General features: G+C 34.7%; 3 protein-coding genes and 1 long non-coding RNA gene across 9 annotated transcripts in view; 3 read left to right on the plus strand and 1 right to left on the minus strand.

The window, feature by feature from the left end:
- Positions 1 to 9700, plus strand: part of LOC112472250 — a 16313-nt gene extending 6613 nt beyond the window's left edge. The window contains exons 3-4 of the long non-coding RNA XR_003043586.1: positions 9366 to 9507; positions 9595 to 9700. This is a non-coding gene — a long non-coding RNA (uncharacterized LOC112472250). The remainder of the gene's footprint in view (positions 1 to 9365; positions 9508 to 9594) is intronic.
- A 4756-nt stretch (positions 9701 to 14456) lies between these two features.
- On the plus strand, positions 14457 to 101536 carry FRS2 (fibroblast growth factor receptor substrate 2). 6 transcript variants are annotated; one of them, XM_015598505.2, is made up of 13 exons: positions 14457 to 14608; positions 56897 to 56992; positions 57918 to 57960; positions 74993 to 75185; positions 76466 to 77213; positions 83237 to 83340; positions 87362 to 87457; positions 89032 to 89125; positions 91821 to 91913; positions 93167 to 93353; positions 94097 to 94255; positions 94532 to 94695; positions 95863 to 101536. In XM_015598505.2, exons 9-13 carry the CDS (start codon positions 91848 to 91850, stop codon positions 96811 to 96813), a joined length of 1527 nt encoding a protein of 508 aa, XP_015453991.1. In that variant the 5' UTR covers positions 14457 to 14608; positions 56897 to 56992; positions 57918 to 57960; positions 74993 to 75185; positions 76466 to 77213; positions 83237 to 83340; positions 87362 to 87457; positions 89032 to 89125; positions 91821 to 91847; the 3' UTR covers positions 96814 to 101536. The 6 variants fall into 6 exon arrangements, with proteins under 6 accessions (XP_015453991.1, XP_015453990.1, XP_024896732.1 ...); XM_015598504.2 differs by lacking the exon at positions 89032 to 89125 and having other exon boundaries at positions 76466 to 76545; positions 77155 to 77213; XM_025040964.1 differs by lacking the exons at positions 83237 to 83340; positions 89032 to 89125.
- A 3198-nt stretch (positions 101537 to 104734) lies between these two features.
- On the plus strand, positions 104735 to 119984 carry CCT2 (chaperonin containing TCP1 subunit 2). The gene is made up of 16 exons (XM_006923729.3): positions 104735 to 104888; positions 105627 to 105701; positions 105801 to 105866; positions 106566 to 106677; positions 107001 to 107077; positions 107203 to 107315; positions 108158 to 108360; positions 109844 to 109944; positions 110122 to 110249; positions 111571 to 111674; positions 114323 to 114442; positions 114821 to 114949; positions 115132 to 115235; positions 115529 to 115628; positions 116510 to 116651; positions 119652 to 119984. The coding sequence occupies exons 1-16, from the start codon at positions 104886 to 104888 to the stop codon at positions 119680 to 119682; spliced, it is 1608 nt and encodes a 535-aa protein (XP_006923791.1). The 5' UTR covers positions 104735 to 104885; the 3' UTR covers positions 119683 to 119984.
- A 5342-nt stretch (positions 119985 to 125326) lies between these two features.
- LRRC10 (leucine rich repeat containing 10) overlaps positions 125327 to 125482 on the minus strand; it is a 1012-nt gene continuing 856 nt past the window's right edge. The window contains exon 2 of the mRNA XM_006923730.1: positions 125327 to 125482. This exon is cut by the window's right edge and continues 6 nt beyond it. Coding sequence (XP_006923792.1) covers positions 125327 to 125482 — 156 coding nt within the window.

The raw sequence follows: 125482 nt of genomic DNA on the forward strand, positions 1-125482 counted from the left end.
TTTATTCTAAAAGTATTATAGGTTTGCTTTTGCACATTTAAATTTTTAATTCTTCTTAAATTTATTTTTATGCATGCTATGAGAAAACAATCTCTTCATATAATCTAATTTCTGAAGCACAACTTATTAAAGTCCACTGTTTCTTACAGTGTTACCATCATTATATTAATTTCTCTAATAGCTTTTGAAGTTAACTCTTTATCCTAGTTGATTAAATTTAATCATAATGTAGATAGTTGGAGACTTATTATGATTTATCCTGTGTGGTACTTGGTGTGTGTGTGTGTGTGTTTCAATTCTACAATTACCTGATTATTATTTCTTTAAGTATTATTTCTTTATCATTCTCCCCATTCTTCTGGAACTTTTATTGAATATGCATTGGAACCTTTCAATCTGTTCATGTTTCTTTATCAATTGCTCTTTCATATATTTAATCTCTTTGGCTCTCTGTGCTGTAATTTAGATGTATCTCTCAGTACTGTCTTCCATTCAGTAAAGTCATTCTTTTACTGTATCTAGTCTACTGTATCTTATCTCATTATTAAGTTTTTAATGACTATAAAAATTTATAAATTCTAATGGTTTCTAGGTGCATCTTTTTTTAATATCTAGTTGTTTTTTATTATTTATGTTTATTTTAATAAATTCTTATTCATTTTAATGGAAGTTACTTCTTTATTTATTCTTTGAATACCTAAAATATTTATTGTAAAATAATTGTCAAATTGTTCTATAAAATTAATTTCATTTGTAGTCAATTCATGTACCAATTGTTTATATACTTTTTTCCTTAGCCTTAATTTTATTTTCATGTGTTTGAGAATTTATGTTTTCATTTTGAGTAGGAGATTTTTTTATTTGTGGTTTTTGGTTTGTTTCCTTATTTTTTCCCCCTATTTCCTTTACCTAACAGTTTTCTGGCTGCCCCAACTCGGAGAACGTTTCTTCAATTCAAAATCATGTCTTATAGTGGCATTTCAAAATTCCTGTCATACTTTGGGATATCAGGGTTGTTGCAAATCTAATCACTGAAACAGTGGTCAACTTTTTCAGTTCCTAGTACTGTGTCTTTGTCCTTCTACCTCCTCAGGCCCACAGCTCTATATAATACCATAGCCTCAGGAAAAGTCTTGGTATCAGCTTCGTTTTTTAGCCTGTCGTGAGTGGGTGAACTGTAGATTTGGAAGAGATGGGGTATATCAAAGTATCATCTTAATAAGAAATATTTTGGTAGTTTTATAATTTTATTTTATTTTTTCAAAAACATCTAAATTTTTAATAGACAACAAGTTGCTCGTATTTACATTATACAGTTCAATGAGGTTTTTTTTTCAATTATAGTTGGCATACAATAATATACCAGTTTCAGTTGTACAGCCTAGTGATTAGATATCCACGTAACTCACAAAGCGACCACCCCACTAAATCTAGTGCCCTTTTTCCCCCTTACTTATTTATTATAACATTATTAACCACCTTCCCCATGCTACACTCTACATCTCCATGTCTATTCTGCAACTATCCATTTGTTCCTCTTAATCCCTTTGCCATTTTTTGCCATCCCCCCAAACCTCCTCCCATCTAGTATCCCTCAAAATATTCTCTGTATTATGAGTTTATTTCCACTTTTGTTGTTATTTATTTTGTTCTTTATATTCCACATGTACATGAAATCATGCAATATTTGTCTTTCTCTATCCGACCCATTTCATTCAGTGCAATACCCTCTAGGTCTATCAAGGCAATATCATTTTCCATCTCCTTCCTTGTAGTCGATGTCTGTTTTTCATTTGAATTGAGTGTCTTGCAGGCAGCATATGTAGGGGTCTGGTTTGTAATCACCATTTATTTTTAAGGGCCTGACCCAGAAGCAGTTATCCAGGACTTTATGCATATTTTTTTCTTCTTAAAGAAGTCCATCCAAAATTTCCTTTAGTAGTGACTTGGTGCTGATAAATTCCTTTAGCTTATTTTTGTCTGAGAAGCTCTTTATCTGTCCTTCAACTCTAAATGATAGCTTTGCTGGATAAAATATTCTTGGTTGTAGATAAGACATTTAAATTTTTAATTGATCTGGAGTTTATTGTGATTTAGTTTTAAAGTAAGAATCTAACTCTAGTCATCCATATAGCTAACCATTTGCTCCCACTTCATTTATCAAATTATTTATTGACTTGCTAATTTCTGCCACTACTGTTTTGTACATAGCCTTTAGATCTGTCTTATTCTTTATATTTCCATTGTTACCGCCCTACATGAATATAGCAGACACTGTGGTAGGCTATGGGAAAACAAGAGAAAACAAGAAAGATAAGATTACTTCCCTCACATAACTTATGCTCTAGTAAGAGAGACAGACAATACTTAAACAAGCAAATAAATAAAAACAAGTGTAGCTTGTGTTAGGCAGAGTATAAACAGCTGGATGTGGTAAAGAATAATAGAGGATCCTACTTATACAGGCTGGCCAAGAAATTCTGCTTTCAGAAATTGACATTTAAGCTAAGAACTTAAGAATAGGAAGGAGCCAATAATTTTAAAAGCTGAAAGAAGAGCAAGTACAAAATTCCTGAAACAGGTAAGGGCTTGATGTATTCTAGGAACTTTGACTGCAGAGTTGTAGCTGGTGGGATAGGTACATGATATGAAGTGGGAAGCCTGAGGCAGGTGGCCAGATCTTGCAGGATCTTTTGGGCCATAACCAGGCACTTGGATTTGTTCTAACAGGCTGGAAAATCATAGAAGGGTTTTAAAGAAGAGAATGACATTCTCCAATTACATTTTAAAAGTTCACTCTGGCTGCGTTGATAATGGAATGTAAGGAGGTTACCATGGAAGTAGAGGGACCAGTTAGAAAGCTATTGCAGTAATCCAGGAAAGGTAAAATGGTGGCTTAAACTAGAACGGTCACAAGTGGAGACAGGGACAAGTGAATGAATTAAAGATAAGTTTTGGAAGTAGGACAATTTGGACTTGTTGATGAATTGACTATGAAGGATAAGGAAAAGGGAAAAGACGGAAAAGACTAGGATGACTCCCAAGCTCTGACTTTAGTGACTAAGAGAATAGTGTTACTATTTGTAAAGATAGGGACAATGGGAAGGAATGGCTTGGGGAGGACACAGAGAACTCAAACATTCTATTTTGACTATGTTAAGTTTGAAGTGTTTGTGAGATAACAAAGTAGAGATGTCAAATCAGTGGGTTGAATATATTAATCTGGGACTCAGATAAAAGATACAGTTAACATATAAATGTAGGTGTCATCAGCATGAAGCCTTAAGAATGGATAAGCCCTCTCAAAGAACAGTCTATGTGGAGAAGAGAAGGCAGTATTTAGAAACCAAGATGCAGGCACTAGATCAGTTACTAGGCGCGTCCCTTCTCCCAGGTCTTCTCATTGGACTGAACTAGAAATATATGCATTCATATACATATACACATAAACATGTATTTACACTCTTACATTTATGTGCATAGATACACACACATTTTTATCTATATTTCTGTACCTATCTACCTATACTGAAAACCATGAGTTCACACTGACATGTTCCATTCAGTCCCTTACCATAGGGCTCATGTAGCTTTTCTCCATCCATATTTACATCTCTCTTCTTTCACAGTGAAAAACTCGACTGTCATTATCCTCAATATTCTATTAATTTGCTTGATCTCCCTGTGGGTAGTCATCTCTTGACACATTTAGGCTGCCACCTTGCTAGAACACCCTCTGTGTACCGGCTCTGGCTCTCATGAGGATCTTCTGGTCAGGAAGGAAGGAAAATTATTTTCTTTATTTAGGTTCTCTACGTTTCTTATTACATATGCTCTTTGATATTTTATTTGTTTTGTTTCTATGTTGAAAAGGTGTTTTTTAAAAAAATTACATTTCTGTTTACATTATAAAAGGCTACAATATAGTTTCATTTTTTCATATTTGCCAATATGAAGTGAAAAAAATTTTTATTTCATTGCTTTTATTGGTTGTTAGTAACACTGAACATTTTCAAATGTTTATTAACTATTTTAATTGTTTTCGTGAATTGTATAAATCTTTTGTTTTTCTATGGTTATCTTAGAAAAAAATCACCTTTCTTGAGTTACTTATAAATTCAGGAGACTAATTGCCTCTTTGTTGCAAATGTTTTCCAAATTAATTTTTTTAATTTTATATTTTTTTAATTACAGAATTTTAATTTTTTTATATGGCAAAATATGTTGATCATTTCCTAGTTATTTTTAAGTTTCAAATTCCTATGTTTCTCTAGAGGTCAGATATTCACCTACGCTTTAAAGATTTTCAGAAATTTTACATTTTTAGAAATTTTGTTAAACATTTTTGTTAAACATTCTCAGTAATTTTATTAAACATTTCTTTATCCATCTGCAATTTTTGTTATATTTTTAGTCAATCTGTAGAAAATTCTAGGAATAGTAATCTTTACCTTTCAAAGCTGTCACCAGTATTTTCTCCAGCTTTTTATTTGCCATTTAAATCTAGCTTATTTTGATTTTTGACATGCAGAAGTTTTCGGTTTTAGTAGTTAAATTTACTGATCTTTGCCCTGGTGACTCCGCCCCTTGCTTTTAAACTTAGAAAGAGATTTCTCTTATCCAGAGATTTAATAAAGATACGTTTAATTTTCTTTTTTCTCTTTCTCTCCTTTCTCTCTCCCCCTCTTCTTTTTCTCCTCCTTCTCCTCCTTGTCTCAAAGCCAGCTTTAAATAAAATGAACCACTAAGCTAGCCCCAATTGCTTTGGTCTCTTGGGGATCTCGTAGACCAAGAAAAACGTAGGGTTGGGATGGATTTCTCTACAACACAACCCCCTCCCTCTCCCTCCTACATAAAAAGCAATTCAGTGTCAAGCTCCCCAATAAGTGTCTGACAATTCATAAACCGCTGAAGTGAAAGGTGGCCTTTAGATATTCTGTATATAAATTTAGTCAGTTATACAGAGAGAATGAAAAAAATATGGCCTGATTCTGATCAGATGCTGCTTGTTTCTCCTTATACCATGGGGTTCTGTTCTATGTCATTTCCTTTGAAGTCAGTGGGAGCTCTGTGCAGGACGGCAAGGCGAACACCGGCCTCTATACATGAAGGTGAGAACTGCCATTACGATAAACTATTCGGCAATGCGGTGGAGGGAACATTGGTTTAACACACTTGGTGGCTACCCTGCAGATCCCACTGTCTGTGAGAGCTTTGTTCACCCAGAGCAAACAAGAACTTTTTGAATCTTGACATACAAGGGCTCATTCAGCAGAGCATCCCGTTATGAGAGGAGGCACAGTGCTGGGCAGACATTGCAGTTTTTAGCCAGCACACTGAGGGCATTTCTCTCACATTCTCTCCATCTGTAAAGAGACTGTTTTCCAGACCCCAACATGGTTTTCTATAGATTGGAGAGATGTATAAATATTTTTACATGTTTGTACTCACATATAATGGGGGACAAACTACAGTCATATCAAAGTAGCTAGGCCTTTTCAATAAGAAATAATTCTTTGCAAATTTTAGCTGAGGTTGTTATTTGGTGAAAAGCAGAGCATGTAATAGAAACAACGAGAGGAATTTTAACATGGAGAAGATATTGGAAATGAAGAATCATGTACATTTGCTTTCTGTATCTCAGGGTTGTTATTTTGTTAATTAGCCTATAGAGACTTTCTCCCTTTCCCCACTTTCACAAAGAGTTATGCATCATTTTTTAGGAACCCAAATCAAATAATGTTTTCAGATTGTTATACTACAAACATTGGAATAAATAGAGGTCAAAGAGCAAATTGTGCGAATTGATGGGTGATATTTTTCTACCAATCCCATCCCCTGACCAAAATAGTGATGTCCCCTTACTGATTCCTTCATCATACCATTCTGCTCCTGTCTCTAGGACATTGCTTATGCTGTAGTAGACACTCAGCTTCAAGGCCCTTCAATTCCAATGGCCCACCCCAGAACAGGACACTAGCATTTTGTATTTCTAATTTCTCCTGTTGGATAGCATTAAAGTGGAGCAGCCCTCCTCTTTTTTTTTTTTTTAAACTTATGATTTTGAATTCTTTTTCAGTAAACTTGTATCCACCTCTGCATATAGAACACCCTTTCTTGCCACAGGCCATCATCAGGTGGCCAGCATAGGATGAGATAATCAGGGGAGAAAATGTAGTTGGAAGAGAAGAGAAAGGATTAAGTTCTGGAGCATTCCAAATTTAACAGATTGGGGACAAGAAAAAGAATATTCAGGAGATCATTCCATAATAGTACACAGGGAGCAGCATCACTTTTTGGAACAATACTTGTGTTGCAATGGAATAGCTATAAACTGTTCTATTCTGTGTGAATATGCCCTAATTTATATAAGCAATCCTCTACCGACAGCGCCTTATAACTGTTCCACCTATGCTCAGTTTATTCTCATTCCAATTCACTCTACATACTGCTTAAGTTAATTTTGGATTATTTTCAGTTATTTGTGCCTGGATGAAAAATGGAAAATTGGGTAAGTAAGTATATTACATTTATGTGATGCAAGATGGTACAATTATGATTTTTAATAAGAAAATAGCTATGAAATAATGTTGAGTGAATAATGCATAATCCCAATTTATACACAAACATGTACACACACATATACATACAAATATATGACCAGAAAAAAATTCTACAAGTTTATCCATCAAAAGTGTAGCATTTCTGGATGGTGGGTTTCCAGGTGACTTTTATTTTATTTTTAATGCTTTTCTGTGTTTTGCAGATTTCCTTCCTGAAAAAGTTATTCTAAAAGTGTACTTATGTTGCTTCACAGGCAGGAGACCAACTTTGATTCTTTACTGCCTAAGAAGATAATGTCCAAATATCTTACTTTAGTAGTCAAGACCCTTCAGACTAGAGGCCCAAACTTTTTGTTTCAGTTAAAAGGATCTGCTCAAAGACTTCTGGACGTGCTCTGTACTCTTCTCCCACACTTTTCTAAAAGCTAAGATTCTTTTTATTTCCATCCTTTTCCTAAAATTTCTACAAATCCTTGAAGACACTATTTGTTTCACCTCTTGTCTCTAAGACCATGAATAATGGAAGAGGTCTCCACATATTAGTGACTCTGTTGTTATATCCATTTAGTATTTACCACAGGGTATTTTGCATTATTATGGTTCCTTTTCTATGAGACCATAAGTTATCTCTCCAATTGGCATTTTGATTCTTAGAACACAGGTTCTGTGACTTAAGCGTCACACTCTGTGGAGATTTTAAAAACAGAGTTCTCCATGTATGTTCTTGGTAACCCTTAACCCCCTGTGTCTTGTTCACAGAAAGTGTGTAATAAACATTTGCAGTCATTTAGAACGAGTTATTACAAATAATATATATAAAAAACATATAACATACTATATATTTATATATGTTTAATGTGGAATAACTCTGGACCTTTCTCTTTATATACATGTTTGTATCTTCTAAGTGCATTGAACTTATTGAAAGAATAATAAAATTTCAGCAGTTATTTACAATAAAGGGAATATTTTAAAGACACGTAGTTATGAGCTATTGCTTAAGCATTCTTTCTTCCTTCACGAAAGGTCATTGGTCTTCTCTTTCGGGAATGTTCTCTTCTTCTTGTCTCTTGAAATACAGTGTAGCTTTACTTTTCTTCTTTATTCTCTGGTCCCAAATATAATCTCCACATGTGCACTATCTTTGTAGGTGATATACTTCCTGCCTCAGTGAAATCTAGCTCCCAAATGAATTTCTGTTGGTTTAGAGAGCAACTTGAGGATTGTGCATTTGGCACCATTCGATTTCCTTGGCATCTCTCCACAGTTACCATTTAGAAAGCTTCTGGTCGGCAGGATTCCTCTCCATCGTACACTCTGTGGAGATTAAAAAAGGATTGTATTACATGGGCTTGAAAATGTGATGGAAAATGAAATTTGCTTTACCAAGAAAGGGAGCTTTTGAAACTCAAATTGTTCTAATAGGACAAGGATCGTTCTCAGTGGAGTTAAATGGCAGATATGGTGACAGTTCCTTCTTATTTAGATTTCCGCTAAATAAATATCACTATGTTTGAAATCACTCACACAAATAAAGCAAGTTACGAAACAATGTGATTATATTTATGTTCTAAAAAAATATGGGTGTGTATATACTTATAAAGCAAACTTGGATTAAGATCTTTAGAAAGGTTCTGAGCACTGAAGAGCTTATGGTGCATATGATATGATATCCTATTATTTACTTTAAGATTAAAACAATGTTAAAATTAAATAAGTATAAGGGAGGCCCAACAAATTCTGATTTTTTATGTCTATGCATTTGTAAAAAGATGTTGAATTTTTTATAAAAATTTTTTTCTAGTCTTGGCTTGCTGGTGCCTTAAGTACATACTTCCTCAGCCTATTATGAAATTCTGTTTCATTTATGTGGATGTAAATGCACAGAAGAAAGTCTGGAAAGGAACATATCAAATCATTAACAGTGGTTACACCTTCTGAGAGGAGTGGGCTGGGGAATGAGGAGTATTGTGCTTTTCCATTTTACTCTATTACTCCCAAATATCTATAACTAAAATGTTGTCATTTATTTCATGCACAATTATTAAAAACAAATGAACAAACAAATAAACATACTGGGAAAATAAAATAGTAAAATTATTCACCTTTTCTTTTTCTATCAAAGTTTAATATTAAAGTGCTTATATTTGATAAATGTTAATGTAATTAGAGAGCAGCTCAAATCATCTCCCAAACTGAGTATTTTGATATTTCTTCTCCTTCCATCCAATGACATGGTTATATAGCTGCCCACTATTAGTCTTTTTCCAGGTATTGCTGCTAGTCATCATCACCACTAATATTCATGGAGCTCTTACAGTCTGCCAGGCACTGGTACAGAGTTCTATGTATGTTAATTTCTTGAACTCTCACAACATTCCTGTGAGGTAGGAATTGTTATTACTGTCATTTTACAGTTGAAGAAATAGAGGTTGGAGAGGTTTAACTATCTTGTGCAAACTTGAGTCACACAGCTAGCAAGTGATGGAATTGAGATGTGTTTCTGGCAGTCTGACTTCATATTCTGCATAGGAAAGAAGGGAGTGAAACTAATCTGTGATTTAAGATTTTTACTTTATTTCATCGTTGGTATATACACTTTTGTCTAACTGGGAGCTGACTAAAGCATCTGGGTCTAGTTGATGTTTGGTTGAAAATTACTATTATTATGAGGATGATTATGATAGCATTTAGTAATTATGCAGTGCTTTATACTTCAAAGAACTGTGCTTTATAATCATTTATTAACTATGACTCACAACATCTCTATGATATAAAAATGCACTTATCCATATTTTGCAGAAAGAGAAACTGAGGCAGAGTAAGATGAGTCACATTTTCATAAGAAAGAGTGAAAGTGGTATGCAACCTCTCAAATTCCTGAGACTCGATAACAGCTTAATTTGGACAGCAACAAAAGTTTAATTCTTTAAACCTCTTAAAGGTAGGTGTCAGTTCCAATATTTTTCTCAATATTTAATTACAAATTAAATGTAAAATATGCTAAAAATTGATGTCCATTTCATTCTAGGTTCTCAGTTTTGGAGCTTTTACTGCATTCATGTCCGTGTGACATTTTTGCTCAAATTCAACCTTGCCGTCTCCCATTTCTCCACAAGCATAATTTGACTACAGATATTGGTTTTCAGTGTTGATATTATATTGCTTCAAATTGCTTCCATTGCCTTTAAAAGATGCCTTTTGTTCACCACATGCATGGGATTCTTCATAATAACTTGCAGTAAAAACAAATTTTGTGCAAGAATTATTTGGAAAGGAAAGACGTCTTAGATGTCTGACAGTTTGTATACTTGATAATCGAAGATTATAAACACGTCATTATGACTTGGGGTGAGAGAGGGAGAAAGATGAGTAGGATCTCTGTGGGTTAATTATAGCACCCTATAAGGGGCCTGGAAGAAATACATGCACTCTTTGATAAATCTGGTAGTCTCTTTCAGTTGAGAGGCATTCATGACCATAGCACATATGAAAGGCTCAATAAATTTAATTTAGTGGTTAAGACTATGTCTGTGGAGACAGACTACCTGGGTTCTAATCCTGGCTCCACTGCTAGTCACCTGAACTAGCTGTGCTTATGTTTCTCTATCCAGAGGGAAAACAATGAAGAAAGAAAGAGGATCACACTCCATAAAGTTAGTTATTATGAATTTTATTCAAGTTCTTGCTATTATTTGTCTTTTCTATGTCCAAGGCAGTTGACAAATCACATTAGCTATAACTCCATTTAAACGTTGCTGGTAATGATATTTATAATTTGATGTCTACAGTTGCCTGGCTTGTTTAGAAATGGTGCAACATGGTACCCCACAATTTTCTACCCCAGAAAAACAATTTTAAATGACCTCATAATACATTGGAAGAAATAGTTATGAGCACATGTAAAGTTTATAAGACAAAATTTTGTACTTGTTTCTCCAAAATATCCATATGATCCCACACACCAGAGGCGTCAAACTCAGTGCCTATCATGAAGATTTCACATGTGAATAAGGCCAACTCACTATACTACTTGAATAAAGCTGCTGCATCTGAGCTAAAGACACTGATGTCTTGTGGGATGTACATCCAGTCTGCCAGTGTCTAAATTTTCAAGAGACCCCAGAAACTGGGATAATTATTATTATTTTTTAACGTAACATTTCTTAATTTAAAATTTTTGGCTCAATATATTTCTTGTTAAAAAACTGTGTAGGTCAAGCAACATATTTGAGGGCCATTCGTCAAATCTCTGCCAACTGTACTAGTATCTCCATATGAGTACATTGTGCTGTTATTCATATCAGCAAATGCTTTTTAAGGCACTCATACAAGGTGAAGAAGACAAAATATGACAGTCTTTATGAAGCTCACGAATTTAGAGAAGAGACAGGCAAAAATGTCACAGGAGAGAGTGAAAAATGCCATAGCAAAGTGTGAAACCCAGGACTTAAGCCTGGTGCTTTAAGTATTTGATAAGGCCCACTATGAAAAGAACTGAAAACAAAGAATCCCATTATTTGAAAGCTTGACAAATAGTGGATACGCAAGGAGATGGTTCTTTTGTTTAACAAAAACACCTTAATGGATTTTAGGGGTGGGAGCTATGCATGGACAGGGCCATAGCCTCACACAGTTCTAGGGGGACCATTCCTATTGTGGTCTGTGCAATTGGCACCCCTTCGAGCACCATTCAGGTTGTATTCTTTGTGAATGCTAACCCCTGGAATTGTGCAACTCTGCAATTCTGTCAATGAACACAGGCCTGGAGTCTGGTCGGAGAGGAGGATTGAAAGCTAAAATCTTCTACATAATAAAGAGGAATTTTAAGTCTTCATCTAGGGAGTAGAGGCAGGAGGGTGGAGGGGTGCTTATAATGGGGAAAAGGGTTTGGAGGAAACATCTCTAGGATGAAGATGGGTCAGCCATTGGGCAACAACTTGGAGCCTATGAACCTGGTGAAAGATTCCCTGTAATTTTGCAAAAAGCTACATGAAATCCTCTGTCATCTTCTTTAGCCTCCAGGAGACACTGACAGATGAAGTCAAGTGACTTTTTCTTTGACACTAAGTATAGCTTTTGAACCTCTTATGTATAACTTAGACGATAACAAGAAAAGGCTCAGGCTCACATAGCAATACTTGGCTAAACATACAATACTATAATAACTTGCCTTTTTACTGTTTTTCTTCCAAAAGCTCAAAGCGCTTACATTTTTATTTCCTCATTTGTTCTAACATTCCAGTGTGGGAGGGGCAGATTTATGATAACATTATTTATAGATGAAGAAATAGAAATAGAGATTAAATCGTTTACTCAGTGTTGCATAGTTGGGGTGGTGGAGCCCACACTGGAATTTGGTTCTCCAAGCTCTTGCCACGAAGTGGAAAAATTATGAGTTTTGGAATTAGAGGGATCTTTGTTTGAACAATACTGCTTTCTGCCCCTTAATAAGAATGTGGCCTTAAGTCAATTACTTCATCTAAGCATCAGTTTTTCTCTTCTGTAAAATTAAGACTGTAAAACTTCATAGGAGTGTAGTGAAGATTAATTTAGAAAATGCACATTAAGTCCTAGCACGGAATAGTTCTCAAAGAAGATTAATTCTACCCCTAACCTAGTATTATCTGATTAAATTTTGGTACAAATTTAAAGTAATAAAGAGTCCTACATTAATACTAATTTTTTTCTAGCCTCATCTCCCACTGATGGCAAACCATGAATAAAAATGTTTTACTACGTCATTTAATTCAATGGAAGAACTTTTGCTTCAGTAGAGTTCTTCATGTTGGGGACAATTTGAAAAAAAGAAATATGTAGAAGACGAGATAGAGTGCAGTGGTTCTAAAACTTGAGAATATACCAGAATCACCTAGAAGACCTGTTAAAACAAAGATTTCTGGACCCCACTCCAGGGTTTCTGATTCACAAGGTCTGGAATGGGGCCTAATAATTTGCATTTGTAACGAGTTCAGAGATGATGTTGATGCTGCTAGTCCAGGGACCAGACCTCAGAGAAGCACTAGCATGGTAAAGTATAATTCTGGGGATAAAGGCCCTGCAATCTGTATTTTACTAAGACCTCCAGGTGATTCTGATGCATTCTTAAGTTTGAGAACCACAGGCATAGCGGGTAAAGCATCTGAGGAGACAGACTCACATTCCGATTCTGACTGCACCATTTACTAGTTAGATCACCAGGTTCAATGACAAACTTCCAGCACCTTTGTGTCTCGCAGGGAGTTTGATAACTTCTGAGATTCAGAATTCCTCTCTCTCCTTCTAAACCCTTGGTGGTAAGAGAAGTTAGTGAGTCCTGCCAATCCAGGCTCTGTTTTTTACTTCTTCACACTCCAAAGTTCGAAAGGCTGCTTAAATTTGGGTATTAAGAAAGTATTTACAAACACTTCTGTGACCACAAAAATAAATAATATAGAGCTGTAAATAAAGCCAATAACAAAGGCATTGTTTGCATCTTAAATTTATAACAGGTTCTGAACTATTTCCATTTTCCCTGCCTTTTTAAGTAGAAAATTTTAAAACTCTTCCTCCCCCACAGTTTTAAGAGATGCTTGTAAATTTGTTTTGCAGATACTATGCATGCTAAGACGCTTTATACTCTCCTGTATCTGGCCTGATATACAGAGTCTACCTCAGATGTTTGGTGCCTTCCTGATTTTGAGGCATCCCTTCCTGCCTCCTAACCTCATCCCCCTTTCCCAGCCTGGCAACTTACCCTTTGGGTCCTAATATTGTCTTGGCTCACAGTGTACAGGTATCCAGGTTGGCCTCAGGACATTCTTTAGCTCACCTACCTTCATTTTTCCCATTGCAAAAACCTCTTCTCTTTATTTCCTTAACTAACCTTTTCTATTGCCTATTGTTAATCCAGTTTTCCAAATTACCCCTTGCCAGAGCGACTCCACTGGAAGAGAAATTGGTCCTAGTGATAATGGTCCTAGTGATAATGAGAATTATGAGAATTGTTGACCTTTACTCAGTCCTGCATTGCTATTAGATACATTGAAGTGTTTATCATGCTATTAGATACATTGAAGTGTTTATCATTTTCCTTTTGAATTCCTACTACAATCCAGAGATGATTATCTATGTATATATACAACACATAGCAAATATATTACAAATGAGGAAACTGAGGCTTAGAGAGGTAAAGCAATTTGCCCACGGTGAAGAAGTAAAGTAAATAACAGGATTCAGACAATAAGATTCCAGAGCTTCCAGCTCTTGGCCTCTGCGGAAGTTCCAAGTGATGATGGACTATAAGAACATAATTTGGTCCCTGTACTTAAAGAGTTAAAAATCTTGTTAAGGGGTGTATGAGATTTATACACACGAGTTAAAAATCAAGAGCCAGCGTTTGTGGTGTTGGGTTTGGTATGTGACTGCTTTCCTCCTCTTCAAGATGTACATAATAGGACCAATCTCAAGAGACTTGGGGATGGTCAACTGAGTTAAACACCCGAAGTACTTAATACGGTGCCGACAACGTAGTAAGCGTTCAATAAATGTTAACTATCATTATTTTTTTAAAATGCGGATTGGAGTGGAGAGAATACCGGAGAGAGACGGGAGGCCAGAGTATACCCTGGACCCGCACTCTTGGCACCTAAATTCTCCGAGCCTAGGTTTCCTCGTCTGTAAAATTAGGTAGCTGGAATGGCACAACTTAAAAAGCAGCGTTAGCCTGGGCGGGAGGGGTGGGAAGCGAGAGGGCCGGGGCCAGAAAGGGTTATAGACCCGCCCAGGGTGCGGATTTGTGGGAGCCGGACGGGAGAGGCCCCGCCCCGCCCCGCCTCGCCTGGGAGGCCCGGGCAGCTCCAGCCCACGAGCAGTTCCGGTGCCAAAACCCTTCCCTCCTCCTCTCCCCCGGAAGTGCTTTTCCAAGGTTCGGGCCGGAGAGAGGCCTTGTAGACACAGCCGCAGAGGTTCCATCGGCTCGGAATAGGGGCTCCTGCCCGGATCGCAGCCCGGGGGTTTGCGCCCGCCGACCCGTGCCCTGACCCCTACCAGTGTCCGGGCCGATGGTGAGTGGCCGGAGGAGCGGACTGAGACGGCCGCGGGCCGCGTCGGGGCTGGTGCTTTCGGGCCCCTGCCCACTCCGGGCTGCAGGCTGGGTTGTCGCGGTTCGGGGAAGCGGGTTGTCGACCGCGGCGGTCTTTGCCGAACCCGCGGGGAGGGAAGGAGCGGGCGGCGGGGCCACCAATTACAAAAACATTAAAGAGTTCATCAAGCCTGCGAAGCGTTTCCAAAGAGAGGAGGATCTGGATGGGCTGGGCCACGGTCCATCCAACCCCCTCTTTTCTGCTTCTCCAAATCTTTGCGCTGCTTTTGGGATTTGGTTTTCTCTGTCCGACGTGGGGCTGGGAACCGGGACACGGGACTCAGTCTTGGTCTCCAGTTCCCGACTTTCGCGTTTTCTGGGTCTGTCTTCGGGCTCAGTAATTAGCCCGGGTCTCAGGGGTGTTGTCTCCTCGGTCCCAGGGCGGGGCGTTGCGTGAGTAGATGCCGGGGACCTTTTGCAAAGCGTTTCATCTAGACGCGTTTAGGGGTTGTCCGGAATCGATTTGGACTGCGCCCAGGACCGGTTCAGGATACGTAGGTCAGTGTGGCACCAGCGCGCCTCCTATGATCTTTACTCACTGGAAAGCTTGCTCAAGCTCTTGTTGAAATCACCTTAAAACAAACAACTTGCTTGAGGAAAACCAGTGGTTCAGACAAGTTTCCTTATTTTCTTGCAGATGTGAAAAATGATGCTATTCTCTAATCTGTATTCCTAATTCCTGTGGCTATCTGAATTCACAGTTGTATGATGAGTTCAGTTTGCGGTTGTTGCGCGAATTGATTGCAGAGGATTGGAGTATTATTAGACTTCCTGTTCCCCGAAGTTTGTATACCTTCATATTTGGAACTGTCATTTTCTTAACTTTTAAAAAATTGTTCGCGGTAACTCCCGAATGGTTCCTTATACGGTTACAGCTGTTGCTGCAATGCAGAGGTTCACACAGGTGGGCAGAGGTGATTTGTTCTCTCTCTCTCTCTCTCTCTCTCAAAAAAAAACTCTCTCTCTCTCTCTCTCTCTCTCTCTCTATATATATATATATATATATGTATATGTATAAAACTCATGAAGTGTTTACCTTGGATAAATTGAGAGTTTCTTAGATATTAATAATAATGTAGATATTTTTAGTGAACAGATTATAGGTACTAAACTACTGCTGAAGGGTTCGTAGGAAATAAAGGTTTTCCACACTTAATAATGATATTTCAGCCATGATTATAAGGGAATGCCGTTACTGCAGATTATGACTATCAGTAGGTGACCATTGTGCTTGCAGTGTAAAGTGTACACAAACCACCTTTGTGAAACCAGTGACACTTTCCTGCACTTCTCATCTTGTGCTTATAATAGGACATACTTTAGTTTTTTGGGTATTTATCTCATCCTCCTCCCACCTCTGGCAGGGGAGGTGATATCATGAATTAGGGAAAAGAGACTGAAATGACAAGTTCAGTGAGCTCTCCTATGCAAAAGAAAATTTATTTCAGGGTTGTTAATCTTCAAGAGGCAAAGAGTCCCTGGAAAAGATTGTGGAGGGAAGATTAGTTGCCTGAAATTTACGTTTAGATGGAAACTTACCGTAAATTCTTAGCCATTTGAAATGGTTAATTGTTTAGAGCACATGGTTGAAATATTGGAATTGAGAGACTCTGGAAAAAGAGTCAAGTTAGATATGGTTATGGATCTGTACTGATAGTAATTAATATATTTTGAAGGGAAATATTTCAAGAATTGTAACAGCAGAAAAGGGTACTTGGGGAAAATCAGATACCCTTAGGCATTGTAAATTTTATTATATTCAAGTCAGTTCAGTAGATATTACACATTTGCATTATAAGTTATATTATTCTAGTCAGTTCAACAGATATTGAACATTTGCTGTTAGGCAATGATGTAGGAGCAAATAAAGATAATAACCCTTATAATTAAGATTCATATTTTGGCAGTAATTTTCTACAGCGTGTCAGAAATCATGAAGAGGAAAATAATATTGTTCAGTCATATTCAGAACTTTTTCTAATTGGAAGTGGTGGTACGTACTTTATGAAAAACACTGAGGCTTTTTAGGATACAAAGATTAAGTCTTTGGTCATTAGGAATTTGAAATCTAGAAAGGAATGTAATATTTTGTATAAAAAATCTACAACATAAAGAAATATATGTAAATATGACATGAGTGGTTTGACCTAAAGGTTGGAGTTGTACTAAAGGAAAATGGGTTCATTTTTTGCTAGAGTAATGGTGGAGATATAGTAATAATACTTATGAAGTTAGCTCTGAAGCTATTATTTATTGAGCATACTTATGAAGTTAGCTCTGAAGCTATTATTTATTGAGCATTTAGCACCGGGCTCTCTGCTGATTGTGTTAACATACATTTTCTAAGCTTCACAACATATAAGCATCTTTCTTAATGAGGACTCGTGTGCAAATATGTTAAGTAACTTGCTGCAACTATGTAGCTCCAGGTAACTGAATCCTGACTTGAATCCAGATCTGCCTATTGCCAAAACCTGTGTGTTTCCACTACATCATGTTACCTCCCAATAAATTGGTAACCTGAGTTCAGCATTTGAGAGGGTAAGACTTTTCTAAGACAAAAATTGAGGAATTGGGAGTAGATGGGTGAAGAAGGCTTTTCGAATAAAAGGAATGATGTGAGCAGAAGTGTGGAGGTGGGAGAGTTCATTGTGTACTCAGAAAAGTTAAGTGGACCAAATTACCTAAAATGTAGCGTTCATTTTTGGGAATAAGAGGAGGTTTGAAATTTAATTAGGAGCTGAAACATGTTTAGATGCTGTATTTAGGAGTTCAACATTTGGGAGTTAATGAGAAACTACTAAGGTCTAATAGTGTGTGTAGAATGATTTGTAGAAAGCTAACTTTCAATATAGAGTTGACCCTTGAATAATTCAGGTTGGAACTGTGCAGGGCCACTCGTGCGGTTTTTTTCCTTTAATTATGTACAGTACTGCAAATGTATTTTCCTTATGATTTTTTAAAATAACATTTCTTTTCTCAAGTTTATTGTAAGAATACAGCATAAAATACAAATAACATATAAAATATATGTTAATCGACTGTTTATGTTATTGGTAAGGCTTCTGTCAACAATAGGATATTAGTTAAGTTTTTGGGGAGTAACAAGTTATTCGTGGATTTTGGACCGTGTGGGAGGTTGGTGCCCCTAACCCCCATGTTGCTCAAGAGTCAGCTGTAGTGTAAATACTAGGCAAGCATAATAGCATTGGGGTGATTTAGTAAGTAGATGAGAGAAGGGATTGTTGGGAAAGGTTTGGAGGAAGTGAAAGTTGAAAATTACTCTGATTTTAAGTGTAGATGATAGTGATGGTAGGTGCCATTACTAGAAATATGGGCAAGGAAATACTTAATGAGATTAGTTTTGAATATATTGAGTATGTTTTTTGTATACTTGCCAAACACTGGAAGTGCCCAGAGGCTTTTGGAAATGTGGATTTGTAGCTCATGCAAGAGGGCAGTGATAGGCATGTATTAAACATGGGTGTAAACAGTAATACAAATAGATCTACTCCTTGAATCTGTATACGGAGATGAAAGAATCAAGGGAGAGTTTATAGGGGAAAGGAAAAAAAAAAAAACCCTTTATTTTAGATGGTGTCTGTTTAAAACAGTGAAAAGATACTAAAAAGATTATATAGTGGGTAAATAATTGATTACTGCTCCCTCTTATTGCGGATTCTGGTGGGGTAGAAAGAATGTGATCATTGAAAATCCAATTGGGAATAAAATTTTCTTCCAGTGCTAGCAAGAATATTCTGCTGTCATTGACATATTTCAGGGAGCTTGAACTATATCAGAATCATTTTGTCCAGACTGTCAGACTTTGGTTACTTAAGAGCTGTTTGCTTGTTTCTTTCAGACATTTGCTGGTAAATCATATGTGAGGGTTTCGAAGCAAGTCTCTGATAAACAATACTATTTATTTATGTGTGTAACTTTAAGTTTTGGTTTTAATGTCAAGAACCTCTAATTAATACTGGCTGCTAATAGTGCCTTTCATATGAAATTATTTAATTATGTATTTTTCTTCTAACTAGGTACTTTTGATTAACATGAGTAGTTTCTGTCTTAGAGGGATAGAATAAGATACTTTTAACTATCATATAACACATATATAAAAACTACATGTTTTAATTTGGAAACTAAGAACTATAGATTTATAGAATTTTGTGTGGCTTTTTGTTTATATATTAAATAGGGGGAATCTGTATACGAATATGTAAAAGATTGTAATAGTTTGCAGAATGAGGCTTAGAGTTACAACTTTTTGAGGGCAGGTTTATTAATTTTAGACTTAGTTACCAAGGAAATGTTTTTTCCTTCTTGAAATTAGTACATTCATTTTGTTTTTTAGGAATATGTTTTTCAATATTTCACAGGCACTTGGGAATGTCCTAAGAGCCCTACGTCAGTTTTGTTGGAGGCAGGGGATTTTGTGTGTGCTTTGTCTGGGCTGGTTGGCTTAGTTGCAGTGAGCCTGGTATTAATGAGGCAAAGGTCAGGAGTTCCATTTAGCTTCAGTCTGAATGATGGCCAGAGAGTACACCTCTCACTCCTGCCAGCTGTCTTGGAAATTCCTCGGTTGTCATTGGTCACAAAGGTGACTGGCTTAGGGTGGATCTTTATAGCATTGGAAGAATATTAGCGGAAACTTAGTATAATGGTTAGGAACTCTGACTCTGGAATTAGACAGATCTGTGTCAAAATTCTTGGTCTGTGACCTTGGGAGAGTCCCTAAACCCCTCCAAACCTCTAGTTCCTCATTATTGAATAGGTTAATAATTGGCATGTCCTACTGTCGTTTTATTTTTCCAAGTGGGAGTTAGTCGCTAAAAGATATTTTTTTCTAAAATGATCTTTTACCATTTTAGTGTAAAGCATATTCTTTTATGAAATAATGTTGATGGTAATTATTTTCTTTTTAAATGTCCTTGGCAGAATTAAAGGTGGCAACTCTATGCTGGTCCCTCACATTTTTTTTTTTTTTTTTAAGATTATGGTTCTGCGAAATCTGATAATCTTGGCTTAAATAGAACCAGGAGGTTGGGAGAGTACTCATCCAACATACTTATGCATATTCAAGTTAGGTTTGTGGTACATTCTGCCCTTATAATACCCTGCAGGGGCTGTATTGTGTTTCTCACCACCATTGAATTGAATTTTGTCAAGTTTTACATTAATACTTATAGCACATTTCAAAGAGCAGTGCAGATTGTTTTCAGTTGAGTTCAGACAAGTTGCTCCAAATTACTTATTTAAGGCTGTTTCTCAGTCAGAGTCCTAGGAGGAAACTGGTGCACTGTGGGGGCTGCTGGGGGTGCTGCTGTAAGTCATTACTGTGTTGATTAGCCAACAAGATAAATAGCTCGCCTTTGACATAGTGAAGTAGTAGAAATTGGCTTTCCTTTTCACCTCTTTCGTAGGAAAGATCCTTGAAGTTCCAGCGAGAAATCTTTTTTATTTAATATAGCAAGTAAACCTTGTACAAATATCAGCACTCAAAATACTTTATAGAGGAAGAATAGTTCAGCACTTTGCACAATGGGTTATGTAAGTGGAGCCACAGAAGTCCTCTTGGGGGGACACAAACCAATTATTAGCGTAAACGTTTCTTTAAATTACATTCAGTTGTCTGGATAAGAAGCTTATTGACTCCCTGGTTCACTTAGAGTGCGTGTTGGTGGGGTGAGGGGAGTTAAGGTCAAACCTAGCCTAGGTGACTGTTAAAATAAGGCTTAACATTAGTTTTGTTTGATTGTTTTTGGTTAGGTAATTTTAAAAAATTAGGAGTGCTATATAAATATATATAAATGTATGTTAGAATGCCTAAAGCAAAATGTTCATGTTAGGTTGAAATAGCTTAGGCCCTCTTTTACTTTTAAAGAAAATGGGAGGTTTACTGCTTTTGATAATAAGGATGTTATTGTTTTATAGTTTTATCTATATATTCGTTTCTGGTAAAAAAAAAAAAAAATTATGTAGGATTCATTTTTTAAACCTGGCTTAAAATTTTTCTACAAAGTGCTCCTAATGGCAGAAATGAGTAGTGTGCCCAGAAGTCTAGCGGTACAGCCCAAAGTGCCCTGCTGTAAGTGTTACCAAACAAGGCCTTGCTGCCCAACGAGCATAGAAGCCAATACTATGGCACCGGCTTTTGAGCAAAAAAAAGCTTTTATTGCGAGGTCTACTGGTAAGGAGACAGGAGACAAGGCTCAAATCTGTCTCCCAGGTCCTGGGTTCGGGGCCAGATTTAAGGAGTTTTAGCACCAATCTTCCTGGATAACAGACCGGACTCTGCTTCTGAAAGGGTTCTCTGTTCAGGTTCTGTTCATGTCCCAGTCCCTTGGTACTGTGGCGTGGTGGAGGGAGCAATTAAAGGTTCACAAGTATCACTTGTGAGTGATGTATTTAAGGTTTAAACTTTGGTTCCTGGTCTTGTTAGAAACAGGATAGGATGCCCAGTTTGATCTGTTTCTGCGGTTACATAAGTAGAACATTTCATGATGCCTACAGGATTTTATTTTTAAAAATTCATATGAATTTTGCACTTTGCTATTTTATATGTATGTAAACCATGTTTTAAAGACCTGTCAACTAAAATTGGTGCCCCTCAAGAAGGGATGATATGTTCATCCTGTAGATTTTTGTATTCCTATGGCATGGTTTGTATTATAATTTAGCACTGTGCTTAGCTATTTAATTTTGGCTCATTAAAAAAATCCTTTGTTCTGATGGTTTTGGTGGAATATAGGGGATGATGAACAATTCCTGACACTTTATATTTTAACAAACAGCAAACTTTAAAAAATACTAATGCGGAACCGTTTCATAGAAATAAAGGAGTTTCATAGAAATAAAATGACTTTAAAAGGAGTTTTAATCAACTTAAAGATGTTATTACTTTTATATTTAAGGTTATTCAATTATTAATATATTTCTAGTGTTATAAAACTATAGCAGCACTGTCTAATAGACCTTTCTGCAATTATGTAAATGTTCTATATCTGCTAGTCAATGTAGTGATTTTCATATACTGAGCACTTAAAATGTGTCCTGTTACAGAGGAACTAAATTTTAAATTTTATTTAATTTTAATTAGTTTAAATGTGAATAGCCACATGTATTAGACATTGTAGCTCACTAGGGTTAGGAAGGCAAGAGGGAGAAGAGAGGTTAGAAATCTTCATGCCACCCCTCAGTGCAGTTACAGGCAAAAATTAGGCACTTGATAAGTGTTGAATGAAACAATGAATCTTTATTGTTTCAGTTTAAAAAAAAAGTTTTATGAAGTATTCTGGATTTTTAAGGGAGTGATCACTAGTCACTTGATTTCTTCTGTGTTGATTTCTTAAATTTACTTTTATTGCAAAAAATATACAGTATAAAAATGTACAATTTAAATAATTATAAAACGAACTACCATGTAACACTAACAAGCTTAGAAAATAGAACACAACATCTTTGAAGCCCCTTTATACTCACCAGTTGTGTTCTCTGACATACTTCCTAAATAACCGTCTGAATTTTGTGTTAATCATTCCCTTGCTTTTTAAAAAATTTTAATGTATTTAAAATTTTTTCATTTTTCTCACCAAGTTTGGAATTTAAATTCTAATTTTCCTTTATTTTAATTCTCCCTGTCTCCCCAAAATTAGATATTATTGTTGCTTTGATATGCCTGTCTATTTATAGGTGTCTTTGCTTATCATTTCTCTTTGCATCTTAGATCTCCTGTCTGGGATCTGAGATCATTTTCTCTCTGCCTGAAATATATCCTTTAGAATTTTCTCTAGTGATGGTCTGCTGTTAGAACACTTTTTATTTGTTTGAAAATATCTCTTACTCTCATTCCTGAAGATGGCTTTTCTGAGTGCATTCTGTGCTAGCAGTTATTTTTTTCTTTGTTCATTATTTAACTTTCTTTTCTGGCTTTTACTCCTGTTGAAAATCTGTTATCTATGTAATTGTCATTTCCTTGTAGGTATCTTTGTTTCATTACAAGTAGTAGTTTTTGAATCTTTTCTTTGTTCTTGGTGTTCTGCCCTTTCATTTTAGTATGTCTAGAAGTTAATTTCTTTTTATGTATCACGTTTGGAATTCACCAGGATTTGGAATCTGAAAATTGGTGTCTTTCAACAATTTTGGAGAACTTTTGGCCAATTTTCTCCTCGAATTTTATCTTCCATATTTTCTATCTGGAACTTTATTCGAAGTATGTTAGATATTCTTGCTCTGCCCTCCATGCCTCTTAACCTTTTTCATTTATCTTTCTGTATTGTTCTGGGTAATTAGGAAGAAAATCCGGTTAATTCTTGGTTCAGCTGTGTTCAACTAGTTTATTGAATTTTTTAAGTTATTTTTTCACTTTATTTTAACTATACATTTTTTATATGTAAAATGTACATAAATAGAATTTATTATTTTAAGTATTTTAAAGTGTACAGTTTGGTGGCATTAAGTACATTCATATGGTTGTACAGCCATCACCATTATTCATCTTTAGAGCTTTTTTAATCTTCACAAACATATCTGTACCTATTAAGCAATAATTCTCTATCCTCCCCTCCACCAGTCCTTAGCAACTCTTTTATTGTATGTCTCTGTGAATTTGACTATTTTAGATACCTCATATAAGTAGATCATGCAATATTTGTCCTTTGTCTTATTTCACTTAACATAATGTTGTAGCATAGTCATTGAGTTTTTAAATATTTTATGTATTATAATTTTTGTTCAGTTTCATTTAGTTCCTTTTTAAGACTGCTTTAAGCTTTTTTTGCAGTATTAGTCATTTTATTGATCATGTGCTCAAGATTTTCTTAAAAATCTATTAAATATATTTATTTTATATATTTGTATCTGGTATTTCCAATATCTTTGCAGATATCATTCTGCTTTTTGTTTTGCTGGCTTTTGCTGATGGTGCCATGCTTTCTTGTCTGTTTAGTAATTTGACTGTAAAGTTTGTTAGAACTTACCTGTGTTAATTTTGCAGTGCTTTTCAACAGTACATTAAAATTTTATTGCTTAGAGCTTAGAAGTGAACTCCTAGAGGTAAGTATCTTGTTTTCTTAAACATTTTATTTTCTAATAGTTTCAAACTTATAGAAAAGTTGCAGGAATGATACAATAGATGCTTCTATACCTTTTACCCATATTCACCAATTTTTAACACTTTGCCATATTTGTCTTATGGCATACACATTTATTTTTGTGAACCACTGAAGACTAGATTGCATGCCTTTTTACCTTTTTATACTTCAAGATGTATTACCAAAGAATAAGGATATTCTCTTATGTAATCACAGTACCCTTATTAAATTCTAGAAATTTATCATTGATACTCTACACTTTATATTACAATTTTGTCAATTTGACCATGTATTTGGTTGCCATTTCTCTTTAGTCTCCTTTAATTAGGAATTGTACCTTAGCCTTCCTTTGTCTTTCATGCAGTTGGAGAATACAGGTCAGATTTTCAATTTGGGTTTGTTTTGATTTGCCTTGTGATTTGATTCAGGTTATTTATCTTTAGTCACTACTACACAAGTGTCTTGGCCCTCTCAGGGTATCACATCTGGATGTACGTAATGTCCATTTGCCCCTCATTAGTGATTTAATTTTGGTCAAGGTATTACCTGGTTTATTCACTTACATAGTTACTACTTTTTCCCTTGAAACTAATAAGCAATCTGCAGGGAGGTATCTTAGTGTTTTGTTTTTTCTTAATGAAAAGCTAAGTACAGTAATAATATACCTTATATTGTATATTGCTTTTTAGTTAGCCATCCATATTAATGTTTTATGATATTTTAATCTTCATGACAATAGTATCTAATTATAGTTCTGGAAACTAAGACTCAGAGACATAGTTAATAAGATGTAGCATTGAAATTCAGACCCTGCTTTTCTTAAGATTCCAGTTGCCTTTTAAGTTACTAGACAGTCTGTAAACTTAAGGCATGGTCTGTGTCTTGTTCACTTGTTTACTTGTTATATTGTCAGTACCTTGGACTGTTGAATAAATAACAGACATGAGTTGCTATCTGATTTAAGTGTTTTATAAGGTAGTTCTAGTGTAATTGTTTAATTACGTTGTTTTATATATATTTTTATAATATATATTTAATAATATATAATATGTTTAAGTATATATAATATATATTGCTGAGAGCTTAAATCATATGTGGAAGGGGTTTTCGATGCTTTGCATAACTAGCTAAGATTTTTCAGATGAAAAAGTTGAGAGATTTGCACATAGCAAAGAAATTTTGGCTTTCTCAAAAGCATTAGGTGATGAAGATTAGTGAGACAGATTTTCTTATACTAGTTCAATTCTTTTTCTAGTTATTAAACAAGTCTTTAAGATTTAAGTGATCAGAGGAAATGATGTAAGACGTTCCTAAGGCCAGCTTTTACATTGATACCAGGATGTAGTGTTGGTTAATGTAATCTGTTGACCTGGGAATTGGTGGATGCTGGGCCCTATCCCAATTTGCCCACATTTACATCCTACCTTCTACCTCCCATTCTCAGTTAAAGCTGGAGGAACTTGGGCATTGCACCTTGGCTAGAACATGAATTCATCCATTGACTAGTTGATTCAGTAAATAGTTATTGGGAGCCTGCTAGGTATCAAGAACCATGTAGGCATTGAGATTAAAACGATGAATTAAGATAGATGTGATTACTGTCATGTAGTGCAATCCAGAGATGATGAACTGTTATATCCTTTGTCTTTATTAGTTATTTATGTATTTAAGTTGGATATATGTAAGGAAATCTTATTTATATTTGTTGAAACTTTTGTAGCAAGAGAGAAAATTCTGAGGGCTATTGCTTAATGGATTGTATAAGTATACGATTTGAGATTCAAAATTATTCAGTTAAGCATATTCTGAAAATTGACTGGTAATTTCATTTAAATTAAAACTATTTTTTATTGATGCTTGACCTAGGTAAATGATATTTAATCTAAAGACTGCCATTTGGGGTTTTGTGAATAGTTAGTAGGTAGTAGTGCCTTGGAAATTATATATTACAAAGGTCATTTTACATTCTTTTGTCTCCTATCCACACACACAAAAAGAGCTCAATATTATACATGCAAGCACATTTTTTTTCTTTTATTTTCTTTTATTTTGAGGTAGAGATTCATATATAGGATGTTGCAAAAATAGTAAGGTCCTATATACTCTTCACTCAGTTTCCCCAATGGTGATATCTTACAATATGAAAACCAGGAAGTTGATATTGGTACATTACTGTTAACTAGACTACAGACCATATACAGATTTTACTATTTTTTAAACCTGTATTTCTGTGGGTGTGGGTGTGCAGTTCTGTGCAATTTTATCACATGTATAGTTTTGTGTAACTGCTGCTAATCAAGATACAGAACTGTTCCATTACCACAAAAGAACTTCCTAGTGCTACTTGTGTATTCACACATGCCCCTACCACTAGTTTTGCCATTTAGAGAATGTTACTTGAATGAAATCATACACTATTTAACCTTTTCAGATGCATGTTTTAAAATGTAATTTGTTTTAATCCTAAAAGTAAAATAACATTCAGAAAGATTAGACAATATAAGAAACATATTTTGAACTCACCACTCTAGTTATCATTTTGGAGGTTTTTTTTTTACAGCCTTTTTCATCTGATATTTTATGTTCTAGTTATAGAACATGCTTAATTTTGTTTTGCTGCTTTTTTTCTAACTTAACATATTAAGTACGCTCTGTGTCAACATTATACTTAATTTTTTCTATTATAATAAATGTTGCAGAAAACATATACATTTCTTCCTATTTTTAGTTATTTCCTTAGGGCAAATTCCCAGATGTGTGATAATGAGCCAAAGGATATAAGGGTTTATTAGTCTTGAAACATTTGGTCAAATTGCTTCTCCAAAGGATGGTATTACTAGTAGCGTTTCACTGTATTTTTGTTAGATTGGATATTAGTGGTCCCCCGCACACTTAATAGGTGAAAAATGTGCTTCATTGTTCCAATTTTAGAGTGTCTTTCTTTATGTAAGTTTTCCATGAAGAGTAAAATTGACTGTAGTGTCAAAATGACATGAACTTTTAAAAATGAGTTTTAGCTTTTAAGTAATTTGGAAAAGCATTTTAATATTTGTGTCCGTGTTCAACAGTTCTGAGCAAGAGGTTGAATTACCAGATTTTCCCCTTTACCTTACCTGTAACCTCTTTAGTTTACAGGTTTGTTACCTACAAAATGATTGCCAGTTTCTGCATTGCTTCTCTCTGGCCTCTGCCATTATCTCCTAGTTATTCTCCTCAGTCTGGATACTTGACTTTTTCCTTTGTCCCCTGTTGAACGAGCCGCTGCTCCCTCCACTGGTACCGCACCAACAAGCACCTCATTCATTTTTCCTATATTCTTGTCAGCTCATGCATTACCATACTGTTTCCTTACAGTTAAGTGTAACCCCGGGAGACTACACTCTCCTGGGGCTTTCAGGAATATTGGACGTCTTCACTTTTTTGATGGCCACCACAGAAGATATATAGTTAATAATGTATGGAGTATAAATAATTTTCATTAATACGAAAAACAACAAAATAGCAAGGACGTTGTGCACCTTTTACTTTTCTATGTGTTTTCGGTGGACCAATGGACCATCGGGGTAATAACAAAATCCTTAAAGTAAAGCATAAATTCTTAATTGAGTGTTACTAAGTGCCAGGCACTGTGCTTAAATATTTTATTTAATTTAGCCTTTACAATATAAATTTTTGAGGTAGCTACGTATGAAGGTTTCATATGTAATGCTGAGTAGGTAGTTGAAAAGTTGGTTAGGGAATCATAAAAAGGTACGTATTTTTTACTTTAACTTGAATATACATTCTTTCACCATTTTTCCCCCAGTAGGCTCAAGGTTTTTCTATGTGGATGGGTCCTTTGGTTAGAGTTCTGGATTGTCTTTTTGTCATAATCTACACTCATGAGGCATTATCTGTTAAGTATCCAAATAGTGTCCCTTTTTTTATAGAAGAGAGACCTAAAAAGCGCTTTTCAGTGTGTTGTGTAAAATCCTACAGTTTTATGCTATTTCCTTATTCTTTTAAAGCTTTTACATACACCTAATTCCATAATAACTTAAAAAAAAAATTAGCCTTTGAATCTTTTTGAAATTTTCAACATACTTTCAGAGAAATAAACCCCTTTCACTCATAGTTTGTCAGTTTACATAATCTTAAATTACATAATTACAATAACAAGTACAGTCGGCTTAAACTGGTTTGGGAACAAACAGCTGGCTCTTGTTAAGTGTCCAGGTAATTTGGTGAGAGCAGAAGGGTAGAGACACATGAAGAAAGTGGTCTACTTAGAAGACTGTACCAGGTGCAAGTGATCAACCTGTGGTGGGCATCAGGGAGTGATTTATTGGAGGGATTGGAGAACTGTATTTCTATAAAGTGATAGAGGTCTGTTAAAAGAGTTTCTAGTGAACTATTGTTCTTATTTCCATTTTACAGATGAGAAAACTGAGGCATCAGAGAGTTTCAGACAAGTAATAAGTGATGGAGCCCCAGGATTTGTATCTAGATCTTTATAGGTTCAAATATAGCATGTCCTCTTACCTACTGTGCAGATGGTAGATGCCTTTCAGGTCATGATTTACCCAGGCATGAAGTGCTCTTGAGTGGACTTCAGTTCATATTTGGGGGTAATGTTCTTTCAGTTATCCCATATCTTGGGTCTTAGTTTCATTTTGCTCCTAATGTTTCTTTTGTACTAACACCATGTAAAAAATGAGAGTACATTCCAAGTTGAAAATTAGGCTTATAATTATTTGTTTTATTTTATATTGAACATGTATATATGAGAAATGTTGCTAAGATCTTGGAGTGTTGTAACTGCTGAGATAATTGTGAAGTAAGAGTAAATGGAAAAAAATGGAGTTGGATAACACAGACATAGACTCATAGAATCTTTTAAGTTTCCTTCATAGTTTGGGATCTGATCAGTCATGTTTATCTATGTCATTACTTGTTATTTCGTGAAGCATCAGTTGAGCCATTAGGATTTAAAGAAAAGGACATATATATTTTTTGTAATTCATAGATGTCTTTCCATCCTCACCTAGCACACACAAACATTTTCATGATAAACGTAAACATTTTTGTCAATACCTAGAGTCTGGTATGTATTTTTAGTTTGTATTTGCTTTTTTAGAATATTAAAAAACACTAAACTACTCTATTTCCATTACTTTTCAAGTGTTAGAATCCAGAGGAGTTTTCCCACAAAATAAAATATTTATTACAAAGCTCTATTTCAGACAGTGTATAAGGCTATTAGGCTATTTTTAAATCTTGAAAATAGCTTAAAGCACTCTCAGTTCCTACCTTTGGTGGTCCTGGACTCAGGATTGGAAACCATTGATATGAATTTAAATGTTCATATGTGTAGTTGTTAATCTTTGACATCGATATGATTATAGTTTATATTATGATCTTTCATTTACTGAGGTATATTCTAGACCTCATGAGACTGTAATCGATTATGACAACAAATCTTTAGGCTGTATAGTCTGATTTTTTAAAAAAAGTTATTAAGCTTATAAAATTAAAAATCGTACATAGTGATATAGCAGTGTGCTTACATGGCCAAGTCATAAATTGTCAACAAAAGACATGATAAGATTTTTTTTTAAATAAAAATAAATATAATCCTCTTCCTAAATGTCATTGTTATATACTGCACTGCTTCAAGATTTTTTCCCTAGTTTTCTGATTTTATCATGTCAGATTGTAATAAACTTTTGAATCAGAGGAAGAAGGGGACCGGATTAGTATTAGCCACTTTTGTAGTGATCTTATTATCTAGTAGCAAAACCGAAAATCATATTAAATAGCAACATTTAAAAAATACTTAAAGAGTTTGGTTTCTTTCAATTTCTTGAGTTTTAATTACTGAAAGACTACTGTGTTCAGTCTTACTTGGAATTTAAGAGATAAAGAGAAAATTTCTATTAGAAAAATGGTATCTTAAGAGTTCATTGAATTGGAACTTAATTGCAAATATATCAGTAGTTTAAATTTTAGAGGTGGAATTTCTGTGCCATTAGATACATGCCAATAGACATGCATTTTGATAGATATGCCAAATTGTACTTGGTGTATTCATTTCAAAAGTCACAATATTTTATAAGGTACTTTTGCAAAAGTATAATCACTTGTGGGTTATATGCTGTTTATTACTAGATTTTGTTATTATTATGTGATTGCAAGCATGGATCACTCATGTTACACAGGCTGTAGGCATTCACTTGTTTACTTTGTTAAAAAGTATTGTTTTAATTACTATCAGTCACTGTAGATTTACTCTTATATAGGTAACCTCTATCTTGTAAATGGTTATTTAAAAAGGATTTTGGCTGGGGGTAGGGAAAATTGTGAGGCAAAAAGAGGAATTTGGAATTAGGAGCCTATTTTTCCAATAAATCATATAAGAATGGTGTTTAGCTTATTACTAAGTTAGGCAAAAAAACGATAACCCATTATGTCTCAGTATATTCGAACCCTTTATAATTCTGGTGGAAACTCAGTCCATCCTGCTGTATTCCCTATCTTAGGAAACTGGGTCCACCCAAAATCTAGACCCTTGTTTGTGACTTTCATTACCTGAAGCAGGGGTGGAGGGATGACATAGGGTGATGATGCCCAAGGAAGAATGCCCAGCAGGAGTGAATGAGTTAGAGGTAACCATTGAGAAATAGCTAAAGAATGAACTTGGTTTATTCCTTCCATTTGTTGCTACTCTGCAGTGCTGGGACAGGGTAAGAGAGGGAGCAGGGAAATGGCAAAGATGGAATTTTTCCTTCCTTTTCCTTTGTAGTAACTTTCCTCTTGTTACTAGTCCCATTCAGGGGGGATCCTAGTATCTGGAATTCAGGTGAGTTGAGATGAATTATGGCATGTTTGAGGTGATGGAGAGGGATGAAGAGTGACAGTGTCTAACTTTGAGGAAGGTTGATAGAGTCTGAGAATAGGGAAATGGAATTGAAGAGATTTCTAGTGATAAGACAAAGAACCATCTATTTGTATGTTAAGCATTTATAATTTGTTCTTTTTTTTTAAATCTTTTTATTTTTGGAGGCAAGTGGATAGGCAGTGTTGAGGGCATTTTAAGCATTGTTTTCTGGGGAGAGGACAGTAATATCTTGGCTCCATATATATATATTTTTAAAGGTACTCTAACCATTTTCCCTGAAGTGAAAACACATAGAGGCCTTGACTTAAAGAGAAATGTTCTGACTGTCATATCCCAGTTGGTTTGAAGATATCTGTGCTGGTCTCACTTGAAGTAGTAGCAATAATTCTCTTTCTATTCAGTTGCATGGTAGAGTAAAACAGAGTTGACTATACAGCTGTGGTCCTTCAGACATGTCTCAATTTCTCAGTCTGTTTATGAGCATCAACAACCACTTTGTGCATACTTCTGCTATGGGTTGAATGCGTCTCTTTTCCTTTAATTTAGCTTAAAACTAGTAATGGAATTCCTGAGGTTTTGAGAGGAATAGTGTTGGCAAGTTTAGTTTTGAAACTAAAGGCAAATTAAGATACCAAGCAAAACGGAAGGAGACTATTACTTCAGAAAGGGATGTTAAAACTCTGCTGACATTTGCAAACCTAGTTTCATATTTATATAAGCTTTAGCTAGGAGCTACTATTTTTCTAAAATTGTCGGTTTAAAAATAATTGTTATATTTGTGCATTTTAAAAGTTGCTTCTAACATTTGGGTATGCTTTGAGCTCAGCCTTTCAGCAAAGGAGTCAGACATTTGGACATCAGCCCTTTTGTTTGGTCTTATTCTGTCTCAGACTATTTAAGATAAAAGATAGATTATGGATGTTAGGAGTTTGATAAGCTTCCATTAAAACCTAATGTGGTTCAAAAAATCACTTAAAATGGCATTTGAACCTATTAAAATAAGCTACCATCATCTGAATTATGAAATTTAGCTGAATATTGCTAAAATGACAAATGTCGTTTTGATGTTTGTTCTTTAAGTGTACTGTTTCATTGCTTTTGGAAGATACTAGCTTCTGAAGGATTATACTAATTAAAAATAGCCCCCCCCATTAAATCTGTTTAATTTAAATTTTATGCACATCCCATTAGTATTGATTCGTGACCCCAGCTATTTATGAGAGTTTTACCCATCAATCTGTGAGCTTTTTTTGAGAGTCTACTTTGTGTTAAATTTAACTACATATTTTGTTTTGCTTTAGGCGTCTCTTACTACTTTAAAATTTCTCTAGGACAAGAATTATGCTTTCACATTTTTCGATATTTCTCTTCAATTTAGTTCAATAAATGCTTTGTTGTAGCGGGTAGATACTGAGAGCTTATTTGCCCACTTGGCCATTTAAAAGATACTTACCCAATGCTTACTTTGTTCTAGAGGCTGAAGATACAAAGTCCAATAAGGTAAGGACTCTGCCTTCAAGTTGCTTAGATTTTGATAGGAAATTCAGAAAATAAATTATAGTGCCATGTGTCATTCATATTTTGAAATTATCATTGTAAGGGCCAGAGCTCTACCTCTGATAGAGAAGATTTCATATTCACTCTGAAGAATGGAAACTAACATTTGTAGAGTGTGTCTAAAGGCTTCTGTATCAGTTTATCCTCCTAAATCCTTCAACATAAACATGTTATCCATTTTATGCATAAGGAAAGTGTCTTTGAGAGGTTGTATAATTTGCTGAAGATCACTTGGCTAATAAGTTATAGAGCTAGGATTCTCAGTGTTCTTTTATATCAGGGTTTCTTAACTTTAGCACTATTGACATTTTGGACCAGGTAATTCTTTGTTGTAGGAGACAGTCCTATGCAGTGTAGGGTGTTTAGCCATCTCCCTGGCTCTATTCCGGGCCAGGACTAGAGTGAAGAAAGGAAGCATGTAGGGCAGAAAATTTAAGGGATTACTCACTCTCAAAACCTTTAAGTGCTGACCGGGCATTTAATCCTCACAGTATCTGAGAAAGTTCTCCCATACCAGCCTGTTGCTTCTAGGTTTTGATTCAGTATTTTCTGGTAATGATATGAGGACTAAATCTAAACATTTGGATGTTCCTTGGGAGCTGAAGAGAAGTGATGAGCAGGAGGTTTTTGTGTGTTTTGTGTCTTTCATCCCAGAACACATACTCTTGAGCAAAAGTGACTCATAGGAAATGGCATTTATAAGCACTAAGTAAATACTTTCTAAATATTACAGAGCTTAGAACCTTAGGTGATATATTATAGAAGAAAAAGCCAATTGCTTCAAACTAATGAAAACTTAGGGTAAAAACTATATATTGAATATACTCAGCTTAATTTATTTTGTGCCTGGTGGCCTGGCACTTACCTGCTGGTATTGATTTTATACCATTAGAAATTCCATTAATTGTTTCTCATGTCTCTGTTTCAATATAAGTATATCCTCGTATGGTTACATCAGTTAATAATACCTTTTAATTAACTGGACTGTAGCTTGCATCCTAAACACAATCTAGGTTGTTTGTGCAGCTCTCTAGAATAGAGTCTTTCAAAAATAGATATGTAATAAAAACTTGAATTTTAGTAGTAAGAAATGGTTCCTAACAATTAACGTATGCCAGATTTTGAGTCTTAAGTAGTTTTAACTTATATTTAACTTTCTGATAAAGAATTTCTATTTGACTCATGATAATACTATTGTTTCTTTTATTTTTATATTGGTCGGATTGGGTCTAGATTATAGAAGTCCCTGAAAAGCTGGTAGAGTAGGCAACTTTTATTACTATAAGCATTAAAGATTGTTGAGTTTAAGTTAGTAAAGATAGCTTTTCAGAAATATTCTGGCAACTGAATGTTTAATGTTTTGGGCAATGATTTTCACAAAGGTCAGATGAGAGTCCAGGTGAGAGGACATAATGAGAATTTGAACTAGGATGCTTTAAATAGGAACGGAGAAACGAGTCTGGATAGGAACATTTTTTGGAATGTATTTTTTCTTGATTATTAAAAATATAGAAAAATAATAAAATACAGGAAAATGTGAAGATGGTACTCATCCCTATTTGTACCATGTAGAAATATAACCACTGTTAACTATTCTCAGCCATTCCTTTTCAGGTCTGTACCATTGTATGTCCTGCTGTTCTCACCTGTCCCCAAGTTTTGGAGAAAGAGTCCACAAGGCTACATAACTCTTCTCATAGATTATAAAATTTTTAAAGAAATGGCTTTCTAAAATGACAGTCTTATTCATATGTTTGTGGAACGAACGAATTGTAGAATGAATTGATAACTGCTGGAATAATAAATAAACAAACAAATAATTTGGCTAGCTTTTGATGGTGAGGATGGAAGTGATGGTAGTGGTGGGTGATCCAGAAAGAATGAGTTTTATTTGGAAGTATCAAATGTGCTTACACAGTATCCTAAATTGAAATTTGGAGCTTAGCTGGGAATTTGGGGTTATCACAGAAGCAAGAAAATCTGGAGAATTGAGTTTAATTTTTTTTTTTAAATGAGAATATAATAAAAGAAAAAATTATCTACAGTTCTGGTCAGAGCATTGTTTCTGACATCTGTTTTTTGAAAACCACCCCAAAATGCAGTATCTTTCTTTAAACATTTCCTTAATATCTTTCTTTAAATGACTCTTTTACTTAAATACATTTATTTTAAAGGGAAACTTTATGTTGGCACTATAGATGGCAGACGAATATCACTTGCTTTAAATAGTTGGCAATGGAAACTTAAAGTGATGACAACAAAATAATAGTATTGAATTTTACCTAGCTACTACTATTGCTTGCTAAATCCTCTGGGCTGGAGTCTACTCAGTTTAAATGGAAAACCAAAATGAAACGAAGAAATAGTAAGACTTTGTAATTACAGGGCCTAGGGGCTTGACAAGCTAATAACTTTCTCGTGATGCGATTCATTATACATATGCCACCTACAGTGGGTATAAACCCTATGCTTTGGGAAACACTGAGGTATGGAAGAGGTAGAGGAATATGCTGTGGAAAGAGGCAGCTAGTGATCAGACAGATGAGAACCAGGAGAGAGTGATGATGTCCTGGAAGTCTTAGGGAGGTGGGAGTTTTGAAAAGGTATGTGTGATGCTGTTGAAAATTCAGGGAGAGGTTTGTGATGGCGTACATATCAAGATGTGTTACTGTCTAATAATATACACCAAGAAGTTTCTGCATTCTGGTGATTCTCATATATTTGAGTTCAGCCAGTTCCCACTGATCAACATATAGGAACTGATAAAATACTTCTTGATATGTTAGCAAGTTTCATCTGGAATATAAATGAGTGAATGAAAATGTAAAGGCATATGACAGTGATGAGGAAAATACATTCCTGGCATTCAGATAAGTAACTACTCTGCAGAGCATGGGATAGTTGGGTAGAAAGAGGCGATAACTTGAACTGCTTCCGTCAACTGAAAATAAATTCCTCATCTTAATTAGTTTTATGTTGGGATTTCATTAAACTGTTTACTAAAACACCATTTTATTATTGTTGACATATTTGCCAGGCTATAAGCATTCTTTACTGAGTGGCATCAGTGTAGACATTTGTAAAAACCGTGTATGAAACAACTATGTATGGAGAAACATGTATCTGTTCTGTTTAATAAGAGAGATTATTTGTTATGATGGACTTTGTTGGATGCAGCATGTCCAGTTGATAATGTAGTTATTTCAGTTCCTTATTCTAAGCTCAAATATAACACAATTTGCTGTGATTTTTGGTTATTGACTATTCATTTAGGAAATATGTATTGCATGCCTGTGCACCAGGCATTCTTTAAGGTGCTGGGTATTCACCAAAGAATAAGAGACATATCTTTGTTCTGACAGAGCTTTCATTCCAGTGGATGAAACAACAAAAAATTAATATACCAGTATGGTAATGATAAATATGAAGGAAATGAAAGTAGAGCAGTTTCTAAGCACGTTCCCATTACGGTGAACCTTCTTTAGTTTTCAGGCAAATTTATGTTCTGTGTTAGGTTTTTCTGTTGTGGTATTGCTATTGCAATAGGAAACCTACTGCTGCAGTAGTAGCCTACATTCTTTCCCTTCAAAGAGTTCCTATATTAGTTTTCTATTGCTATGTAACATTTTACCATAAACTCATTGGTTTAAAAGAACACCCATTTATTAACTCACAGATTTGTATGTCAGAAGTCTGGATGCAGTGTGGTTGGGTTTTCCGCTCAGGGTATTACCAGTCTGAAATCAAAGTCTCACCTGGGCTGAGTTCTTATCTGGAGGCCCTTCCAACGCTCACATTGTTGGCAGTACCCTATTCTTTGCAGCTGTAGGACTGAGATCCCATTTCCTTGCCGGCTATGAAGTTGGAGCCACTCTCAGTTTATAGATATGGCTTATATACTTTGCCACATGGCCCCCTCTGTCTTCAAAGCCAGCTGTGGAGAATATTCTTCATGTCCAGTCTCTTTTACATTCCAATCTCCCTGACTTCTCTTATTTTTAGACCCAGATTTAAAGGATTTGTGTGATTAGTTCAGGCCCACCTGGATAATCCACCTTAAGTCAACTTTCTTAAAGTTAACCTAATTGTGGGAGTGAAATCCCATCAAATGCACAGGATTTTGTGGGGTATATACACCAGGGAGCAGAATTCTTGGATCTCAGAATACTGCCTACCACACACAGCCCTCTTTATATGGCTGCCAATAAAGTGTTTCAGTTGCCACTATTGTGTGTGAAGAGGAACATCAGTAGCCCTCCTAGGAGGCTTATCTGTGACCAGAGATCATGTGCTGTGGCAATGGTAATAGATTTCCCTTTGGGTTCTCTTCTAAGAGGAGTTTGGGCAAAGTAGTAAGAAATGACCTAACTGGTGGAGTGGTGTCTATATTTGCCTTTCCAGTGTTAAGAGTTAGATGGGGAATAGTGGCTTGGGAGAAAGCAATGTGGAAGAGTAGGTTGAGAAGTCCTACTTCACTTCACTTCTGGGGCTCAGAGCTTAGCTATTTTACAGAACTGAGAATGCCAAGGGTTACCCCCCCCCCCACCACCACCACTGTCAATGAAAATGAGTATAGTTTAATGTTTTTACAAATTTAAAAAAGAAATACAAAGCTTTTAAGGGAATTGAAAGCATAGATCTGAGAGATTGAAATGAGAGTTTATTTAGGAAGACTAATGAAACAAAGTATAAATTGTAGAGGAAAATAACCTCAATCTACTGTGTTAGCAATTACATCCCATTATAAAATATATTTTTTCAGATAGAAGGATTCTTAAAATGTAATAATGTCCTTTTTGTTTAATGCATATTATCGTAACTTTAAAAACATGCGTGTAACTTTTTCTTCTTCCTCAAAGTAGAAACACAGAGCCCAAGTGGAGTATATGGATAAACTTCAGCCTCACACTTTTTCAGTTGTTCACAGTTGCGCATCTGGTTGTAGAACTCTTTTAATTCTTAATGTTTCCACTTTGCATTCCTGAAAAGTATTGGATATCACGTGATACCTAATATTACCAGTGAGGAAATAGAAGCAAAGGAAGAGTCAACTTTCTTTTGTAGTAGACAGTTTTGGCTTAATGTACTGGGAGTCTATTTCTGTGGGAACATTTCCCTGCTTTTACAATGGTGGGAAAGTAGGACTCACTGTGTAGCTAAACTAACCTTGGAAAACTAATTTTATAAAATGAAGAATATACATAATATGAATTAATTTGTTTAATGATAAGATTTAGTGATACATAAGTACTCACACTGTATTCTCATACTAGGGCAAGATTCAGATTTGTTATCAGTGAGCAATGTATCCCATAAGTTTTGATTTATATTTTAAAATATACAGGTGGTCTTAGTTACATCTAAACAAGAATACCACTTAAAAGACTTGTAGTGGAGCATAAAAGTTCTATTAGACATGGAGTTATGTTTCTGCCAATAATTCAACATTTTGAGGACAGATAGCATCCCATTTCCAATTTGAGATTGGGTACAAAAATATCGTAGGGCTGAAAATAGGTGTAGTAAATGCACCAACAAAAACCTTTTGTGTATTTGTGGTGGAGAGAAAGTCTTCACTGGGTGTGCATGGAAAAGTTATATAAACTCTATGCTTTAGCACAGTAGGTGGGACCTCATATTTTATGATGATTACTCTGTATGATTGATTTTCAGTGCAGATTCCCCAAATGTTTCTGCACATGAGTTCCTTGTCTTTTTTTATCTTCATCTTTAATTAGAATCACACTCCACTCTCTGTTCCAAAAGTGTTTCATTAATTTTTCTCCACTTTTATCATCATATTTTTTAAATTAATGTTTTTATACTACATTAACCTTAAATTTCCTCTCAGTGCTTTAAAAAATTATTGGACAGTAGAGTTGTCTTCAGATGTCTTTTATTTTCACTCTAACACTGTTTGCGTTGGCTTTTAAGAAGTGCTTATTTTGCATAAATTTCTCTGCATTTCACTTTGAGCATTAACACTTCTGGGAGTTATTTCAAAATTTAGTTTATTATCTTAATGTTAATAAGACTTCCAGAAGTCTGGTATTTGGTTCTATATCCCCAAAGAATATATTTGATTTTGTTGTTTTAATTGGGTTCTGTATCGTTTGGTTTGAGCCTAGTTCTTTCAAAAAGTTATAATTATAATGATAATTTTAGTCTTTCTAGTTTATCCAGTATTTTAAAAAAGTACCTCAAATACAGTTATGCTGATAAATTAGGCAAATACTGATGTCTATTCTTTAGGTGAAATAATTTTAATAAAATATTAATACTATTAATAACTTCAACATATTTAAGAAGATTGTTTAATAAATGTTAATATTCTGTTCAACTATTAGATAAAACTTTGTGGTGGCAGCAATAAAAATTATATGATGTTATTTTTAGTACACTATAGATATTTGTATAGCCTATTTTACAGTTATCAGTGAAATTTAACTGAAGTTAAATGGTATCTAACTGTCCATTAGGGTATCTTTTGTTGGTTGAATATTTAACTAGTCTAATATATGATCATTGAAACAGACTAATGCATGATAGTCCATGTTCTTTGTGTTTGTGTGTGTGCATATGTGCACACAGGAACCGATGCATTTTCAGAGAATTAGAAATAATAAATTGCTGAATGGTTGATGAAATACTTTAGTGAATGTTACTATTCATTATTGATTTTCTGAATATGATTAATAAAACACTGATTTCAGTTCCTGGTTTGCTCTTGATACCCACTACAATTACTTCCTTGGTGATAAAGGCTCAGATAATATAGTTTTATTTTTTTATTTTTTTAATTTTATTATTTTATTATTATTATTTTTTTAGATAATGTAATTTTAAATGTTAATCTAAGACATAGTCAGGAAGATGTGTGCTAAAAATCACATTACGTATCTAAAGGTAAGTGGAAATAATGATCCGTCCTCAACCACATGGCTGCTTAGTGGAGTGGTTAGGAAGAGCATGGCTGTTATCAAATGAGTGGCAGATCTGAGATAAAACTGTTCCTCCACTCCAAGTGGTATATTGCTTTTTCTGCTATGCCATAGCTACTTTATAGAGGGCTGAACGTTGGTTGTTTTTGGTTCATTTGTGCCTCCATTCAAAATTCCTTTTCCTTGCTCCTCCCAATCACACATAAACACATAAAAATATTGGAGAAAAACTCAGTAACATCTTTCTATATGCTAAGTAAATGGGATCAGTTAACTCAGTAGTGGATCTCTATGGAAAGGGGAAGGAGGGAGCACATGGCTACCCCTCAGGGGTGTTTCAGGTGGGAGAGCATGAGACTCTTCTGCCTTTGGGTGTGGGAAAACAGAGAAGGAAGTGAGAGTAAAATAAGGGACCATGGATTCTAGATGCTGGACCAATGAATATGTTTCAGTTTGCGATGAATGTTAATATAATTTGGAATACACTAATAAACGTAGATACCAGTTGTAGATGTGGAAAAACTAATAAGGTCTTATCAATTTAGAGAATGGAAAAATTTGAGTGTTAAAAATAATATTAATGATAATTCCTGAGAAAGCACGTAATAAGTTTGTGACTGATGACCATATGGCATAATAACTTTTGCATTTCATGATTATTGTTATTTTATAGTATTTCATTTAGATATATTAAGTATATATTTTTCTTTGCTTTTCAATTCCTATTTGTGTAGCTGTCAACATACAACCAAAGTAATTTAGCTCAAACATTGAAAAGTGTTACATATGAATTTCTTGGAGCTATGACTTCAGCTCTGAAGTTTGCCTGAGCATCACCCTCTCACCTTCTGACCATTTAGAATGGCCTGTTGGTTAGAACAGTGATCTCCAACCTTTTTGGCACCAGGGACCTGCTCCTCTGAGAATCTAATGCCCGGTGATCTGAGGCAGAGCTGAGGCAGTGATGCTAGCACTGGGGAGTGGCTGCAAATACAGATGAAACTTCGCTGGCCTGCTGCTCACCTCCTGCTGTGTGGCCCGGTTCCTACCAGGCCACAGACCAGTACTGGTCCGCTGTCTAGGGGTTGGGGACCTTTGGGTTAGAGGACACACTGGAATAATAACATCTCAGTTTATTGGAAAGGCCACACGGTTCTGGTCATAAAAGTTTTGTGGTTTAAATGAGACTCATTTGGCTCTTATGTAATATAGCACACTTTAAAATGGGCATCCTTTTTTAAATAGTAGCTATAGCATTGTAATGTTTTTGTTTTTTATGCGAGATTGAGGGGTGATAATGAAGTAAATCTAGTTTAAAATACTTAATACATAAAGTAGTATGTAGGATAATGGATATTATAGGACTGGAAATAAGGACTTCTCAGCTGTCCTTATGTAGTTATGTTGCTGAGCAAAAGTTTTTTATCAGTTTCTTATTGTGGAAAAATGGAATTGTAATGCTTATACTCTTATTCTTCATCAAATAATGGAAGGAGGCTAATCAAAATAATGTGAACATTTATTGATTCACAGGATATATGGTTGTTTATTTTTTTCCCTTTTGTTTTTGATTTTTTGAAGTTGTGGATAATTTTTCCTGTTTACTACTTCATTTATTTTCCCTTTCTGGATCAGTTCTCTTTCAGATTATTTTCCTTTTTCGATTTTACTTACATTTGCCCCCAGAATTTTATTACGAAAAAAATTTAAGTATACAGCAAAATCTAGAGGGAGGGAGTGACATTGATCTTTCTGTCATTCAAATGCTTTTCTCATTTTTTGAGACCCACCCAGTTCAGTGCCTACTTACTCTTTCAAGCCTGCTATTATCTTCCTCTACTCAAAATTTATAATTATCTTTCATATTTTGTAGTTTAGTACTCAGTCATTTCACTGTTTTATATTGCTTGAATTTTTTTTTCATGTCTTACCCTTGGCAGCCCTACCGCTACACACTTCTTACCCCTTCTCTTGCACTGCTAAATTTCAGACTCCCTGAATGCAGAAGTCTTTTCTCCTGTGCATTTCTCGCTCATATTTTCTGACAGGTGGACATTTAGTGATAAATACTTGAGGTTTCTTCAGTTGCTGTATCTCTAACTCTGTTTCTTGTTTGATTATATGGGTGTGCAGTGTAAAATATTTTAATGCTTTTAAGGCTTTGTAATAGTTTAATTATTTGTAAATTTGTTACATAGTCGATAAGTGCAATTGAGCAACTGTGTTGTAGATCAGCACAGTCCATTAGTACTGCTGGAAAAGCAAACTAAGTCTCAGTTTTTATCTTTATATGAAAAATTCATTAATTTTTTTAGAAATTCAGTAGATTCTGATATAGTTGCTCATGGTTTTAATCTTGTGCTTTGAAGGGTTCTTTTTTTTGAAGAGTTCTTTTTTTCTTTTGGGAATGAAGTTCTTGGTTTTGACTGTATAGAAGAAATATGTTAATTAGATTATATTTAGTTTGTGAATTTGCGCCCACAAGAATGTGACTTTTAAAAAGTTGCAAGTTGCTACAGTTCTTGCAGATAAGATTATTTCCTGTTTTCTTTTGCATATTTAGTATTTTGTATATTTTTCCATGAGGTAGCCTTTCAGTTTGTCCATTTGTGTAGTTTGACATTCAGACTGTAATAAGTTCAGCTACCGTGGTGCTTACAAATGCTAGTCATTCAAAATGTCAAAATTTGGATTTGACCCAAGAGTTACAAATAATATAAGCTTTTATATAAATACATCCAAATATATGTTCTTAGGGGGAAAGGAATAAATAAAATACTGTTTTTATGGAGTGGTTTTAAACAGTTAGGCTTTAGAATTGCTACATGCCCAAAGTATTTCTCTAGTGAATTGCATACTGTATCAGTTCATGAATTGTGTTATAAGTAGTTAGTACTGTTGATTTCAGTACTACTGATAATTCTAAGAATTAACAGAAATCAATATATAATAGTATGGGGAAAGTGGTATATACTCAGTTTAGATAATTTTAGATTTTTTAAAACATTATGACAGTCTGCTTTACCTCTTTAAATTTTTATTTATTTTAAAATTAATATTTGTACATACATAGTGTTAAAAGTCAAATAATTTTTCAAGGCTTACAAAAACAACAGTTCTCTATCTCTCTTCTTACTACCTCCAATTCCCAATCTTTAAGGAGGCAGTCAGCTTCAGTTTTTTTAGCTATTTATATTGATATGTTTCTTTATTTTTCTAAGTCAGTTTCTTTTTGTTGGCTTTTCATTTTAGACAGTAGCTGTTGACTTCCTTTTAAGAAAAACGAGGATGTCATCTTAATCTTCCTACCACCTGCAAACATTTACACATGCTTCCCTTTCTCCCCGCTTCTTTTTATAGGATACCAGTTTGGGGGATAAATTCTTTATTTAATATTTAAGTTATAACTGTGCAAATACTTTTCACAGCTGAGTCAGAAAATTCACTGATTATATTTTCTTGCTTGTCCAACTTACGTTGTTTGCCCAAATAACTTCGAATTTAAAATTTTATGTATTTTGCGCCTGATAATATATAATTCTCTGACAAATCTAAAATATCTGTCAGCATGGTTGGACACATCAGGTAATCAGTCTGTCAGTTCTGTTTTATTTTTCCATGCCTTCTGTGTCATCCTGTTTAGAATCATTTTCACATAACTCTCCCTTTTTTTTCAGTAAGGCATTTGTCTTGCATTCAGTTGACTTGTGTTCCTAATACCAGGGTCTCTGGTCCATCCACTCCAAAGGTGCATCTATAGACTTTGATCGGAGATGGACATAAGGTTCATTTTCAGGGTGAGGCCACTTAAATGAATTTGCAGCCAGTCATCTGGTTTTCAGCCCCATGTTGCATTTTTGTCTTCATCATGCTTCCAGTATGTGGATCTCTCCAGCACGGGTCAGCTTGTTGCTTCTTTTTTTGTTGTTGTTGTGGTAATGTGGTAAAATATACACAACCTAAAATCCGCCATTGTAACCATTTTAAAGTGTATAATTCAGTGACATTAAGTAGATTCACATTGTTGTGTAACCATCACCACTATCAATCTCCAGAACTTTAACATTATCCCAAATGGAAATTCTGTAACCTATTAAACCATAACTGCCCTCACCCCACCACATCCAACCTCCCGGGCTTTGGTGACCATTATTCTACTTTCTGTCTATATCAGCTTGCCTCTTGATGGCTGCTGCTTCTCAGGTTTAGGTTTCAGCCTTAACACATTTTTTCCTTTCTGGCTTCCAAAATATTGTTGACTTCTCTCATTTACTGTTGCGTCTTTACCCATTCTCTGTATTCTGTGGGTTTTATACTTCTAAAAACGCCTTTAACCTTTTAAAGTGAGGTTTCAGGAAGATGTCAAGGTCAGTCATACTTTTATGAAGGTCTGCATTCCCCCTACATTCCTTATTATAATTTTTTTAAATTTAGGGATTTTAAAATTAGGAATTTAAATAAAGATATGCCAAACAAATAAAGGCAGTTGTACAGCTATATTCGCTCTATAAGCTTGATAGATGGGCTCCATCTCTGCCACTGGTTGCCATTGTGTTGGCAGGGATTTGATTCCTCAGATCTGTTGCAACCCTGTAGTCCCCTCCCCTCTCTCCTTAGCAAACCTTCACATGGTGCCACTTTGCTAAGACATGTTCTGTGCTACTGCAGCAGTTTTCATGGCAGTGAGAACCTGGCCTTTCCAGGTGATTTTGGGAGATGGACTGTTACCAAGAAATTTCTGTAAAAGTCTTTTATTCAAGCCACAGTTGAAGTATTTCCTCCTCTGTGCAACTTCTGTGAGTGCTGTAGGCAGAGTTAATTACTCATGCCAGGACACCTATGGATAATTCTGTTTTATTCTGTGTTAGATCTAGCTATCCACACTAGGTGTCTAAATTATATGATCTGTCTTCATCTTTCTTAGACCTAGTGTTTCTCAAGGTTTGGAAAATACTCACACATGCTGGTAGTTTTTGGTCCACAATAGGTAATAAATAATAATTTACTAAATGAATAAATAATCCACCTGGATTGATTGCATTTTCTGTTTTCTGGCAAGCATACTGTCATTGAGCCCTTCATCACCAATGTCCACTGAAAGCTGTGCCAGAAACTGTTTAATGCTTTTGTATGTTACTGAGAGTCAATTCTGTGTAGTGATTTGAGGTGTGACCAGAATGTCTGGATTCAAAGAAACAAACAAGTTTCTTAACCTCTCTGTAATTCAGTTTCTTTACCTATAACATAGAGATAATAATAATAGCTACCATGTAATGTGAGGATTAAATTAATATACCTAAAGTGCTAGATCATGCCTGACATGTTTGTAATGAATCTTTTTCATCTTTATCGGGACATTGCCTTCTCTAATGGCATTAGAACCTGATTATAACAGATGATGATTTTCGATAGAAAAAAATTTGGATCTAGCTATTAAAATATTTAATATTAAAATATTTAGTTCTTTAAACTTTGTATATGAACATGTTCTTAAATGAGCCACATGGACAATGACAGATTATGGCATTTAGATCATAACTTAAACTGAGAGAAAGAATGTCTTCTGTTTGTTTTATACCTATTAAATACTGTATTCATTAAATGTAGAATATCCAAACTCTTAAACATATGGAAATATATTGAATGGTAGTGTTTATTTTATGCTCTTCTCTCTCTAAGAGTTTTATGCAGCCGATTATGAACTTGATTTTGACATGATCTTTGTCTTCTAATTGGGGAGAATTTCTGTTTAATTCTCTATTTAATTCTCCCTTCAGACACTGTGCTGAGGGGAGAGAAACCTTCATTCGTCAGTCATTGAACGTTTGCTCATGTGCCTAGGCATTGTGAATATATAGGAGAATAAGGCATAGTTGTTTCTTTCAAGGAACCATCATCTCTTCATCCTTTCGGTAATATTAAAATCAGATGTTCTGGCAGAATGTATTCGCAACTCTTTGACCCAGAATTCCATTTATAATACTTTATAAATGGAATAAAAATGCGCACAGAGATTTATATGTACAAGGTGTTCATTAAAATATTAATTATAAAAGCAATAAAAATTTATAAGTTTTAATACATCCATTATATTTCCAGACTTTAAATTAGAAACATGGTATTACTTAAAATATTAAAATTTTATTTAAAAAAATCTGTCCTGGTGGATTTACATTGGTGGATGAATAGAGGGTTAGGTCAGTTGAATTCCATGATCTATCAAAAGGAGTGATAAAGTGCTTGTGTCCACGTTAGAGCTCCAGTTCCACCGCTTATTGTATGTATGACTCTGGCAAATTAGTTGTTTAAAATTCTGTAAACCTCAGTTTTTTTCCTGTATGTAAAATGGGCATAATAGTAGTTACGAAGTTTGTTGTGAGGATTAAATGAATGAGTGCATGTAACCTGGAAATATAAAATAAGAAATAACTCAGTAAATATTTGAGGCTCTTACTATTACTGTTTTTCCTTATACCCATACCTTCCTTAATGATGTTCTACTTAACCTTCCTCCAGTCAGTCTAAACCAGGAATGGCAATGTTTTGTTTGGTCTGAGAATTCCCATTGCTTTGTTATAGGCATCTAGAGGTTTCTGAGGCCTTTGCCAAGCTCCACATAGCTGTCATCTATTACCTATATTGACTGGTTTTAGAGGAGGAGAAATAGAAATACATGTGCATTGGGGTTGCCATACTTGCTATAAACCTTGTGTTGTCTCTTTATACACATATTCTCTTCCCATTCTCGTTTGGGTTTCATGTACTTTTTGTTCTTGTACCTTATATTGCTAGGAGTCTCATTAGCTTTTTTTTTTTTTTTTTAAATAAATGTTTTGGCTGCTACTGTTGCTGTTTCATAGCATAAATTAGGGTAGTAATCCAGAGATAGCCTTGGGTCCTTTTTAGCCCTGCTGCTTCTAGGCCTCTCATAAAATGCAAATATAGCTAGTTCTAAGGCTGAGTTGGCTATTCCTCATTTAAAGAAGAGTTAGATTTTTGTGAACTTTTTCTTGTTAACTGCCTTGAGTTGAAAGCTTCTGCTGTATAAGGTAACCAAATGCAAAGGAACTTTTCCATAAGGGATATGGCGTCCTTTTAGGGCAGATAGATTATGACCCCAAAACTTTTTTTTTTGTTAAATGGCCTAAATTTTTAAATTCACACTGTTTAGGTGTAAGTTTTGTTCTGAGGGCATGCAGTAGATAACAACCAATAAACTATAATGAGTAATTAATTAAATAGCTCTTAACACATAGGCAAAATGGTTTTACTTTATAACACATTTTGTGTATTACATATAATGAACTATGGACACCATAAAAGTTTGTACTTTTCTTGATGACTTTGTGATCTGCATTGATAAGTCCATGGTATTTATAAATTATCATAAATCAGAATTTTATATTAAAGAGTATAACAGTTGAATTTTGAAATCACTTGTCTTGGATTTAGTACTTTTTGTTGTTATTTTAAATCCAGGAATTAATACCATATGGTGTTCAATTAACTTAATTTTGACTCAATTTGAAGGACAAACTGAAGATATTTTAATGATATCACCCAGCTAGAAATCAGATAATAGGTTTTTTGAGTAAGTTGCTTTACTCTCAAGGCCTGAAGTACTTCTGTCCTTTGGCCAAGTTCTAATGCATGATTGTCACGAACCCTAAAACTCTATGGCCTTTTATTCCCCACCAAATTTCTGTCAACACTTAGGTTTTTTCTGTTGAATTTTTAATATTTGATATATAGTGGACATTTCTAGTGCTTCATCTTTTTTCTTAAATTTTAATCTGAAAAGGTTGTCAATCTAAAGGTTGGTTTTCTTTAGATTGTTCTTTTATTCATTAAGACATAGTTTCAATTCTATATGGTAACTTGGTCCTGAGATTTAGAAAAAAACACATTTAATCCCCCAGTTTCACCCTCCCAAAAACTTTGTATCATTTTTATATTGACAACTAATAAAATTAACAGACTTGAGCTTTAACATTCTAGGCAGTGGAAAAAGCATTATTGAACTATAAAGTAGCCCTGAAGAGAAATCTGGCAGAGGAAGAGGAATGTTGTTATATACTGAAAAATCAGCCTACAGCAGTCAGGCACTGACTTGCTATGTATGTCCTGTTTTAACAGAGAATTGAACAGTTTTGTTATATAGTTAGTTTTTGAGTTATTTGTTGAAAGACGACTATTTGAGTTATTTGTTAAAAGAGGACTATTTATTTTTTGATCATTTAAAATTTTTTACTTTCAAATGACCCTCAGCAGGCAGAGGGAGAGAACTCTTTGGTTATAGAACCTCAAGTGAAAAACTCCTGCTGGGAAGAAAGCTGTTGGGAATACACAGAGGGTGGTTTTAGGCATGTTGGAATAATTTCTGTTACCTCAGTGATAGTTACTCTTTGCATATAGGTATTTTTCCGTGTCATCACTTTACTGTGCTCCTTTGAACTAAATTTAAAATCGTTACACATTTCTCATATTCTAAATTAGGAAACTTTATAAAAACTTAGTTTTCCAACACCTCACAGGATAAATTCATTGATTAAACAGTACTTTTGTGGTTTCTTTAGAGAGATTAAAAATAACCTTTTTTTCCCCTGTGGGGGTGGGACAGGTAAGAATCAATGTTACCCCTACCTGATGTGTCAGTCAGAATTCTTGGCAGTAAAAACCAATTCAAGCATACTGTATATTTTAAAAGGATATTGGGTGGAGCTCTGTTTAATCAAATTGTTGCAAGAGTTAGAGAACCAGATTTAGGACTAAGCAGCCAGAAACAATGCCCTAAATCACATTGCACAATGATTCCCATGAGGATGCCAGTACCGTCTAGAGACAGACTGACAGACGCCACAGCCTGCCCCAGTGACACTAGCTCTGGATGACTCTAAATGCTGCCACCTCTGCCCTGGACTTGACCTTGCTGCAATTACTCCACCATTAGGAGAGTTCTTTCTGGTCTCTAATTTCCTATTTACTAGTTGCCCATTCCTAGTCTGGGCTAGGCATGTGTGTTTGGCAGAGCCCATGTCCTAGATGTATAGGACATGTGGGAAAGGGTTTGACCTTTTGAAATCATAAGATGAAGGGAAGTTCTTAAATTTAAGATGTGGGAAACTCTTTGACCTTCTGAAGTCATGAAGTGTGAAAGTTCTGAAACTGAAGAAAGGAAAGTTCAGATGTTAGACACACAAAAAGAATGAGACATTCCCTGCATCTGATATTTTAGATGAACCTTCACTATGTTGAACCTTCACTGTGTGCTAGGCACCATGCTAAGTATCCTGCAGGCATTATTGCAGGTCATCCTCACAGCACTGGACATGAGGTGATAGGCCGAGAGAGTAAGTAACCTACCCAAGATCACACAGTTAATGCAGAGCTGGGACACAAACTCAGAGCTATGATTCTAAAGCCTTTGTTCATAACTTCTTTATTAAACTGACGCTTAATATTTCCCCCTGATATATTTAACTGAAAATCCTGTAAATAAATCTGTTAGATTGACTCCATTAACTTTTTAAAAACCTTATACATGCAATTTAAAAGAAGCTGAAACTTTGTGACTTTAATTTTATCCATTTTTAACTAATTGCATAATTTTTTATTCTTTTTCTCATTTTGACTATTACTGTAACTCGCTTTGCCACAGGCTACAGCCTGATAAAATGCTTTCTTTCTGAGTATCAGTGCTTGTAAGCCAGTTATTGAGTGTAAGAGAGACAGATCAACAAGGAGAGGGGACATAGAATGACCAGGATCTATGCAGAGAGGGAGAAACATCATGTGCACACATGCACACACACACAGGCAGGGACACAGACAAATGCATATGGAAAGAATGGGAACACACACATATCCTACACCGCAGCATTCTTTATATCCTTTGTTATTTGTAATGGTAGGTTGAAAAACAATGAAACTCCCCCTTTGCTTCAGGAAAGTCATTAAGGCTCCCCCTCCCCCTCTTTTTTTTAAGTTGGAATGAATGCTGTCTCTAGAGTAAACAGTAAGTTTTAAGTCTTTGTACCAGTTTTCATTTTAAATTGATTCATGTACTTCTGTTTTAAAGCTAAAAAATGTAATATCTAGGAGTTATAAACAGGAGCTATTATTTAACTTGGGACATATCCAACTTGGTTTTAGGGAAAAAAAGATCATAAAGACAAGCTCCCATAGTTACTATGATTTCAACCAAGCTAGAGTATTTCTTCATAAACCACAACTCTTGTTAATTATTCTTTAGTACAAGTCTGTCTGTCCTGCAGATTTTTCTGTTACCAAAGCAGCACTTTCTAATAATGTTATGTTATTCACTTATGCTTTGGGGACTAAATGGGCAGCTATAATTTTTGTGAAAGTGAGTAGATTAAGTGCCCTTCCACACACATACTGTTGTAAATAGTCTAAATGTTGGTTGGGTGCTAGAGAAAAATAGCTGATATAAGCTAAATGTCCATGAAATTAAAAGTGATTTTTGTCTGCTTTAAGCATTACATTTTTAATATTGAATATACTGTGATTTTTGTCCTTACCTCTATCTGATCTTTCTTAGGATATAAATTTTAATTTGAGAACTCTCATTTCCATATGAATTTTGTTTTTGGTTCAATGCAGGCTGTAGACAAAGGATTTTTGTATAAATGCAATTGATGTTGTATACTCTGCTATTCTACTTTACTTGATACTTATGCCTCTTTTATGAACTGTTTTAGTGGACCAGCAATCCTCAAATGGGAAATAGTCCTTTTATTAAGCTACCACGTTGAAAACAGGATGTTGGCATATACATAGTTGCTTATCTTTATGGACGTTAACTAATGAATTTAGTCAGTCAGCTCTATAAGAAATGTCATGCTGGAACAAAGCAGTGATCCATCCAGCCCAGACTGTCCTAAAGAGCTACACCAAGAAAACAGGTTACTGACTGGAGTTCTGTCATTTCTAAAGGACACATGGGCATTTCTCATTTCTCTTAACTCACTCAGAATTCACGCAGAATACACACTCAGAATTCATGCATTCAAACTCTTCGACATTGCAGTCTGTTCTGGTTACGTATGTATGTATTGAGCTAAAATACCTATTAAGATTCGTTGGAATCAATAATTCTGCAGACAGATAGCATTTATAATGTGAACTCCAGTTCTTTCCTTGCTAATAAGCTACTTCAGTTTCTTCACCTGTAAAATATAAAACAATATTACAGGTTTTTTCCCCTTCTCTCTCTAAATCTGTTCTGTAATTCTAATATGGTCAATTTATGAGATTTGTCTTTTTTGTCCTCATTCCTAGCCTTTTTCCCCCTACATGCTATTTAAATATAAAATATGAAGCAAATTCTTTATGTATAATGAAGGAGGCATAAATTATGGCGGGCCTCTGAATTCCTTTGAATTATCTGATGGCTGTAACTAAAGGTTTTGTGGATTTTAGGAGAAACTATTTCATAGCTATAGTTCAGAGAAAACAGATATAGCTTGTATTGACTATTTGGGATATGGATTTATTGAAGATCTGTTTATGAGACATAATTCTACTTTTCAGTTTGTTGGAAACTGGTTGAAAACATTGCTCATTTCTCCTTTTATTGTCTCTTATACAATGTCTACCATGAGAAATTATCTTAAGAGTTTGGTTGTGGGGAAATGTCTCTGATACTCTGCTGAAAAAAATTAGAGCCTACCAGAACTATCAGAGAATGAAGACATGAACGGCAGATGAGTGAGCAAAACTTTATTTGTATTTGCAGCTGCTCCCCAGCAGTAGCATTACTGCCTCAGCTCCACCTCAGATTGTCAGGCATTAGATTCTCCAGTCCCTGGTGTCAAAACGGTTGGGGACCGCTGCCACAGGTGGTGCCCCAACATTGATCTTTATTTAGTCTTAGTGATAATATACAGAGTGTTTTGCTATGAAGAAAGGAACACCAAAATCCTAAAGGTTTTTTTTTTCTTTTTTTTTAAATAAGGTTGGTGTCTTGGTGAGTATGTTCTCCCTTTCTCTCTGCCTCTCTATATCATTCTTAACCATCAGTACAATGAATTACAATTGTGAGGGAGATTTTTTTTTTGGTAAGTGTTAACTTATGCTGAGATTTTATAGGACACAGTCAAGTACAGGTTCCCCCCACTATCTCAAAGTAGAGCGTTCCTATGAAACCTTTTGTAAACCAAAAAGATGTACAGCGAAGAAACAATTATCATTAACTTATATGGAAAAAATTTTGAGTGTTCACAGACCCCCAGAATAGCCCACCAAATCATACCAAATAATATGTAAAACCTAAAATAACAGTAACATATAGTAAAAGCTGGAATGGTATAAATATACACCATGCCAGGGGGCTGGGTAAAGGGATTAAGGGATAAACATTGCTAATTACAAAAGTCACAGGGATAGGGAGTACAGCTTGGGAAGTATAGTCAATAATATTGTAAAGGCTATGTGTAGTGCCATATGAGTGCTAGACTAATCGGGGGACCACTTCATAAATTGTTTAAATGTCTAACCATTGTGCTGTATACTTGAAACTAATATAAAATAAAAATACATACCATGCTTTGTACACCCATAAGTCCAGTCAAACAAGAGACTTTGCATTTATCCATTATTGAATACTGACTGAAGGAGACCACTTCACTACTAGCAGAACCAATAGTTACTTGGGCACCTTTCAAAATTCTTTCTCTCTGAGTGTAAATAGTATGAAGGGTGGATGCAGGCAAGTTCAATACACATACAATGTCTGATTTGTTCACTGCGGTTGAAACACCTACTACATGCAGTTTTATGTTGTTTAACACCCTTATGAACTCTGTTAGGCTTTTCTGAAACCTTAGGACACATCTTGCTAATGGATGCACAAAATAAATTGAGATAAAGCACAGATGCTCACAGATGCCAAGTGTGGTTCCCGGGGAAGGAGCTTGGCGGGGCCACTCTTGCCACTCAGGGTGCCAGTTGCCTCTTTCTGATGGCTCTCTTCAAAACAAATGCTGAATGCTATTTTTACTTTTTGTCTTTTTTTTTTTTTTTTTTTTGGTAAAAGTGAAAACCCTCTTTAATTTCCCTTGGTAAGCAGGTCCTTGAATGACATTGTTTTCTTCAACATCGTTTGTTGTAACATTTATGAGATGCTGTAGCAACTTAACTCTTGTTTACATCAGTTAGTTTGTGGTAAAATTGGTTTGTTGTATGTTCTTTCACCACAGTTTCAAGAACTTATCCTCAATGATAAGTGAGGACTTAACTGCACTAATAATGTAAGTCTTTCAAAAAAGCAAAGTGGAATAACACAAACTTTCAAAAAGCAGGGGATACTTTTACCTAGAAGACTTACGTATGCATATTTAGGCCTTTGGGAAACTTTAAATCATCAGTCTTTTGAGTCTCTCTATAAAGCAGTAAGTTGTTTAAGTGACATGTTTTTAGTCAATGGGGATAATTTGTTCCAAGGAATTTTTACTTTCTCCAAATAACTGAGGATATTAGTATAGCAGGGCTGTATTTCCTGGGTAATGTGTGTTGATAGTTAAATAATCGCCTTTTTATTTTATAATAAGGATGTTAACTTTTACTGCATGATAAGCAGTGCAGGCATCTAGTAATAAGTTTACAATTTAGAAAGAAAATATCCCTATAAAATGATTTTTTGATTAATAACATCTTAAAAATCAGATTCTTTTGAGTATAAAGGCCAATAAATTTTATTCCATAGTGTTAGGAACTAAAGTGTTCCACGTTAAAGAATTTTCCAGAAAAGGAAAATTAGTAATTATATCTCTAATTATGTTGTAAATTTTAAGAAATAAATGGAATACTTCAATGTGTGTATGTATATTTATCTATATATTTATTATCGAGAGAAGTATTTTAAACATCTAGAAAAAAATACAGAAACTATTTTGATAAACACCTGTGTACCCATTCTGTTAAATCTTAACATTTCTTCCCTGACTTCCCAGTGTGTATAAAATAGCCATCACTTAGAAGTGATTAAGGTTAATCATGCATGAATACTAATTAGTAAACTGTGCTATGCCTAGCTTACTCTTGTTCAGTTCCCTTAGACCTAAGTGTAGCATATTCTGGTTTATTCCTTAATGTGCCAGTTTTCTTAACAATGAACCTTCCCCTTTTGTCCTCTTATCTAAAGCAACTTTGGAAGAATGGAACAAATTTCTTAAATGAGCAGCCTATATTTATGTTACTCCTATGGGGTAAATGTAATATTTGTAACTAATAATTTTATTCCAGATGACACTAGTGAAAAAGGAAGATTATAGTCATGAAAAAGGAAGAAAGATTTTGCATCCTAGAGATGTCCCTTTCTGATTTGTACAAGTTATTCAACCACTCTGTTATTTGTTAGCATTCCCATAGGAAAATCCTGTGAATTAAGTGAGCTAATGTAAATATCTGGCACACAGAAGTTGCTCAGTAAAGGTTACTTTAATATCACTAGCTTTCTTTCGAGTGGGTGGACTTGGTGAAGTCTGATTTCCAAATGAGTGGGGGCATTTCTGCAAAAAATACTCGAGTTCCCCCCAACCCTGTCCCCAAACAAAGCAGATTTAAACATTATATTTCATCATCCAGCCCTTCAAACCCCTGCTGATTGTTTTCATTGTACTTTTGGGGAGGGGGCGGGGGTTGTACCTAAGGTCTGATAGGCACATAACAAGTGGTTTGTGAACCTTAAACTAAGTGAAAATAAATTGTTCAAATGAAAGATATGTGGATAAGTCAGTTTGGGGGCAATTCTAGAGAACTCTTGCCAAAACTGGTATCTTTGTTTCGGTCTTCAGAGACTATTAAATGTGACCACTGAGTCATACTTGCTGTTTTCTCTGTCCCTGGCTATCTCTCTTAAGACCCTGAAGCTTGCCAACCACAGTATGTTTAAAACACAGAGTAGGTCTTAACCCAGGGGGAGTTTGTTTATTTAAAGAAAAATAATTAAGTTCAAACATCCCAACCATGTCATAGCTAGTCATGTTAGAGTTAGTGAGTTCTTTTGATTCTTTTGTTGGTCATGGTGTCTAAAGTAGCAGATACATTTGAAAGTAGTTAAACTTTTCCTGAGATTACTTGGAACTTTATAATTCCTAACAGAAATCCTTAAAGGAGTGAGAGGAAAGGGAATGCCATTTATTTTTCTAATTGTTTTATAATGGGACTCATTTAATTCAAATCTTTAACTGCTCCTTTCTCGTGTTATAACCAAAAAAAAAAAAAAAACCAAAAAAAACAAATAAACAAACAAAATCCTACACACTGGAGTAGCTATATCTTCATTAATTATTTGAAGTTAGGATCATAAGAATCTTTTAAAAGGGACAGTATAGTTCTTTAGACATTTATACACAAAGATATGAAAATGACTTCTGTCTTTCAAATAATTGTTGTCTCCAAAATTTATTACTTATTCTAGCATATTCTCTGCCAGATAAGAAAATCTGAGGCAGATGTTTTGGGCTTGCCTAGGATACCAGGGCATATCTCTTTGATGAGTAACTTGTAAAAATTGAGTCCTAAAGGAGGTAGAGGAGGAGTAAGTCAGAATGAGGTCTAATGTGCCAGGCAGAGGGAAAAACAAGTCCTGAGGCCCTGAAAACATGTTTGATGTGTTTAAGCAAAGTAAAGAGACCAACCAATATAGATAGAATGGAGTGAACAAGAGGGACAGTGGAAGAAAATTAGGTTAGAGAGATGGGGAAGGGAAATACCAGATCTTAGTCCTTATGGCCTTTATAAATTATAGATTTGGCTTTTAGACTGGTGAGATGGACTCAAAGGGTTTGAGCAGAAGAATTACATGATCTTTCTTTTGAAAAGGACTTATCTGACTGACTGTTGAAGTGAACAAGGGGAGAGGCTAGGAAATCACATAGAGAACTATTACAGTGATGCAGATGACAAGTAAGGTGGCTTGGACCATGGTAGTAGGAGTGGAAGTGGTAAAAGGGGAAATATTATGGATCTCATTTGAAACTGGAGCTCCCAAGATGAATACTTAATGGATGGTGATGAATACTTCTGCATGTAATGTCTGGTTGACCTGTTTTTAATGTTGGTAAGATTAATCACTGGGTTCAAGTTTTGTCAACCTGATTTATCCATTATAAAGCATCTTCTCATCTTTTACTCAGTGGTTTTGACAACCACTGATCATTTTTTTGGATCCATTTTTTTACTAGGGGTTAAAAAATGGGTGATTCCTACTATCATTCTTTCGACATTTATTGCTTGAAATACTATAAAAAAAGGCTTTCATGTATTGATTGCTTGGTTATCCTTGGGTGTTTTTCATATAAGAAAGCCAGGATAAATGCTTGAGTATTTCTCTTTATCAATTTTAAGGTAATAAGTTAGTGCCCTAGCAACTTTCAAAGATGATAATGAATTTTTTTATATGTTTAATGTTTCAATCAGTGGTAGTCATTATCATTTTTTTAATATTCCAAATATCATCATTTGGTGTTCATTTGATCTTAAAACATGGTATATTCCGAATAAGAACTATAAAACAAGGTGTATTCTGAGAAGTCTGTCTTCCATTTCTGTCCCTTCCACCTTGCTCTCTCTTTTTTCCATAGATAACCATTTAAAAATTATTTTGGTTTATCCTTCCATTGCTTCTTTTTGAGAGAAAAACAAGTCTGTATTAGCAAGTCTGTATTCCCCCAGTTTTTTACAAAAAGAGTAGCATTTTGTGGAATACAGATTTAGCTACAGGATGGGAAGTAGGGAACTTCTGGGTTCCTTGAGAGTTATTCTTGAGAGTGTCAACTTTTCATTTTTATGAAAGATTTTCTCTTATATTCTTAGCTGTCTTCACAACTAGTACCTCAAAGAACACATCTATTTAAAAAAGAAAAAGACCCCCAAACCCCAACTTACACCATTTCTCAGTATTTAGCAAAATTGCATATCCAGCAGTTCTCCTTCTCAGAATCTTTCCCAGAGATTGCAGTAACAAAATTATGAAGTGGTATCTGCCTTTGTTATGTTCCTTGAAGGCTAGGTTCATGTATTGATTATCTTTTAATTATGGGCTATGTTTATTGAGGAACAAAACAATAAAGACAGTATAGTTGGCATGAACATCAATGGTATATGTGTGGGAGAAATGTCATTTTGACACTGCCGATTTGAAATACTGTCAGGGTAGATATCAATTAAAGTTAAATCATTAATTTATTCATTCTTTTAGTAAATATTTGCTAAGCACTTAACAACATGGCAGTCATTGTCTTAGGTGCTTGAAAGATACCAGTAAATAAAACCAACCAAAATCTCTGGACCTCACTTTCTAAAGGTGTGAAGAAGAAATAGACAAACAAGTATAACAAATAGGCAATTAAGTTATTGTTTTCAAATGTGCAATTTTAGGGCTTCTCTTCTACCTCTTTTCTTTTTTCTTTTTCCAATCTATAAATGGCATTTTTGGGAACTATAAGACCCCAGTGGATAAAAGGAATTGAGGACTGAAAAGATTATAGATTTTGATGCTCAGTATATCTAACATAACTATAGAATTCTGATCCTGTGGGATGATAGCCTGCCTATATTCTATCCCTCCCACCTTAGCCTCAGCTCTGTTACTGTTTTTATTAAAAATTGCTCAAGAACTCTCTTGATAGTTCCCTCTAATCACTTAAATATAATTGTCCTTAAAGATTTTATGTTTTTGTTGTAATATATTCTTAATTACTACATCTTTATTTCAGAAATGACCATTAAGAAGTAGATGCCCAGATGCAAAAGTGATGAAACAGTCAATTTGTCATAAAGTAAGATGCAGCTGTGGCTTTTCAACCAGATTAGTAAGTGTGGCCAACATTTTTTTTAACTTTCTACTTATTTTATCTACTTTGAAAAACATTTAATAAAAATATAGTGGACATTTCTTAAAGTGTCAACTTGTATTTCTTTTTTAACTGTAGATTATAGTACAAATTCTACTATATAGTTCTAGAAAATGTATGATGTCTGTGCTGTACCTTTTAAGAACCATAAAGGTAATATTCTAAAATCATAGCTTTAGAGGAAATATATGAAAGAGTCACTATAATGCCATTATCCAAACACAGCTACTCTTATAATTTTTGGATATTTGTTTTCCTTACCAATCTTTGTTCTACACATTTAAAAAAACATAATTTTGATCATAGGTATTGTAAAGAGTATGCTTCTTGTAAATCTTTTAAAATTAAATTTCTTTCAGATGTCTCTCTCCCAGGGAAAAAAAAATGTACGCTTCAATACAGAGTTTTTTTATTGGGGCGACGAAAATATTCTGGAATTAGATGGTGGTGATAGTTACACAACTCTTTGAATATAGTAAAAACCACTGAATTTTACACGTTAAAGGATGAATTTTACAACTTGTGGATTATACCTAAAAAGTACCATTACCAAGAATATCAAATCTTGACTAGAGTGAAGCCCAATTGAGTACTGATGTTTTACAATGTGAAAATATGCCACACATCATTATGTACCTAGCAAAATGATTTGATCTAGTCAGTAGAATAATACATATTTTTGTAATGCTGAAAATAATAAATTTTATAATATTTTAATAAAAATAATATACTTTTATTATTAGAGATTATCTTTAAAAAGTTTTGGTAATACCAAATGTCATAATTTCTGAATGTACTATATTAGCATTTTGTAACCTTTCATTTTCAAGAGATTTTCTATTTTAAAACTAACATTTTAACTTTTCTACCTGAAATTTTTTAGGATCAAAATTGTATCTATTTTTCTCAGAAGAGAATTCCACAAGGTAAGAAATTATTAATATAGCAGTAAAACAAATGTAGTTGAATATGGCCTTATATTGCTCTTTTTTTAAAAAAAAATCCTTTCCCCTATATTTATTTCATGTCTTTTCTTGATTATTACAAGATTCTCATAAATTTATTAGCAAATCTTTACTACCTCAGAATTTGCTAGCAAGTTAGGATTAAAAAGGTATCGTAAAAGTAGTCACCGTTGAAACACAAATATTGCTTTTCATGGTCAGAGCTTATTCCTAGTGTCTTTAGAAGTGGGTTTGTTCATTTGAGGAAAAACATTTGTTTCCGTTGGGGCCCATTGACCTTTTACCTCAGTGGTCATTACCTAAATGACTTTGGGGAGTAGAGGTTTCATAGAAGCTCTCTTAGGGTCTTTGAGTTCAAATTATTTAGCAATGGAAATTGTATAACTCCTATATTTAGTTTAGAAAGTGGAATGCTTTTTACCACGTAGATAATACAAGATTTAGTAACATCCAGTATTTTTTTTAAAAAATCCTGAATGATCACCTTTACAACGAATTTAAAATCATCAGTGATTTACATTATTATACTCTTTAGACTTCTGAAGGATGAAATATGTTCAAGTGAACAGATAGTAAAATCTTATTGATGTGCTTACCTAGGTGAGGAACTTAAAATCAATTGCTTGGCAGCGTTAAGAAGTTAACTTTGGTTAGTTATATTTTCTTAGGAACTTTTTGGAATAGGTAGAAGTGACAACTGCAGATTAATTCAGTTTGTCAACTAGAAATGCTTATAAAGTGAATTATTCAGATCAATAACTATTTCTCATTTATTCACTTTTTCCAATATCCTGTGTCTTGAGAACTTGCGTTCTCAAACTCATCTTTTCTTCCTAGTTTTGAGACTGACACAGATTTAGTTAATCAGGTCAATTTTTATCTTGATAACTGAAAACAAAGGGTTAAAATAAAGGGACTGATGAGGAGTAAGGGAGGTCAAACCACCAGTAGTTTTCATAAGTTTCTTGTGAAACCCTTTTTCCCTATTTTTTCTTCTTCTTCTAGGGAGTTAAAGAACGTGGTCCTGAACCTGTTTGTAGCACTATCTTATCTTCCAGGGCACTGCTTAGAGTTTTCAGGAGAAATCTAGACCAAAATGCTTAAAGCAAAAACAGAAACTTCAAAAGATTTAATTTTAGCAAACTTGGTCTGTTACATCTTTGTCACTGTTCTTCGGCAAATGAACTTTAACTAAGTCTTTGGCATTAATACAATGTTTGATGCAATGACGATGGATCATAGTGTTTGGTACACTTAGGGCTCCCAATAAATGTTCAGTAGATATTTATTTTTACAGATACCCAGGTGCTTTTATAATTTTTTCAGAGTAGAAAATAATCAAGATTATTCACATTTATATAATATCACCCTACTCTGCTACACAAAGGTAGTAAAAGGACAATGGCAACTTTTAAAAATTGTTAACCGTACACATAAAAATGGTTGAAATGATAAATTTTATGTATATTTTACCATAATTATAAAAATTATTGTTTAAATTTTGGGGCAACTTTGTTTATTGTGAAAGAGGATGGCTTTGGCTGAATTATCAGTTTCCAACCTCAAGTACAAGAGTGTTTAGTTAATGATGTTCCTCAGTTTGTGTCATACCCATTGTCATTGGTTCATTAAAGGACCATTGTTTTCTTTTATAACTAGTCCTTATATTTAGTGTGTTTGATATATATCCTTTTGTTTGTGTCTTATAAAAGGTTTTATTTTATTTGCCTATATTTTAATTTACATTAGGTCTTAATCTAATTCTTGTAATCCCCTCCACCCTCCTCTCTCTCCTTTTTTTCCTAAGATCTGGTCGTGTTGCTGAGTGTTCCTCTAATTTGTTTTGTCCTACTGGTGCATTATATTCTAGGTTGTTTATTAAAATGAAGCTGTTAAATTCCTAAATATATAAGGCACATTAAAATGAGCATTTAAGAACAGGCCAATTTGTGCTCATTTCTTTATATTAGAATTGAAGTTAAAGAATGTATTAGGTGCTATGGAATATTTGAGGAAATACAAACATCTGTTTAGGAAGGCTGTCTGAGTCTCTTAGAAAAAGCAAGGGAAAGAATTGTGGGACGTAACAAAAGCATGTGTTTTTTCTTAACCTTAAGGCTCACTAAAACATTTATTTTTCCTTAGTTAAGCATTTATTAATATGGATTTTGTCTGCCACTACTGTATAGAAAATTATTTCATAAATATTTCCAATTCAGAATGAATGTCATAAATTTAGATATTTTTTAGTTTTGAACATGCCTATATACTTTTCTTAGAGGTTAGCTGTCTAATTTTGATGGATGGGAGATTAGAATCCCTTTGTGAGTATGGAACAAGCAATTAGATCCCACACATTTCAGAATATGGTAATACCTTTCCGCCAAAGTATTTGTAGTATGAAAATCATGCAAACTGTATTATAAACCTGTATCTTTTATCCCAAGAGACTTAACTTTTTCAAGCCCAGTTTTAGCGATATAAGCATTAGATCAAGATTGGTTTTGAGTAATCCAGTGCTATTCTAGGTCATTTTAGATCTGTGGAGTCTTCAGATATACCATTTGGTTTCAATAGCTAGTTTACATTTGAGTGTGTGGGAAGAGTGTGAGAGATTTTACATGTAGGTGATGGAATAAATCCATTGACTCGTAGTTTATTGCAGAGGTCCCCAACCCCCCGAGTTGCAGACCGAGTTGAGTTGCGGACTGTGGCCCTATAGGAATTGGGCCACACAGAGGTGAGCGGCATTGCAGCCACTCCCCAGCACTAGCATCACCGCCTCAGCTCCACCTTAGTTCCACCTGAGATCATCAGGCATTAGATTCTCATAGGAACACCGGTCCCTGGTGCCAAAAAGGTTGGGAACCGCTGGTCTACTGAATATATTGGAGTTAAAGGACTTTGAAGTTAGCAGTGTTTTTGTTCAAGCATAGACTCGGTTGTTAAAAAGACAGGCCTTCTGACTCTGATTTCTTATTGTATATTAAAGCTTCAGATGTTGTAGTTCAATTTAAGTAAATTTGAACTTTCAAAAATGTGGCTAGCTTTCTCGTTTTTTAAAAGAATCTAATTATTTCAGACACCTTTATGTTTGATGTTCTACTCTTCCTTAGAATTTTATATGAGCTGCCTTGATTTTATTTTTTTTAGCTACTTGCTTTTAGATTAAAAAAAAAAAAAAAAAAACAGCTCAGATTTAAACTCAACACAACTTACTGCCACAGAACAAAAGTGCTGATCAAGTTGAATCAACCCCTGTAATGTGTATTGAAAGGAAAACCTCTCCTCTCTTCCCCAATTTGAAGAACAAGCATTTTCCCTGCCAAGAAGGGCTGACTTTAAATGGACCAGCTGTCCATATTAGGAGCATAGGGTTGCTAAGGTGACCATGGCTGTTTGGAGAAGAATGCAGCTGAGAGGGCAAGTTCTTGATGTGTGAGCTGAGGGAAGGAATGTGGTGTGATTGTGCATCATTCCTCCTAATCACATGCTCACAAAGTGCTGTGTGGGCAGCACATAGAAACTACAAGTCTGAGTGCTGGAACTTGTGTGGTTAAAATCATTTTGTTTTCATGTGAGCCAGAGGCTCACAGTTTAGATTTTCCAAAAACATCTACCTTGTATGTATGTGTGTGTGTTTGGTAAAGGGAAGGGTGTTTTGGTGGTGTATGACATGGGAATGAATTTTTTGCTTGATGGACAAATGCTTTCATATTGTAAAAAAAAATTATCTTAGGATAAATGTTCTTTCCAACTAATTCCTTTTAGTCATATATACAGTGTTAATAGTTTCCCAAATGAATGATGTATTGTGCTTATTTTTTTGGCACTTTTAATTTTAGAATTATTTAAAAGTCTTAAGAATATGTCTGTTTGCTCTATTTCTTGCCTTTTTCTTTCTTTCTTTCTTTCTTTCTTTTTTCTTAAGTTCTTACTCTTTCCAGTGGAGCTCTTATCTTAATATATTAGGTGTTTCTTCCTTGAAGCATCCAAAGATTGATTCTGGCTTTGGTGAAAAATATGATTTAAGGAGCAATGGGAAGGGTCAAACCCACACCCCACTTACAGGAAACACTGTTTAGATTTTACCACAGGCATCAGTGCTAATATTTGAAATGAGGTCTAGCCACAGATATTGATGTCGACACTTACTGAACCATGAGATTCTTGGGGTTTTTTATCTTTGTTAACAAATCCCTAAAATAATGTGCTGATCTTAAACGAAGGCATAAATGTGTAATATATTTAAGATGTGAAGTAGTTTTAACATTGGCAGCTGTGTATTACATTAGTATCATTTTTTCTTAATCATATAGTCTACACTTGCTTAGCATGATTGCTGTTTAATTTATAAAATATGGAGGGAAATTAAAAGATTAGAATAATTTTATCTTTGAATTCAGTTGGTTATTTGGCACATGTATACCTTAACAACTTCTGATGGGCATTCACTATCAACTAAAAGCTTTATGGTTTTGCTTTTCACATTTAATTCTTAAATCTCCCAGTAATTGATTTTTGTGTGAGAGAGAGAATATGAATTCACTCTTCCCATATGGATAATTGGTTATCCCAACATTATTTATTGAAATGAATAAATAATCCTCTGTGATAGGAAAATCTCTGTGTCACAAATCAAATTTTCATATATGGGTAGTTTTATTTCTGTAATCTCTCTTCTGTACCATTGGTCTGTTTTTTTTACCCCTGAACCATTACTGTACTATCTTAGATACGTTTAGATACTCAAAGTTTTATTTCTTGTCTGTTCACAACATCAAAGGAAATGCTGTTAAATTTTGCCATTTAAAATGATACTTGTAGATTTTTTTTAGGTGACCTTCATCAAGTTAAAGAAGTTTTATTCTAATCTTACCTTGCTAAGAGTTTTATTTTGTTTGTTTTAAATCATGAATATATGTTGAGTTCTATCAAAAAAGGCTTTCGTGTAACTTTAGTGGTGATCAAAATTTTTTCTCGATCTGTTAATGTGATCAGTTACATTGATTTTCAAATTAGGGTAAGAAAGCATTCCTGGAATAAACTCAGTTTAGTCATGATGGATTATCTTTTTTGTAAATTATTGAATTTGGTTTACTTACATTTTGTTTAGGATTTTTACATCAGTGTCCATGAATCAGATTGGCTTGTAATTTTTTTCTCATAGCGTCCTGGTTGGTTGGCTTTAAAAAAAAATCTTTATAAATGATTGAAAAATTTTAGATTGTAGTAAAATACACCTAACATAAAACTTATCATCTCACACATTTTTAAGAGTACAGTTAGGTAGTGTTAATTTTTTCACATTGTTGTGCAACCAATTTCCAGAACTTTTTCATCTTGCAAGACTGAAACTCTGTACCCATTAAACAACTCCTATTCTCCCTCCCTGCAGCCCCTGGCAACCACCATTCTACTTTGTTTTTATGAGTTTTATTACTCTTTGATTACTTTAGTATCTCGTATAAGTGAGAACATACAGTATTTGGTTTTTGTTTTTTTTTGTGTGTGTGCCTGGCTTATTTCACTTAGCACAATCTCTTCAAAATTTATTCACGTTGTAGCATGTGTCAAAATTTCTTTTTTAAGGCTGAATAACTTACCATTGTATGTATAAACATTTTGTTACCTGTTCATTTATTGGTCAGTGGACACTTATGTTACTTTCACCTTTGGGATATTGTGAATAAAGCTGCTATGAACATAATTGAACAGGGTCTCTTTGAGAGACCTTGCTTTAAATTCTTTTGGTTATGGATTCAGAAGTGGTATTGCTGGATCATATTGTAATTCTATTATTTATTTTTTGAGGAACTTCCATATTGTTTTCCTCAGTGGTTGCCCCACTTACATTCCCACCATCAACATACTCGGGTTCCAATCCATTTGTCCACATTCTCACTTAACACTTGTTTTCTGTTTTTGTTTTGTTTTGTTTTGTTTTTGCTTTTGGTATTAGCTATCCTAATGGATGTGAGGTAGTATCTCATTGTAGTTTTGCTTTCCATTTGCCTAATGACTAGTGATGTTAAATATTTTATGTGCTTGTTGGCTGTGTGTGTGTGTGTGTGTGTGTGTGTGTATTTTTTTGAGATATGTCTGTTCAAGTCATTTGCTCATTTTAAAGTCAGGTTTATTAGTTTTTAATTTTTTTTTATTGTTGCTGAGTTGTTGTAGGAGTTCTTTCTATATTCCAGCTATTAACCCCTTGTAAGATATATGATTTGCAAATATTTTCTTGCATTCCATAGGTTACCCTTTCACTCTGTTAATTGTTTACTTTGATGCACAGAAATTTTTAATGTTGATGTAGTCCTTTTTATCTGTTTTAGTTTTGTTGCCTGTGATTTTGGTGTCATATCCAAGAAATCATTGCCAAAACCAATGTTAGGTAGCTTTTCTCCTGTGTGTTCTTCTAAGAGTTTTATAGTCTTAGGTCTCTGTTTAGGTCTTTAATTCATTTTGAATTAATTTTTGTACAGGTGTGAAGTATGGGTCCAAGTTCATTCTTTTGTATGTGGATATTTGGTTTTCCCAGCACCATTTGTTGAAAAGACTGTCTTTTGCCCCATTGAATGGTTTTGACACTCTTGTTTCCTGTTTGGATTTTGATGGGAATTAAAAAGTGTTTTTCTTTTTTTATTATTCTCTAGAAGAATTTTTTTAAGGCTATAATTATTTGTTGTTCCTTGACTGTTTGGTAGCACTTACCTGTAAGACTATCTGGGCTTGATAATTTTTTAGTCAAAAGATTTTAAACAGCTGCTTTTCACTTTCTTTAATGATCATTAATCTAGTTAGATTCTCCTTTTTTTTATTTTTAAGTGGTCATTTGATTTATCTTTTAAAAATTAATATGTAGTTCACATACCACAAAATTCACCCCTTTAAACTATAAAATTCAGTGTTTTTTAAGAGAATATTTCAAAGTTGTAAAACCATCACCACTGATTCTAGAAATTGTCATCAACCAAGAAGAAACCCTGTACTGATGAGCAGTCACTCTGCATTCCCCTTCCCCTATCCTCTGACAACCAGTCAGTCTACTTTCTATTTCTAGATTTGCCTATTCTTGGCATTTCCTACAAATAAAATCATATAATATGTGGCCTGTTTTGTATGGCATCTTTCACTTAGTGTAATGTTTTCAAAGTTTGTTCATATTGTAGCTAGTATCAATACTTCATTCCTTTTTATGATAGAATATATTCCATTGTGTAGATGTTACCACATTTTGTTTATGCATTAATCAGTTGTTGCACGTTTGGACTGTTTCCATTTTTGGCTGTTATGAATAATGCTTCTGTGAACCTCCATTTACATATGTTTCCATTTCTCTGGCGTATATACCAAGGGATGGAATTGCTGGGGTCATAGGGTAATGCTGTATTTAAATTTAACCTTTTTAGGATCTGCAAAATTTTTCCAAAGGAGTTGCACCATTTTACATTGCCATGAATAGTATGTGAAGGTTCCAATTTCTCCACATCCTTGTCAACACTCGCTGTTGTCTTTTTTATTATAGCCGTTTTAGTGGGTGTGAAGTAGAATCTGTGGTTTTGATTTGCATTTCTGTAATGACTATTGATGTTGATCATCTTTTCATGTGTTTGTCATTTGTGTATCTTCATTGGAGAAATGTATAATCACATCTCTGTCCATTTAAAAATTGGGTCATTTGTCTGTTGTTGAGTTGTAAGAGTTCTTTATGTATTTTGGATACTAGACTCTTTTCAGATACATGGTTTTGAACATTTTCTCCCATTTGGATTGTCATTTTACTTTTTTGATAGTGTCCTTTGAAGCACAAGTTTTTCTTATTTTGATGAAGTTCAGCTTAGATATTTTATTCTTTTATTGCTTGTGATTTTGGTATCATATCAAAGAAACTTTTGCCTAATTCAAGATAATGAAGTTTTATGGTTTTAGCTCTTACATTTAGGTCTTGATCCATTTTGAGATAATTTTTGCATTTAGTATAAGGTAGAGGTCCCACTTCATTATTTTGCAATTGGAAATCTAGATGTTCCAACACCATTTGTTGAAAAGACTGTTTTTTTTTCCACATTGAGTTTTCTAGGCATCCTTATTGAAAATCCTTTGACTCTAAGTGTATAGGTTTATTTCTATATTCTCATTTTTCTTCCATTGGATCTGTATGTCTCTACTTATGTCAGTACCACGCTTGGCGATTTGATGCTTGATGTTAGTCAACTTTTTAATAAATTTTGAAACTGGAAAGTGTGAGTGCTCTTTCTTAATTATTTTAATAGATTTGTATTTTATAAATTTTTTTCAAAATGTCACTAAAATTTTATATTGGCATGAAATTTACATCATATCCTCTATCCATTTAACCCCTACAAAATCTATAATGATGTTTTCATTTTCATTTGTTTTCCTTTTTCTTGATTAGTTTTTCAAGAGTCTTATGACTTTAATTACTCTTTGAAAGAATGAACTATTGACTCTCTTGATCATCTCTTTTGTGAATATTTTTTGTACTTTTAAGTTTTGCTATTTATTATTTCTACTTTTTTAGAATTTTAGGGTTTTTTTTAATGCTGTTTTTTAAAAAACAACTTTTAAATTTGGATTCTAGTCTTTAAGTTTGCCTCTAAGTGCCATCTTGGCTGCCTCCCCATAAATTTTGATGTATAATATTCTTGGTTTTGTTCATTTTAAAAATAATTATTTGTCCCATGAATTATTTCAAAGTGTACACTTAATTTCAAATATACAACTTTTATTAAATATTTTGTTATTTGATTTTATTATGGTCAGAGACCATAATACAGTAACTTATAAAGATTACCTTTAAGACCTAGCCTATGGCTAGTTTTCACACACTGCATGTGCATTTGGAAAGAATGTGAATTCTCCTGTTTAGTACAGTGCTACATATATTCCATGAGCTTGTTAATTGTTCTATTCAGATATTTCATGTTTGTTTAGATTTTGTTTTGGATTTGGGGTTTTTTTTTTTTTTTTTTTAAAAACTTCTGTTTTTCTGATGGGAAAGACATATTAAAGTCTCTCACCTGATGGTAGACTTGTCAGTTTCTTCTTCAGTTTCTTCTTGTAGAGGTGATAAATTTTATTTTATTTATTTTGGGTCTTTGTTAACTACTTATAAAATTAGAATTGTTTTATTCTTCTGTTGAATTGAAATTTTTATCATTGTGAAAAGGCTTCTAAAATTAAAATTTTTAGCCTTATGGCTTTTTGTTGTTGGCTGTTTTCTTGGATTAATACAGCTATTCTAATTTTCTTTTGGTTAATAGTATTTTCCATTCTTTAGATTTCATTGGTTTTATGTTTTGGTTTGTGTCTTGTAAATGGTATAGTTGAGTTGTGTTTTTGTTCTGAATGACAATCTTTCTTTTTTAACTGAAGAATTTTAGTCACTTTCGATTACTAATAAATTTTGGTTTATTTCTATCTTCATATATGTTCTGTTTGTTTTACTCCCCCGTCTCCCTTTCTTTCAGTCTTTTTTATTGAATTGTGTGTGAAGCCTTCATGTAGACACTTTTTTCCTCATTTTATCCCTACCCCCAACACCTTGTACGTGTGCACACCTGTTTATAAATTGATATATTCATATTCTTTCAGTGGTTACTCTAGTTATTTTAACGTGTTATTTTTTAAAAGGAAAAGACTCAGTCAGTATCTTTAATCCACCTTTGAATAACAAAATACTCTGATTGTCCTCCCAACCTGTAACAGTATTGTCTGTTAATTTAGCATATTTCTTTCCTGCATACATATAGATTTTTATACAAATTATTTTAGATAGTCAATACTTGTTTAAATTTATTTACTGTTTTCTTGACTGATTATCCCTTTTTTGCATCTGAGACCTTCCTTATGAGATAATTTTTTCTACCTGAAGTACATCCTTTAGAATTTCCTTTAGTGAAAGTCTTGGTGAAAAAGACAGATTTTTATCTGAAGATACCTGGAGTTCATCCCCATTCTTGAAAGATGATTTCTCTGTGTATAGAATTCTAAGTTATCTCTTGAAGACATGATTCCAGATTTTTGACTGTCATTGCTGCTGCTGAGAATTAAAATCGCCCTTCCTTTGTAAATAATCTATCTTTTATTTGACTGTTTTCAAGCTTTTTTCCCCCTCCCTTTGGTGTTTTACATTTTATATAATATATCAAGGTGTTCCTTTTTTTCATTTCATTATTTTATTATTCGTAATTCTACTCGGGATTCTTTCAGATTTCTGGATCTGAGTCTGTCTTTGAATAATTATGTTAAATTCTTGACCATTATCTCTCTGAGTAATGTCTATTATTTTATTTTCTTTATTAACATTTTTTTTCTTACAAGGACAGTTTTTCTTCAGTCTTTAAAGACTCAGCTCCTTAATATGGGCTTTGGCAAAAGTCATGGGGCATTATCTGCAGGTCTAAATAAGTGTGGGGGTATTTGGTCCTTCTGTTCTTCATGAGAATGATTTTTGACTTCCTTGTTGTGAATGGTACAACTCACACGGTAATGTTGTTCCACATACAGTTTGGGAACCACATAGTCATTGAAGACACTTGCTTTGGGAATGTTTCTGAGGCTTCTAGTATGTTTCCGCTGAGGAACTTCTGAATGGCCTGTTCTTGGGCACACATTGGATGCAGTTAGTGCAGTGAATTGGCTGTACGGGGCTGTAGTTCTTTCTGGCACGACCATTGTTCCTTTTCTTTTCTTGGTTGTCTTGGAAGCAGGAACTCTAATTAGACCTATATTAGACCTTCTTAATCGATTTTCCGTGTTTCTCACCTTTTTTTTCCCCCATCTTTTTCCTTCTCCACAAACTCGTTTAAGAGCTGGCTTATAGTTATAAATTCTCACAGGGGAATTTTTTTCTTTCTGCCGGCACCAAGGTCAAGCAGGCAAGTTTGCTTGCTGTCACCTGCTACATAGGTTTACTACTCATTTAGATATGCTTTGCAGGTGTAGCCTTTTCAATTTTCAGCCATATTACATTCCTCATATTGAGGAGTCTCAGAATATATAGCTTATCTCCAGCACACTGTAGTTTTCAAAGCAGCATTATGAGGTTACCTTAAGGTCAAGAACCATCTTCCAGAGCTGCTTTGTACATTTGTGTCAAATTAAGAAGTTTAAAAACATGTTTAAAAGAATTTATTCAATATTTTAGATTTAGGCAATAGAGCCTATCTGGGCATCTAACGTACCATGTTGCCAGAAATGGAAATCCTTTATCCATGTTAAATAAACATACATTTTAGGTGAGATTTATGTAAGAAATATGGCATAAAATTCCAATCAGCAGGCACCCATTTAAAAAGAAAAAGTCTCTGATGTACAATTTCCTGATTTAACCAACTAACTTTCAGGGCTGTTTTGAATTGGATAAGATGGGTTTCACTGAACTTAGTATCTGTGCCAGTGGAAACAGTGCTTCCTTTAGGTAGGGAGCCCTTGTGTGGGTACCAACGAGACAGGGAAGAAAGTAATCATACCCAAGTATTCTGAATAATAGTAAAAGAACGCTTGGTTGTTCGATTCATCTTTCCTTTAATGCAGATGATTAGTAGTAAGTTGGAGGCCAAGATTGTAGGCCATCTTCGTCTTATAAATTATTATAAAATTTTGTTACTAGACTGTCAGAACAGATATATGAGGGCAACACCAAGCATTACTGCATTTAATATGAAACATAAAAGAAAAACTTGATTAGGATTCTTGACCCTAATTTTTTTTCTTTTGGAAAAAGTGATAGTAGTAGCACCTTTGTGATGCAGAGGCTTCTTTCTTTGGGTACTGCAGCTTGATTTTTCCTTGAATGCAGGTACTAGTCCTTTTAGTCTGCTTGAATCTCCCCAAACAGCCTTATAGCTTTCTTTACCTATTGAGAGAAAGTTCTGAAAAGATATCTCTTCTCTGAATCTATTAAAAATGATATGATTTTTTTCTTTTGTTTATTAATGTGGAGAATTACTTTACTTTTTCTAACGTTAAACCAGCCTTTGAAGCCTTGTATGTTACTGGACTCAGCTTGCTGATATTTTAATTATTTTGCACCTATATTTATTAAGAACATTAGCCTATAATTTTATTATGCTGTGCTGTCCTATTGATGTTTTGATATCAAGGTTATACTAGCCTCAGAATGAGTCAGAGAGGGTATCTTCTTTAACTGTTCTCCAGAATACATTGGGCAAAATTATTTCTTTCTTGCGTGTTTGACAGATTCATCTGTGAAGCCATCTGGGCCTAGAATTTCTTTATGGGAAGATTTTTTGATTCCTGATTGAATATGTTAAGATTATAAAACTATTCATATTTTTGTTTCTTCTTGAGTCAGGCTTGATATTTTTTTCTAGGAATTTGTTTTACCTAAAATCGCTAATCTTCTGGTATGATACTGTTGTAATATCTTTGGAATGTCTAATTTTGAGCAGTTTTTAAAATATGTTTTGTTGACCTGTGTGGGTCCCTGAGACCAGGTGGTCTTGGAGCTCAAAACTAATTTCATAATACAGAGTTGTTTGTCTTTTTCACTGTTGACATTTGCAGTGATGCTGCAAAAGCAATGGTGGGTAAAACTGCTAACACCTTAGCACAAATTAAGGTGATGGCACCAGACTGAACTATTATGTTCTTCATTGCCCTGCATTCATAGTTATTTTTTTTAATTATCTAGTTTCATTTAAGAATGTCCTTGATGAAGCAATAAAAATTAATTTTATTAGAATTTGACTTTGAATATATGTCTTTTTTATATTGTGAGTGACAAATGGGAAGGATTTATAAAGCACTTCTGCTGTATACTGATGTACAAACAGTTGTCTTCAGAGAAAAGACCTGTTCAGTTGAGTTGTGAGTTGAATTAGCTGCTTCCATCTCTTTTTTAACTTGAAAGAACAGGAGAGGCAAATTTTGGTTTTTTAAACTTATGTATTTAACATTTGTTTTTCTCAAAAAGGAATTAAGTGAATCTATCACTCTGATATAAACATCTGTATTTGTAGCCAATAATTTTTTTAAAAAATCAAGTTTCAAAATGAAATTTACAATTTTGGAAAACTTCTATCTAACATTGTGAGCTTGACAGCTTCCCAGATAGGCTTTTCTGGTGAGATGGGTAATGATATTAAAGAATAATTTTTTTTCTTGATATTATATTCCAAATTGCCAATTTGGAACATTTACACAATTTAGTGAACCAGTATTTACCAGTTGACCAATATATGATGTTACAAAATCACACAAAGTACAAGATAAACCAATGGATTTTTTTTTTTTTTTTGTAATAGCGTGTGTATGGTTTTAGAATTCACATTGTAACCAACTTTCAAGAAACTACCATTGATCAAGTTTAGGTATAGTATCAAAAATATCGACAGTTATTTGAAATGATTACTAAAATATTGTCTTTTCCAACTATAAATCTGTGTGAGGCTAGGTTTTCTTCATATCATATGCTTATATACTTTAACCAAAACAACATATTGCAGAATCAGTCATAAGAATCCATTGTCTATAAAGCCAAACATTAAAGATATTTGCAAAAATGTAAAATAATGTCGCTTTTCTCACAAAGTTTTTTGGAAAATAGGTTTTTTATGTTAATGTGTGAAAGGCTTATTATTCTTTCAAATAAATTAATAAAAATTTTAAACGTTTCTCAGATTTAACTTCTGATTTGGTAAATACCAATAGATAGAACCCAGTTAAACAAAAGCTCTTCGAAAAATTCTCAAATAATTTTTAAAAATGTAAAGGGGACTTGAGACAAAAAGTTGGTGAACTGCTTGCTAATCTACAGAAACAACAATGTTTCTTTTTTTAATTCCTGACGTTATTCATTTGTCCCTCTTCCTTTTTCAAAAGAAAAGAGAGTGTGTTCCAGTCTTATATTTTAAAAAAGTGATTGTCTTTATATTTTTAGATTAAGTATGTTCAAAACACATCTATAAAAAGTGATAAATATATCTCCAGTTGGATTAATTGATTTTAAAACTCAACAGGCCTAGTCTAGTGTCTGTAGGAATTTATTTCTATATTTTGTATGCAAATTCCTCACAAAATAACATCAAATTTAGTTAAAAACTGAGACCCTCCCAGAAGCAATGACATCCAGCTGCAAGAGCACAGGTAGATCCCAGATCTTGATCTCTGATACAATGTTCCAATAAAAGGAACCAAGACTCCTTGGAGAAATGGCTGATTCAAGGACTGAGGCAAGGAATATATGTTTAGCCTGGAACATCTTGTAGTGCCAAGAAGTATGAAAATGCTTAAAAAACCCACAATGATGGGAATGTGTCAAGGGGACATAGGCGCCAACTGAAAGAGCTCCCAATGGCCAAAGTTGGAATAATTTGAGCAAGAAAATAAGTATTAAGTAATATTGGATTATAACCCAAAGTATAAAACACCCATGGCTCCATACTGATTAAGTAAATAAATGGAGAAGAGACAAGTCTCCTGTGAAGAACTGCAAATAATTTATGTTGATACTCTGTCTTCAACAAGATGGAGCATAACCTCCCACTCAAGTGTGGGCTATCTATAATGACTTTCTTTCAAATAGTACACTAATGAAGGAAGATTAGGAGTAACTTTAGTAGAGAAACCTGACAAAAATTACCTCAGCCAGGTGATATGGATTAACATCAACAGTCATATTGATAATGTGCTTAAAGCGATATGATGTGATAAAGATGGCACTTTATCTCTGTGCTCTTCTTCCCCAAAACCCATAACATAACCCCAGACTAATCATGAAAAACCATTAGACAAATTCCAGTAGAGAGACATTCTACAAAATACTTGACCAGTATTCCCCAAAACTTCCAGGGTCATCAAAAACAAGGAACAATCTGAGATACTGTATAGCCAAGAGGAACCTAAGGAGATATGATGATTAAATGTAATGTGGTGTCCTGGATAGGATTCTAGAACAAAGAATAAGGACATTATGTAAAAATTAAGGAAATTTGAATAAAGTATGGACTTAATAAGAATGTATCTATATTAGTTTATTAATGATAACAAATGTACCATACTAATGTAAGATGTTAATAGTAGGTATATGGTAACTGCTTATGGGGTATATGGAAAGTCTGTGTTATCTTCTCAGTTTTTCTCTAAATCTGAAATTGTTCTAAAGAATAAAGTTTATTTTAAAAAGATACTGAGTATCCCAAGTATTTTTTTAAACCCAGAAATCATGTTCTTCATGACTTTTAACATATTTTTTCCTCATTTTAATTTTTAATATGTATTACTCTTGGAGCAACCCAGTTTTTAAAAAATTTGGTAATAGAGTAATTTGCTTGAGGGTATTGCATAACTGGTTCTTGCAAAACAGGCCCAACATTTATTATGCTGCATTTGCTGCCAGCTGAAGGTCTACTTACAAAACAAGCTGTGTTTATTATAATCTTAAGTTCTTTACTGTCATTTAAAATTTTTAATGAATTCAGAGCAACCAGAATTCTTGTAAAAAAAAAAATTATTGACTATACCTTTGAACATAATTTGTTACTTAAAAGTTCTTTCTTATTCTTTGATATAATCTTAACACATTTTTAATAATTTAAAGAGAGATATTGATTTCAGATAAGTAATTCTCTATTTTTCAAAATAATTTTGTCTTAGACACTTGAATGATTGGTTTTATTTTCATTACTAAAGCAAGTGTTTCCAAAGCCATATATTAGGAAAAGAGCATTTATTGCCTCCAACCCAGATATTTTCTTGTGGTAGGAGATTGTAGTGTGTTCTGGATATTTTTCCTTACTAACAGACATACATAGTATTGATAAAATAAACAGTAATTTGTAGAATTTTAATTAAAAAATGAATATGTGTACACTAGCAAACACAATCTTAAGTGAAATTTAAAGCCTTAACTTTGTTAGATTTACCTTTGGTTTATTTTTAGATGAAAGAAGAGAAAGATGAGTTTTTTAATTCCTTAAAATTTTAAACATTTTTTAGTAAATTAGTATAAAGAAAGAAAATATTTGAAGAAACTAATGGTATAATAGCTAAACCATTATTTTAGCCTATGACGTTTCACACTTGTGCTTTCCACTTACATAATCATATTCCTGTTTTAGCTGAAATAACTATCAAATAACTAGAGCAAAGAAGTACCAAATAATTAGATCAAATATGTTGGTGTTGGAATTGCAGGTAATTCAAATGATATTCAAAGAAAATACTAGTTAATATTAGGCACCTTTTAAGGTTAAATTGAAAGAACTTAGGGAGAGGATTAGGATCAGAAATCCAACATAAACAGTCTTCTAAGAAATTGATTTGTGAGCAAACACCTGAGCAGTTGAGGGTGCAAGCTCTGTGGGTATCTGGTAGAAGAGTGTTCCAGGTAGAGGGAACAACAGTTACACAGGCACTGAGATAAGAACATGCTTAGTATGTTAGAAACAGCAGGGAGGACGGTGTGGAGTGGGGAGAGTTGTAAAGTACATGAGATCAGTTGTTGAGCTGGCAGAGTAGGAGACAATACCAAAATACTTAGGGCCTTATAGGCCAGGTCATTGCAAAGTCTTCAGTTTTTACTTTCAGGAGAAGAAGAGATCCGTGCAAGATTTTGTCAGAAAAATTGTGAAAGACTTCTAAATCGGCAAAAAATGATGAATGAGTGTCTTGTCTTGCTCATCCATTGTTTTATTTTCTTTGAGTTGTTTTACAGTTTTGTAATTTTTAAAGAACTGGTGAAAATGCACATGAGTCTTTTCCATAGTAGTGCACATTAATCATGTCTAGCGGATTAATAGTAGTGCACATTAATTGGGTCTAGTTGATTATTGCCCTGAATAAGAACCATTTTACATCTATTTGTAAATTCATTTCAGAATTCCTCATTCTCTTTGCGGTTCTTGGAACTTTCCTTTGAACCAATTGTAACATTGTAATGATTCCCTCAACAGTTAATGAGTTAAATAATATCTTTGACATATGTTCATTTTACTGTTTATAGGAGTCATGATTTTTACCAATAAAAAATATATTCAGTAGCACTTTTCAATGGAACTACTCTGGTTACTCTATTGAGAAAAGACTGGAGCTGGACAAGAGCAGAGGCAGAAGCCTTCAATCAATAATAAAGACTATTGCAAAGATTCAGACAAGAAATGATGGTACCTTAAACTTGAGAAGTAGTGGTAGAGATGGTAAGCAGCTGTTGAATTTGGAATATATTTTGAAGATAGGTCAGAAAGGATTGATAGATTGGATATGGGATATGAGAATGAGGTGTCAAGGATGATTGTAAGATTTGGGGATATTAACCTTAGTAAAATTTACATATAATTCCTTCCTTTTAACCATTTTAAGTTGATAATTTTTATTTCCTATTCTTAGAGAGAAATTTAGTTAGTTTGACTAAGAAATGTAAAAGCTGGTGATCATGGCTCTTTTCTCATGAGGTATTTTGTCTATTGGTTATAGTGTAATATATTACTATATTGAAAACATCTGTAACAACCTTATCAGTCAGGATTCTGGCAGAAAACAACACTGTCTAAAACAGTGTTAATAGAAAAGAATTTAATGAAAGGATTATTTGCAGAGTGGTAGGCAGGTTAAAGGAAACCAGCAACCAGTGATGACCAAGCTAGCTAGCAACAGCAGGAAGCTGTTGCCACTTCTGTCTAAAAGGGACAGGGGAAGGGAATGATCACCTGAACCAGCAAGAGCTATAGGTATAGGAGAGGAGTTCCCTGATAGAAGACAGTAGTAGAGAAACTTCAGCAGGGAATGGAGCCCCAGCCAACCTGGTCTGCCAGTGCTCCTTGCAAGTTAGGCTTCTAGGGCACAGAACAGGGTGGTTCTGGAGGGTCAAATGGGAAATATCCAGCACTGCAAATAATTTTTATAAACTTTCATAAAACAAAAATAAACATTAAATAAGCAAACAAACTGATGTTCCTGAACTTCAAAACAAAGAAAAGAAAGAACATAAATTTTTAGTAGTAAAAAGTTATAAAAATTCAGTTGGGTGGGTTTCAATGACATTAAACAGAAGTATGCATTATAGCTAACATCAACCATAAAAGTTTTTATATCATGTTAAGTGTTTTACTTTAGACTCACAAGTTTATAAAAATACCTTTATCTTTATGTATTTTACTTAGAATTAATTGATTCTAATTTTTAAAACTTCATAGAATCATTACTTTATATTTTAAGTATTTAAAAGCTTTTTTATTGTCTTATTCTTTGTTCTTTTTTAACATAAAGTGTTTCAGATTTAATTTGGTTCTTGAAATTTACTTCAATTGAAAGAAAGCTTAAGTCATCTCATCCAGCTTCTTAACTACTAGTAGAATTTACAGAACATTGCTAGTGATGGGAGCTCAACATTTGAGAGTGAACTCGACTTTTTGTTACATAGATGTAAATCTGTTTGATTCTCATAGACTTATATGGTTTGTTCCAACTTCTGTTTCAGGAGCATGACAAGTCTATTCTATAAAACAGAGAGATTTGAAGACAGCTGATTATCTCTGCCCCACTCTTCCTTACTGCTAAGTATTATTTTCTCCAAACTAACTTTCCATTGTTTCTGCAGTTATGCCTTACTGATAGTGTTCTTATTCATCTCACCTTGAGTTACTCTCTTCCCGAAGCCTCTGTGAGACCACACTCTTGGGGATTTTCTTCCTGTTTCTTGGACAGTGCCTATTTATTTCCTTTGTGAGTTTCTCTTCTGCCGTTCCCTTAAATGTTGGTGTTTCTGAGTTTCCGTGGGTCTTATTTCTTCTCACTGGGCAGTCACTTTTTGTCCTTTGCCTTGCATCCATAAGCCTATGACTGTCATATCTATGTCTCCAACTCAGATCTTTCCCCCACCTCCATACCTATATTTCTGTTTGCCTGTTGACCATTTCCACATGGATATCTTACAGCCACCACAGTACATTTAAAACTGAGCTTATATGCTTCTCTAAACCTTGTGTCCTTCTTATGTTCCCAAGCTCAATAAATGTATTGTCACCTAAATGGAAAATAGGGGTTTGTTTCTTGACTCCTGCTTTCCTTCCCAGACTAATTAATATGAGGTGTTATTGATGCTAACTTCTAAATATTGCTCTAATCCTCCTCTTTTCTCCATCTTCATTGTTTGCTACCCGAATTCAGGCACCACCACCCCCCATTTTATTACTGCAACAGCCTCCAAACCTAACAACCATAATGAGGTAGGTAGTGGTGGTGGTGTTTTTAATGCACCTATGAGGAAACAAATTAAGAGAGGTTAGATAAGAGCTCAGATCTCTCTAGCCTTGCAGTGAAGCCCATTATATTTTTATGTACCATGCTGCCTTGCTGGTATTATCAGAAATTGATATTGCCTTCTACTGGAGGAATTTAGAATGCTAAAAACAAAGCCTTTTATTTTAGATTCAAATATGCTGTTTTAAAATGCATTTAGATAGCAGAGCTGTTATAGGCCATTTATCAATTATATGAGAATTAAAACCTTGCCTTAGCCACATTCTACCTTCTATTTAGCAGGGTTAATAGTTTCGTTGAATTCAGATTTAGAATTTGCATGTGGAAAATGAAAACTGTTAAGGCTTTGATAAGAATATTTTATGTACATAACTTTGAGACCAATATTCTTTGTAGCCAACTGTTGAATTAAGTTCACAGATTTTTTTTTTTTTTAGCGGATTTAAAGTAGATAGCATTCCAGCCAGTACTGGTAAAGAAACAATTTGAAAGTGGGACAGAGTAAAATATCATCTTAGAAATTCTGGCTGTTTTCTGTAGAGATTTTTTTCCCCACATTTTTCTTTAAAGAAGAAAGAAAGAAAATATTTTCACTGTTGCTTTCAAATTATAGTTTATCATAAGTTGTGCTCAGAGTGACTAACCTCAGTGACCCTAGCTGTACTTTTGAATATAGATCTTCAGAATTACCTTCACCATAGATGATTGATATAGTGAGTTTAAAATCAAGATAAGTCTGAAGGAAAACAAACCATGAAATCTTTAGGGGAACAGTACATATTGTCTTTGTTAAAGCAATAGACAAGGAAACTGAAAATTCTAAATTTGGCTTCCAGTAAAATGTCGATTAATTTTTTCACTTCATTTCCCCTTTTGAAGAATGGTGAAAACAATATCCAGCAGTCTACACTACAAGATCATTTCCTAGACAAATATTTATCATGGATCAGAAGAGCACTGGGTCTTAGACACTCCAAAGTCCTATCAATTGGTTGTAACTATCTGGGAAGGAGCAAGGGAAAGATTTTTAACATCTTTTCATTAGTGTTATTTGTAATGAGTTCTTAGTTTTCATTGACTGCCTACTGTATTTCATCGATCTAAGAGATGTTCACTGAAATTTAGGTATATTTTGCAATTGGTGCCATGTCATAGTTTAATTGGTTAATTTTTTTTCTTAGTGGTATATAAAGTGTCTTTAAAATCAATTGTGTCTCATCTTTGATGATAAACAGTATCTGTCTCCATTAGTATTCAAAATAACAACAATAACAATGTAGTAGCCTCCATACTTGAGGATCACTTTTTGATTGAGTGTTTATTTTCTTAAACATGATTGTGAACTGGAAAATAAGCAAAAAAGGCTTCTGATGCTTAAAATTGCTGTTATGAAGTTAATGAAGTAAAGATTATGTACTTTTACAGTATTCCTTTGTCTCTGAATATAGGGCCTTATTTTGCACCTAATCTTAATAGGCTTAGGCATCTGATTACAGAGTCCACAAGGAGTCAAAAGAGTAAACTTAAAAAAACAAACAAACAAACAGTAAAAAACACACATACACGTTTATTAAGTGACCATTCTACTCTCTGCTGTACAATCAGCCGAGAATGAGGATGACCGACAAAGTAAGAATTAAATACTATTTTTAAAGAACAACATAAAACCCAGAACTGGCCACGTAGCCCTGTTTTAGTAGGGGCAAACAGCCCAACACACATAAATCATCCTGATTACAGCTTGGAAGAGATTCTTTATCAAAATACAGCCTGTCTGACTCCACTAGCACTTTCTTTAAGGGACAAAATGTATTTTATCTTTTCACTTTGATTGGGGAACATTTGTTGTTGATTAATTTCCCCCTCTCATGGCTTAATAGACTTACTAGAACATATTTTACCCTGAAAGTGTTAGGGGAAAAACCCCAACTTTTGTGATAACTGTCAGATATCTGAAATAGGATTTGGTTCTATAATCCTAATGGTCTCTGGACCCTGATCATCTACCCGTGTTGATAAATGGCCGCAGAGTGCATTTTTAGGCCCTAGGGCTAAGGACTTGTAGGAAGGTATTAGAGAGGAAAGAAGTAATGGAGGAGAAAAGGTTAGAGAACACTGTGTTTCTAAGGAGTGTTTCTAGAAGCTGTCAGTGGGCAATTCTGCACCAGATGGCCAACTGCATTATTTTTGTTTGGAATAAACCCAGGCTATGTATATCCATAAATTCTTAGTATTAGGGACTTTTTGAGACATTCCCCTAAGACATGTGAATTCTGAGAATAACTTTGCTGGCTGCGATCACCTTTAGCCTGAGAGTGGATGTTAAGTACTATGTTTTGGCAGATTTCCAGCATTTACTAATTAGGTTTTGCCTACTTAAATTCTCCTGGCAGTTTCCCTTGCCACTGTATTTTTCACACTCTGCCCTAACCTGTTTTGTATGTAGTCTGCCTTTGGGCTCTGCTTAGACGTTTATAGCTTTTCTTTCTAAAGAAGCCTTTAATAAAGTATTGATTTGTATGTTCTTCAGCTAATAATTTATTGTTGCTTATAAAAGCAATTCACACTCTATAGAAAATATAAAGAGAAAAATGCTTTTCATCCTGCCACCAAGTGTTCACCAATGTTAACATTTTAGTGTGTTTTAGTGTAGTTTTTTTTCCCCTTGTGTTTATGTATTTTGTGTAGGATTGGATGAGAAACAAATATGTGTGAAGGTTATTTTTCTTATAATGAGAATCTTCTCAAATTTGCTGTTGGTCACTAAGAGTCATTTTTAAAATAAACATTTTTCCAGAACAATTTTAGAATCACAGAAAAGTTGGGAAGATGGTACAGAGATTCTCATAAACCCTTTACTCAGCTTTCTCTAATATTAATCTTATATTATGGTGCTTATATTATGGTGCATTTATTGAAACTAAGAAATTAACTTTGGTACAACATTATTAACTAAAAAACTACAGGCTTTATTTGGATTTAATCAGTTTTTCCACTAATGTCCTTTCTCTGTTCCAGGATCCAATCCAGGATACCATATTGCATTTTAAAAGAACAGTTTTGTCTTTTTTTTTTTCTGTTTATACCATGACCATCTTTCTTTGTCATTAAATATTCTTTAAACATTGCTTATTAATGGCCTCAAAAGTAGATCAAATAGATAGATGTACTCTGATGTAAATATTTCTGATTAACCTTTTTTTTTTTGGCATTTCGTAAGGGTGGGGGGTGTTAGAAAACACATATACATCAAACATTTCTATTAGTGGTGTATTTGTAGCAGGTAAGTTTAATGCTAGATTGTAACAGTAATTTTGAATGCATTGTTCTAAAAGTAGTAAATGTTTTTTTTCCTTTGCGAGTATCTTTAAGAGCATTTTAGAATGAGTTAAATGCAGAAACTGATGAGTTATTCGTGAAACAATTTGTTTTGAGGGTTATTTAGAGTTACTTGGTGTTTGGCTTTACTTATTTTGTGCAGATTATGCATTTGTGTATGTACATTTTATACACACACAGTCAAGTTTTAAGCTTTTAATATGAGACTAGTAATGAGTGTGATAACTACCTGAGTTTAGGAATACAGATTTATGGAATATTCTACCTATATACTTCTATATTCAGTTTTGAAAATTACCCTTTTATTTACTTTTCTGTTATCCTTAATGTTTATTTAGTTCTAGGTTAAGCATATTATATAAAAAGTGAAGATGCCTGGAGATTTTTCTGCATGTCTTGTATTCTTGTGTTGATTGTTATAGTTTGATATTGAATGAACATGAAGTGTGAAGTCAGAGTTACTTGCATTTAGTGTTTTGTTGGTTTAAAGAATAAAGCCATGAAGCCAAACACCTTTAAAGAATTATTAGGTGTACCATACTAAGGAAAATACTGTAAAATTCATTCTTGGGTTTTACCCCTTACTGTCTTCTAGTTCAGTGAAACCTCATAAGCTAAATATTTATTGTGCTAGAGTTTAGTCTTTGCTAGTGGACTGTTGTCTAATAGTAAATTTATAAACTAGAGATTTATTATGAGAGTTGAGCAGTCATTTGTTAATTTGACACAATTATATGGATTAATATATAGAAATAATAACTGAATTGAAGAATCAAACATGGGGTTCTGATATATAATACAGAAAATTGAATGTGCTATCTCCATAAGATCACATATATTCATTCCAGTTTTCAGAGTTAACAGTAAACACTTTCAGGAGAATGCTTGTACTTTCTTCTGTTATCTTACAATCACTTGTCTTTTTATGGTGTAGTCTGTGAACTTTTAGTGGAGAGAGCTCCCTTCATGAAATCACTTGAGCCTACCTTCCCACTTATCTCCTAATGTTTTCCCATGCATACCCTACATTCCAACTAAGGAACTACTTGCTGCTTCTGTCTACAGAATGTTCATCACTTTAATGTTGCTGGAGGACAGTATTTGATTTCCTTGTACATATTTTTACATTGCAACATAAAGCACTAAATTAAGAGTTTCTTTGAGAGTTTCCAAGGCTGCTGATATTTTTCCCTGTGATGGAAAGTGCTGGGATCATTGCCATTGGTACTGATTACATTATTGAATTAGCTGAGACAGAGTGACTCATCTGCTGGGTTTGCATATCTGTAGGTGTCTTTTTATATCCTAGGGCAGAGATTATGGGCACTCCAACTTAACTGTGTAAATTTTCATCACCAGTGTTTCTGGCTGTATGTATGTTCCAAGATTATAGATGATTCTAGGATTGAATTATGACCAGTATTATTAAAGGTGGAGCTGTGTTTTAAATCACCTTCTATTGCTTTCTCTTGTTTTATTTTTAGCAAGCCGTTTTAGTAGTTTCCTCAGTATTTGCTAAGTACACACAATTGTTGACTAATAGATTGTTATATGATAGATAAAGATATAGATAGATATAGATTCTTTTATTTGTTTCTAAAAGCATAAGATGCATGATTGAAAGTGACTATCAAATTCATTATGAAATATGAGGTTAAAGTAGGTGACTTTTTCTAGATCTGGAAGGAGTATCTGAGGTTCAGGTCATCCATCCTGCAATGACACTCATTGCAGGTCCGGATGCTGTTGAACATTTGTGTTTGTAAATTGATACTGTGACTTATAGGCTAGATTTTGGGTGTCATACAATTAAATACCATTAATTGTATTCTTAGAAATTAGAAGTTCTTCTTGTATGTACTCTAGATTTTTTTGCCTCTGTAAGAAAGTATTTCGGTTAGTCATTAGTGTGATGTCTCTGATTATAAAGGAAAATGTGAATTGCCCTTCGTAGTGCAAACTGACCCTTCATGAAATCACTTGAGCCTACCTTCCCACTTATCTCCTAATGTTTTCCCATGCATACCCTACATTCCAACTATAAGGAACTACTTGCTGCTTCTGGAACAAGCCATGCTCTTTTGGACTTCTGTGCTTTTGCATGCACTCTTCTTGACCTGGATTGCCTTTGCCCTAGCAAACTCTCATCCATCTTTCAAGATTTGACTTCTCTAAGGAAGCTTCTCTTGTCACTTCTCCTTTTTCTTCTACACCAAGTTAAATGTTTGATGGTACTGGCACATGGGTTTGCAACTCTGCCATGTGTTCTTATTCTTTTCTGTCTGCCTCACTGAGCAGTAAGCTTAGACTAAGGGAAGTGTTTGTTATCTTTATTTCGAGCATTTAACTCGGTGCTTGGCAAAGAGAGTTGGTGCTCAGAAAATACTTGTCGAGTGCTTCAGTGTGTAGATGGAGAAAAGAATGAATTTATTTTTTATTCTCTCCTTAATATTGATAGCTTTTACAAATCATTTTTATCTACTAAGTAAACTTGTCAGTTTAATTCAAACAACTATGTCTGAAATACAGAAATGTTACTTTATTAATATTTTAGATTTATCTATAGGAAAATGAATTGATGGCAGTTTAAATAAACATAAGCATGTGCTTAATCTTTCGTGATCATCCTGGTTTTACTTGTCTCTTACAGAGAAAACAGAAATGAGAGGAATCTGGTTTAAATTGCAGTACAGAGAATTTAGATTAGACATAAAGAATTTCCAGAAAATAAAGTACCAGATTTTGAAGAGATTTGTAAGTAATGTAATTGATTTTTTTGAGACTTAAGAAAAGGGGGGCTGTGTGGATAGAGGGTTATGGATTGCAAAGTGGTTTACAAACATTGCCCTTAGTAGAATAAAAAACCTAAAGGAAGAAAAATATTTGGGAATATGCAGATATAACCATATTCATGGATAGATACTTAAAAATAGTTGGATACTTTTTTGATTTTGTGTATACATTTGTACTGTAAATTTTCAACTAACAAGAAAACTATGTTGCAGGTGTCCCTTTCACAGGACAACTTCAATCTAGATGACTAGCAGAATATACTGAGAAATCACCCTCCTTCACTTTTTTTTTAAAACTCTTGTTCTTTGGAATAATATAAATAATGAAAAAGCCTTAGCAGTGTTAAGAATAAACAGAAAACTCATCTGAAACTAATATAATATTGTATGTTTTGTATATTTTAATAAAAATCTTAAAAAAAAAACAAAAACAAAACTAATGTGTACCAATAAAAAAAACTACCCAGTAGTTTAAAAACAATGGAGCCAGACCATTGACGCAAAGAACAAGGTTTTTGAATGCCATTCTCTTCATTGTTTTAATGTAATTAAACACGGCAGTTAGCTGTGGCCAAAATTTAAGGTTATATTGCTATGCTTCTAACTATAGATATTCTGTCCTGGCTATATTTGAACAGAACTACTGTAGTATAGGCCAAATTCACCCTCAGTGCTAGTCAACTAAAAGAGCAAATATACCTTCCTGAGCACCAAATTTATAATCACACTCATGAATAGAGTTCAGTGTTCTTTCTGCTTGTCAGTCTGCAAGGATCATATTGGAATAATTTAGGACAGCTTTACTAAATTTATTAATGTAACTCTTGTTATGAGGATGGTGCTTAAGTTCTAGGATTCTGTACTTATAATGCAAAAGGCTTCTTTGTGATACAAGAGACAGGATTTTACTGGTAGTGTGATACAATAATACTTTGTCTTTTTAAACACTGTATATTTTTCTAAACATCTTTATAGCCAGAATTTATTTTATTTTCACAATACCTCTGTGAAGTAGGTGTCCTAATCGTATAAATGAGGAAATTGAGACACAGAAAGTTTAACCAACTGCCAAAGTTTAACCAACATTGTTATAAATAAATCATCATTATTATTTCCATAGCTAACATTTACTAAGTGCTTACTATATACTAAGGACTGTTTTAAGCTTTTTACATGTATTATTATTAAGAGCTTGGGCTTTGGAGTCAGATCTTGATTTAATTTTGGCTCTTCCTCTTATCAGCTATTGACTTCGGGTAAGCTGCCTAACCTCTTCAAGCCTTGGTTTCCTCATTTGGAACATGGAAATGATAGTACCTACCTCATAGGGCAGTTGTATGGATTGAGAGATTCCAAATGAATCTGTGTCTGGCTTACAGTGAGGGTGTTAAAATCAGTTTGCTATTGAAAAATAGGGTATAAATAGATTGTATTTTGTATAATTTTTAGCTTCTTGATAATTTTCCTGGTAAAATCATTGTATTCTTGAGTATAAAATCACAGTTATCCGATTCTACTATAAATACCTGTTTTATAGTAAAACATCCATGTTACAACTAGATTATAGATCCATATAGTGGCTATAACTACCTCCTCCCTTTATCTTCCAGTCACCTTTTGGTTCTAAGCCTTTGATTAGTAGGAAGAAACTGAAGAGAGTTAAGAAGTCATAGAGAGTATCTATTGCATCTGTGTTCCAAAATGAGTGTCAGGACACCTGCAGGGCATTGAATTGTGTACATTCTAAGAGTGCTATGGTATATCAGTTATTTGGAACTCAGAATGTACTTTCTTGGAGAAAGATTCCTTTTGAATGAGGCATATAAAGTCTTTTAGTTCCTGGTACAACTGACATGCTGGATATTTGCACTGAAAAACAATAAAAACAAGCAAAAACTTTACAATACTTTGGCAGTGCTAATAATCAAAGTAATTAAAAACAATAAAACTGAATATATGTTGATCCTCAGAAAGGTCTGGAGAGGATTCTGAGAAGATGGAATAGGAGGCATCAGGATTCTGTCTCCCTACCTAGACAACAGTTGCACTGGCAGAATCTGGTATAATTATTCTGGAACTTTGGATTTACTGAAGACTTATAACTGCCAGGAGAAGGCTTGAATGTAAATTGTGATTAATCTCAGTCAGTTTCAATTCTTAGCACAGTAGCAGCTACCCATCCTCTACTCCCAGCCCTATGCAGCTTAGGCATAGCTTATGGGAGCCAGGGTAGGCAAAAAGACCCTCTTGTCCAAATAGCAGGGATCTGTGCTTGGATCACTGATTGGTGCTTTTGATAACCAGGGTATAGGCAAGAGGCAGGCAGCCATTGTTGTTGCACCTCCCTATTGTTGCATGCTCCTCCCTCTCCAGCAGAAGTGACTTCCAGGATATTTTACTACCCTCTTTTGCCCCATTCATTACACATTATTGAATATATTTAAAGCTACTTAAATTATATCTAAAGGAGGGTAAGAAGGCTACCACCCTCTTTTGCCTCATTCATTGCACATTATGGAATATATTTAATGTTACTTAAATTATATCTAAAAGAAGGTAAGATGGCCAATTTTATGTTCAATAAAAAAAATGGAAAGAAAAAGGTCTGAAGATAGAACAGAATAAAAAGTTTTCAGAGATTCTAATGGAGGCTTAATATTTTCAAGAGCTTTATGGGTTGGTACACTGATTCTTTAATATGTTTCATTTCAAAACTTAAGATTTTTTTCTTGATACAAAGTTATATAGATAGATTACTCTCATTCTCATATATACTGTGATTAAACTAATTTCAGGATGGGAGTTGTGGCATGCTTATAAGTGGGATGAATAAAGAGGAAGAGAGATTTTCCTGAGGTAATTGGCTGAAATCTCTTAAAAGAGAGATGGGTAAACAATATGTATTCATATAAGAGAAATGGATTATGGTACAATTAGATGGACAGTTTTACAAGCTAGAGACAAAGCGCGATGTGTGTTAAGCTTCTGGAGAAAAGAAGGGTGTGCTGAGGAAGAGGTACTAGGTAGCTGCCCATCCTAACGTGGGGTGTCGCGACAGCTTATGAGGGGCATAGCAGACATGTGGCTAAACCACTGATTTTATATGTAGGTTGGAAATCTCAGAATTGAAATTTTTGATTGAGGGTGGGTTTGCGGTTTTGGAAATGTTCGTTTTGGATATCAATCATATCTGTTAACTCTAATAATACAGATTAAAATGAGGCAATTCACAAAACCTTTAACATAATGCCTGATATGGTATAGTTATTTAGTAAATGTCAGTGCCTTTGTTTGAGTTTGATTTTTTTCTGTGCTATAAAAAGTGAATAAATTGACCAGGAAATTTTCAAAACTGTATTAAAATCTCTTGAAACCCTAGATTGTAATTGATTGCTATAGTTTATATTGTCTTGTAACTTTGTGGTATGCTTGTTCATAGGGTCTGTTTTCTGATGACTGACTCCTCTGTTTTGGTTCTTAGAGGGTCTTTTAGAATAGGAAGATATGGGTGGTGGGGGGAGGGTGATTCTAAAAAGAGTCAGCTCTTTGGGAAGAGTGATCGTGAGATTTAAAAATGACTGGAGGTGGAGAATTAGCCAGCCACTGGCTTAAAAAGGATTTTGGAGCTCGAAAGGAATCTTGGAGGTGATTTGGTCTAACCTCTCATTTTATGGTTGAGGACATAAATATAGAGAAGTGGGTTGTCCAGTGTCATAGCTATAGTGGAGAAGCCAGAATTAGTGACTTCTAAAGGTCTTAATATCCAAACATCATAGAACTCAGAGTATTGCATTTTTACTTTTTCTTTTGAAAAGGCAATCTTAATGATAATATTGATACATTGTATTAATTTTAAAAATATTTAATCAAATTTTTAGGTGTTTGAGTTTAAGTAGGTAATTGAACAGTGCTGCCAGAAGTCTCATAAGGAAAATTATTATTTTTAAAAAAGTAAATGTTCAACTTTTTTCTGCTATTTCTAGGTTATGTCATCAAACAAAAAAAAACATGGTATTTTGAAGTATGATTAAACTCCTGATGCTGCAGCAGAGGCTAAGAATATTAATGGCCAGATCTAGGTAAGTTGAAGTTTACCTTTAAAAAAATTATTAAGTCCCCAAATGATATTTTTAAACAAGAGGCTTTAATGTTTTCTTGAATGAAGTCATCTTGCCTCCTGATTTGCTGTCACCTCCCAGCCCCAGAGAATAAGGGACAGATGGCTTTAATGAATCTAAGACAATGTTGACTAGTATAAAATATTCAGCCAACTTGTTGCGATATTGATTCTCCCAAACAGTAGCTACCTTTTGTTCTTGAATGTACCCTAGTTACTTTCCTAAGTTGCTCTCTTCAGGGAGCATAGTAAGTCTATGTGTGTTTTTGCTGAGTTATGAACTTGGCGCTGTGAGCTCATGAGATCATATGGTTTCTCATCAACTGTTTACAGTATTAGTGCATATTATTAGGTCTTACATAACTCAGATGTGGTCTTCAAATATTAGTCTGGTGGTCATAAATGCAGAATATCTAGTATCTTGCCTTTCCCCTTGCCTAGGAATTTGTGGTTCAGGAAGAGGAGTCAGAGATGTGGATGAAAACTCCACATTAAAAAATGTCGTCTTCTTTGTTGGAAATTAACCACAACTGCTTGTTGTTTCAAGTATTTCAATCTCTCACTCATACTAAGCCTATTTTTCAACCTTACTGAGGCCTCCTGTTCCTTTTTGCCTCCATTTTCTCCCATTTCGCCAGCCCTCTTTTTTTCTGACCAGACCCGATGATCCATCATGTCAACTCCTGCCCTTCTACCCCTGTATTGCCAATATCCTTTAATCTTGTCCTCTTACTCTTTGACCCTGGGGCATTTGAACTGTCTACCCTCTGGACCGCTGCGCATAGCTAGAAAAAATGGCATATCCTTATTTTCCAGCCTCTGTTGCACTCTCAGCACAGCCTACTTAATAATCCTGCTGCCTTTCTTGAGTAGCTCCTCAGTGAATAACCCTGTCATTCTCCTCATTTTGCACACTTGTCTTCTATTTTACAAAGGAAATTAGAATAATAGATGTTAATTCACTTCATTTTCTCTTCTATATTCCACCCATCTTCATTTTCTTTCGTCTTTCCCCTGAGGATGACGCATCTCCTTCTCTGGTCAAACTTCTCAGTCTGGACCCTGGAATTCATCCTTAGTCTTCCTCTCTGTCTTGATCCATCATGTAACCCTTCTCTTTCCTGTATTTTTAAATCTTTCCTGACCTACTGATTACAGACCTGCATAAATCTATGTCATCTTAAAACAATGAACAGCTGAAGCATCATATTTTCTTTTGAAACCATGTCTATCCATACCCAAGCATTGTACTTTCACTTCTTCAGCCTGTTCTTGAAAGTGTACTTTCCATTCTCTGGGGGCTACTTACTTATCTTCTACTTGCTCACTACAGTTTGGCTTCTGTTTCTACCACTCTATGACTTTAAATACCACATGCATTCCAATATTTTTACTTTCTTCAAACCCATACTCATTTACTTAACTCTCTTTTGCCCATTTCCATTTTATTGTTTTCTGAAATCTGAAATAACATGTCTAAAAGTGAACTAATTACCATCACTTCCATTTGATGACTACCAGTTTTTCCGATCTTAGGTAATGGAGCCAGTACCCTTCATGTGCCACACTGGAAACTGCCTCTGCCTTTCCTTATACCTGGCCAGCCACTCAGTGTTGCTGACGTGTCTTTGTAAATATTTTAAATTCATTTTTTTTCATCTTTATTCCTACTGGTTTTTGTTTTTTAACATATTTCTTCTTTCAATAATCTCTACCTGGTTTCTCTTCCTCTGAGCTAAACTCCCACTTAAGTTTGTGCTGCACATGAATATATTTAAAATGAAGTCCTGACCTCCTCACTTTCCTGCTTAAAATTCTTCAGTGGCTTTCCATCATGTGTAGAATAAAATCCTTGGTATGACATACAAGGCTTTTGTGTCACAAGTTAGGCTTTTCATTAATTATTGTTATACTGAACTAAAACATTCCCTGTGGATAGAGTCCCCAAGTAGGTTGCCTTACCACGGGAAGTGCTGCCTTAGCAGGTTGCCTGTGAAGAAGGTGCAAGTGGAAGAATAATTTTTCTACTTATTTTGAGAAATAGTTTTAAAATATTCCTTTGAGGCATCATCTTTTGAGGCCAAAGCCACACTGTAGTACTCTTTTAACTCTTTATATTCATGAGGAGGTCAGCGGTGAGGATGGACATGTAATTTCAAGAAGACTTCTTAAATTTGTTTCTATCGATTATCCTTCTTTAATATAAAGTTTTAAAAATATTCTTTTGCCTTCTCATCCTATAATTTATTAAAATTTTATTTTTAAAAATTAAATATTATGTACCATGTGCTATGTCAAGCAGTATGCTTAGTGCCCTAGAAAATTAAGAAAACAAGATTCCTATCTTCAGGAAGATCACAACGAAGTGGGTGGCGAGGCAGACGAATATTACAGAATGTGACAAATGCCATGATAGAGTCATGTCCACGTGACTGTTGGGGACACTGGAGGCAGGCTAGCTTTAAGTTGGTTGGAGTTGTTGTCTAGGAGACTGTATGGCTTGGCCCTGCTTGTGTTACAGCCTACCCTGTACTCTACTTGTACTAGGTGCCTCACTTTCTCCTGAATGCAGTGCAACTTTTCATGGCCTTTTCTTTGCACATACTCCGTAATCTGTCTCGAGTACTTATTTCTATTTTTGGCCTAGCACATTGTTTCTGCTCACCTTTTTAAGTACCAGCTCAAGCAGTGCTTCCTTGCACTGCCTAACCCATAAGGTTAGTTGCTCTCTTCTCTGTGCCCACAGAACCGTTCTCATTCTAATACAAGGTTTATGATAATGTATTATCTGTTTACATCTCTATCTCTCCCTTTAGACTCGTGGCTCTTCAAAGATATGTACTGTGACTTAATCATCTTTACACCATGATACTCAGTTGGCAGATAAAAGTAAAATATCCAAATGAGTCTTAATTAAGTTTTCTATTTTATTTATCACTTTTTTTTTTGTTTATACACTGGTATACTTTTTTATCTTCTTACTACTCATACCTGTCAGACATCCTTTACGTGTGTTTAGTACAGTTCATTCAGCTCACAGGAGACTTAAAGCACCTATTATGTGCTAGGTGTTATGTGTTAAGTATGGGAAATGCAAAAATAAATAAGGTTCATCTCTGATGAGAAGGAGCTCTCGGTGGAGGAAAGAAGATAGATAAATAAACAGACAGTCTATCACAATTTCTTCTAAGTAAACTGTGTGAAAGATGCTATGATATGGGGAAGCCCAGGAGGGTTCTTTGGGCGGGATACATAAGAAGTATAACTTGCCCAGTTGATCGGAGTCAGAGAAGGCTTCCTGAAGGCACAGGGCTCTGGGTTGAATCTTGAGAAAGTCAAGAAGCAGAAGAGGAGCAGATGGATGGATGTGAGAGAATAAGATGCTCTGGGGAAACTGTAGTATGATTGGTTAGGGTTGAAGCAGAGAGAAGGAGGAGTTTAGTCTAGATCTGTAGCTAGGGACCAGATAGGAAGGACTTCATGTCATACTGACAAGTTTTGAATCTTTTCTGAAGGTAGTAAAGAGCCACTGAAGAATTTTAAGTTTTAGTCACATTTATGTTTTTAATGTTTAGTAGCTTCTTGTGCTGCTTTCTTCTCCTTTTTTCAAATATTATCACATTCATTCTGATTCTTTCCTTTGTTAGTGATATTTTGAACTCTTCTTTTGTTCATTTGGAGTGTTCTTGAACACTTAATGTCACCTATAACCTCTTCTCTGTAACCTTCTGTTGTAAAGAAGGATTAGATAGATATGTTGTATCAGTTTTGCCAAAATTCGCTCTAAGTTATTGCTTGAATTTTGAGTTGTCTTTCTCTGTTAATGAAATATTCCAAATTTGTTTTTGTGTCTTATTTACCAATGAACTCTTGTCTGGTATAGTACATAAAAAATACTACAATGAGTAATAAAAACAAAATACCTGCCAAGCCAGAAGTCTAGCATCCCTTTGGAAGTTTATTAAAAGAGGGACATGAAATTTCTGATAAGCCATAAAGGGTTAATTCCATGAATATCTTTGTTTAAATAGTGTTATATATGAGACCTTAAATTGGTTTGTTTTTTAAGATGATTTTAAAATAGTTAGACCTTTGCAAACTAAATGGAAATTTGTGAAGTATACCTCACAAAATTATTCTTGAGCAAAATTCACCAGCTAGGTGTGTGAAATCTAGCCCCAGCCATATCCATATACTTTTTGGGCTTAATTTTCCTCATCAAAATAATTTCAGGGCTTGTGTTAGATGATTTCTAAAATCTTTTTCTATTTTATGATTTTTGTGTTCTACATCTAATAATTTTTTCCAAATTATCTTTCATGTAGCACTCACATGGTCTTCTGAAAGAAGCCATGGGTAGCTGTTGTAGCTGTCCAGATAAAGACACTGTCCCAGATAACCATCGGAACAAGTTTAAGGTCAGTAAAACTGGTTGAGTTGTATCTCTCACTGCCTATTTGGATATTCTTTTACTTCACTTAATATATCTTGCTTTCTTACTTTTATCTCCAACCTTTTTGTTGCCCTTTTTGTCCACTCTGCCTTTTCTTGCTTTGACAAATGACGACAATATTTTCTTACAGCGTGGAATCCTCTTTTACTTTCCCTTTGGTCCTCTATATTCAATTAGCTACACAGTTGGTATGACTTTCTTCAGAATGCCATTTTATAGGCTTTATGCCTGGATAATTTCTTAACTGGACTCTATCTTGAGTCATCTCCGTGATTCTCTTGCAGTTGACATCAAATTAATCTTTCTCTTTCATCATTCTGAAACTTCTGTGGTGTTCTGTTACCTAGAAGCTAAATGCTCCATTCCTTACTCATCCCCACAGCCATTTAGTATCTCTTGTAGTCTGACCCCAGTCTGCTATATATCATAGCCTCTGGGTCACACAAACTGAGGTGTAGGTCACAACCTGTTGCTTCATAGCTTTATGACCTCGGACAGGTTACATTATCACTCTTTGTTTCATTTTTGTAGATTGAGAAAATAGTATTACCTGCAGTTTAGGAGTGTTGTGAGAATTAAATGGGGAAAATACATCTCAAGTGCTTTGCCCAGTTTCAGGGGTATAGTAAATTCTCCTCAAGTGTTATCTATTCGTCATAGTCTCTGGCCATTTTCTGAAATTCAGTAGTGTAAGGCCTTCCCTTAACATGAACTCTGTGCCAGTCTTATCTTGGTCTCTCTGGAACATACCTTTTTTGTCTCTGCTGTAGCTCTGTATCTCAGGGATATTCCCTATAATTCCTGACCCACCAGCTCTCCCTCTTACCTTCATTTCCTACCTAATTGTACCCAAGACCCAGCTAAAGTCCCTTCTCTTCTTATGTGAAGGCTTCTCCAACAACCTTAGGCCACAGTTCTGCCTTTTGCAGCCTCCGTTGTACTCATTTGTCAATTAATCATATACTGTTTTGTGGTTTTGACTTTGTTTATATAACTTATCTCCCCAGTAGGAATGTGAGTTCCTTGCCTGTATGAACCGGATATTATACTGCTACGTAGTCCATGCCCTACACACACATTGATTGATGAATGAACTAACATAGAAGCCAGTAACTGAATCAGTCAGCAACAGTGTATTTTCCTGACAAATTAGTGAAAAATGTGTATGACTGTCAAGTGAGAGCATTAGTTTAGCACTGATTAAACTTTCTTTTTTAGGTCATTAATGTGGATGATGATGGGAATGAGTTAGGTTCTGGCATAATGGAACTTACAGACACAGAACTGATTTTATACACTCGCAAACGTGACTCAGTGAAATGGCACTACCTCTGCCTGCGACGCTATGGCTATGATTCGAACCTATTTTCTTTTGAAAGTGGTCGACGGTGTCAAACTGGACAAGGTAAGTAGGGTCTTTAATTTTTTTTCCTCCAAATATTGTCACATTTGAAATACTGTTCTACATACAGTGTTTAATATTTTACTTTCTCCTGATAGAAAAAAAATTAAATGCATTATTAAGAAAAGAGATAAAGTAAACTGTGGTTTCATTTATCAAGCACATTCTCTATGGCCAGAATTTTGACTCATACTACTTTTAAGATTTTCAGTAAATGATTAGTCCCAGTAAATTGACTATGTATTTTTACTGTTGTAACTTGTTGGGGAAAGAACCTAAACTTTGTAGTCAAATGGTACATAGTTTGATTTTTTTGCTACCTACTACTTGAAGGTCCTTAGGCAGGTTATTTCTGTCGAGCATCAACTTTTTTTTCTATCAGAGGTAAATGGTAATTCCTACCTTACAGAATTATAATTATTAAACAGTAACAAAGCCAGGCCCTGTCAGATGGTAAAGGGTCCCCTCTGTAATGGTGAGTCAGGCGCCCCCTACTGTTAGCACAGTGAAGTATGCGTGCAGATTTTATTTTTGTCTGCCTTATTTTGGGCCTTTTTCCTTAGACAAATGAAAATTATTCTGTGAACTTTTTTGGGAGGGTCATTAATTTATCAGACATTTATTTAAAAGGCCTTTCTTATTACTGTTACACAGCGTGATTATTTTACAATTTTGTTCTTTGACAGGTACTCCTGTATCTTTTAAAGATGTGGTAATCACTGTTCCCTTCTGGTTTATATTTGTAGGAATCTTTGCCTTTAAGTGTGCCCGTGCAGAAGAATTATTTAACATGTTGCAAGAGATTATGCAAAATAATAGTATAAATGTGGTGGAAGAGCCAGTCGTTGAAAGGAGTAATCATCAGACAGAATTGGAAGTCCCCAGAACACCTCGAACACCTACAAGTAAGTACCCATTTTTCTTCTTGTATTTTGAATTTTAGCTGTAATTATTTTTAATATGTTAAATATAACATTAAATGTTACACATTAGCTAAGATGTGAATGGAAAATTGACATGGAGCAGGGTGCTGTTTGTGCTCTGGTTTCTGCTGTGTCTTGCCAGAAACACCTTCCTTTATTCTCTCAATGCAGATTGGATTCTCATTTATTTTTATTCTCTCCCATGTCCCTGTATCATGCTTTTTTTTTTTTCTTCTTAAACCAATAAACAAAACTCAGCTCCAGGGTTTGCTGCTCAGAACTTACCTAATGGATATCCCCGATATCCCTCATTTGGAGACGCTTCATCCCATCCTTCAAGCAGACATCCTTCTGTGGGAAGTGCACGCCTGCCTTCAGTTGGTGAAGAATCTACACATCCTTTGCTTGTGGCTGAGGAACAAGTAAGCATGTGCTTCTGTCTATCAGGATAATGACTGTGTAGAGTTAAAGTGTGGAGTTGACGTTTTAGTCAGTTTGAATTTTAGATTCCACTGTATATATATATATATATGACTTGTGTAGTGAAGAATCAGAGGAAATAGTATATATTTGCAGACATATGCTTAAACATGTACAGGTGTTGAAGGAAGCATTACAGTAGTTTATGGGTTCACAGGAAAGGTGCATCTACAGATGAAGACAAATAACTAATGGCTAATTCCCATTATAATAACTTTCAGTTGATTAAGAATTTATGCTGCTTCTTATATTACAGTTTATATAATTAGTGGACTACTAGCAGGAAAGTAGATTTCGTTGCCGATATTTTTATAGAGCTGTTTAATATTCCTGACTATTCTACTTTTCATTTGAGGAAGAAAGTATTTGGTTAAACATTGGCTGTGTTTTAATTAGTTATGCTTATATTTTGTAAACCATATGGTCATTTATCATTAAGAGATTTTTGTCATTTTAAAATTTATTTCTTTGTTTTCTCTACCTTGTACACGAATTCTTATTTACTATAATTACATTTCCCTCAATTTTGTATTTTATTTTTGAGTTCTTCAAATTTTATGTGTAGCCTTCAAAATGTTTTTTATATTGTCCCCCAAAATAGCATTGAGCTTTTTATGATCATATTAGTGATTATTTCTTAGTAGGTGGTTTTTATTTTCTATCTATGCATTTTTTAGAACTTATTAAATCTAGTAGGATTTGTCTTATATCGTGAGGTCATCTGTAAATAGTGATAAATTTGTCTCTTCCTTTTTAATACTTGTTATTTCTTATTTCTGCATCATGTTTTAATGCATTCATGAGAATTTCTAGAAGCACATTAAAATGATAATCTCTGTTCCTGATTTTTTTTTTTTTTAACAGAATGCTTCTCATGTTTCACTATAAGTATAATGTTGCCTGTTAGAGTAGTTTAATTCTTTTATCAAGTTAGGAAGATATATTTCTACGTTCCTCTCCCCCGCTTTTTAATAGTAAAAACAGGTGCAAAAGTTTCGAAGTGAGAGTATTTTTAGAGAGAAAGTTAATAAAATTAACTGATATGGTCAGACTTTTTTTGTTTCTATTTTTTAAGCAAATTACTAATTCACTTTCCTGTTTTTCTTTAGGTACACACTTATGTCAACACTACAGGTGTGCAAGAAGAGCGGAAAAACTGCACAAATGTGCATGTCCCATTGGAGACGAGGATTTCTAATGCTGAAAGCAACACACCAAAAGAAGAACCAAGTAGTATTGAGGACCGGGACCCTCAGGTTTTTCTTGAACCCGAAGGAGTCAGATTTGTCTTAGGACCAACCCCTGTTCAAAAGCAATTAATGGAAAAAGAGAAACTAGAGAAACTTGGAAGAGATCAAGTCAGTGGAAGTGGTGCAAATAACACAGAATGGGACACTGGATATGACAGTGATGAACGAAGAGATGCACCCTCTGTTAACAAACTGGTGTATGAAAATATAAATGGGTTATCTATCCCTAGTGCCTCAGGGGTCAGGAGAGGTCGTCTGACATCCACCAGTACCTCAGATACCCAGAATATCAACAACTCAGCTCAGAGAAGAACTGCATTATTAAACTATGAAAATTTACCATCTTTGCCTCCTGTTTGGGAAGCCCGCAAGCTAAGTAGGGATGAAGATGACAGTTTAGGACCAAAGACCCCATCTCTAAATGGCTACCATAATAATCTAGATCCAATGCATAACTATGTAAATACAGAGAATGTAACAGTGCCAGCAAGTGCTCACAAGATAGAATATTCAAGGCGTCGGGACTGTACACCGACAGTCTTTAACTTTGATATCAGGCGCCCAAGTTTAGAACACAGGCAGCTCAATTATATACAGGTTGACTTGGAAGGTGGCAGTGACTCTGACAACCCTCAGACTCCAAAAACGCCTACCACTCCCCTTCCACAGACCCCTACCAGGCGCACAGAGCTGTATGCTGTGATAGACATCGAGAGAACTGCTGCTATGTCAAATTTGCAGAAAGCACTGCCACGAGATGATGGTACATCTAGGAAAACTAGACATAATAGTACTGATCTGCCCATGTGAGCCTGGAAAGCATTACATTGTTTGCACCTTTGGGAAGTTTTAAAAGAAGATGCAAGTGCTTCATTTTCATTTCTAAACACTAACTCCTTTTATAGACTGATAAAAATTTTTTTTAATATTTCACGTGCTTCTTTAAAGGGAATTAATGTAGAGCAGGTACTCATTAAAGAACACTAATTTCATTATATACTACTCATTACTGTACAGCAGCATTCCCATTTTCACAGTGCCTATTTAAAATGAGAGTTGAAGTGAGTGACATGCTGGTTGATTTTTATCAATATTCTGGACTTAAGCATATCATTCATGTCTAAGTCATGGTTGGCATTTAAAACATTTTATAAAGCCTCTTGATAGTGTGCATTACTAACAGATAACTCTAGGCTTTGAAAGTAATATTTGTAGATTCACTATTCATGGTATGTGGCATCCAGCATGTAACATGAGGAACCCTTTATTTCATTAATTGTAGGCTTTTTGACTTGAGCCAAAACATATGTAAAGGAAATAGAATTACCGCACCTTCTTATATACCAGTCAGTTCCTTTGCCTTCAGCGTTACTAGCAAGAGTCCTGTGTCCGTGAATATGGTTTGCTGTTGGTGTGTAGAAAGGCAGGAAAGAGACAAGATTTTCTGGTAGTTCATCTCATGATGTCATTTGAAGGGCATGCCCAGATATCTTAATCAAAAGTACAATAGGCTCAAGAATCAGTCTCAGGTCACTTTATCCAAAAACATTTAAAAATCTGAACCATGATCTCCTGAAAATGTCTCTCCTATGGATTATTAACAATAACATTGTTTTCTGGAGGCATTTGTGCCATTAGTTTGCCATTTACCTTCAGTTTTTTCCTTTGGTGTTTGGGATGTCTTATTTTGCTGTTTAATGTCTTCTTCAATTTAAAATGTTTGAGTTTGTATATACTTTTGAAATTGGATTATGTGTTCATTGTTGTTTAGTTTGCATTTTTGTCAAATCGTGGTTTTGAAGGTTCATTTGGAACTTACTGTTATTCTATAACAGGGTTGCCCTTGTCCAGTATTTATTTATATGGTGTTTACTTTTCAAGTTGATAAAAGCATTCTCAGTTTTAAATTTTACTTGTGTCCATAGGTGATCTCTTTAGCCGCTGAGAAAAAAAAAATAGAAGCTACTTTTAACATGCAAAGTTCCCTAAAGGTACTGTGTTTTCTCTGTGGGCACTCCCCCCAGCACTTTAGAAGTGATTCCCTCAGTCACACGGCTGCAGTTGTACTTTGCCCACTGTAGTGCTCCTCAGCTCTGCTGTCCTTTTACTCATAGCTGGATCTTTGATTATGCTTTGATTTCAATAGAATGTTAAGATTGTTGCCAGCATAGCAGGTACAGTGGAAGTCTTGTAGCAATGAGATTGTGTCATAATTTAGCATTTAAAATGAATTGAAGCTTATAGAAACTGATGGGAGGTCATATGTCTAACTCTTGGAAAATCAAGAATGTTCTAGTTTCCCAGACACTCTATAGAGAAGACATGAGAGGTAGTTTTGGAAAGAAGGTTAGGTAACCTTGCAAAATATTTTACCATTTTCTCTAAATGTGAGGAAGTTTGAGAATATGATCTGGATCTACCAGATATGACTAAGGTTAATTTAGCATGAAAAAGTTTCAGTCATATAGCATCCAACCTGTTCAATAAATAACTGATTACAGGACAGTGAATGGATTAGGAAAACAATAGAGTGGGACCATTATAAAGAAAATAAATTATTAAAGGTGTCTTTATCATTTTCAGTGCCATTGGTTTATATGCATAGCAGAATTTCTTTTTTTTTTTCCTGTGAACTTGGTGCTTACTAAAGTGTTCACTGTTCTCTAAAAAGAGAGCAGTGGTACAGGCGTGCAGTTTCCATTTTTAATATATTGTTGCATTTATGTTTTCTTCTGAGTAGATTGCTAATCGTGCCAAATTTATGTGATGATTTTTATAATGTGGAATTGTGATGGAATTAGTACACATGGTTTTCTCTGAAATAAGCAGTCAAGACAGAATATTAACCTCCAAATGGAAGGGCTGACCTATTTATTCATTTTGGAGGTTGGATACTTTCTTTCTTTATCTTATCCTTTTCATTTTCTTTCCAGATTCTAATTAGCTTTTATATTAGGTAACTCCAGTATAATCATTGCAGTTTATGCTTTAAATATTGTGTGCTTTAAAAATGAGAATGGGACCAATTTGTCTGCTAAGAATTTGATTTTAGGTACTATGAGTATTACGAAGATGTATACATACAACTGGTGTTAATTTCTAGATGTCTCTAGAAATCACCTGTGTTCCTATTTAATAAAAAGTAATGTAGTAGGATACTACTTGTCCTTTGCAGTAGTCTAGTAATGGGCGTTAAGCTCAATTCCTGGAAGAACATACCTATTACTAGGTGCATTTTAGAAAGAGAGATTTTATTGAGATATAATTGTGGCCATATGTTTCAGATTTTCTGAGACGGACCTAATTTTAGACATTCTGTTCTGTTGATAGACCATGTGATCCCACTTTTTGGTTTTGGAAATATAACCATTGTTCATATGTTTTTTCACAAGTAGAATCCTCTTTTATCCATATAGAACATAACAGCTTTTATCCCAGACCAGGGTTGGAAACCGATATGGATATTACCTGTGTTTTTTCTTACTGTGTTTTTTTCCCAGTTTCATCTTCCTTTAAAAATGAAAATATGGTGCCTTCTCTCCCTCCAGGAAGATTGGCAAATAGTTCCTTTTATTTACTGCTGCTGTGGAGTGATGAGATATGCACTTTACTCTTGAAGACTCAGCAAAAAGCTTTTCACTTCCCAGTATATCCAGAATAGATCACATTCGGGACTTATGAAAATTTGCCAAGCAATCTTTGTTTTTATAGATATTGATATTGACCCCACAGTTCAATGTTACAAGTCAAGCTAGTGTTTATTACTCCCCCTACCCCCGCAAAAAAAAATCTGTGGCACAACATAAAAAAATGTACCTCAATATTGTTCTATTAAAAATGGGACAGGGGCCTTATGTTTTCATAATTTCCCAATAATGTGCCACCATATTTTTGCCTCAAGGTAAAGGTTTTAACAAGCTGAAAAGTACTTCCCACTTCCCCCTGTGCTATTCCTAATCCATAATTCCCAAGTGTTTTGTGCAATGTGTACTATGTGTGTATGTGTAAATATATATGTATATATGTATGTATATACATATATATATATCCTTAAAATAGATATACCATCAGAGACAACATTCAGAGGTAACTGATATATTGGCATCTCATTCATATTTCTGGTATGTGAGGTATATGGTACTAATTACCATTTCCCTGTTGTTTGCCAAATTTGAATAAAGGCATTGGTACGAAATTACAGAATGTATAGAAAATGTTTTTGGCTTGAAAAATTAATAACTGTTTTATGACATACCACGATATACTCTGCCCAAACCAGCACTGTATCTTTCTTCCTCTTTACATCCCCATTCACTATTCCTACTTCCTCATTTTTTGGGGGTGTAACACAATTCTTTTGTAGCATCATTACAATTGCAGTTCTATGACAATTAGACAATAATAGCATGGACATGAACTGGTATTAATAGTACAGTAGTCACCGGTGTGCCACATTTGCATTAGTAAATGCAAAATATACATTTTATAAAGGACAGATTTTGTGTTATGTTTTTATTTTCATTACATTGTATAATATTGTAAGATTATTGTATGTCCTAATTTGCATTATAAATGTTTTTTTCCTACATAAAGGCATAAATATAGCAACTTTGTATAAAGGTAGCTTATTAGATTTTTAATTTTTTTCTTTTATAAAAAATTGTCTAACAGTGGGACTACCATTGCCAAATTGTATATGAATTATAAATTTTTCCCCCTCTGGTTAATTTCTTTTATAAACATTCCATATTTCTCTAATAAAAGACATAAGCGATACTGTACTATGCATAAATTGTATTTTAATGCTGTTTCACATCAGCATTTTAAATTTGGTTTGCATTTTTAACATTGGCAAAATTTACCACTGTTGATTAAAACCTTGTTGTATATGTTAACAACATCCTTTGCCCTCTGTCCCTCCCCACCATTTGTTCTCTATTTCTCCCTATCAGTGCCAACTTCATAACATTTTGTAGCATGGCAATAAAATATAACTTTTACACTGAGGCCAAGTGTGGCTTTTTGGAGGATGTGGAGATGGGAGGATTGCCCTCTAGTTGTTCTTTGCATATGACTTTTTGCCATATGAACCATGTTTCCAGGCATGAGAAGTTATCTCATAATGATATAAACATGCTTTTAAGGACAAGTGTGAATGTGTTTTAAGCTTAATTTTTGTCATAACAAATAAGGACTAATTTTTTATCTTTGGAAAAGTCAGAGTTCTTGAAGTACTATCAAACCTTTGTTAACTGGAGTACTTAAAGAATAAGCTAATAATTGAATTTAGTTCAACAAGGGCTAAGCAACACATTTTAAAAATCATATTTATTTTAGACTATTAGTATACTGTTCTAGAAATTATATGTAAAATAATGGTGATTTAGGATCTTGCGATGCCTAACTATTGTCATTCTGGCATAAATTTCCATGATGAAGTACTCAAGTTGATACTGGAAGCTGAGCTGACTATATACACTGACCCTAAGCATTCATGAAAAACTACTTTGTTGAATAAAATCTGACCAGAGTTCTTATGGTTACTGTCCCCTTATTTCTGAAAGTAGATTGCAATAAAACCCCAATAAAAGTTTGGTTGGATACCTATTTAAAGTTTTACTGTATTTATATTTCACACATTTGAAACTTCCATTTCAAAGTGATCATATAAGGATTATGTCTCATCAAAGTGAAATGAAATTTTAAGTATTTGACAGACTCAGTTTTATCTGCATGGTCATTCAAACTAGTAGTTCTGGGTCTTCAAACCTATTTTTAGTCACTGAGCGATACTACAAAACCTATTTTGATATAACTAAAGATGGAGATCATTTAAACAAGGGGAAAGAAGTCCACAAATGATTGAGTGTTTACTATGTGCCAGACACCATGAGACACAATTGATTAAGATGTGGTAGAGACCAAATCTTGGAAAATTTGGGATTTCATTCTAGAATTTAAAAATTTCTTTGGATTATGTTTTCTTTGAATTTCTTTAAAGACAGTACCTGTTCGCATGTTCTTATTTAAGGAATGAACATGAACTAGGCCCTACGCTAGAAATGAAGATAGCAATCTTTGTCCTCAAAAAAAAAAAAAAATTGTAGTTTAGAATAGCCCTTCTAAAGGAAGTAATGCCCTTTCTCTCCCCGCCCTCAGAGGACTAAGCCCTAAAACATAAATTGTATATGAAGAATTCTGATATCTTTAGAATGGAAATAGTTATATACTGTAAGAGAACTGACAAAATTGTCACTCCAATTCATAGTACAGATGGTGTGATTAAGGCACACACACAAAGGAAGGCCACTTAACAGCCTGTGAATGGAGGTTTCAGAGAAAAGCCTGGAGGAGTTAATCCCTGAGGTGTTTGATGAGAGCCTTCAAAGATTAGAGAAGGGGAGAGGATATTTTAGGGAGAAGGAATAGCATGTGCAAAGACACGGGTATAGAAATTATGACGTTCAGTGGTGGCAAGGGGTTTCATGTGATGGGCATGAGGTACAAAGGCAGGGTGGGGAGATAGAGAAGGGAGAAATGAGAGTGATCAGTAGCTGTCAACTGCTAAGAGGTTTTTGTTTGAGATGAGAAAATTTGAAGGATGTTAAACATTGGAGAAATAATTTAGATTACTCTGACACCAACATGGAAGATATATTAGAGGACATCTTAATAAAGAAGGGAGACTGGTGAGGAAGCTCTTAAAGAAATGGAAGCGAAACTGGATAAATGCCTATTCAAAGGAGTGTTTAGGTTATTTATTGCTGTGCAATAAACCACCCTAAAACTTTGTGGCTTAAAGCATCATCATTTATTTCTCACACTGCTATAGATCAGTGTGGGCAGGCCCATTGGAACTCACCTCAAATCTCAAAACTAGTAAATGGAAGAGTTGAAGTCTAAACCTACACAGCCTGGTTCCAGAAGCTGGGTTAACCTGTGGGGTATGAGGGTGACACCAAAGGAGGTAGGAAAGGAGGAAGACAAAAACACATGCAATGAAGAAAGGACAAACTGCTGAGCATCCCTCATAGGGGTCTCCTGGCTGTCTCTGGCCTCATCTCTACTGGTGGCAGGGCTTGCCTCTCAGTCCTCATCCCAAAGGCCCTGGCTATGTTTCCTCCACTCCAAAGCCCAGCAAGGAGGGCGTGTATTGAATTTTAAAATGCTGTTTTTGAATGGACATTGACTGTCCAGAACAAGGACTTGTGAACTCTGATGGAGACAGAGTTCCTGCCAGAGGACTTATTTCTAGGTATGTGATTTTGCCCACAATAAAAACAGCAATTTTCAATATCATGCAGATATCTTAGCTTTTCATTACTGTGACCTCTCATTCTAGTGTGCGATTTGGGATATGCCTGTTGAAGGGTATTTCCTGAAGGAAGAGCAAATCTTCCCACAAAGAACACAAAACTCTTGGTAGATTTCAAATAACAATTTGTCCAGTCCGAATATCCCTTTTCGTGAAGGGCCTTGGGAATAGTGTAAACCAGGCTCAGCAAACTTTTTCTATACAGATTATAAATATTTTAGGCTTTTGGGCTATACGAGCTATCACAACTACTCAACTCTGCTATTGTCTTACTGTATTGTATTACACAGTATAAAAATGAATGGGTACGCTTGTGTTCCAGCCAAGCTTTGTGGACACAAAATTATAAGTTTTATATAATTTTAATTCATGAAATAGTCTTTTAATTTTTTTCAACCGTTTAAAAAGTAAAAACCATTCTTTACTCTCCAGCCATACAAAAACAGGTGGCAGGTGAGATTTGACTCCTGAGAGTTTGTCAACCCCTGGTGTAAACTAACCCTTTTAGAGTATATCTGAAAGGTAGAAACCATTAAAAATTGGAAACATCTATCAATGTTAATAATTGCCCAAAATTCAAAAGCTTGCTAATAGATCAGTTCGTCAAGGAGAAAAGGGAATCAGTAGATGTTAGAAAACGAATAGTTTTTTTTTTTTTTTTTAAGCACAAAAATTTTGCTTTAACTGTTCTAAGGGGTCGACTCAGAGAAACTAGAAAACTGTTTTTGATAAACTGAAATGTTTGCGAGTGATCTTGATCTCTACGCAGACATTATATAAGTATATTAGTCATCTCTACTACTTGGGGAAGGGGTTGATGAATGAAATGAAAAAAACCTGAAAATGAGCAAGCATGACAAAGATAAAGTAAATGTCTCCATCGGAGTTCACAAGTCCTTGTCCTGGACAGTCAACGTCCATTTAAAAACAGCATTTTAAAATTCAATAAAAGGAATGTAAGTCTTCCTTTATAATACTCAATAAATAATATTTAAAATGAAAATAGCGATAAAATTATTTAGGAATGTGATGGTAAATAACCCTCCACAAGACAAAGCTAAAAACGTTGAGTGTCCCTGGGGAGAGGAAGTGATGAGGTTGTTGAACTGTTTTTCATTATTAGTATATAACACTTTAAACTGTGTACATGTGGTACCTAAAGGCAAATCTTTAACGATTAACAAAAACGTGCAAGCACTAACTACGTTACTATGGCAACTTCCTGGCGCAGCACCTCCGGCACTTCGGACGTTCGACTCCCAATCCGCCCAGCCCTGCGCAATATGTCAGCCCTACCCGTCCCTCGTCCAGGGCAGAGGGCACCCCAGAGGCGGGACGCGAGCCGAGGCCCCGCCCCTCCAGTGTGAGGGGCGTTTACGACCCGAGGGGCTCGACTCAAAATGGCACCCCTTTCCTTTCCCCACGGGAGGCGCTACGCCGTAGCACTGCTCCGGCAGAGGCTCCGCCCCCCACGGTAGAGCGTGTGGCGTCACTTCCGGCTTCTCTTCCCTCTGGTCCTGAGCGCGAGCCGTGAGGGAGTAGCGTTTGTGCCGAACTCCTGGGAACCATGGTGAGCCTGGCCCCGCTCGACCTGCCCAAGCCCTGCCATGCCCTGTCGTGGCTTCCGCCACGTTGTCCCCCTCCTCTCCTCCCAGTGCCGCAGGGTCCCTGTGTCTGTTCCCCGGGACCGCCGCACATGGTGCGAGCCGCGGCGTGAGGCCCGCTCCCGGCCCGCCGATGAAGCCTTCCATGTGGGGCAGGGGGAGGGGTGGGCCTCCAGGCCAGCGGCTTGTTCTGACACAGCCTCAACACAGCCCCAGAACTCCCAGGCTTGGGGCTCACCGCTAGCGAAGAAATTTCTAGTGCTTTGGGCGGGTCGGCGAGGCAAGCCCCGCCCTCTCTCAGGGCAGAGTTGGAGCGGCCTGGTGGAAGCTACGCCGCCGCGTTCTCTCATCCGCCTGGCGGTTGTCCCGTGGGCGGCCTACAGCCCCTGCCTGCCTGTCCTTGGATTAAAATCAACTTTAGTCTTGCCATCCTTAACAGCCAATCTCTTTAGTGTATAGTTTTTATTCCTGGAGGACTTGTAGATCTAAAAGGCAAGGTCGCGTTATACAGCTTATAGAAGTTTCTTCTTCTGCCTTAAATGCCACCCTCCCCAATGATGGAGAGCTTCATTTGTTTGAAAAAGTACTTTATTCTGTAAATTAATTTTATGTTAGATATTACTTGTAAGTCTAATGGAAAGGCATCTGTGCATATGTGTTAAAGAATATTGGCATACAAACTGATTCTTGATTTTCCTTTTTAGGCATCCCTTTCCCTTGCACCTGTTAACATCTTCAAGGCTGGAGCTGATGAAGAGAGAGCAGAGACAGCTCGTCTGGTAAGCCTTGTTCTCCCTATTCTTTTAAAAATACAATTGTACTTTTTCAGTTTTAAGACTAAAATTGATTTTGACAATCTCTGATTTTTTTTATTCCAGTCTTCTTTTATTGGTGCCATTGCTATTGGAGACTTGGTAAAGAGCACGTTGGGACCCAAGGGCATGGTAAGAAAAACAGGGAATTTTTGTTTTGATATTCTTTTAGAGCCCTTAGTGGAAATATATGTAGTAAATAACATTTTTTGATGCTTTTCAATCTTTAAAACAACTCTTAATTACACAGGTAAGATATGGATCTATTCTCCTTACTAAAAATCAAAACAGTACCTATATGGCTAAAGTCCCATTTGATCACCATCCCCAATCCCACTCCACTCTCCAGTGACAACCACTATTACCATTTGGATGTTAATCTCCCAGATTTCTTTGTTCACTTATGTAAATATATGTGTTTCTTGTGTATTGTATATTTTCTTATGTACTGGTAATATGTAGTTTTTTTGTAGCTTGCTTTGTTAAAATTCTTTTCATTGTAAATGGTGAACTGCTTCTGTAAGAGTCAAATGATATTCGGCATCCTGATTATAGTTTGTATTTATGACTGTGTTGAGGAACACTTAGTTTGTTTTCATTGTTTTGGCTTTTACATTGTTGAAACAACCTTTTCATGTTTCCCTGTTCTTGTGTTTTTAGGGGTAGATACCAAGGTTTGCTTATGGGGTATACACATTGAAAAATTTTAATGGATACTGTCAAATAGCCATTCCAGGGTATTTACACATTAACAGTATATGAGAGTACTGATTGACCCATGCATTCAAGATGCATTCATATCTTAACTGGAGCCAAATATATTCCTTTTAGGACAAAATTCTGTTAAGCAGTGGAAGAGATGCATCTCTTATGGTAACCAATGATGGTGCAACTATTCTAAAAAACATTGGTGTTGACAATCCAGCGGCTAAAGTTTTAGTTGGTGAGTCTAAAGATGATATATTCTGTTAATATTTTGAAACGTTTTTTAAATAAGTTATGTTGACTAATTATACTTTAGAGTAGCTGTTCAGTTTTTAATTGATTATTGTCACTTTAAAATAAAGGCTTCTGGAGTGCCATGTAATTATTGATAGTAAAACTATTGCATTTCAGACCAAAAAAATTCCAAAGAATTTGTCAAGTGAAGAAACCTAAATGAGTGAGATTTAGATTAATGGGTTGTTTGTAGAATTCGGTAAGCTACAGAGAAGCAATTTAAAAGGTGGAATAAACTATAAGTGAGTTAATAACATTTTTTTCTAGATATGTCAAGGGTTCAGGATGATGAAGTTGGTGATGGCACTACCTCTGTTACTGTTTTAGCAGCAGAATTACTAAGGGTAAGACTATCTGAGCAACTTTAACCTTATTTTATTTTTTGTTTTTGTGGTTTTAAGTATTAGAAGTAAGTCTTTGCTTCCTACATCTTTGCTCTTGACAAGTGTTTTTTGCTGTTTCTTAATAGGAAGCAGAATCTTTAATTGCAAAAAAGATACATCCACAGACCATCATTGCAGGTTGGAGAGAAGCCACCAAGGCGGCAAGACAGGCTCTCTTGAATTCTGCAGTTGATCATGGGTTGGTATACCAAAATACTACTGTTTTAAACATTTAACATTCTTTCCAAAATACACTCAATGCACAACGTCTAAAGAACAGCCATATCCAAACATCATCCTGCTGCCTTATCCTGCCCCAACAGAAAGACCCCATATTATCTTCCAGAGGTAGCCACTAAAATTAAAGTTTGGGTTTCCAGTTTTTGTCTATAGATTCACAGTAAACAAAAATAATATCAATGTGTAGAGGATTTTTTAGCCCCTTCAGTGTAGTTGAATAACAAGCACAATTTCCGGGTGTCAATATTTTGTACAATGTTTTTAATTGAGGTATGCATTTGATTATATTACTGCGGTATAGTTTACCTGTCTATAGTTGGAGATTTGTGTTTTGACAATTTTTAGCTTTATAGTATGACAAACTTGTTACTCCAAAAAATGTATCAAGTATTGCTGGGTCCAAAGGTATGCGTGTGTTCTAAGGTGTTTTTATTTACATTATAAATAATTCTCCAGAAAAAGTTTAAATTCACACTTCCACCAGCTATATAACAGTACCTGTTTCTCCATGTTCTAGACAACATTTGGTATTCTTTGTGTGCTTGTGTTTTTTTAGTAGTTTGCCATTTTGGTGGGGGAAAATAGTATAATTTGGATTTCTTGCTTACTGGTGAGGTTTAATTTCATGTGAGCTCTGACTGGTCGAGGTGGAATTATCTATATGGACAGATGAGTATGAATAAATTTTGAAAAGTAAAATAGAGTTGACATCCTTGAAAAGCATTTTAAGAATAAAGAAGCAAATTTATACATTTCATTTTAAGAAAGTCGTGAGTTTTTTTGTTTGGTTGTTTTTTTTAGCTCCGATGAAGTTAAATTCCGTCAAGATTTAATGAATATTGCAGGAACAACATTATCCTCAAAACTTCTTACTCATCACAAAGATCACTTTACTAAGTTAGCTGTAGAAGCTGTTCTCAGACTGAAAGGCTCTGGTAATCTAGAGGCGATTCACGTCATCAAGAAGCTAGGAGGAAGTCTGGCAGATTCCTATTTAGATGAAGGTATGTGTATATGTTGAATATAAGGGGGCAAAGCTTTGATGGGATGTTGAGGGCTGAATACTGAGTGAATCCTGTTTTTAGTCAGGACTAGTGACACTTAACAAAGCTTGTCTTTAAGGACAAAAATTATATTGTGACCGTTTTTGTCATTTTAATTCATTTTTTATATTGAGTGTGCTTCATTTTCTTATACCACTCTGGCGTTTCTTTGATAATATTTAGGTTACTTTCTACCTTAAAAATACTTGCAGTCTCTAGAGAAATTATAGTCGTTTGGGTTTTTTGTTTTGTTTTTACTAGAGGTCAGCTATTTTCAATGGTCTGGGTTAAGTCAAATCATTTAGTTGGCAGGTGTTGAGGGTATAGTTCTTAAATAGTGGTGACTCTTAGTTAACTACTGTTTCCCTAGTACTGGTATATTTTGTTCATAAAGTAGGAATTTTCCAAGTACCTTTACATTATATTTACAAAATAGCCTATAGAAAGTGGTGTAGGCATTCTCTTCTGTAGAGAAGGGAAAAAAGGAATAAATCGTACTTTACAGTTTCCACTTTGCCAGTGAGAGTCCAGGTTTTGCTGCCCATCATTCGTGTCAAGGGAGTGACAGTTCTGAAAATACTCTTGGTAGAATTTGTATGCAAGGACTGTGTAGAAATTTCTAATAGGGGCTGGTGTTAGTGAAAGATAATTAAAATAAGGATAGGTACGATTTTTGAACGTCTGTTTTGTGCCAGGCATTCTAATAGGAATTTTACTTAAAATCTCATTCCTTGTGATACTGGCCCACTGAATGAGAATTTGGTTTAGCTTAATAGAGTAGAAAAGCCAAAATGATTATGGCTTAATAAGATAAAAGGTACCTGCTTATCTAAAGCTGGAGAGAAAGGCAATACTGTGTCCCTGTGATAGTTCTAAATCAGCCCTAGGCTGGTAATTAATATCTCTTCCACTGGTTATAGTCCTATTTTATGGATGAGTAACTGAGGTTGGATAATTTGTCAGATAGGCTGTATGCAGCAGGGGTATGATTGGGGCCAGGTTTGTCTGATTCCATTGTCCATGGATTTTTCATTTTATCACAAGCCTCCGTTTTTCTAAAAGTTCAGTAATACCTCCGTGTATCTGAATCTTCACAGCTTGTTTTCTCCTGTGTTGTTTTTAAGCTAATGGAAGTGGACTTAATATTTTTATACTGCAACCTATATGTATACCTGTGTATGTAGTATACTGTATAGCTGAAATAAAAGTTTCAAAATACTGTGTTTGTTCTTAATCTGTGCACTCATTTTCTATTTTGTATATATATTTTTAAATGACCCGCTAAATTGATTTTTATGATTACTATGAAAGCAGAATAAAAGGGTCTAGGAGCTTGGTGAATTGTAAATGCATTCTTTGAAAGTAATTTGATAACGCAGACAACTTTGTAAGATGTATTAACTCAGCCTTGAAGCATTTAATAAATACTACCCTTATGTCGTAGGCTTTCTTTTGGACAAAAAAATTGGAGTGAATCAACCAAAGCGAATTGAAAATGCTAAAATTCTTATCGCAAATACTGGTATGGATACAGACAAAATAAAGGTATGTTTATATTTCTTGGAACTCTAATTGCTAGCTGTTATAAACTGAGGCTAGGAATCAATTGCACTAAAAAGCTTGGAATATATAAATATAAACATTTTTTGGTGTATTTACATAAAAGTGTTTAAATACAGAGTAATGAAAGTGGTACAATTTTTATGCTTGCTTCTGTCTTAGATATTTGGTTCCCGGGTAAGAGTTGATTCTACAGCAAAAGTTGCCGAAATAGAACATGCAGAAAAGGAAAAAATGAAGGAAAAAGTTGAACGTATTCTCAAGCATGGGATAAATTGCTTTATTAACAGGTCTGTGTGTGCTCGTGCCAACAATATTTGTTAACGACCTAAGAAAGAATTTTTTTCTAAGAAGGCTTATGAAAATACTTTATATTGAATTAGTGACTTATTTAGGAGCTGCTGTTTATTCCAAATGTAAATATAATTGTACAGCAAGGCATTTGCATTACAATGATTTAGTGATATTTTATGTTGTTATACTTTACTACAACTTTTTATGCTTTACCAAACTGTTAAAACAGTAAATTTTCTGACTTGGCAGTTAATAGTTTTGGCTTTAGTATACATATATTTGGATGAGAGTTAATTTCATATTAAATGATGGGAGTTTGAAGTAACAAAAAGCTAAAAGAATAGACATGAAACAAGATTGAAGAGTTGAAAAGTATTAAGAGTTTTAAGGCTTTCGTTTGTATGAAAAAATATGCGTAAACCTTTCTCTTGTATTTTATATTGTTAGTACTTAAGGCTTTTATGGATTGTTTTGAATGGTGAAAATAAAAACATTTCAGTCAAAGAATAGACTGTAGTTGAATTTAAAAGATAATGTTGATGAAGAATAATTGTTTTAGGCCAGATGTTTTGTGGGCTTTTTTAAAGTAAGTTTCTAAATTCTATGTGATCTGTGAATCTGATAAGTCACATTTTTCCTAGCCATGCATTATTATAATTATAAAAAATTGGGGGCGACTTTTTTAAACTTAAAAACTTTTAAATAGATGTCTGTTTTGCTCCTATTGTAAAAATAGTATCTACTCATTTTTGAAAATAGAAAATTTTAATAAGGAACCAGAATCTGAGGTTTTAACTCTCACAAATTCTTTCCTTTATTATAAAGTTGATTGTGTGTGTGTTCAAGTTTGTTTTTCACTTAGTTGTGATCATATGGTATAAACTTTTGTAACTCTCTTTTTTAATCTAACAGTGTATGTTTTTTAAAAATTACAAAATTTTTATAATTGGTAATTGGACATTGAGGTCATTGGCAAGTTTTGTTATTCTCTTTAAAAATTCTTACATGTTTTAATATCTGATTTTTTTGATGTAGATTCTCAGGAGTGGAATTAAATCAATGTGAACATTGATATAGTTTTTGATGCATTACTACTAAATTGCTTTTCCAGTTTATCAATAGCAATATAAAAAACAACATCTGTTTTTAATATTAGCATGGATGCACTAGGATTATAATTTATTATATAGGTAAAAAATGCTGTCTTGTTCTGATTTGCATTTCTTGGATTACTGGTGAGATAAAAATTTTTTTTCTTTTAGTCTATAATGTATTTTATCTTGTGAAGTAACTGTATTCAATGTATTTTATTCACAGACAATTAATTTATAATTATCCGGAACAGCTCTTTGGGGCTGCTGGTGTTATGGCTATCGAACATGCAGACTTTGCAGGTGTGGAACGCTTGGCTCTTGTCACAGGTATGGGAAAAAAAACAAACATAGTAATCACTCTTGGATTTATTGAGTGTTTGTACAGTTGACTCTTGAACACTGCGAGGGTTAGGGGCGCTAAGGATTAGGGGCGTTAATCTCCCACCATGTTTAGTTGAAAATCCTCTCTTGACTGCAAAAACAACTGTAGTTGGCCATCTACACCCATAGATTCCCATCCACGATGGAAAAAGTTGACCCTTGAACAACATGGTTTGAATTGCCCAGGTGCACTTTTTTAAAGCCCATTTATAAGTGGACCTGTGCAGTTCAAACCCACATTGTTTTAAAGGATCAGCTGTATATGTAACTCATTGCTGAGAATACAAAGAAACGCCTTTAAGGAACTTAGACTCTAAACAGTTATTCTGAAATCTGGTTTATACTTTTTGGATATTTTTTGTTTAGTTACATTATTTTTAATGTACCAAATTGTATGCTAGGCTTGCCATCGATACAGATTTCTTTTTATTGTGTTTTAAAGAAACATACTACATTATTTCTCGAACCCACAGGACCATTGTTCTAAACATAAAGTCTATATAAACTAGAGCTTAAAATAAGGAATCTTATGTCTTACCTAGTTTGTTCATTTAGTTATTTCTAGTGCTAAGTGAGTAGTTTAATGCTTTGAGCCCTGTACGATTGTACAGTTGTAATAGTGGGTCAGATAGTTAAATATTGCTTTTGTTAATATTTTAAAATTTCTGAAAGTAAGAAATGTTTGAAACAAGTGTGAAACAATCCAGCAATGTTTGATGAAAAGTTAGTATGTTCCAACACCCTTTAGTAGAGGAATGAGTAATACAATCCCAATTGTGTAGACTAGAACTTACGTTTACTAATAAGATATATATACATCAAAATAACAGAGTACAACTTGTTTACTTTCTGTTCTAACAGTTTTTAAAGTAACTTCTAAGTAGCCCTCGAAAAACTAGGTATAAAAACCTTTATCCTCCAACATTCGGGTTCTCGAAAATGAATGAATAGGTTGGAACGTTGGTTTGGAATCGGGCAATGAAAAATAAGAGTGGGGTTTGAGATGTTAAAGTCACTAGAAATATTGAATTCAGTTTGGAACTGCCATTTATAGAAGAAATGAAAGGATACTAATTAATATAGAGGATAGAATTGGTCTCATCTCAGAATAACTTAAGCCATTTTTAATAATCAGAAGCATAATCTTCTGACCTAAAAAGAGATGTTTTCCTTTCATTAATTAATTCGAAGTGGGTTTACCTGCTTTAAATTGGTGTTCTTTAAAAACCCCACTGCATATTGGATGCTTAAGGTGATAAAACTTAATATGCTTGTTTGTATGTATTTCCTTCAATACAGTGAAATTAAAGACATGACATAAGAATCACATTCATGGGATAAGTTGATATAAGGACTTCATACATGAAATTGCCATGTACTCAGAAGAAAATTTACTGATCAGGCACACTAACCAAAGTTGATCCAGTAGTGGCTCCCATCTTTATTAGCTTATATATTGTTGTCGAAGTGTGTGAAATTGGTTTTTAAAAGTGTTAAGTATCTTGTAAGTAGGTGTAAATGAGTGAGTGTAAGTTAAGTGAAATTTTTCAGAAGCCAGATTAGTCTCATTTTGGGGATGTGATGTGATGTTCTGTCTTACTTCTAGGAAACAAAGCAGTCTCAAGAATTTGCGAGTCTAAAAGAGCTTCAGCTATACAGGTTATGAGTATAAATTAGTAGAGTTAGGAAGACTAGAGATCTTTGTATAAATGTGTTGAAAATGTATTGAAAAATACATATAAAGCCTCAATTATTCAGATTTATTAATAAGGAGTAGGATAAAAGGGATTGGTTGTGATAGGAGGAATCTACTTTTTTAAAAGTGAGAGTAATGAGCTAGAGAAAAGGATTTTAAAATGGAAACCTAACTTTTGCTAAATTAAGGACCAGGAAAAGAAATGGCTGACCCTCTCAGTTTGTAGTATGGAAGATGGAAAACAGGACTAGAAATAAGGAATAAAATGAACTTATTTTTTGATGTGTTATTAAGTTTGCTCTGGGAAATTCTCAGTATACGTTTCCCATTTTTCTAGACCTTAACAGGGGCTTTCTGACATTTCAGTTATGGTAATTCACAGCTATCAAATACTTACTATTTTAAACTGTTCCTAAAGTCCGTATATCTGTTGACATAATACTAGTCAAACATTTTCATGTTTCATTTTATGAAATTAGATCATAACAGTACTGGTCTTCTAGACTGGATTCAGAAGAGAATCTCAATTTAAATTCTGACTTTAGAGGTAAATGTTAAAATTTCAGTTTAACCTTTGGTGGAGGGTAGTGGTATATAGTGTGCTTATAGGTCTGAAGCCAGACTCCTTGGATTTGAATCTCGGTTTCACCCTATTTGTTGAAGCTATATAACTTTGGATAAGAAACTGAACATCTCTGCCTCAATTTTATCGCTTCTAAATGAGATAATAATGGAACCTATCATTTGGGTTGTTGTGAAGACTAATCCTCCAGTTCATATGAGGTGCATCCAACAATGCTTGGCCCATAGTAAGCAATCAACTTAAAAAAATGTCCATTACTGCTTGTTAAACAAATTTTAGATCTGTCATGCATTTAATGTACACTTATGTTCATAGGTGGTGAAATTGCCTCTACTTTTGACCACCCAGAACTGGTGAAGCTTGGAAGTTGCAAGCTTATTGAGGAAGTCATGATTGGAGAAGACAAGCTTATTCACTTTTCTGGGGTAGCCCTTGGTGAGTGTTCATGTAGATCCTGTTTTAGGTTTCTAAATCTTTGCAAAGCTCTGTTGAAGTGAAGGAAACAGTTACTGTTGTTACTAGAATATGCTGTGTCTTAATTCTCGTGGAGCATGATGTTTGCTAATTTTGATCTCTTTTGTGGTCAGCCTTATCATAATCTTGTCTCCGTGAATAGAGAATTTTCAACATAGTTGTTTTCTAGGTAACTTAACACTATTATGACGTGAACTGTTAGTGAAGAGAATATGTAACAGTGGAAGACGTTAGCTTTCAAAACCAAATAATATAACCAACACCTACATAAATAATAGAAGGCAAATTTTATCTTTTATAATTAAATGCTCATTGGGACATAATATTTTTTAACATTAGGTGAGGCTTGCACTATTGTTCTTCGTGGTGCCACTCAGCAAATTTTAGATGAAGCAGAAAGATCTTTGCATGATGCTCTTTGTGTTCTTGCCCAAACTGTGAAGGATTCTAGAACAGTTTATGGAGGAGGTAAGCATTTGGAAAATACTAAACATTTTATTTTTTAAAGTATGGTATAAATCGTAAGTGCTTTTAATGTTTCTTATAGAAACTTTGTATTGCCTTTGCACTTAAGTTTTACATGTCTTAAGAGAAGTCAGTAATTCAGTGTCTTTAAGTATAATGATTTTTATTGGATTTTTAATCTGTAGGCTGTTCTGAGATGCTGATGGCTCATGCTGTGACACAGCTTGCCAGTAAAACACCAGGTAAAGAAGCCGTTGCAATGGAGTCTTATGCTAAAGCGCTGAGAATGGTAAGTTAATAAAAATAAGAGATCTGAACTTAAGTTTTGTTGGTATTGATAGTTTTAAGTGAATATATTTTTCTATTTTGTCAGGAAATGTTTATTTTGTTGCTTTAAGAAAAAGAACTGGTTAGTTCACACCACTTTTAAATTCAATTGGAGTTTATCCTCTCTATATGAGCAGTAATTAAAAGGAAGCAGATTTTATAGTGTTTCCAAATGTATAATTTTAAAAAGCTATGCTGGTTAGGAGTAAATTATACTAGACTAGATCGTTAACCATTTTCTCTTTTACATCATAGTTGCCAACTATTATAGCTGACAATGCAGGTTATGACAGTGCAGATCTGGTGGCACAGCTCCGAGCTGCCCATAGTGAAGGCATTATAACTGCTGGACTGGGTAAGAAATCAGTTGGAACCTTGTAGTTGTTAAGAGTGACTCTACCAAGTTCTTTACTTTTTTTTTTTTTTGAAGGATGAATTCTCATAATAACCATATAAAAGACTCCTATGGCCCTTGCTTTTGTAACCATTATATATTCTTGGAACAGTGTTTAACTTGATATCCTAGACACTGCCAAACTTTGTTATTTTATAAAGGGTATAAATTTAGTTAGATTTGTAACTAGTTTGTTACGTTATGACTATAGAATAACAGTACTCATATTCTGAAATAAGGGTAAACTTTACTGTATTTCTTATACAATCAGTATTAACTCTATAATCGCACAATAAACTTATGCTGAGACATTCTTGAGTGTGCAGATCCTCATACATAGATAAAAGTGGCCAAAAAGGCAGATTTAATTCAGATTGAAAAATTTCCCAACAAACTATCCCTAGGACATTATAGGAAAAGTTTTAAAGGATAGACAGTCCTGTCACAGGACAAGAGAAAGCTGATGTATAATCATCTGTCTGGAGATGAATTAGGATTCTCACAAGAAGAAAAATAGATGACTTCTAAATTCTCTCAGTTCTTAAGAATCCATGGTAAATAGTGGTGAGAAAATTTTCTGTAATAATTTTACATATATAGATAAGAGATCTAGTGTTCGGAATAAATTTTTCATTTGACATAGTTGCCCTCCATTAATAAAAATAATTAGTAGTCGACCTTTTGATGTCTAAAAGACTTTTTTCGAGTGGCTAGAGTTGAGTAATTAGGTGTTGTAATTTTATTTTTCTTAACAGCATTTATTTTATTTGTTATAAGTCATTAGAGATATATCAATATTCTGGTTAAAACTAGTTTATTTAGTAAATACTTTTTCTTTATAGACATGAAGGAAGGTACTATTGGTGATATGGAAATACTGGGTATAACAGAAAGTTTCCAAGTGAAACGACAAGTACTTCTGAGTGCAGCTGAAGCAGCAGAGGTGATTTTACGTGTGGACAACATTATCAAAGCAGCACCAAGGTATTGTAGCACTTTGTAAAACATTTCTGAGGGAAAATTAACATAGAAACAAAGGTAGCTAGCTGCGTATATTCAATAGCAGTAATCGATAGAAAATATAGCATTTTTGCTTAGATAAAAGTATTATGTAAGTTATTTAAAATATGTAATCACAACTCTTAGATTTATGCCAAAAAAGCTTAGTGGGAGCAGGGTATGTTGACACAGGTTAGTGCTCAGGACTGAAAGGGCACAAAAAGAGCCAGGCTTGGAAAGGTCAGGAACCAGAGAGCCTGGGGGAGGCAGAGGTATATAGTAGTAAGAATTGACTCTTACTGTGAAGGGTTGGCTCCAAGTCATTTTCTGTCTTGGGTGTACTTTTCCATATGAACAATCTTAAGCAGATAATGTGCAGAGTTACGTGTTCCTGTACCAGCAGCTTTTGTAAGATGTCAGATTCTTTAAAAACTCACGAAAATGGTTAAATAGCCAGAAAATCTTAACTTTTGAGAATTTAGTTAATTTTAATTCTTTGTAGTAGTTCCTAAACCCATGCGGTAGTTACCAAAACCATTTATTTTATCTGTTAGTTGTGGTTCAGGAAATGGGAGAGGATGATGGCTTGGACCAGGAAATAGAAGCGAAGGTGGTGAGGATTGATAAAAGATATATAAGGTTATCTGAGTTGGGAAAGGCTTTGGGAGGGAAGAAGGGGATTTCAGTTTGGGATAATTTGAGATGTCTATTGATAATTGAGTTAGGTAGTTGAGTCTGTAGTTTAGGAGAGAAGTTGGAGCTGTAGGTATAAATTTAGGAGTTGTCAGCCTATATGTGGTGTTTCAAGCCATTAGACTGGTTGAGTGTCCAGAGAGTGAATGTAGTTAAAGAAGGAACGTAGTTTTAGGGACTGAGCACTGGAGAATTTCAATTACAAGGGAAAGATTTAGAGCAACCAGCAAATGACACTGGTATGTAAAGTATGGATAATTATTAAAACTGGATGATGATTACATGAAAATTAATGATACACTCTCAGCTTTTATATATATTTGAAATTTTCTCATAAAGTTTTAGAGATTGGGGATGTATGGAGTAGCCACTGAGGTCCCCGGGGAGGAAAAACCAAGGGAATATGTGTCCAAGAGCCAAATGAAGAAAGGATTTAGGAAGGAGGAGTTATCAGCTGTCAAAATTATGTATATAGGTCAAGTAAGATAAGGACCGAAAATTGACCTTAAAAATTGGATTTAGTAATAGGCCATTGGTAATCATAACAGGCAGTTTTAGTGGAGTGGAGGTGGGGCAGGAGAAGAAGAATTGGAGAAAGTGGATGTTGAGAATGGGAACAGAAGTAGAATATAGTAATTGGAGGGGATGTGGGTCTTTACTGTGAAAATTCAGTTTGTTTAAGTGGAGGAATTTCCTAGAGAGGGAATGATTGATGCAGAAGAGGGGAGCTGTTCACTAAGTAGCTATGGGAGAGAGAAGAGAACAAGAGCAGGAGTTGGTTTTAGGCAGTGGTACCCGGAGTTCATCTGTAGTAACAGGAGGGAAGTAGGAATGCTACTAGGAAATTACACCTAAAATGGACTTAGTTACAGAGGATTTTTTTTGTGCAGAACCTTGCAGTACTCATTTCATTGGCTTGCTTCTATGAGTGCCAGCTATCCTAATACTATTATTAGGAAGGAAACAGTAGAAAGTAGTGATTTGGTTTGGAGAGAACAGATGAAATAGTATTTAACTCTACTGTGCTGTCCCGGAAAAAGGACTGGGCTGAAAAATCTAGAGATTCCTTGCTCCTGGTACTGGGAGGATAGGGTAATGCAGAGCACTCATATTTCGAAATGGAAAGTTGGTGAGGGAAGAAGTTGACAGCAAGTTTTCTTGGAAGCAGTGCCACCAAAGATGGTTAGGTTAAATGCAGTTAATGTTTTCTACTGTCTTTAAGCAGAATGATGGCAAAAGAAAATCAAGTTCTGTAATTAAGATTTTCCGACTTGAGGTTAAGGTTACACAGCCACACTCACCCTCAGAAATCTTCACAATAATTCAGCACTCTCAGTCACATTCGAAATATACACTATATAATACCTCACTTGATCTGGTAACACTGTTTTAGAGATTTGTGTCTATTAAATATGTCAGAAATATATACTGGGCTTTGGACTTCTTTACATACTAGTTAATGACCTCCAGGTTTGTTTTCCAGATCAGTCAGTGCCCTGTGACAGCTGCTTGATAACTTTTTCTGTATTGACATCTTTTAGCATCCTTTAGTCATACTCCATAAGCTGCCAAGGTTGGAAGCGTTTATCTCTATATGATCCCAGTGTGCTCTTTGGGTCTCCTCTTAATGCTTTTTCTGCTTCTCTTAACTGGTATGCTTGCCTCTAGAAGCAGTGTTTCTCAAGCCCTAGCTCCTTGAAGAGGCATTAAGTGAAAAATTGCACTAGTACACCTACCATGCTCCCTTCCTGAGGGATTCACTATGTGGTTACCTGAGAATAAAAGTTAACATCTAAGATACGAGAGGTGCTATTGGCGTACTTTAGTGAGTTATTCAGCCTCATCACCAGCTTACCTATTGTCATTTGTTTTCTTCATTTAGAATAGTGATCCAGAGATTTCCATCTAGAGGCCCCAAAGCCTTGCCATTTTACAACTGTCTTTGAGCTAATATAGTAAAATTTCCTAACATAATATTGAAAACATGAATTTACCATTTTCTGGAGAATACATATTTGTTAAGTAGGATGTTTGGATGAGAAGTTGAGAACTAAATAACTACAGGCTTTCATATTCCACAGATTTTGTAATGTTTCCTTCCTAATAAAATAATAATTGAAGGATGGTAGTTATGAGGTAGAAACATTTTGTTTTAGAGAATTGGGTTATGATGGTCTTAATGAAATTAGGATTCTAGCTGTTTTGCATTTAATATAAACCTTTGGTTACAGTTGTGCTTTTCATTTTCACCATTAACTTTTTTCTTAATTGTATGTTGTGTAATCCTTGCAGGAAACGTGTCCCTGATCACCACCCCTGTTAAGCATTCCTATATGCTGTTATGCTCCGGACCAGTTCATTACAAAGTTGTATTTGAAAGACTTCGACTTCTTAAAGAAGACTGTGGAATTGAAGTTTGTCTGTGGTTCTTCTTAAGTTTGGACGTTTAGCTGACCTTTTATTTTAACATGGGTCTAATTTATTTGATGTTCCTTTTCCATAAAATTCAGTTGATAGAAAAGTTCATTTCTCATACCATAAAATTCAGTTGATAGAAAAGTTCATTTCTCATACTGTTTACCAATAAAAATTTGAACAATTCCTTAGTTCTTACTGTCTAAGTGATCTTTGCCCTGTCGTAACTCTACTTAATGGGAATGAATGATTGTACTTTCAGTAGAGTTGTTCCAGTTTAACTAGTGATCGACCTTATACATTTATGAAATAATCATCTTGATTAATATAAGTCCAAGTCTAATGTGATAAACCTAACACTAATCTTTTGGTTCTCAATTATACATAACATTTATTAACTAACCATTTATTTTTATTTAGTGAAAGTACCATAGTCTTTAGTACTCATTTAATTCTGTATAGTCTTAACTACTGTCTTACTTAGGAAAAACTGATGGTGATTTCTGTTACTTTAAGTTTGAAAGAGTCATTTTATTTTTTTTATTTTTATGTTTTGAAAGAGTCATTTTAAATGTTGGTTGTTGCAAGCTTCTTCAGGTACCTCTGATGCTTTATAGGGTAATGTTCTCTTAAAGAAAATGGGTATGATTAGATGTAAGCATTTTTATTGCTTGTTGCTAGGGTTTTTTTGTTTGTATTTTTCTTTTTGACAGATGGATTCTAGAGAGAGAATGGAGATGGGTATAAGTATGTACTGAGTTTAATGGTGAATTTAGATTTGCAGGTTATTTATACATCAGTATACAGTAGAACGTGCAAGAAATAAAATGAGAAAGATCCGCACGAGCTTTTACTGGGTATCTCGGAGCTAGCATCATGGAAAGACATTTTATTCCAGAGAGGAGCAAAAGGGTTTTCAAAGAAACTAATAAACCAACATTTTTTTGTTTTGTTTTTATCTAAAAGTTTGTCTCAACATTTTAAGACTTTATAGAAGCTATTAAAACTGAAGAAAATGATTTTCTTTGTTGCGATACTAGTTTATGTCTTGCAACATTCACAAAAAGGAGAAACTTCCTGAAATCATTAAAGAGAATTATACTGATATTTTTTTCACTTAGAAGCAAAATACTTTTATCACACATGATTACATTTGTTTTCGTCCCATAACTCAAATGGACCAGATGACCATGTCATGACCAAGAAAACCTGCAGAGGTTTCAGTAGGAGAGGTGAGTTTAAATAAACATTTATCCTGAGGGACCAGATATCCTGGAGTAGGATTTTAATCTAAAAGTGTACTTGGACATTTTCTCTAAAGATCTTAAGGCTACACCAGTTAAAAGTTCATTTAAAAAGAAGACACATGGGACCTTATTTGTTATATCCAACAATATTCTTTGAATTCATATCCTTTGAAACCCTGGCAGTTGTCATAGCCTTAGACTATTCCAAGTTAAATTTTAAAATCTTCCCAGTTTCAGAGGTGAGAGTCCAATGTAGGCCTCTCTAATTCCTCTAATTTAGAGTGGAGTTTCTGTTACTCATAAACAGTAAATATGGAAGCAGTGGTCTTTATTTTCACCAGACTTTTGTGATACAGAAATAGATTTGGAATATACATTAATAGTTGATACATAAAAATTGTCCAGATGTTCAGGATTTTAAAATCCTAGTCTCCAGTTTTTCTGTTTTTTTGAAGGAGAATATGTGTGCTGGTTATTTTAACTCTCCTCAAGCCAGGATCCATTCTTTGCCTGCTTAGAGACCATGGGACTTGCCCTCAAGTGCCTCACAATTCCCTGTGTACTGGTTTACTGTGGTTTAACTCAGGAGGCACTGGCAGGATATGAGGAGAGGAAATATGTTCTTATTTTTGCTCTTTGCAAGTGGCTGCATCCCTGTGAGACCTACCACTACTATTGTTTTGCTGGGCAGCCCCTCTTATAGCTCTCAGCTCTTAGTGGGTAACATTTCTGTTTCCTGTTCATTCAGCCATATGGGTGGTGAGAGCTGCTCCTGTTGACTCTTGACTGTGTGCGTCAGTATTAACCACCTCAGTATCGGTCCCCTACCCCCCTTAATCCTGTCTACTAATAGTTCCTTTGTTAAGGTTTCTTCATGTAAACCATATTGGATGAATGCATTTTCTTGCCAGGACCCTAACCCCTAACTGATAAAAGTCAGCAGAATAGTCTGTATAGAATCTTTTTCTAAAGTCTGCCGATTCTCAGTATGAAGAATAAGGCAAATGTGATTTCAAATTCCTCATATTTTTTATAAATAGTGCATAACACTTCTTTCAAAGGGGTATTGAAAAGGTTATGTGAATTAACTTACACCAGACCCTGAGGATAGTACCTGACCTACAGTAGTGTCCCCTGCCTGTTGGCTGAGTGCATGATAAAATCTCTAAAATTCAGGTGACTTGGTGGAGGAATAGTAGGCATTGGAGATTCAAAGATAAATATCACCTGTTACCTGTTCTCCAGAAGGGAAAAACATTTAAACTTTGTTTTAATATTCTTTCTGTGGTAGTGAAATTGCAAGGGGTATGCATTTTTTTTTTTTTTTTAAATAATGACAGAGCATGTAGCAGATACACACCCATGTGTTCAGTTTAATGCCTCGTACCCCTCATGACACATCCGTTTAGTGCCAAGGAATAGTCATGTTTTCAAGTACAAAAGTTCCTCAAGTAACTTTTCTTCAACATCGTTTCATTGTAACTGATGAGATGCTGTAGGAACTTCTATTTATATTAACTGACCTATGGTAAAATTGGTTTCGTTGCGTCGTTTCATTTAAAGTACAACCTATTGACATTAAGTGAAGACTCACTGCACTTGATTTTGCCAATTCTAGAATAACAGAGAAAGGACAGTATCTTCATTTAGAAATTTAAAAGTGAATCCTTGGTAATCATGTTTGTGTTTTCTTATCTAGGTAAGCCAGAGAGAAGCATTTGACCACATTGTACTTTTTCTTATATTCAAGACTATAGTAACTGTTGCTGAAAATTTTGTTGAAAGAGAAAAAGTTTTTGGTCTATTGCCATTTATGTTTTTTTCCTTCAAAGAATTATACTGATTATAGGATAAATATGAGTATTGTGCTGTATGGTATAACAATAAAAGAACATGGTATATAAACATTAGCTGTCACCTGTCAGCCACTATTCTGTGCACTTTATGCACGGTAATTTCTTTAATCCTTACAGTGCTCTGAGAGATACTTACCATTTTATTGATGAGAAAACTGAGATGCACAGACAGTAACTGACCAGTAAATGGCAAAGCCAGGATTTGAACTTTGGTAGTTTGAAGGCCATTCTCTTAACCATTATGCAACAGTGCCTCCAGATAACTCTATGATATGTGCTTTTAGTTAAAATTTGAGCCTAATTGATTTTTAGGGCACAAGCCCACTTTTTAAGTGTGAAATTACGGTGATGTTGCATTTTAGGATAGAAAAACTTTATTTCCATAGAATTCATTAGTTAAAGATTTTAGTTGGCATTTGTGTTAATGGAAGCTAACATTCTATACAAACTGGCAGAGATTTTCCTCTTGATGCATACTACTTTGGGTTTCAGGACTTTTAAAATCATGAGTATAGTTACTTCAACATTTCCCCCTTTTTAACTTTCTAATCGTATTAGAATTTCAAGAAAACATCTCAGAGGGTAAAGGAAATGTAAACATGTATTTACAGAGTTACTTCATAAAATTGATTAAAACCCTATAGTGAAAACATTTTTGGACAGTAAAATCAGGGGTGAATTTTTAATCATTTGGGAAATGTATGCTTAATATGTATTGATTATTTCAGAAGAAAACAGCTTCGCTAAGCAAAAATAGTTTATAATATGACATTTGATTCAGGCCAGTTATCTTATTAGAACTCTGTATAGATAGATCACATGGCTTCACTTTGTTTTATGGGTATAACCATTAATCTTGGGAGGGATAAGGCAGGGTCAGAAGAAAGTCATAGCCATAATAAGGCTGGCTATAGATACAGGTCAGAAGGCAGTTCTGTTAGCAGAAGGTTTCTAACATCAACTGAGGATGGTTTGGTTTCAATCATTAGGAATGAGAAAATAGACTATAAATCATAGCTGTCTCAGAAATCTAGACTCATTACTCGAGTTAAATGTTTGACCAACGATTACATTTAATGGTTAAAGAGACCCTTTGGCAATCAAATCAGTGGGTTGCAGATATTCTGCAGACTGGGGGGTGATGATAAGGAGATTTCCTCTGGCTTAGCGAGAAATATTTGTGGTAGGAAGACACTTGAAAATAGCCTGCTGTGTCATGTAATTTTAGAACCAAACTTTGCTGGGTTAAGATGCTTTTTTATGGCAAAAGTACATTTTAAAAGCTAACTATACTATGTTCTAGTTAAGATGACACTTCGTTGCTGACAACGTTCAAGAATGTGAAGGATTGTGTTATTAAATCACCCACTGACAGCACTTTCTTTAAAGTCAATGTATTCATGGGAAGAAGAAATGGTCACAATTTACATACTTCAAAAAAAAATAGTGGCTGAAATACCTAGCTTTATACACTAACCATCAAAAGACCCTATCTACAAAAATCAAAACAGATCAGAACAAAAGCAGAGATACTGAGGCTAAAGAGGCAGAAGCTTTTTATATACACCACGACCTGCAATTCAAATTTCCAAATGCTTGTTTCAAGTGATTAAATTTACCACCTACTACCATTAACCTGGTATGAATCTGAACATGTGGTTTCCCTCATGGAAGGGGATTCAGTTCTGCTCAGGTCCATTAACGTGAATAAACAGAAGAGCTCTGCTCCATGGAAGCAGCCAAGGGTTGCAGCTGGGCTTGGTTTTAAGGAGACCACGTTGCCACAGCTTCTGCTTTCTAGGTGACTTCTATTGTCAGTGAGGGTGAACAACTGAGAGCAGACCTTGGGTCAAACCTTTCAGGGAAAATGAGCTAAGTCAGCACAAACCAGTCATGTTTAAAGTAACAGCTAGGCTCCACCAGGAGACATTCTCCATCAGGGGTCTTCTCAGCATTCGTTAGAAAAAACTTTATCTTGTGCTTTTGTAACAACAAAGTTTGAGTCTGACCGATTAGGTAGAAAGGGTCCTGAATTAGTAATGTTTTCATACCATTTATGGTCACTCGTAGTAGAAAATATATCCTATAAAAGGCTGGAGACAGGCCATCCGAACTTTTAGGTGAGTTCTATAACAAATAAGGTACCTTAATTTGAGGAGCTCATGAGCATCATGACCAGCTACTCTTTACTCTTCAGTATTTTGAAATACCTTCTTGGAGAGGCTGATTTTCTGGCAGAGTTGTCATGCTACTTATATCACACAACTTCCCTTTGGGAGAGATACTATTTGCCAGAAATTTTTTTCTTGGTGTGATTTAGGGATTTTATCTGACTCCATCAACCCCCATGGGCAGAGATACCCCAGATATCCCAGAGCAATCTTTAGTGCAGAGGTCTCCAGAAGATGCTGGAGTTGGGTTCTTGCCGTCGACCTACCACTGAAGCCTCTCAGGAGTCGGATGGAGGAAGTAGAGGAGGCAGGGTTGGTGCCTGTGCCTCCTGGCTTTCTTCCTTGACCAAAGCATAGCGCCTGGCTTTTCTGGGGTCAGGTTCTGGTGTCTCCTCTGCCCATCTTCCCACACGGCGCACGCCTTTGGCCACCTT

This window comes from Pteropus alecto, unplaced genomic scaffold (assembly GCF_000325575.1).
Source record: "Pteropus alecto unplaced genomic scaffold, ASM32557v1 scaffold76, whole genome shotgun sequence".
Classification (NCBI taxonomy): Eukaryota; Metazoa; Chordata; class Mammalia; order Chiroptera; family Pteropodidae; genus Pteropus; species Pteropus alecto.

What these genes read in the sequence shown, in the direction of transcription:
- FRS2 (XM_015598505.2), top strand. Translation starts at nt 91,848, where the DNA reads ATGGGTAGCTGTTGTAGCTGTCCAGATAAAGACACTGTCCCAGATAAC. An exon ending in ACCATCGGAACAAGTTTAAG is followed by an intron (nt 91,914 to 93,166) that starts GTCAGTAAAACT and finishes TTTCTTTTTTAG; the next exon opens with GTCATTAATGTGGATGATGA. An exon ending in AACACCTCGAACACCTACAA is followed by an intron (nt 94,256 to 94,531) that starts GTAAGTACCCAT and finishes AACAAAACTCAG; the next exon opens with CTCCAGGGTTTGCTGCTCAG.
- CCT2 (XM_006923729.3), top strand. An exon ending in TGGATACAGACAAAATAAAG is followed by an intron (nt 109,945 to 110,121) that starts GTATGTTTATAT and finishes CTTCTGTCTTAG; the next exon opens with ATATTTGGTTCCCGGGTAAG. An exon ending in ACGCTTGGCTCTTGTCACAG is followed by an intron (nt 111,675 to 114,322) that starts GTATGGGAAAAA and finishes TTATGTTCATAG; the next exon opens with GTGGTGAAATTGCCTCTACT.